At 53.7% G+C, this 101,359-nt stretch overlaps 7 protein-coding genes across 10 annotated transcripts; 3 read left to right on the top strand and 4 right to left on the bottom strand.

Annotated features, from left to right (window-relative positions):
- The first annotated feature begins 24,001 nt into the window (after positions 1-24,001).
- Positions 24,002-26,135, top strand: EGR4 (early growth response 4). The gene is made up of 2 exons (XM_049792793.1): positions 24,002-24,140; positions 24,477-26,135. The coding sequence occupies exons 1-2, from the start codon at positions 24,002-24,004 to the stop codon at positions 25,802-25,804; spliced, it is 1,467 nt and encodes a 488-aa protein (XP_049648750.1). The 3' UTR covers positions 25,805-26,135.
- A 3,411-nt stretch (positions 26,136-29,546) lies between these two features.
- Positions 29,547-48,923, top strand: FBXO41 (F-box protein 41). Of its 4 annotated transcripts, none has more exons than XM_049792741.1 (13): positions 29,547-30,127; positions 32,547-33,476; positions 36,087-36,369; positions 36,668-36,747; positions 36,867-37,177; positions 37,303-37,571; positions 37,957-38,072; positions 38,318-38,470; positions 40,537-40,632; positions 41,652-41,770; positions 41,998-42,156; positions 42,886-43,001; positions 44,059-48,923. In XM_049792741.1, exons 2-13 carry the CDS (start codon positions 32,755-32,757, stop codon positions 44,119-44,121), a joined length of 2,487 nt encoding a protein of 828 aa, XP_049648698.1. In that variant the 5' UTR covers positions 29,547-30,127; positions 32,547-32,754; the 3' UTR covers positions 44,122-48,923. The 4 variants fall into 4 exon arrangements, with proteins under 4 accessions (XP_049648698.1, XP_049648705.1, XP_049648714.1 ...); XM_049792748.1 differs by having other exon boundaries at positions 37,330-37,571; XM_049792757.1 differs by having other exon boundaries at positions 36,087-36,297.
- Positions 48,924-50,350: 1,427 nt separating this feature from the next.
- Positions 50,351-64,058, bottom strand: CCT7 (chaperonin containing TCP1 subunit 7). Its single transcript, XM_049792781.1, has 12 exons — positions 63,972-64,058; positions 62,426-62,579; positions 60,940-61,046; positions 60,360-60,485; positions 59,653-59,705; positions 57,866-58,037; positions 56,110-56,274; positions 54,813-55,001; positions 54,100-54,197; positions 53,274-53,406; positions 51,943-52,149; positions 50,351-51,002 (listed from the first exon to the last, which is right to left on the bottom strand). The coding sequence occupies exons 1-12, from the start codon at positions 63,975-63,977 to the stop codon at positions 50,778-50,780; spliced, it is 1,635 nt and encodes a 544-aa protein (XP_049648738.1). The 5' UTR covers positions 63,978-64,058; the 3' UTR covers positions 50,351-50,777.
- Positions 64,059-64,161: 103 nt separating this feature from the next.
- On the top strand, positions 64,162-68,063 carry PRADC1 (protease associated domain containing 1). The gene is made up of 5 exons (XM_049792835.1): positions 64,162-64,528; positions 65,640-65,740; positions 66,464-66,573; positions 67,017-67,184; positions 67,456-68,063. Exons 1-5 carry the CDS (start codon positions 64,474-64,476, stop codon positions 67,574-67,576), a joined length of 555 nt encoding a protein of 184 aa, XP_049648792.1. The 5' UTR covers positions 64,162-64,473; the 3' UTR covers positions 67,577-68,063.
- Positions 68,064-68,406: 343 nt separating this feature from the next.
- Positions 68,407-76,578, bottom strand: SMYD5 (SMYD family member 5). Its single transcript, XM_049792820.1, has 13 exons — positions 76,441-76,578; positions 76,125-76,233; positions 75,302-75,441; positions 74,971-75,092; positions 74,183-74,252; positions 73,650-73,754; positions 73,114-73,176; positions 72,855-72,925; positions 72,448-72,554; positions 71,802-71,858; positions 70,835-70,929; positions 70,503-70,573; positions 68,407-69,899 (listed from the first exon to the last, which is right to left on the bottom strand). The coding sequence occupies exons 1-13, from the start codon at positions 76,534-76,536 to the stop codon at positions 69,761-69,763; spliced, it is 1,245 nt and encodes a 414-aa protein (XP_049648777.1). The 5' UTR covers positions 76,537-76,578; the 3' UTR covers positions 68,407-69,760.
- Positions 76,579-79,990: 3,412 nt separating this feature from the next.
- Positions 79,991-84,622, bottom strand: LOC126037034 (homeobox protein not2-like). Its single transcript, XM_049797267.1, has 3 exons — positions 84,487-84,622; positions 80,980-81,188; positions 79,991-80,149 (listed from the first exon to the last, which is right to left on the bottom strand). Exons 1-3 carry the CDS (start codon positions 84,620-84,622, stop codon positions 79,991-79,993), a joined length of 504 nt encoding a protein of 167 aa, XP_049653224.1.
- A 10,690-nt stretch (positions 84,623-95,312) lies between these two features.
- Positions 95,313-97,322, bottom strand: LOC126037047 (homeobox protein notochord-like). The gene is made up of 3 exons (XM_049797278.1): positions 97,085-97,322; positions 96,005-96,189; positions 95,313-95,549 (listed from the first exon to the last, which is right to left on the bottom strand). The coding sequence occupies exons 1-3, from the start codon at positions 97,320-97,322 to the stop codon at positions 95,313-95,315; spliced, it is 660 nt and encodes a 219-aa protein (XP_049653235.1).
- Positions 97,323-101,359: the final 4,037 nt, after the last annotated feature.

A 101,359-nucleotide genomic window follows, 5' to 3' on the forward strand; every position in this document is an offset into this window, starting at 1 on the left:
CCTGGGATAACTAAACACCTAAGTTAGGTACTCTGGTAAGATGCCCGAAATTAGGTTAAATAGACCCAAGTTTTGGGGACCTGAACATGGAGAAAGATTGAAATTTCTTTCTGTCAAAGGTGCGCGAGTTGCTTAAAATTTTATTCCATAAACAGGGAGGGAAATCCTGCATCAAAAGGCTCCAGACCTGGGCGAAAAACAACCTCAGCGAGAGTCCTGGGAACAAATAGGGATACTAAGAGAGTGATCAAGAGGACTCATCACCAACGAAAGCTTTATTGTAGGGGTCAGAAAGCTTAGGATGCAGGTAGGAGTGTGAAAGGGTAAGCTGGGGTGAGAAAAAGAACCCCAAGCCTTCCTCCCAAAGAGTGAGGAAGCTGAGCCCCCGATTTCAAGCAAAAGGAGAACATTTTAGTCAGCCTTTCTCCAGTGACCCAAAGTAGGCTGATACCGCTGCTGCAAAGTGTGCTGTTTATTGCCATCCCAACCGACAAGCAGACAGTGCAGCTCCTGCAAGTATCACAGTCACAGATTCAGGACTGGTGTCTTGACTCACATCTTATGCAATCCTTCTCCTCACCAGGAAGCGAGAAAGAACCTATTAAATCTGCCCACACAGCGTCTCTAATGCCTGAGCTGAAAGTGGTAGGAAATTATGATAGATGTATGGAGCCCTTCCCCAGGTTTCAGGCAAATCAGGGGAAAGTTCCTTCGGAAAAATGCACAGCTAATGGATATTCCAGCTGCGATAATGTTTGGAGGTCTAAGTCTTTCTTTAATTAAATCAGAGGTTTACGACTGAACGCTTACATTTCTGGTAGGAGTCTGTAGGGAGTAGCCTTTGAATTGGTAAATCAGCTGCCTGAATAAACCACTTGTCAAGCTAAAACGTTACGTTCTTGGAGTTATGTGCTAGGTTTAAACAAGAAAATAAGTAAGTGAATTTAGTGGGGATGAAAAATGACAAACTGGCAGTGCTGAAAACTGGAGTCTTTCTTTTACCCACAGGTTCAGGACAGTTACTGCAGTACGCTTTCTGTCTGTGCCATCCCATCAGCGTGCTTCTGCTCTGACAGCAGAATTGTTTGCACTCCATCACCCATTCAGACCTTGCTTTCTCTGCTGCATGGGGCTGCCAGAAATACATTCATCTCTGCTAATTGTACTGGTGGCTTCGGACACAAGCTTCGGACCTGGTTGTGCCAGGGCTACCTAGTTCTTCAGACTGATCTCCCTGATAAAATCTCTAGTAGCATCAGGGCTCTGAGGCTGTGCCTGTGGAAGCCGAGACATCTGTTTTATGCTTGAAATGTGGAGGAGTCTATCAAAGTTTTCAATCTGTCTTCTGCAGTAGCAGACTCCTGAATCTGTCCACCAAACTAATGCCCTCACACCTTGGCATTCAGGTATCTGAATCACAGACCAAGGGTGAAGTTCAGCTGACAGATGACTTAAACCTGAGTTTAAGTCTCTACACAGAGGTTTCTACATGTGGCTTGTGTGTTTAAACACCTCTACAATTGGTGGCAATGCAGGATGGAATGCAGTTGCTTAAAAATAGCATCTAGTTCAGTCCAAGGTACTTCCACATCTGCCTGGAACCACTGGGGGAGGAAGTCCCTCACCCTTCTGCAATAGCAGCTTTCAGTGATTCCTGAGGCATTCGACTGCCAAAACATGGGTATCTCCTCTAGGGTCAGTTGAATCACTCCTACACTTCACTGTGCTGAACTCTTGTTACCTACCCACCGGCATCTAGTGCCACCTGAGATGTAGCAGAGTGCCTAAGGTGTACATGCAGAGCTGGTACATCCGATACCAGACCTATGGGAGACCTGTGCCCTTGTGGAAATGGAGATGTGATACCAGTGGGCATCTCAAGTAGCACTCAATGCCCGTGTTTGGGCAACAGAATTGATCCTCAGATTTTAATGGACCGTAAAGGGAGCTTAGACACCTCATTCAAATGCAGGTGTTTGCATGTTCCCATGCTCCTGTTTCAGGAGCCCCAGTCTTGTACTTGCAACTCTTAGTCAACTTTCACACTCTTGAGAGAAGCCACACACTCTCAAGACATATTTTCTCTGATGGCAATTTCTGAAGCAACCTGCTTTCTTTCAGCATTGACCATAAACCCACAGTCAGCTTTTCCATGACGTCCAGATGACCAGTGTTAATGAATTGTCTTCTGTGCTGAGCCATCTCACCTCTATCTTGTCTCCACTCTTCAGTCTGTCCTACCTTTGACTCTTCTGTCCTTCTTTCCCACTGCAAGGTTGTCCACTCTTAGCTCATCCCTGATACCAGTTCTCTGCTCCCATGTTCAGACTGCAGAGTGTTTGGGGTGGATAAGCAGCATGGCAGTTATCTAAAGTTATATTCCTACAGTACAGACTTCTGATCTGAACTTGGGTGTGTAAACTCCCTTCCTAATCTGTGGGGAAAAATCATACTCTTCTAGGGCATGAGTCAGCTGATCTGTTTTAGATCTCTATTTTAGGATGAGATGAAGCATGCCCTTAAAGTTTCTGTTCTTCTGTGTTGACTTTAAAGCGAACCCAGGGTGACTTGCTCAAATGGAGGTATCTGTGCTATGAAAGTCTATCTTTGGTCTGATGAATCGCAACAACAAAGAGCAAGGGTGACTTCATCCGTGATATAGTCATTCTTTTGAATGGATTCACTCAACCTCAAGTTCTGCTACCTGGCTAATACACTGTTAGACTCTTGCACTGTTCAGTCCTTGAGGTTCCCTTTCTTCTTTGCTTGCTTCTCTCCCAAGACAGCATCTTGCCTAATACTCCAAGAGTTTATGGAAAACTATGTTGTGACCCTTCCCTATCTCTGTGCTTTCCTGCCCTCCATCTGCCTTTCATTCTTCTCCTCTGTGGTCACCAATGTAGGAGTTTCTTGATCATCCCCACACTTGCCTCAAATATCTCACGCTGTCTCTTTTGCACTCACTTTTATCCCATCCCCTATTCTGTCTTTACACCCTCATTCTTGGCTGCTAATTTCTCCTCACAGTACGCTCATGCTTTAGGTTCTGTCATCTCCAAAAACCTCCACTCTGACACCTGTTTGCCACCTCCATTCCTTCCCCACCTTGCCTTCTCTCTCTACCTCTAAGCTCATTGAACACACTCAACAATTGCTGCCACAGGCTCAGAGAGTAGTTAAGGGCTGGAAGGGACTTAGCAGATCCAGCTAGACCAGGTTGCTCAGGACTTTGTCCAGTGAAGTTCTGAATTTCTCCAAGGATGGACATACCAAACTTATCTTGGATTCTTCCAGAGTCCATCCCTTTCAATACCTAAGAAACGCTCATTCCAGAGTCCCTCATGACTTCTTCAAAGTTAAATCGCAAAACCAATACTTCATCCTCACCTTCCCTGACCTGTCAATCAATTCCAGAAGTTACACTGACCTTCCTGAAGTCTTGTCTTTCTCTGGTATCTTTCTATTTCTCCAGTGGATCCTTCAGTATGGACTTTGGAGAATATTTGTCTTCTCGCTCACGGGCTCTCTGTGTAGGTCTCACGGAGCTCTATGTGCTATACAGTGTGTGCTATACTGTGTGCTATACAGTCTCCTTGTTACAGCTCCTCTGGGAGAATGTCATAGACACAGACCCTGGTACTGCCTCTGTGATGGCGACTCTCAGGTCCAGCCCTTTTACTCCGTCTGCCCTCCTCAGTCTGGAGCAGAAGCCCAGCCTGGGTTTCGTATCCTCATATTGTGGATATCAATTCAAGCTCTGAATGGCTTCTGCCAGCCCTCCTCTACTTTTCTTAGCAGGCTATCACTCAGACCTTGCATTTGGGCCCCACCTTTGACTTGGGTCTTCCTCTTGGTCCCTTCACTCAAGCTGTCTAAATGTCTCTGACTCTTTCCACCTGAAGGCTCTGAGATACAGCCACCCACATGCAGCCATCTCCCATCCCAAATGCCGTGATATCCCTTTCTCTGGACTTCACAGCCTAACTCCACCTGTACTTACCCAAGCAGTGGCTGCAAAACCTAAAATTTTGCTGCTGGTGCCCTGCATCCTCTGGCTCCCTCCTCTCCGTTGCCTCTAACTCAAAGGCTTTCTCTTCATTTTCAAGGCCTTTCTTGCTTATTCTCACCTTTCATCAGCATCAGGAAGCCAGCTCGCTCTGCCAGCGGTGCCAGCCTTCATCACCTCTGGGCTAGCGTGCAGGCAAGCACCTTCATGCTCTTTCCTGTGACACAACCTGCGTTTTGCTGCGATTCCTGCAAAAAGCTGCCTAAACAGACTACTGGGGTGCTGAGCTGACTTCCCGTCATGCTGGCTGACATTGTATCATTGTTTTCTTGCTTTCCTCCATCTGTCTGTTTCCATCTGTTATATCTTGCCTTATCCTTAGACCGTAGCCTTTGCGAGACAGGGACTGTCCTTTTTATTTCTGTGTCTGTGCAGCGTGATACAGCATGGCCCTTGCCTGTGAGTCGGGCTAAAAGACACTTTAATGATAAATGTTCCATAAAATAGTAGTTTATTTTATTGAACCCACAGCAATGGCTGCCTAGCCTTTGACTCTCACAAGAAAGAAGAGAGGCCTTGAATTTGTACAAGACTTGACCACCCCAAATCCTCTTCAGGGGTAACAGGAGACTACCTCAGTTTTAACCGTCTCATCGTCCTTAAATTACTTCTGTTGTAATCATAAACCTCCAAAGGAAGACTAATAACATGCAACTGTAGTTCTTTTTCAGACTTGGCTAAGAAAAGGCTGTAACCAGACTGAGCAATTTTAATTTAAGCAAATTAAGGATTTAAATTTAGCATGGTAACTAAAATCCTACGAACCATAAACCATCACCCCATGTTAACTGCATGATCATCTTGTTCTCATAGATTGATATTGTAGAGCATTCTTATTTTTTGGTTCCTGACTGGTCAAAAATCATTGTTACACTATTAGTCATGCAATAAATGTCTGGGAACTTACAACGCTTAACATTCTGTTTCTTTCCTACTTCATGGAAGGGTGGGGGTTTTTTATTACTTTACTATTAAAGTACAGTACAGTACTATTTTTGGATAGAAACCTTTAAAATTAACTGAGTTTTTATACTTTGTAAAAATAAGAGACCTACATAGAAACTGTCTATTTAAATGCTCATTCTTCAATTTAATATGGAGTACCAGAAGCAGTAAAAGATTTTGCTCTTAATCATATTAATGAACTTGATTATTTTAGGAATACATGCTGCCAAGCAAGTTATCTATTTTAGAATGTAACAGCATCAGAAATTAAATGTAGCAATTAAAAGAAAACGTGTGGCAAATAACAGATACAGAAAAGTTTTCACAGGTGGGATGGTAGGGCGCTGGGAGAATAGTATGAAAGCAACACAGTCCCAGGTATGTGTTTTGTAGGATCCAGTTGTCCCAGTTGGTCATTCCCAGTACAATCAAGAAGGAAACAGGATTTCCTTGAACAGAAATTAGGATTATGTTATCAGTAGATGTTTTCTACATGGGCCCCCTTTGGTTTTTTAGTTTTGATACATACCCCAGAAACTTTTCAGATTCTGGATACGGATTCACTCTGGGGAAATCTAATAATAAAAAGAAATATTTATGTCTTGTCATTGTAAAAGCCTCAGCCCAAAACAAAGTGCTAGGCACCGTCCAAGTGGAGGAAGAAGATCTTTGCTATACAGAGTTACCCACCAAAGACTGAGACAAGAAATAATTGCCAAAACTGCACCATGGTGGGGACAGTCATCTCTTTGGGGGCTTTGGCTGTTGAAAAATCCCGTCAACCTTTGCTTCACCACCAACAGACTGGAAGTACCTTCCTCCGCAGTTCCCATCGTGAGAGCAGTTGTGAACTTTTCCTAATCATCCTCACAAATTCCGCCCCCAGCTCCTCTTTGCCACAGGTCACCCGTGCGTTGGAGATAACAGGTTCTCGTGGAGGACGGAGCAGAGCACAAGGACTTGGAGCCTCATCTGTGCTGCTTCCCATTGTACATAAGCCTGCCTCGAAGGCACGCACCGATCAGTAGCCGTCTGGAAGGAGAGTTTTTGTGCTAGTGCCATTAACGTCCCAACATCTCGAGAAGATAAGAGCGAAGATTAACCTTCACCGTCACAGCAGTTTGCCGGTTCTAATGAAGAACAATTACTGCTGGGGAATAGTAAATGTTTCCCGTTGGCAGGTTTCCTTCTCGCAGCCCACAGCTCCCCGTGAGGGTGGCAGCCACTTGCTTTGCCTAAGCTGAGAGCCAGCCTTGGTGAGGGAAATGATATTCAGGTCTCAACTATCGTCAGTTCTAAATCATTTGTGCCCGTTTCAACCCACAGATGGATTCTGGTTGGTTTTACAACATGGTCTCTTTGCTGCCTGGGAAGAGCTCGCTTACTCATCCGTGCCATTGAGAGCCATCCGGTGATGCAACGTTCAATACGCTGTCCGTTTAGACGGTGTTAGGACTACTAGCCTAGAGCTGAAGGGTGATAAAAGAAAGATGAGATGAAACGAAATGAAAGATGATTGATAAAAACATAATTCCACTGATAATTCCATCTGTCAGTCTAATAACTTGCTCGTAATGTTTTTGTAATAATAATAACTTGTGCTTACATAACAGCTCCTATATGAGGCTTTTTAAGCAGTCTGTAAGTATTATTTAAAGCCCAAAACAGCCGTGTGAGGCAGGTGGGAATTCACATCGAATATCGCCATCATCACTCCCTCATTCCACAGGCAGAGAAGTTGGCAGAGCTGGCTACAGGCTTCGCAGCGCTGCAGGCAAAATTCAGTTTGCTCTGAACAAACTGGTTCCCCTCCGTGGTCTGCAGAGATGCAGGCGTGGAGCAAGGTCCGATGAGTGGGCCCGAGGGTTTGGGCCACCACTTGCCAGCCCTACTTCGTTCAGATTTCAGATCCAGCAGTCCCTGGGGGGACTCTCTGCTGTCTCCAGCCAGCATAAGCTGGGCAGAGCTGTGGTGACATTCAGAATTGTCCCTCGTCTTGCTTGAAGCTCAGCTTCTGCTGCTCTAGGTAACCACTATCTGTGTGTGAAGACAGTGCTGGCAACTGGGAAGAAGTGCTGGGTAATAAATCTGTAATCAACCCAGAAAAAGAATGGGGTCTTTTCATACACATCCCTGAGTTATAGATAACCTTCCTCCCCACTGCTGTCCTCTGGAGAGGGCAAGAAAAATTCAACTGGCCCTGAGGTGGGTGCTTAGACAATCAGTTCCCTGTACCTGCCATGCATTTGAAGCCAAATCCTGTAAATTCTCACTTTCAGTCCCTGGACTCCCTGTCATGAATTAAAAATCACAATATGTGGTGTTATCTGGATCAGTCCTCTATTATTCTTTTTTTTTAGTTATTATCGTTGATCTTGTTATTTGGGTCCTGGCTGTAGCCCAACAAAGAAATGGTTGCCTTGGGCTTCAAGCTACAGAAACACAACTCCAAGTCATTTGGTCTAAACTGAAAGAAAACAGGCACACAAGATGACGTCATTTTACTTGTCTACACATGGGTGCCCGCTTGTACGACAGGCACCCAAGCTCCCATGTAGTCAGTGGAGACCAGGCAATGGAGCCTAGGGAGTAATTCACATGCCCTAAGACGGGTGCTTATATTCCCTGTGCTCTTCTTTATACCATCTGAGCAGATCAGGTGTATGTGGGACCACAGACATAGAGCCTGTTTATGCCAGCATAGAACATTTGAAAAAAAACCCAACAAATTTGTAATTGCCCTCTGCAGATTCTGTTTGCTGAACCAAGTATCTACAGTGCATTCTTTCTGAGGTTTTAAGCTGTAACTTTTAGTTGCAAGGACAAAATGCAAACCCATAGTGCAGCCTTAGGAGGGGTCACACATCCACTTATGTTGCTGAGGGTCATCAGCTCCTCATTTATATCCCTGAAAGCCCAGCACAGAGATTAAAGGTATAGCCCATCCCCACCGATTGACCCTCACTTTCCTGGTGAATCACTTTGTCTATGCTACCTCAACCTTTTCATGTTCTCCCCCGCTCCTTTCAATACAGAAACAAATCTAAAATGCTGATTGATTTTAAAAGTGCATTTTATTCCCTTTTGTGCCTGTTCGGATGTTGCCAGGCTGGTATTTCACACACACGCGCATTGTCAGAGCCTGTTAGCAAGAAAGCATGATGTTGACTTTTGTCTGGCAGGTCAATCCTAGCGTGGGGGTTTATGAATCAACACTTGAGAGGTGTAAGATGTCCATCCTAATTCCTTGAGCTATCTCAGACATCTATGAGCCTGGCTTCCTTGGAAACAAGGCTTAGGTGACTATGTATGCATCCATCTGTCTGTTCATCTTCCTAATTTTAAAAGAATAAAGTAATAACTGGCTGATAGCCATTGGGCAGCTTCAACCAAATGTTGTGAATGTCCCAAGCATGCAAGGATTTTTATAAAGTCTGTTAATTAGAACCTTAGGACACACCAGGGGACCCAATTAAGAGCTACAGCTCTGTAGGACATCAGGCTTCACTGGTTCTACATATCACTGCCCACCTTGTTCACTTACATCGTTCATCACATTTTGTGGGCAAAGCTCACCATGTGTGGAGGCCTCTCTTTGCCGGTGTTATACTCAAGTTAAACCTGAGTTAACTCGAGTTACCTGTCAGGCGAAGAAGCCAAGCAATACTCTGTGCCCCACTGTAGCTCTCTCTCCCATCTGCAGCCAGCACGTGTTTGTCTATGCTTGGTGTTGGGAACTGGGCAAACCCCTCTCCAGAAAGAGAGCCTCTGCACCTTTGGGAAGGACCGTGCTCCAGTTCATGCTCTCCAAGCAGAGTATGAGGCCAAATAGCCAGCTGCCTCCTCGGCAGATACCCCAAGCAGGGCTCATCCCAAGCTGAAACAGGTATTCAGCCCAAGCTGCAGCAGTGGGAAAGAAGAGGTGGGCGATCTTGGCATGCATAAGGCTAGTTTTGCCTGCTTCAGCATCTGGCACAGAGGGTTTGGTGACCTAAAATTGCGTATCAGATCTAAGAGGGCAGTGCCTGCTCATGGATTTAGATTCAGAAACGCTGGGCTAAGGATGCAGGGTAACCCATCTGAGGGCACTGATGTGTTGAGCGTCTTGCATTCCTCTTTGCCAGCTTGCCTTTTTTAGAGATACTCTTCCTCTGAGCTCAAACACAGGCTACCACTGTGTCCCATCCGTGACCTGCCTGTACTGGCACTACTCTCATCTTCCAGAGTATTCTTTATTTGAGAAGTTACCCTTTCCACCTCCATCTCCTTCTCAGCTTCTCTTCCATTACATTACCCTTTTCCCTATTTGGTTTTCATTTCTCCTTGACATGCCCACGATATGCCAACACTAACTTCTTGATCTTTCACAGTGACTAACGCTTCCGTTTTGCCAACCGTTCTGAATCATTCTGGCTGGTTCAGCACATATCCACAGAACTGACACACATCATTATTCTTGGACGCAAAGTTGTATGAAGGAATTGTGTCCCCTCAGGTTGCTTTTCTAGTTGCCATTTTTGGCTACAGGATCACCCGGAATCTGCATGAAAAAAAAAAAAATTGGTAGCCTATGTGTTGTGGGTGTGTTACAGTTTTCAGTAATTTTATCAGCATGATTTCTCTATCTTTCCATCTGTGAAGCAAGATGCCCTTGGCTTATACATTTGCCATCCACTCTACTAAGATTTTAGAAGCTCTTTTGAAAATCCGTGCAACCCAAGTTCAAGATTTTCTATTGCAAAACAAAGCCTGCCGTGGCTAACCACAGATCTCTAGAAGACCCTGGAATCCCACCTCCTCAGAAAGAGAAGACACCTTCTTTGGGGGTTCATTCACTGCTGAAACAGAGTTCGATCATAAAGGCCACAATATCCATATTTTTGACCTTGGGGCAGGGCAAGAGGCAAGACTCCACACAGTGCAGACTAGTAGTAAGTACACTTGCGTTACAACATTTTGCCAAGGACAGTCTTGCCTGTATGGAAGCCAAATGTTTAAAATGAAGTTTGTTTTGTGGATGCAAAGCTAAAGAAACTGTTGCTGTAGATAGCATATACAGTCCGTTGCTGGTTCCTCTTTGCTCTAGCTGTTCTGTTCATTAAGACAGCCTGGGTTTTCCCATTTCCAACGCCCGCTTTCAGTTGCTCAGAACTTTTGCCAAACTGTAATTGTTTGGACAAGAATTTTCTGGGACAAATGTCTCTCTCCAGCCGAGATTTTGTGTAAAGTTTCAGATAAAACAGTTTTGTGGTTTTCAGGAATGAGGGGAGGAGAAAAAGATGTTGTTTTGCCAGATTAGAAAATGTTCTGGAGTGTTATAAAAATGTGTTGTTATAAAATGATCAAGGAGATACCTATCCCAGGAAAACCCACCTGAACATGCTTAGGTAAATACCTTTGAAAAATCTGGCTTTTTTCCTTGTGTTCAATGAGATTTATGGGCAAAGTTGCAGGCATGTTCTGTGAACATGGATGAGTCTGTCTCAGCTCCTAAATGTGAACAGCGTGTGCTCTGCTGCCTGCTCCTACAGCCTGTGGGACATATGTTAGGAATATAGGAGCTTGAGACAACTTTCTTGGTCAGTGCCAAGCATGATATGGGCAAGAGCTGACATGAGTAGCAGGAGTCTGCCTGCCTCTTCCCAAGGCACCACGGAGGGGTGAGGCACGTGTCTCTCATGTAGGAGGACCAAAGGGGTAGGGAGACTGGGAGAAAGGAAAGAGAGAGGGAAAATGAGCTGGGCAGGAATGGAGTAGGTAATAGAAGAGACTGGGGCAGGAATCAGGGGCTTAAACCTTGACGTTTGGTGTGATGAGAAGGTGTCCTGCTTGAGCTCCACCTGCCACTGCAGGAGGGCACAGGTCTTCTGCAGACCATCTGTCATTTCTGGAAATGTCAGGGGACACCTCCAATGACTCCAGATGCTGACATTTGGACAGCTCGGTCCTTCTCTAGGAGCAAACAGCTCAGGTGGATGAGGTAGAAAGGAGATGCACCTCGTGGTAACCTCACCCTTGACGTAGATCATGTTAGGACCAGGGCCTAAAGGCATGCTGTACCAGTTTTGACATAGTCTGGTGTCATCCTGCAAAGGACCACACAGGCAAACTTGCTTCTGGCGTTCCCAGTTTGGGACAATCTGTTCTCCCAGGTCGTGTGCTGTGCATGCTGTAGGCAGATAGTGTTTGTATTGCTGGAGGAAATATCTCTGCGAAGGGTGGAATAACAGGATTGGAAGCAGTTAATGTACGTATTGCCTAATTTTTGTTCCAATTTATCCTGATATAACAAGTGCTGGGGGTAATAATGAAAAGTGAATACAGACGTTTTGGCATGAGCACGACAGGATTTTGAACATCGGCTGGGGAGTTAAAGCCTCAACTTTCAGTCTTCTCTGGAAGAGTAATTCAACAGCAGCCAAGTTCATGAGTCAGCTCCTTGGTTAGTGTCAATTGGTTGGCTCCAGCGACTGGCTTGGCCCTGTGATTCAATGGAAATTGAAACATAATGCCTGTTTTTTATGAACTTAAACATGACAAAGGGGAAGTGAAACCTGACAGTCGGAAACAAACATTCCAGGCTCAGTTCAGGTAAGAGCCTGACATTTGCAAAACAGCGCGGTATTTTATTTAACTTATCAGAGAAGTATCAAATATTATTAATCACCTTATTCCATGACTGCAGAGGAAGCTGGAGCAATGAGGGGTTATAATCTCCAAAGAGAACAAGGAGAAAGTGCCGAACCACTGTCTCTGATGCAATACACCTTCAAAGTGTTTCACCGCGGGAAAGGCACAGCAGTGCCAACGAAACGTGGCCTCATTTCATCTCCTGGGAACAACAGACATGTGTCTTTCTCCGAAACCTTTGAGCTTCCAGTGCTTTGTGGTTTTTAGAACTTTTACTATCGCTATTTGAATCTGAAGTCTAAAAAGAGGGGGGGAGGGGGCTTGAGAAGAAAATGCCATGTGGAAGTTAAAATAGAAAATATAAGCATGTTCTTGCACCAAAACGGGTTGTGTTTCAGAGCTAAGAGTAAATACTTGTGATCATATTCAGACCCTGATTCAGACAGCTGGATTATGCCTAGGACAAATCAGGAAATGGATATTTCCAGAGAAATCAGCTTTATTTATTTCATCAGGAGAGGAGGAAAGGAGAACTCAGACCAAACGGTCATGAAACAAACAAAACCATATAGAGCACCAAACATCTCTGTGTGTGTAAAGTCCGAGGTAGGGCGGAAACCTACCAGAAATGTTGGTACCCTTGAAGTCAACAGCAAAATTCCCACCAGCAGGTTCCTACAGAAGCCAGGTCTTGCTCCTCGAGTCCTCTTAGTTACAGCTCTGCAGGTGACTGACGGCGTACGTGACCTTGGGCAGAGGATTTTCACCTCGTAGTCCCTTCTAAAACACTTCTCGAGCATTAAAGAATTAAATCTCGCAACATTCCTCTGCATGAGGTCATTATTGTTATGATGGCAAATCCACCCCCAGCCTCCGGGGCCACCTGGCAATCGCTTCATCTTCTCTACGTTACAGTAAGCAGTAACATTTCCCAGCCTGGTCTCAAAGGAATTGCAGGGCTGTAGCTCCGCTCTTCCCTTCTGCTCGGTTTTATTAACACAGGAAACAACAATCAAATAAATCGTCCCGGTTTTGGCTCCTCTCTGAGTTAGCACAGGTTGGGAGCTGGGCCAGGGACTGTTCCCAGGAAGCCCCCCCTGTTTTGAAGGCTAAGGAGTTCATTAACCAGCTGGCCTCGGTGCCCCAGTTCCCAGGCATGTTTAATTCACTAATGAGTGTCATGCGAGTCGTCTCTGGAGTCCCCGAGCCTCAGCCAGTCGGACTGGGTAACCTGGCTGTGGAGCACCTACGGGCTTTTCCTCTCTATAGGGGACCAGGGCATGGAGGGATGATGTATAACCAGGTCTTTTCCCATCAGGGAGCCGAGGCGTGATCGAGGCACAAAAGAAACCTAGTCTAATTAGCAGAGACTGAAAGGTTGCGGAGGGAGTGGGGTCCTGACCTGCTGGGGGAGGGATGCACCCCAGCTAAATTGGGGCAATTAAATGTTTGATTGGGAGCTCAAATCTCACTATTCAGCTGGTAGGAAAAGCTGCTAATTCCAGGTGCAATTAAAAGTGCCCAAATATTCAACTGAACTCACTGAATTTTGGGGTTTTTTTTATCATGGGATCCTGATCTCCCCCTTCCAAACACCTAAACTGAGTAGTCAGGGCTCACCGCAGCTCAGTATCCTTTCTGGAGTACCCAGGCTCGGGGGCTGAAGAGAAGAGGATTAGGTCAGTGCATGCCCAAGGTTCGCCTTGATACCGAGCTGGAATGGACGCAGAGGGTGGGAGAGACCAGACTCAGGACTTCCAGAGGATTTCCCAGTTAAAATATAACCTCGGTTAGGTGTGTAGGTGCTGTCTAACCTAGATTCTTGCAATCACAGCGGTCAGAGACAAGTGCGAGCACTGCCTCGAGACCTGAAGGTGGAAAGCATATTTTAAAAAAAGAAGAGATCTGAATTTTTTCTCTATATACCGATCTAGCAGTCTGGGGAGTCACCTTTGTGTTTCCTGAACACTTTGGGTCCACAGTTCTGACTGCATCCTCATCTCTGAGTATTTTTCCTGGCGGTATGGGAAGGGAATGTTTATTTTTCACAGGAACACATTGATTTGGTGATTTTTCCTGGGCAGAAGTTTAAAGGGCCAGCACTGAAGGAGGTGATCTAGCTTTAGAAATGTCTCCACTCAGGAACATTGCTTTTTGTTTTTATTTATCTATTGCCCCACAATTCCTTGAAGCAGACTCAGCTCCTTCTTCTACTTTTTTTTAGTTGTGAACTGGAGCAGTGAAGGAGAAATCAGTGCGAGCTGAGCATGCATCTGTCATCACTAGCTGTCACAACACCAGAGACTCCATGTCCGTCCCTTGCTTTACATCCGGCGTCGTCTCCAGCGATTACATCCCAATTTCCTTTAAAAAAAAAAAAAAAGAGAGAGCTCAAACGACGAAGTTTACAACAGCAACAGGCTACAGCATTATTCCTGCCATCGTTAAATTAGCATCAGGTTCTCTTGTCAGGGGTTTCTATGGAGACATTGCACTGTCCTGGCAGACAGTTTATGCTTCATGCCAGTTATATTTATTTGTATTTGTCAGTGAGCCAGAGTGGGCCAAGCCCTGCTCTGTCCTTTTGGAGTAATGCGGGATTCCCACAGTCTCCATCCGGCATTGCTCTGGGCACTGAGCAAGGAGGCACGCCGGTGTTTTCTACTAACACTTTCTTGTAGAGTTACTTAATTCTTTGCAGCTCTTGGCCAAGTTTTCTGCAAAGAGAGGAGAGTCCTGGAAGAACAGCTGGCTGCAAACCTGTCCCATAGCAGAGTTATGTTTGGTCCCGTGCTGGATGCGCTGGGGCTGCGGGAATAAGGGGTGCCACAGAGCCTGCAGCACTGCATGAGTTGTTTAGGATGGTTGGGTACATCCCATAGACTGCAAGTATTTACTTGCGGAACCTGAGAGTCTCCTTGCAAGAAGCTCTCCGTGATGTCCTCATCCCACAGGCTCCTGCGTCAAGGTGGGACATTCAGAGTATGTGGCTTCCTCACCACGTTATTTAATTATCTGTTCACAGCTCCAGCTGATCCTAGTAAAAAGGTGATGTATGGCCCAGAAAGCATGGACCAGCCACTGGTGTGGTGTTCTCATCTGTGCTCTGCACCCGTAAATGTCCAGGTTCCTCTGGAAGGAGCTGCTCTGGTTTGTACCCTGTGCCCGAGGCTCTGCTCTGAGCCTGATCAAGAGGGGATGCATCGACTCTTGCCCGTATTGGGCTCATGCAGAAAGTGTTGACCCAACTGTGTGTTTGAGTACAAATATAGCCAGATACGATGCAGCCAATTTATTCCCCTCAACACACTGTGGTACACCTTAGCCACAGCAGTCCACATTGTTCCCTGAAGGACAAACCTTGGACTGGAGAACTATCCTCTTCGCAGGAACAAACAGGACTCAAACACATTGCCAAACTGGATGCTGCACCATAGTCCAGATGCTGCCGAGTGTCCGACCTCAGCAGGAGGTGCTGGACTGTCATGGAACAACCCAGGGAGGTATCCTTCCTCCCACAGCATAGCGATGGGATGATGTCCTGGAGCAGGAATGTTGGGTCGGTCTCTCCGAGTCAAGCTGAAGACTAATCTAGCCACGTACTTCGTCCCTTGACAGTGGCCACTGATGGACGCCTAGAGAAAGGTAGAAGGAGGCATCCACCTGCACTCCTATTCCCACGGTATGTCCTTCCAGGTTCTGGTAATCTGTAGCAATTGGCTGCAAAATGCAGTTTAAGAGTAGGTAAAATCAGCATTCTCCCATGGTACTTTGGGGTAAAAAATGCACTCTACCATATACATTTTAGAGTGACACTTCTCGCATTTACACGTGGGTTGGGCACCCTGATTCCTGCAAGATGGCAAATGCTGCTCTCTTAGCTGAACTATATAATAGATATAACTTGTATTAATTTACATACCATACTATATTTAATCATTTTCCTAATTGTATGCTGAGAGACCAGAGCAGTTAATTTGAAGAATTCCATGAATTTCCACACGCTTCCAACCTTTGGCATGAATATCATTAAGTTTTATTAACATAATTATTACTAATGGCAAAAAAAAGGACTGCTATCATTTCACTCTTGTATTTTGGATATGAGTCGAGATCACGATACTGTAACCACAAGCAACAAATCAGAACTTGATAGATGGATTTGCCTTCTTTAGCAGCTGACAGTGACAGCCTTTAAATTTACTTGGGAGGAAGAATTGATGGCATAGAAAACTGACTTTGGAGGCTGATGGTTTTATTTCATGGAGAGGAGAGTTAATAAATCTTCATGCTGCTCTGATTAATGATTCCGGAGAGCGTCTCTCTGGATTCTTGGAAACTTTCCTGAAAAGGAGCAGTGAGCTGGTCAAGGAAGCATATAACACTCACAAATGAAAAGCTGCCAGATAAATTCCTCTCTGAGCAGGCACCGGGCCAGGTGTGTGTCCCCCCGTCTTTGCAATCAGAGGGGTAAGTAATTGAGCATGGTTCATGGGCAGGAATTGCAGTAGGTGGCTGGAAAAGTAACAAGGGCTGCAGGGAGCTTGGGTTTAGCTCCAGTCTCCGCAACAGATTCTCTGCAACATCCTTGGCCAATTCACTTTGCACCGGCGAGTACAAAAACAGCCCTTTTAACTCCGAGACACTCGAGGAAGCCCACTGCCCATTCCCAGGGTTGAATCCCAGTTCCCAGTAATCCCTGTGGGCACTGGGAAACTGGGTCTTGAAACCAGCCGGCTGCCTGGGGAGGGAGGGATGGTTGGAGGCAAAGCAACCTTTCTTCCTTTCCCTGGGAAAGAAACGCGCTCCTCCCTCTCCAGCCAGCTTAGCTTTTCTTACCTGTCCTTCTCGAAAGGGATTTTATTCTAATGGTTTGGTAACAAACGCCTTTATCTGATTGCAAGGCAGCTCTCTTTCAGGTTGATGACACCAGCAATAAAGGGGCCAACATTTTTTTGCGTCTTATTCGGGGCACACGTCCCCAGCACGCCTCCACCGTATCGCTTGCGAAGCCAGAGCCCCAAGGGTGCTGGGTGCTGCGCAAGCCTCTGCTTGCCCTAACGAAACCTGCCCGGGCTGCGGGACCATGGCGAGCGGAGCCGAAGGAGCCTAGAGAAGACAAACAACCCTCGTGGTTTTCATCTGCCATGGGGATTGAGATGTCTTGCAGCCTAATGACGACAGAGAGTAAAGATGCTCAGGGCTAATTTTGGAGCTCAAGCTCCTGTTCAAAGCCCCCTGGAAACTAAAAAATAAAAGTCCAAATGTTTTGCTTCAGGCTTTTTCTAAATAAAACAGCCCAGTAATTTGGTTTAAAGAATGCTTTATTTAAAACTACACGTAATTTCTTTAGAGGTGATTAAAACCAGTGTGAGAATGGGTGAAGAAAGGCTTATTTGGGGCTCAGTGAAACATTTCATTCAAACTGAAAGGCAAGCTTGCTTGGAAACACTTGCAGCTTCCCAGACAATACATCAAGGCAGACAGACTCTTAGAAAAAAATGCGAATTTGGAAAGAAGTTGAGAAAATTGTCCCCTCCTGGCTTTATTACTTTATTACAGCCAAATCATTGTGTTCCTAACAGCCCCAGCCTCAGCCCTGTGCTTATGCTGAGCCCAATTAGTCTTTCTGCCCCTGACCAACGCATGCAAAAGCACATGCTAAAAATATTGTGATTAGGATGCGTGATGAAGGAGAGAATAGAAATACCACTTCTGCTCGCCACCAGCATCTCCGAGAGCTCACGGCATTAGCACTTTGCCTTTAGTATTGGGTTTGATTTTATTATTCGGGGGGCAGGGGGGAGCAGGAGATGAAGATTATTTCTGACTAGAGCCTATTTTTAGGAGGCGATGCGATTGCAGGCGCTGCAGCGACCTCTCCGCTTTGGCAAGCTGCTCTGCCATCCCCGTATGCAGTCGTTCCCAGGCTGTAATTCCCCTCAGCTAAACTACAGGTAGCAGTGAAATCAGGGGAATTTTACCCCAAAGCTCAGCTGCTTGTGATAAAAAAGCAAGGATGTAGGAGAAGCAATCTGTAAATTTTAAGGGCAGGAAGAGCTGTTATCGCTAGCTGAGCACCCAGAGAATATGGTGATGTGCAGCAACATAAAACCTGGAGCGAGATAGCCATCCGCCCCGACCTCCCGCTGTGCCCAGGCTCTGAAATTCCAGCCAGCGATTCCTCTCCCTCGTGCCCTGGTAATTTAAAAAAAAAAAAAAAAAAAAGCCCCTTTTGGCAGGCATTTCATAGAGCCTCACGTGCTGCTTAAATCCACTCAGGCCGCCTGGGCATGCCTGAGGAAAGAAGCTTTTCGGCAAAGGTCCTCAGAGCATCCTTTTGCCACTGTCCCGGGGCTGGTGGCACGGCCGGGAGGTGGTGGTGATCTTCTTCTTGACCTCTCCGGGTTGTCTCCTGTGTCACACGAGCATCCTCTCTACGGCGCCAGGAATAGGTTCGGAGCGGAGACAGTGCCGCTGGTCGCGTGCCAGTTGCCATGGAAATGCAGAGCGAATGTATTCTAGAAGTTTTCCTGGAAGGGGAGATGGTTGGAATGATCGGAGAGGGAGATGGAGGGCAAAAGAGATGAGATCCAGTGGTTGGGCTGTGACCCATCCCCGTGCTATCTCTGGTGGCCATCCCAGGAGGAAACACTGCTGCGTCGCATCGTGCCATCCGCCTCCCACCCCGCGAAGTCCCTTGTCAGCGTCAAGATTTTGGGATGCCTCTCCCTTCTCCATCTCAGAGGCCTGGTGGAGGGAGGTTTGGGGTGGTTTATAACAGAATCTGGGCTTTGTGGTTGGCTTTTGGTGTGTTTTTTGGTGGGGGGTGGTTTAAAGGAGCTGCTCTGCCTCCAGAAGATGGGGGTCATGAAAGGTAATTCACAGAGGTTTGTGCAGAGCACAGGATGGTGCCGGCAGCTCCTGCTCACCCAAACAGCAGCTTCTGAGCCATGGGTGCTGGCAGGGCAGCTGCCCCTTTGGGTGCCCACCTCTGTCCCTGCCCCTAACACGCCATGGGGGGAAGCAGCAGCACTTCCCAGGGGGATTTCTTTAAAATACCCAATTCCATCTGCTGCTCAGCCCCATCTGCAGAGCAAACCTGAACCACAAACAGAAAACGCAAGGGTTGGCCATAAAAGATGGAAATGCTGGGGAGCAAGGGGAGGCAGGCAGTGCTGCAGGGCTGTTGTCTTTCCCCCAGCTTCCAGGAAAAAAGAAAAAAAAACCAACCACTTTTGAATCACAGAAGCATCTTCTTGTATATTGAGGACCAATGGCTCAGAGTCAATGGAGCCACTTTCTCATCCACGAGAGAAGCCCTTGGAAGAAGGTTAGCGTTACCGGCAGGGAATTTCCCAGCTATACCCATCACCACAGAGAGGTTTTGATCACCAGGAGGAGGGAATTCATCGCCCCGTGTGAGCAGCCGGCAGATTTATCGCACACACACCCAGTTGCTCGGAGGCTCTTCTGAAGCTGCAAGCGTGGAGGCGGTGGGCACACTCCAAACAAACAGAAAGAGAGATTTCTTCACCTAAAACTTAGTTCATCTCACAGCACAGGGAATGCTAAGGGTCCATAAAGGAATCAGACAGTGGAAAAATCCTCCAAGGACTATTAAATGTAGAGCATCAGGTCAAATGCAGAAGGTACATGAGCCATGAAAACTTGGAGCTTGGAGAAAACACATGGAAATTACACTTTTCTCTGAATATCTGTCGGCTTCGGGCACACGAGCCCAAGTTTGGCTGCCAAAGTAGTATTGCCATGAACCGATACTCATCCCATCCCTTTGGAAAAATGAATTCCAGCCACAGATCAGTGCTGTCCATCTCTGCCCTCACCAGCAGCTCTGGAGCTGCCTCCTCCTGCCCAGCCTGCGTGCTGCGGTGGGGAAGATGCTCCCTAGACCTTCCCCCAGCAAATTGCTGGCTCATGGCAAGGCAAAGCAGGAGGAAGAGGATGATTTGCCTCCTTTCCATGTCAGCTTCTCCCTTAAACAGGACTGGGAGTCCTGGATGCATCCAACCCCCTACCAAAATCTCCCCAGACTCTAGGAAAGACCCCAAACCAAGCCCCCAGAGATGAAAACCAGGGGACAAAGCCAAGAATTAAGGCTTGATTTCCATCCTATAACCCCAACTGAGAGCGCAGACTGGGAAACTGGAGGGGAAGGAAGGCTGATGTGCCATTTCAATGGATTGCGTGTGGCGTGGCAGGATGGTCAGCAGAAAAGTGACCAAGCCGGCCCCCGGCTCTGCGGGGAAAACATCTGGGTAGGTCAGCAGGAGCCAGCAAGGAGCTCGCCAAGCAAGTGCTCACCCTGGCTGGTGGAGATGGGCAGGCAACCGGGGACAGTGGCTTGTGCCAGCCGGTTGCAGATGGCAAGTGACTGGGGGAGTCCCGGGCTGGCAGCCTGCTCGCTGCGGCACACGTGGAGGGCTGCAGTCCTGGTCGAGTTCGGGGGTGAGCGTGGGGCTGAGCAACCTGTGCCCTGCTGGAAAGTTCAGAGATGACTTTTGGGCTCCCAGCATCACTGGAGGAAAACCGCTCCTTCCTTTGGGGTCATCATTTGCTGCCCCAAGGATGCTTCCACTGCACGGAGGGTCCACGGAGGGAGCAGGAGCCCGAAGTCCCTTCTGCTTGGGTGAACCTTTGCTGCAAGATACCCCGTGGACACACACAGGGCTGCCACAGCGGCTTTCCAAACCGCTTCAGCTCTTAAAGACCTTAAGCAAAGCTTCCTGCAGCATCTCAGGGACCAGAGAAAGAGAGAGAGGATCCAAAAACCGGGGCAGAGCCTGAGCTCCGGTACCTCCCCGGGGTGCCCGTGTGCTACGGAGGGGGGGACCTGGCCGCTGCACGGATTTCCTCCCTGTATTTTTATGACGACACATTTCACCCCAGGAAGGCTATCCCGCCTCCTCGCCAGCCAAGTGCCCCTTCTGGGAAGGGAAACGCTGTGCCAGCACCTGGTCCCGGAGCTTGGCTTTAGTCGTGGTCACGTTTTCCCATTACCTCATGCGTGGTGTCACCTCCACGGTCGGAGCTAACAGAGCCACACTCCTCCCATGGAAACTGCCATCCAAGAGGGTCGCTTCAGACTGTTTTTTTTTAATACAAGTAGGTCTCTCTTCTTCTCAGGCTCAAAAGAAAAAAGCATTCATCCAGAGGAAGAGGGCACATTAGAGTACCTATAGAGCCACCCCTGTATAGTCAGCAGCACTCTCCCAGGCAGACGAGGCGTATATAAACCACGCAATAATTGTTTATTTTCTTGTCTGGGGAACTGAAATGTCGCCACTATTTTAGGATCACGTCTGAGGATGAAGAGAGTTTTATGAGAGCTGCCTCTGCCCCACGGCAGTAGCAGGGGACCTTCCCGTGGCATGTTAGGCTGGTGTCGTATAAAAGGTGGGACAGGTTTTTTCCATCTTCAGGAGAAAAGGAGAGCTGCTTGTCCTGGCAGCAGTTGTCCCAGGGAAGTGCATGGCAGCAGGCGAGAGCGAGGAGCTGGACTCCAGCTCAGAGACCAGAGGTCTTACACATCCTGAAGCCTGACACCCCAGTTAAAATGTGGCACAGCCAAATAAAATAAGAGTGATCAAGATCTGATGGGTCCATCTAACGCAGCCAAGGAGAGGTGAAGAAGAGAGCAAGGACTCTGAGGTCCATCCCTTAGTCGTATCCCACCGGCATCCAGCAGTTCCCCTAAGCAGCAGGTTGGGGATGTGTTTAGTAGCCACAGATGGACTATTTTGAACCTGTTTGTCATCTTGGTCCCCATGATGTCCTGAAGGGCTGAGTTCCAGTTTCATCAAGCACTGCAGGGGTAAGTATTGCCTTTGGTTTGCCTGAAACCCATTTTCTGGCTACTGCACTGGGCACCCCCCAGCTCCTGTGAGATGAGAAATGGTGAATAATTGGATCCCACTCACCATTTCCACACTCTGATAATTTTCTGGATCTCTCCCCATCCCCTCTTTTATTTCCAACCTGAACCTCACAGCTCATTCCCTGACACTCCATGAATCACCAGCCAGGCTTAATGCTTCTTTGCACCTCTTCGCCAGCGATCTCAGTGCATTTTTGCAGAGGCAACTATGAACAGCCTGCCCCCAACGTGGGGAAGCGCTGCTAGACACATTTCAGAGTGATTTGCCCAAGGTAGCGCAGTGAGTCATTGCTGGAGCCAGGAATAGCACCGGAGCAGGGCCCCGCTTCAGCCGCTGTGCCCCGGCTCGAGCATCGCTTGGCCTCATGGATGTGGATGCGGGCCCTGCTGCACGTCCTCAGTGGAATCTGGCCTTCCAGCAAGGGCTGTAAGCACACGGAGGCAGGGAAAACACGAAGGTAGGGGGGCCGGGGAGAGGTCCCCTCCTCCTTTCTAGCTCCTTTGTACCCCACAGCTTTCTCCTGCAGACACCGTCACAGAGGTAACCTTCTCATCGGCCACCTTGCACAGACAAACGGCGGGTTTGTACACGTAAATATTTTTATAGATGTGTTTTATAGCGGGCTCTGAACCCAACAGCCAGATTGCCCAGAGAAAACCTTCCTACCCATCCAAACTGCGCGTGCTGGTTGCTGGTGACAATCCGCTCCCCAAAGCATCGCCGCTTGTCCAGGATCAGCTCCGAATTGATGTTGGAAATTTGGAAATCTCCAAATAACCAAGCAGGGAAAGCAACAGCCTCCAGCCTTGCTTCACTGGAGGCTTCACCCCACCGCAGCAGCCGGCGGGGGGGTCGGGAGGATGCTCGGAGCACTGCGGCAGGGCTGGAAGCACTGCCAGGATCCTTCCGAATCACTGCTTGTGTTGAGTCCGCTCTTAAAACATCCCCCTTCGACGAGCCAGTGGGATTTGCAGTATGGATCTGCCCTCTCCCAGCCCAAATCCGTGCCTATCGCACGCCGGCCTGGGTGGGAGCCATGAACTCGGATGACTGAAACGCGGCGAGGGAGCTGGCCGCGGCGTTTGCCTTCTCTTTTTGGCCGCTTGCTTGATCGCAGGAGGAGCCGGCATCCACTTCACGGCTCCGAATCAAAGCAAATACGAAATGCCAGCAGAAAGTATTGCAAAATCAGGCACGGAAAGGAGGGGAGGGAGGGAGGGGAAGAGCAAACCCAGCACCTTTCACGCTTCTAGAAGGAACAAGAGCAACAAAAGGCATTCACAGGGAAAAAATAGCATAAGGCGAATAAGAGCCTGGGGAGATGTAAATCTGGAAGAACAGCAGCCCACGTTGGGAGAGGAGCCAAAGCCCCGATGCATTCCTGCGGCGCAAGGGTCGGATCCGGAGGGGTGCCCAGCATTCCGCCCCCCCCCCCACCCCAAGCCGTGGGAACTGCAGGGGCAAATCTGAACCTGGAGGAAAGCAAAAGCTGCGTGCACACGCTTGTGCTCGCACACGCGTGTCCGTGCACACGCGTGTGCATGGGTGCGTTGATGCAGGGGGTGCGAGGGGGGGATGCGGGCAGGATTGCAGGGGAGATTGGGGGGGGCGGGGGGGGGGGGGATGCTGTGCACGTACACACACACAGCAGCAACAGCGGGCCCTGCAGCGATTTGTTAAAAATATCGCGATTATTAGTTTAAAAAGATGGAAGGAAAAGGGGGGGAGAAAAAAACACCACCAAAAAAAAACACGGGAGAGAAAAGGGGGAGGGGAAGGGAGGGGGAGGGGGAGGGAGGGGGGCAGCGCGTCACGGGAGAGATTTCCTTATTGGGACTCCCTAGCCTACATCCTGAGTCCATATATGGGCATTTACGTCACGGCAGCCTCACTGGGGACTCCAGAAATGGCTGCGGCGGAAGGTCGGAGCAGCCCCGCTGCAGCTATAAAGGGGGCGGCGGGGAGGGAGAGCCGGGCGTCCGCACGGGCTGCCGCTCCTGCCTGCCCCTGCCTGCCCCCGCCTGCCCCCGCCTGCCCCCCCAAACCCCCCGGGACCTGCCCCCCACCCCCCACTCTTCCCCGGGGCACAGCACCCCCCCGGATCGCTCCCAGCACCCAGCCCGAGCATCACCCGGATTGCACCAAACACCCCGGAGCAGCAACCAAACGGTCCCTGGCATCTACACCGAGCGCCCCCCGGCTCCCCCCCGAGCACCCCCCCGGGCACCCCGCAGCATCCCCCGGATCCCCCCCGGGCACCCCGCAGCATCCCTCCCATCACCCCGGCCACCCCGCAGCATCCCCCGGATCGGTCCGGGCACCCCGCAGCATCCCCTCGGCTCGCCCTGAGCATCCCTCCGCTCGCCCTAAGCATCCCCCCCACTCGCCCTAAGCATCCCCCAGGTAGCCCCGGCCCGCCCCCCCCGCCCCCCCCTCTTCTCCGGCCGTGCCTTCAAGGGAGATGCTCAACGTTATGGATTTCTCTTGCCCGGACCCGCTTTACTCCAAGTACGAGGAGAGCTGCGAGATGAAAACCGGAGAGCTGCAGGGCTTGGGGCAGCCTGAGCAGCAACTTCTGGCTGAGGGCGATTTCCTAGGAGGTAAGGGCAAGGGGGGGGGGGGGGGCCGGGCAGGGATGAGGGACCCCGTTGGGAGTGATAGCTGCAGCCGGGAATCGGGCATCTTTCCCTCCTCTGCCTCCCCCTGCCTGCTTCCAGCCCCTGGCTGTGGGTTCAACAGTCCCCCGGTAGCCCAGGGTGGGGGTCCTGGGGGGTCCTGCCGGGGAAGCCCAGGGCTCCCTGTGCACTCCCGGGGACCTCGAAGTGACGCAACATCAGCCTCCCGCTCTTCCACCGTATCCCGATCTTCCCCCCCCACCCCACCCCATCCCCGCATCCCTCCGTCCCTCTAACCACCGTCCCCCTCTGCGTCCCCAGGTGAGCTGCTGGGCACCCCGATGAGCGGCGGGGCGGTGGATTACTCCCTGCTGGGCAGCCAGCCCTCCCCTTCGCTCAGCTACACCGGCAGTTTCTTCATCAAGGCGGTACCGGAGCATCCTCAGGACCAGGAATCCCTCTTCAACCTGATGTCGGGGATCCTGGGCATCTCCCCCTTCGCCTCCTCCGAGGGCCACCAAAGGCACCTGGATGCTCTTTACCCCTGCCCCGAGGTGGCTCAGAGCCAGCTGGACCTTTACGCCGCCTGCCAGCCCGAAATGAACGGATCCACCCAAGCCCCTTTCCCGGAGCAGGGCTACGGCAGCTTCCCCGCGACGGAGGGGGCTCAACCCCTCCAGGCACAACCCACCTTAGGAAACACCTCGCAGTGCTTCTTCCAGCCCAAGCTCCTGGATAACAAGCAGGACATCAAGCTGCCCTCTGCTTCCCCACCCTTGGACAAGTTTAAAGCCTCCTGCGCCCAGTGGGAGCCCGTCACCCAGCATCAGGCCTACTTGCCCGCCGGCTACCATTCTCCCGAAGCCTTCCCGGCTGGGGAGAGCGGCCAGGGGCTGTTCCACCCGCTGGGCTCCAAGATGGAGAGCGTCTTGTCGGTCAGCTGCCAGTCGGAGCTCGGCAGCCTGGCGGAGGATGCTGCCTGCTTCGGCACCCATCTGGGCTTCGGCTGCGAGCCAGAAAACTTCCCGGCCCGCGGGGACTTTGCAGACGCCAAGATCCACAACCTCCCTCCTCCGTTAATGCCGGAGTTCGACGCCTCCTTGGCCCAGCCCGAAGTCCTGCCGGGTCTGATGAGCTCTGCCGAGCTCCTCCATCCTCACCCCTCGCCCTCCGTCCCCGCCCCGGACTTTTTGGGCCACCCCACTTCTTCCTCCATCCCTTCCCTGCTGCCCACCAACCCTCCTGCCTTGGCCGAGCCCAAGAAGAAGACCCGCCGGACCAAGTGCTCTTCCAAATGCTTCTGCCCCAAACCCCACGAGAAGGCTTTCGCCTGCCCGGTGGAGAACTGCATCCGGAGCTTCGCCCGCTCGGATGAGCTCAACAGGCACCTCCGCATCCATACGGGCCACAAACCCTTCCAGTGCCGCATCTGCTTGAGGAACTTCAGCCGCAGCGACCACCTCACCACCCACATCCGCACCCACACCGGCGAGAAGCCCTTCTCCTGCGACACCTGCGGCCGCCGCTTCGCCAGGAGCGACGAGAAGAAGCGTCACAGCAAGGTCCACCTGAAGCAGAAAGCCCGGACGGAGGAGAAGCTCAAAGGTTTGGGGTTCTTCTCGGTGGGTCTTTCCTTCGGGACACTGTGAAACCCCAACCTGAGCGCTGGGAGACGGCGTTTCCCGAGGTCCCCCGAGCATCTCACGGGAGAGCCGGGGTGGGAATAACCTCCTGGGGTGGCCCCGGAGAAGATGATGGCAGATCGGGTCGTGCCGGGGAGGAGAGGGGCACGCGGGAGGCAGAGGCGATGCCGCGGCGCTGGACCACTGGCTGCGGAAAAGGGATATGGCAGCTCCGGCCGCCCGGAGCCGTCTCCAAACTGCAGGGACTGAGTCATTTTTATAGCTCCTATTCCAAGGAGGGGAAAGAAAAAACCATGTACAGAAAGAAATCCCTACCGAGATGGGGGGTTTTTATATACCCAAACCCACGGACATCCTGCGTTTGTAGCGACCTGACTGTGATTTCCCCTGCCAGCACTTTACACGATGCTCCCGGCTGGTTATTTACCGGCCGGCACGGTCGGGGGCTGCGGCTGCACCGGTCCTTTCTCCCCAAAGAGAGAGATGCCGCCAGGCTCCGGCAACCGGTGCCTAACGGTCCCTTTGGAAAGGTGATGTCGTCATCGTTATTATTATTTTCCTGTTTGTAAAAAGAAAAAGAATCTATCAGGAATATTAGAAAATTGTGTCTATTTTTCTAATTAAAGATTTGAGCTAATCTAAGACCTTGCTGGCGTTGCTCTCTGCCTTTCAATCCCATATAGCAGCCGACGCCAGTGGTATTTCTGTTGCGGTTTTGACCTCTAGCTGCCACGTATGGGGAAAAAAAGGTGCTTAAATAATTAGCAGGGAGAGAAAAATCAATCAGTGCAGCGGGTGGGTTGGCGACCCTCCTCCTGAGCATCCCCAAATCCCCAGGGTGCGTGGCTCATGCCGGGAGCAGGGTCTTGTCCCAGGACAGAGCAGGGAAGGGATCCCCGCTACCTGTCAGTGGGTCCCCCTCCAAAAAGGGGGATGTGGCTCCGGGTTTATTCTGATGGAACTGAGCCCTGGAGGGATCTGCCCTACTTGGATCCAGAGCTGCAGGGTCCGCTGTGGGGACCCCAAAGCCCAGCCCAGACACCCCCCCCACCCTGGGTTCCTGGTCCCCCATGGGATGTGGATGCCCCACGCACCCTGGCAGGCTTCACCTATAAGAAATGGGGTGAAATACAGCTCTGCTCCCCGTCTTCAACCTGGCGCATCCCCAGGGCTGGAAAAGATCCAGGCACCATCAGGCAGAGGCAGGCAGGCAGGATGCGACCCCCTGCGAAGCCGGGGGGGCTGTTTGCTCCCTCCCTTTTGGCGTTTTAGACGGCTGAGAGATGCCGTTTCTCTTCTCCTGGGACCAGCCAGCAGCCGGATGGCTCAGGAGAAGATTTTGCAGCCTGGAAAGTGCTGCTGATAGGAGAGCTTCCCTCCTCCAGCAGTTAAAAAATCAGCTAAAACCATATATCCCCAAAATCTCGTCCTTCTAACAGGAGCTGCTCGCTCAGATGGGACACGCTGGTCTTTGGTTTTAATTAATCAGGGGGAGAAGGTGCCTGTGGGAAGGGAGGGAGCTGGGCAGTGGGGATGGAGAGGCATGTCCTTGGCTTGGGATTCGGTGATCATCATCGATGCTCAGGTGGTTTGGGGATTATTGGCCTCTTCTTGCAGAGGGGGAAACTGAGGCAGGGAAGGGATGCTGAGCATGGCTGCAAATCTGCTCTCTCTGGCAGATTTTGTTCCCTCCACCAGCTCTAGAGAAGGGGGATCTGCCCCCCAACCGTGTTGTGGAGGAGGGAAGTCTCCTTCCCCAGGTGCCCCCATGACTCCGAGCCCTTTGCCAACATGGGGACTGGAGCATCCTGGGGTTAAACCCCATTTATACCGCTATCCTGGCAAAATCCACTGCCCCACACTGAGCTTGCCATGGGGTGGGAGGACCCCATGGTTAAGGGGGAAATCCTAAATGTCCCCTCGGACCTGTCCCTAAGAGCTTACACCTCTGACGGCACCCAAGGGTGCTCGTGCCCCTCAGGTGGGCACCCACTAGCCCCAAGCACTACTGGCCCCAGCAGCTGAACCATCCCATGAGTGTGGGAACCTGATCCACGTTTTTCTGTGGGGACACCCCAGATATCATTAATAAAGACCTCAGCACCCAGGTTCCCTTTAGGAAAGAGGCATCTTTTGGGCACCTCTCCACAGTAGACAGCCTTGCTTTCCCCCGCGCCGCCGGCCATGCATGATGCATGAGGCCTTTATTAATACCCCTCCGAAAGCGCATCTATTATTGATGCTGAGTCTGAAAGCTCTGCGATGGCACCCGGGTTCAAGCGTTCGCCCTCTGCTCCCCCGGCCGGCGCTGCCGAGGGAGGCTGGGAGGGAGGGGGGCACCCACCGTGGCACCTGGGTGAAGCTGCTTCTGGGGTGGGATGGGACTGAGCACACGGGCTTGTGTTTTTAGGAGAGGAGAAGCGGTTACACCCTGAAACCTGGGACTACTCAGGGATGGGGACAACCATTCACCCCCGGGCTGGTGGCATCGCGGTCCCAACGCTGCCGTCTTCCCCTTTGTCCACATCAGGGACAAGAAAACACGTCAGTGCTGGATGCTTTTGGGGGCCAAGGTGAGGTGCTTGGGGACTGGGTCAGGACCAAGCCAGGGTGCTCAGGGAATCAACTGGGATGAAGCTGGGGCATTCAGGGACTGGATCAGGACCAAGCCAGGGACACAAGCCAGGGTGCTCAGGGAATCGATTGGGATGAAGCTGGGGCATTCACGGCCTGGATCAGGACCAAGCCACGGTGCTCAGGGAATCAACTGGGACGAAGCTGGCACATTCGGGGACTGGATCAGGACCAAGCCAGGGACTAAGCCAGGGTGCTCAGGGACAAGAACAGGACCAAGCCAGGGTTCTCAGGGACTGGATCAGGACCAAGCCAGGGTGCTCAGGGACAAGAACAGGACCAAGCCAGGGTGCTCAGGGACTGGATCAGGACCAAGCCAGGGACCAAGCCAGGGTGCTCAGGGAATCAATTGGGACGAAGCTGGCTCATTCAGGGACTGGATCAGGACCAAGCCAGGGTGCTCAGGGAATCAAGTGGGACGAAGCTGGGGCATTCGGGGACTGGATCAGGACCAAGCCAGGGACCAAGCCAGGGTGCTCAGGGACAAGAACAGGACCAAGCCAGGGTGCTCAGGGACTGGATCAGGACCAAGCCAGGGTGCTCAGGGAATCAACTGGGACGAAGCTGGGGCATTCGGGGACTGGATCAGGACCAAGCCAGGGACACAAGCCAGGGTGCTCAGGGAATCAATTGGGACGAAGCTGGCGCATTCAGGGACTGGATCAGGACCAAGCCAGGGTGCTCAGGGAATCAAGTGGGACGAAGCTGGCGCATTCGGGGACTGGATCAGGACCAAGCCAGGGTGCTCAGGGACTGGATCAGGACCAAGCCAGCATCCTTGCAAACCTGGGTCCAGCCCAGGATGGGGAAGGAGCAATGCAGGCACCCACACTCGACCCCACGCCGGCTGGCCGCCCCAGGAGGTGATGCTCCCCGGGGTGATTCCAGCCGGGAGCCTGCCAGGGATGGGGGCTTCACCGGTGGGGGCAAGGGTGGGCTTGGGGGGGAACAGAGGAGATGGAGGCTGAGGCCAGCAGGCTGCTGCATGGCAGCAAGGCCCGGCGGAGAGCCCGCCGTGTTCGTGGGGAGACAGGCAGAGGGAGCTGTGAAGGAGGAAAGAGGCAGAGAGAAACAGTCCGGGCTCAGGCTGCGAAAGGGAGGAGGAGGAGGAGGAGGAGGAGGAGGAGGAGGAGGAGGCTGCTAGCGCTCGCCCTCCCTCTTCCATCCCTCCATCCCTCCATCCCTCCCTCCCTCGCCCCTGCCTTCACCATGCACAGCCCCCCCTGAACCCAGCAGCACCCCGGGGACCCTCCGTCCCCAGGGTGCCCAGCACCCCTCGTCCTCCCGCTACCCCGCCGGGGGCCTTCGGCCTCTGTTCCCTTCTTCCTCCTCCTCCTCCTCCTCCTCCCGCAGCCACCACCCTCCCTCCATCCCCAGGGCCTGGCTGGCATGGAGGTACTGGCCGCAGGGAGCAGGATGCTTCCCGCAGCTCCTGCCTCCTCCCTGGGCTGCATCCCTCTTGCCGGGCATCCCTCATCCCTGACAAAGCCCTGAGCAGCTCAGCAGCCGCCTCCTTTGTGCACCAGAGCGGGTGTGCGTGCTTCATCGTCATCCCACCACCACCCCCCCCCCAAATCCCACAGCCCCCCAGTTCGCTCCGGTTTCGACGGGGACGGTGGCAGCCGGCGGGGAAGCGGGAAGAGATGCTGCCCTCGCCGAAAAAGCCAAGCGCGGGAGGTCGGTGGCGAGAAGCAGGTATGGGGCGAAGCGGGATGATGTGCTGGAAGGTGGTGGCTTGTCCACAGGCTGCTTCTTGCCCAGGGACCCCCCCCCCCGGGGGGGGGGAACATGGGGGGACACAGCGGGGACAAAGCCACCGCGCCAGGAGGTGAGGAGGGACCCTCTGCTCCTTGCTGCAGGTGTTTGGGGGGGGTTAGATGCACCCTGGCTTTTCACGCCCACCTCCCGCAAGCCCCCCACGCCTCATCCCCAGCCACCCTCGCCCACCGCGGTGCCCCCCACCCCGCTGCAACCTCAGCCGGGGAAGGATGGGGACCAGCGGGCACACGGTGCTGGCAGCATCCCCCCACCACCACCCCTCTTCTCCATCCCCCCCTTCCCTCTTCAACCAGGCAGCGGAGCTGCCTGCTGGTAAATTTTTTTTTTTAATTTGGGGTGGGGGGTGGGCAGGAAAAATGTTAAACAATGCGAAGAAAGGATCCATGATGAATCGCAGGTAGCGGCACCAAAGCAACCCAGGGATGGGTTTCGCCCGCTGCTGCAATCTCCCGGCGGCTGGGAGCGTTTCCTGGCTCCGGATGCCTGTGGGCTTTATTAGCGTGGCCGCCGTAGTAATGACTCCGCTAATAATTTCCTTATATCCTGGTTGTTGCTGGAGGGGGGGCGGGAGGGAGGAGAGGTTTTGTGGTCAGGGTAGGACATGCCCAGGACAGGGACCGGGCGATGTGTGCATTTGGACCCGCCTGGGCCGGATTCTGCCTTGGCTTACGGCTGGGAAATAGGGACCGAGGCTGATCGGATACCCCGGGAGATGAGGGCAGGGATCCAGGCCTGAAATATCAGTGGCACGATGCTGTGGCCCCATCCCTACGGCGGAAAAGCGCTTTCTCATCCCATCGGCAGCAACCGAAGTTGCCGGCGGTGCTTTGTGTTCACCGGGTTTTGGCCAGGCTGGTGCCGGTGGTCGCCCAGGCGGGGTTAACGTGCGAGGGTCCATTTTGTAATGACCCCCCCAAACCAAGCAGTTCCAGAAATCCTCCCAGCACATCTTTGGGTTTTTATTATTATTATTTGCATGGATTTCTTGCCTTTACTGATTTTTTTTTCCCCTAAAAAATGGTTTCCCAAACCTCGTGGCCCCGTTGTGCCTTCCGAAGGGGGTGCTGAGCCACGGGGGATGCCGCCCTGGGGACCAGCATGGATGGAGGGTTCGGTGGTTGTTTAGTGCTCGCCAAGGCTGGCGGTTGTGGGGTGCAGAGGGGCTCAGAGGGGTTTTAGGATGGTGGGAAGAGCCCTTTGTGGGATATTGCAGAGCAACGAGCAAGGGATGATCCCACCCATGGGTGCCCCGAGTGCTTTGGGGTGAAAACAGCACAAAAATGCACCTCGATAGGTGCTTGTGCCTCCCAAGCTGGAGGAGACCACGGTGACCTCCTAGGCTGGATTTTTGCTGGCTTATCCCATTTTCACAAGGGTGGGGTTTTCCCCCCAAAAAAAATGTCGTGGAGGGTTTTGTGAGTGGGGGATAAACCAGATCCCTATAGGGACCCTCACTTGCCCGGGTGTGGGAAGCCACCAGGTCCTCTGTATCACCGGGACAGCACAGCATGGGGGTCCCACCGCCCCAGAGGGGATCAGTGATGAGACCCATCGGCTGCGGTGAGGGGCTGGAGACATAACTAACCCTGCTGCAAGGCTGCACGGGCTGATCTAGCAGGACTGGGTCACCCTTTGCTTGGAAGAGGTGGCTCCCAGCACCCTGGCTCCAGCATCAGACACAGGGCCTGGAGACCCCTGGGACTGCAGGGGCTCATTGCATGGTGTGGTTGGGCAAGAAAGCACATGGGTCACCCCTCTGCGGCACGCTCAGGGCAGACAGAGAGAGATTTCCCACCTTCCTGACAGCTGTACTCATCCCAAATGGCTGTGAGCCTTCCCAATGGTTGTGCACCTTCCCGAGGAGCAGGGGACCTTCCCAACGGTTATGGATCTTCCCAAGGGTTGCATACCTTTCCAAGAGTTATGCACCTTTCCAAGGGTTGTGGATCTTCTGAAGGGTTGTAAATCTTCTCAAGGGTTGTGGGTCTTCCCAAGGATTGTGCACCTTCCCCAGGAGCAGGGGACCTTCCCAGTGTTTACGGATTTTCCCAGGGGTTGCATACCTTTTCAAGAGTTATGCACCTTTCCAAGGGCTGTGGATCTTCCAAAGGGTTGTAAATCTTCCCAAGGGTTGTGGGTCTTCCCAAGGGTTGTGCACATTCCCATGGGTTGTGCACCTTCTTGAGCACTGTGCACCCTCCCAAGGGTTGTGCATGAGTGGGAGGAACACGGGAGGGCAGGATGGGGGGTAGAGAAAGGACCAGGAAGAAGGGCCAAGGAGGGACTTCTGGGGATCCATCATCCCTGTATCACTAACCCCCGCCATCTCTTCCAGCGCCCGGCCCCAGCCGATGCTGACATACCCCCCTAGAAGTGCCGGACCCCCAGCTTCCATCCCAGGCCTCTCATCCCGCCATGCCCCAGCGAAGCCACGACCCCACCGCCCGGGGCTCCCCAACCCATCCCACGTGCCACCGGTCCATCCACCCCGCGCCATGAGCGGGGCCGTGCGGTTCCCCTGCGTCGGGGCACGTAGCTGAGGGATGGCCTCGCTGGACCTGCCCTACCGGTGTCCGCGGTGCGGGGAGCACAAGCGGTTCCGCAGCCTCTCCTCGCTGCGGGCGCACCTGGAGTACAACCACACTTATGAGACCCTCTACGTCCTCTCCAAGACCAACAGCATCTGCGATGCCGCCGTCTTCCCCCTGGCCGCAGACGGGGCTCTGCTGACGCCGGCCGCCCGGCGGGACTACTTTGAGAGCACCTCCTTCCAAGGCAAGGACCAGCGCTTCTCCTGCGACCTCGTCCCCGCCGAGGACCTGGAGCCGGCCCCGTCCTCCTCCCCCTCGCCCCGCTATGTCCACGAGATCGAGATCCCGCTGACGGAGATCTTCACCCGGGGAAAAGCCGTGGCGCCGGCCCCCGCGCCACCGGCCGCTATGGACGCTGCCTACGAGGAAGGCTTGGCCCGCCTGAAGATCCGCGCCTTTGAGAAGCTGGAAGTGGACAAGCGGCTGGAGAAGCTGACGGAGGAGGTGGAGCAGAAGATCGCCTCGCAGGTGGGCCGGCTCCAGGTGGAGCTGGACCGTAAGAGCTCGGAGCTGGAGAAGGCCAAGCAGGAGAGCCTGCGGCTCAGCCGGGAGAAGCAGGAGCTGGAGGACCGGGCATCCGAACTGTCCCGCCAGGTAGACGTCAGCGTGGAGATGCTGGCCTCCCTCAAGCAGGACCTGGTGCAGAAGGAGCAGGAACTCACCCGCAAGCAACAGTGAGTCCTTCGTCCCCTCTCCCAGCTGCTGGGTGGGGGGAAATCGGTCCCTGGTGGTGAGCCCTGAGGAGCCCAACACCATCACCAAACCCTTAGACCAAGTGCTAGGGCACAATCCCCTTGGCAATCCCCATTAGCATCATCTCTCATCGGGTTTTTGCATCTTCTCCCACGTGGGCAGTGTCCACGTAGACCTGAGCCTCTCCATGTCTGTGACCAAGCTGAGTCACATCATGTCGGACCTTGTCCCAGAGCCACCGGTGCCCCCAGGACATGGCCAGGCTGGGGATGCCCAAGGCCATCCTGCTGTCCTACCAAGGAGCATGGTGGTGGCCATGTTGCTGCAGCCCATCTCTAGTACCAAATGGTGTCCTCCCAAAACCAGAGCTGGCTCATCCCCTCTGGATCCACGGCTGGATCATCTGGCTTTATACAATTCCATCGACCTGTCCCACGGTCGTAAACATGAGAGGGGCCACCTTGGCCATGTCTAATTCGGGGGTTTTCTCCCAGAAGGAGGGTAGGATAGCCCAAGCAGTATGACCTCCATTTGCTGTTAGGACCGTGGCACTGTTATCCTCATTTTCCTCCCATGTTTCCCACTCAACATCCCCTTCCCAGCCCAGCGCTACTCCTGAGTTTCCCTCCAGTAAAGCGTTGGGTCATTTTGCCCATCGATGTCGCTCAAGCAAACTAGACCTTGTTCCTCAGGAGTTTCTTAGCAAAGCTGGAGACCACCACAGGGTCCAGAAAGACAGTGAGGAGAAGGTTAGTGGGGGACAGTCATGGTTGTGCTGGGCTGGGAGCACTGGTGGGATCCCTCAAGGACTTGTCTTGATCCCCACCATCGTCAGCATGTTCATTAATGACTTTGACTCCAAAATAATGCCTGCAGCTCAGAAACAAGGTTCACAGGATTTGCTGGTGATGGGGATGGTCCTGGGGTGAGGAATGGGGATGGTGCTGGGGCTGGATAAGGGCAACACCTCCAGGTTTGGATGCGCGTGCATGGGACAGGCCATGGGGAGGTTGGGGGGCTGCCATCAGCTGCCTCGTGGGTGTTGTCCAGGGGCATCTTGGGAGGGGGTGGCAGGATGAGGGCCACCAGAGTGGACAAGTCTGGAGCAGGGCCTGGAGACATGTAAGACAGGGTGGATGGAGGGTGACCAAGAGGTCAAATGCATCTTGTTTGATCTGTGGTGGAGCCTGGACACCATTACCACCTAAGAACCTGTTTTTATGCCCCAAAACTACCTCCCGGACCTCCCTTTCCTTAGAGAAACTCTCCTGCTCCTTGACTGTCCCCATTGGTCCAAAGTCCTCCAGCCAGAGTGACAAAATCACTTGCCAGGTTGCAGAGAGAGCATGGGAAGAGCTGATGAAAAGAGATGGGGTTTTTTCCTGGATGTAGGGAAACCATCGGAAATCATTTTCATCAGCAAAGCCAGTTTCACCCTTCTCCAAGAAAAAAACATTGCCAGGGACATTTCCCAGCCCTGCCAGCTCCAAAACACCACGAGGCCGTCATCCCCATGGGAGGCTTTTTGCTCCTGGGCTCCGTTTGCTTTGCCAAGGGTGTTTTTTCCACCCGGTCCATGGGAACGAGAGAGATGGAGGTGATAACCATCAGCATCACCTTACACCTGCCATGCCAGAGCCCCATTTGCCTTCCAAATCTCTGGAGGCCCCTCGCCAGGAACCTGCCCAAATCATTACTGGGAAGCATCCAGGCTCACCTTGTAAATAGCAGGTTGCGGGGCAATGAATTGGTAATTAAACAGCAATTAATAACCAGCAACGGAATTATGTCACTAAGGGGCTGTCCCCTCCTTTTCCTTCACTTTCCTGCGTGTGCCTGTGTGTATATGCCGATGTTTTTGGGGAAGCGGATGAGGTTGGCGGGTGTGTGCGTGCCGGGGCACACGCGTGTGCGGGGTGGGATGGGGCCACCTCTGGTCGCTGAGCTGCTGGCACGCTCCACCCTAGAGCTGGCCACATTTTGGGGATGTCAGCTCAGTGCCTCAGCAGGGTGAACCCTGCCCGTCCCCAGGCACCAAGCTCCTGAGTGCCTGCTAATTAAGGTGTTAACGAGGGGAACCAGGGCCCTGCAACCACAGGGCTTGACAGGGTACGGAGCTGAGTGGGGTTTAAGGACTCCAAGCTGCCCTTAAGGTCTTTCCTTTAAGTCTGCCCTGAATGAGGCAGGGTACCACTGCCATCTTCCTCCATCCTCCCTCCGCTCCATCGTCATCCTCCCTCCGCACCATCATCATCCTCCCTCCGCTCCATCTGGCTCAGGGTCCTGACTCCAATCCTGGGAGCGATGTGCATCCCAGCGAAGGTGCTGGGGATGACATCTTCCCCAAAAACAAGGTGGCCACATCCACCCTGCATGCCAGGAGCATCCCCTGGTCCCTGCTCTGCCCCGAACCGTGCCCAGGAGCCGTCTGGGCTGGCACAGACCCAAATCAAGCTGATGATGGAATGGTCCGGATGCACGCTGGCATCCTTGAACCCCCCCCTACCCCAGCTCACGGACAGGGATGGAGGTCCTTAACAGGGACGGGTGAGAAAGTATTGGGGTGTCACCCAACCGGTCCCTCCACGCAGGGAGGTGCTGCAGATCGACCAGTTCCTGAAGGAGACGGCTGCCCGCGAGGCCAACGCCAAGGTCCGCCTTCAGCATTTCATCGAGGAGCTGCTGGACCGGGCGGACCGGGCTGAGAAGCAGCTCCAGATCATCAGCAGCAGCTGTGGCACCACTCCAAATGGCAGCCTGGGACGCTGCGGCACGCCGGGGGCCAAGGCTGCCGGCCGACCGGTACCTCCGCGGGCACAGGCACGGGCACCCCAGAGGCTTCGGGCATGCACCCATGTGGCTTCTCTGATGGCTGTAAGGGGTTGAGCAGGGAGGTGTAGGGACCCCCATCTCCTTCCCGCGGGGAAATGGATAATCCCGGGTGGGGGGGATCCCAAAAAGAAGTTGCTTCTCAGTGGGTCTGTTTTCCCATCGCAAGCGTGGGCAAGGCGCCGGGGAGATGCTGGAGATGCTCTTCTGCATCCCACTTGGGTGTGGCCTCACCCCAAAAAGCGGTTGGTGCTGGGTGGGTTATCAGGGTCATCTCCCTCGGCTGCACCACGAACATTTTGGGTTTCGCCACGTTGGCTCCTCTTGTCCCATCTCCCTGCAGAGAGATCGGCACCCGGGGCCGGGGGTGGCCGTGCATGGTCCTTACGGCGTATCCAACCAGCGTTCCTCCTCCAGCACCGGGTGAGTCCCCCATTCCGTGCTGCCTGTTTGGGATTTTAATGGGACGGTCTTTTTTTTGGCTGGTGGGAAGGGGACACACACCCCAGTGAGCACTGAGGTTGGGCATCCCTGTCCCCCAGGGCCTCGAGCCGTGCGAAAGCCGTGTCGCAGAGCTCAGGCTGCTACGACAGTGACAGCGCAGAGCCATGTCCCACCGATGACACCGCCGACGGGCATCCCTACCCGGCGCGGGACGGCGCCCGGGGATCGGGGCTGCGCCGGCAAGCCATCCAAAACTGGCACCGCCGGCCCTACCGCAACAGCACCGAGGGCGAGGAGGGTGACGTCTCCGACGTGGGCTCCCGCACCACCGAGTCGGAGGCCGAAGGCTGGGAGCCAGAGGCACCCGGATCCTCCGCATCCCGACCCGCCGGCAGCTGCCGGCTGACGGGTGAGACCATGCCGGGTTCTTCTGGTGGGGTGGGAGCATTGGGAAGGCTGGAAGGTGGGGGGACGGGGATGGCTCCTCAGCTCCACGAGGAACATCCCTTCCCTGCCGCCCTCCCTGGCCACCAGTGGCAACCGGTGGCGGGTGTCCCACAGCCAGGACCGAAGGGGCCGGGGGCAAGGTGGGACGGCTGGAGAGGGGCAGCCCGGGCCACTCCAGCGAGGTGATCAGCCCCGAGATCCTCAAGATGCGGGCGGCTCTTTTCTGCATCTTCACCTACCTGGACACCAAGACCCTGCTGCGGGCGGCCGAGGTGTGCAAGGACTGGAAGTTCGTGGCCCGGCACCCGGCCGTGTGGACGCGGGTGCTGCTGGAGAACGCCAGGGTGTCCTCCAAGGTACCAGGGATGGGGACGGCACTGCCTGGGGCGAGACCTTTCTTCCAGAAAGGTGAAGCTGTGCAAGCGTGTTGCTTGTGTTGGTTGGCGTGCCATTGCGGTCATGGGAACGTGGGTGCACGCAGCTGTGTGCTTGCACCAGCGGCTGGATGCGTTGCACGTTCACGCTTGTGGGCGTGAGCTCACATGTGCACATGTTTTCACGTGCTTCTGCGGTCACACCCGTGATTCTGTTGCACGCGCTCTTGCGTGACCTCGTATGTGCATTTTCACATATTCACGGCATCTGTGTTTGCACGGATCTGCCCAAAGGCAGCCAAGGATGGGTGGCGTGGGGCATGCTCAGGGTGTACCCCTTGGTGACAGCCACCCCTGTCCCCCCCAGTTCCTGGCCATGCTGTCTCAGTGGTGCACCCAGATGCACTCCCTCACCCTCCAAAACCTCAAGCCACGCCAGCGAGGGAAGAAGGAGAGCAAGGAGGACTACATGAAGAGCACGCGGTGAGTCCCCGCATCCTGGGCACCCTCTTCCCACAGCCAGAGCCGCTGGTCCTCAGGGATGGTGATGCTCCATGAGCCCCAACATCCCGTTTCCACTGACATCAGTTCATCACACACCGGCTCCTGCTGTGGGTTTTGGGCATCCTGGAGCCACGGATGCCCACGGAACGTGTCACCCTCCTGGGGTGGCCACGGGGAGTGTGAGCATGGGCACCAGTGCCTGACCCTGCCTCCATCCCTGGCAGGGGCTGCCTGGAAGCCGGGCTGGAGTCCCTGTTGAAGGCGACGGGCAGCAACCTGCTCATCCTCCGCATCTCACACTGCCCCAACGTGCTGACAGACCGCTCGCTTTGGCTGGCCAGCTGCTACTGCCGGGCTCTGCAGGCTGTCACGTACCGGTAAGGATGGCCACTGGCATCCCCCCTTGCCCACGGGGACCGTGTGGTTCCCTGGCTGGGAGAAGGCTGGGAACATCCATGGAATATGCTGGGACTCCCCTGATGCCCATCTCCATTCCCTGTCAGAACGCAGCCCACCTGGCCAGGTGTGAAGGACCGACCTTTCCATTCCCCAGCCTAGCGGCAGCCCCAGTATCCAGTGTCCCCAGTGCAAGCTGTCCTTGCAACTCTCATCCTCTTCTGGCACGTTCCCATGCAGATGTTTCCATTCCAGCTCCATTCCCATTATCCTGTTACCAATCTCACTGCAGCTGGAGTTGTGACCGGGGTCTTGGTATGGGGACACTGCTTTATGTTAGAGAAGGGTGAAGAAGAGGTGCACCAACACCAGGGCCCAGTGAGGTCCCACCTGACCATCACCCCCTGACGAAGGCTTCTAACAGGGAGAAGAGACCTCAGGGTCCCTCTGTCCCAGGAGGGAGGAGCAGCTCTGCCACGGGATTGCTAAGACCCAACTTAGAGACCTTGCCCAAGATCAAGAACAGAAGGCCCATGAGGGTGTAGGTCCTGGAGGAGGTCACAGGTCCTGGAGGAGATCACTGACTGCTCCTTGCCCTTGGCCACCTTCCAAAGAGGCTCTGCCTCCTGTGGAGACAGGATTTACCTTTCCTAAACACTCAAAGAGGTTGATCCTTGCTCCACTGCATCCTGCAGGCAACCGCTTAAGCCTTGGTATCCAGTTCACCTGCAGCCGATGGGTGTCCTCATCCAGCCCAGGATGGAGAACCCTTCAGGTGGGAAAGCACACCCAGCTGGCTCACTTTGGCCCAAGTGAGCTCAGACATGGCTCTGATCTGGGGATCCCACACCATGAGGCAGCCCAGTGCTGCTGAGTTTAACCCAAAGACTCCTCCATCAGCCCTTCCAAGGGCATTAGAGCAAGCCCAAGTACTCCTGGCACGTTGCTAACCTGTGACTCTGACTCATGCTCTAATTAACCCGCCACACTCGCAAGGGCCTCTTGGCAGGCTTCTTCAGTGGAGATGTGTGACACGCTCAAGATAACACCCATCACTTATTTTTAGGCTTGCCTGAAGTTTCAAAGTAGGTCATTTAGAGTTAGGAGGTGCAGCCTTGGTCTTCAGGAGGCAGCCTGGTGTGGTGAAACGGCCAGGGGCCTGTGTTTGGGCTGGTGGTATCAGGATGACGCTCTCTGACATCTCTCCTCCGTTGACTTGGTGCTGGGAGCCGACAGCATCAGCAAAAGCTCGTCCGAGCCGGTGGCACAAATGCCGGGTGGGCAGGCAGCGTGGCTGCGCCTGGTCGGTGCCATGACTCGTGGTAGACCTACACCTCCACTGTGCCCCTGCACAACTCCAGCAGCACCCTGTGAAGTCTGTTTTGATACCTCCAGAAACACCAAGGAGGAGCCCACAGCAAACCTCTGCAGCGACATTTGGCCAACAGCCGCCTACAGATGTGGTGGCACAACCGCGGAGCTGGTGCAGAGGCTGTGGAGCAACCACTGCCCGTGGCTGGAAGTTAGCGCCCATCCGCTGAAACGTCCTTACCACCTCCTGGAACATCCAGGCTGGCCACGTGGCAAGTGAAACCAACCCAATGGGATCTGCAGGGATGTTATATTTTTTTCTGCAAGGGTACCCAGCCTGGCAGTCTCAATTCAATCACTTGCCACCTTTGCATCTGGAAGACTTTTACCGTCACCTTCAACCTCACCTTCAACCTCACCTTCAACCACCAACCACACCTTCAGCCTTTACCTTCAGCCTTACTTCATCTTCAATCTCACCTTCAGCTTCACCTTCTTCCATTTTTCTTGGTGTTGCACATCCATAGGCACAATTCCAGATAGAAATGCCTTTGGCCTTCCTGCATGGGTTGGTGTTGGGACTGTCTGGTTCATGGGCAGATCACGGGTTATAAATAATGACCAGATTTGTACCTCCAGGTGCAGAGAGATGTAGCAGCATGGAGGCTGCAGACACGGCCCCTGAGGCAGCATCACTGCCGGTGGGGGCCACCACGTGTCCTCTGTGCTGTTCCAGGAGCTCTACGGACCCCGTGGGTCATGAAGTCATCTGGGCCCTTGGAGCGGGTTGCAGGGACATCATCTCCCTCCAGGTTGCACCTTTGCACCCGTGGTAAGAGTCATGCTAGGAGGAGGCCAGGCTGAGTGTGAGGGGCATCGCTGGGCTGGAAAGAAATTGGGTGCCAGATCCATATTTTCTTGGGGGAAGGGGGGTCCTCCTGGCATGAGCAGCAATCCTGCAGGCCAGTTTGGGGGACCGGGAGCTCAGCCCCATCCCTCCCTGTGAAGGCTGGGAGCTGTTGGGTGTAGGCACCTCCCCGCTGAGCTGGGAGAGTTTCCAGGGAGGCTGCTAACACCAGAGATGAAAGGAGAGCTGTGATGGATCTGGTAGGCAACGGTGAACATCAAACGCTTGTCTGAGATCCTCACTGCTCATATAACAGCAGCCCTGAAAGGCCTGGATGTTTTTAAAAGGGTGTCAAGTCGCTGCTTAGGGAGAGGATTGTAGTTGCTCTCACTTTGGAAAAGCATTTTGGGGGCATGAAGATGCTGGCGGTTCCCCACCCTGCAGCATGAGTGCTCAGGAGGGCACAGAGCAGGTCACTTGCCCCCTCACCTCCGTGCCATGGGGCTGCCTCCTGGGCGGTTCTTCTTGTCCTGGAAGGTTTGTTCCAATGTCATGTCCCCTGTTAGCCTGGATTGAGGTGTACAGAGGGAGATGTCTCTTAGCAGGAGAAGCTGGATGTCAAGTCCCTGATGGTTTGTTTCTTCCCTGGGGGAAACACCACATGGCATGTAGACTTCTCCTACCTGAACTAGAGGTCCAGGCTCCTGCTACTGGTTCCATCATTGCAAGCAACGGAGTTCAGGGCCTGATTCAGATCTCCAGAGGGTTTGGGGCAGAGGGACTCCATTGAGTGCATGGACTTGCCCTGTCCCAGTTGCAACACAACCCAAGGTGGTTGCTCAGATGGAGACATCTGCTCTGGAGACACCTCCTTCCAGTGTGGCAACCCCTGCTTTGGTGGGGTGGGAGAGGTTCCATCCCCAACGCCACTCGAGGGAGCACTTGTGGTGGGGGTCGAGGTTTTCTGCCAGCCCTCCCCAGCTCTTTTTTCTTCATCTCCCCAGCCAGCAGCCGACGCGTTTCAGCAACCGCTGCCTTCAGATGATCGGACGGTGCTGGCCGCACCTGCGGGCACTGGGCATCGGAGGGGCAGGCTGCGGCGTCCAGGGACTGGCGTCCTTAGGTAGGCAGCTCTCCTCTGATGGGACAAGAAGAAGGAGACCTTGCTGGAGGCAGGGTATACCCCTAGGAGATGCCCCATGGGGATCTCAATGGAGAAGCCCACCTCAAAGACCATGGGTGCACTCTGCCCCTCCTTGTTGCCACCCATCCCTCCTACCACCCCGTTCCCTTCGGCTGTCCTCATCCCTTCCCTGTGGGGTGCTGACGGTGGGTGTTCTGCCCCTCCAGCCCGAAACTGCATGCGGCTTCAGGTCCTGGAGCTGGACCACGTGGCAGAGATCAACCAGGAGGTCGCGGCGGAGATGTGTCGAGAGGGGCTGAAGGGGCTGGAGATGCTAGTGCTGACCTCCACGCCAGTCACCCCCAAAGCCCTGCTGCACTTCAACAGTGAGTAGCAATGCTGGGGGAGTGCATAGCATCATCCATTGACCAAAAGACCACTAGATACCCAGATCCATGAACCAGACCCTGCCTTCCAGCCCCACTCGCAGGAACCCACTGCCAACACTGGAAGGTGCTGGGAGATCCATGGTGGAAGTTTTCTAAAAGGGGATCCAACAGGCCCCTGCCAAGGATGCGTTAAGAGCTGGTCTTGTCTTGGGCCACAGGAAGGATGGAGACATTCTCTCTGTGCTCCCCTCACTGTAGTTGAGGCCTCAATGTCTGTGGCACACCTGAGGTTCACCCTCAGGTGTATCTGAGTTTGGAGTCAAGCCATTTACTGAAGACATTTGCCGGGATGGGAGCTCTAGGGGGAAAGAGATCTGCAGCCGGCAGGAGGGTCTGTTTGACGTGCGGTTCCTGGTGGTCATGGTACACGTGACTGTGGTTGGACTTGATGGGAACCCACCCCTCTGGGTGGAAGAGTAAGGGTCTCCCAAGGAAGCGGTAGGACTGCTGATTTGGGATAGGACAATCAGAGACCATCTCGTAGACCACCGTCCTCCCTACAGAGGTCTTGGTCACCAAAAGCGGGTCTCATCCACCTTCAGGGTGAGGTTTCCTATATGCACAAGGCCTTGAAGAGCACTGGGTGGGTTTTAGGGTCCATCCTGGCTGCGGGGAGGCTGTCTCCCCACCAGGTATGGCGAGGTCAGGCAGTATCTCTTCCCCCAGGTGTGTGTCGGAACCTGAAGTCCATTGTCGTGCAGGTGGGCATTGTGGACTACTTCAAAGAGCCCCACAGCCCTGAAGCCAAGAAGATGTTTGAAGAAATGGTGAACAAACTCCAGGTAAAGGATGCCATTCCCAGGTCACCCATGCGTCACCAGTCTCATGTCCCCATGGGGTCTGAGGGCAAATTCTTGCCCACCACTGAAGTTCTGCAGTAGACAACATTATAGCTCAATGGGGACATCCTGAAGGCTCGCTGTCCTTTAGACACACATGTCCCAAAGGCTGAAACAAGATTTAACATGCTGTCATTCCTTCCCATTGCTTTAACCAGGACTGCTTCTCTGTAGGTCTCTTCCCCAGGGACAGAAAAGGGCTATTGCCTCCTTTGCAGGGCCACTTACTTGCTGAACACCGCAAAGTGATTTGAAACCCACCCATGAAAGCAGAAATACGGTTAATTTTATTTAGGCTGAGTTGCAGACCTCGCTCAGTTTGTGATGCTCAGCAGGGCTTGCGCTATCCTTGATCTGTTCAGGGTCTCCAAGGCAGACATCTCCATCCGTGTCCAAGGGGAAAATAGGTGCCTCCGTTTCACCTTGACTCATCCTGCAGCAGGTTGGGCTCCCATGGGGGTATAAGGCAAAAATCCCATGAGATGCAAAGCAGGACCTGGGGACGGAAGCCCACCACCGCAGTCAGATGGGGTCAGATGGCTCATGCGATTCCTACTCCGCTGCCAAGCCCTGGTATGGGAAAAACGGTGGGCAGCGAGACAGACCGACGTCCACCCCCAGGGTGGGGGGTCACTTTCAGAGAAGAGCCATTTCAGAAGGGCTTTCCTTGCGTGGCCGCCCACCGCCCTGCTTTGCAAATCCCAAGTGCCCCTGCACGTTGATGTCGTCCGCCCCGAACTACTACTGTCCTCTGGAAACAGCGTTTTTAGCCAAGCAGAAACCAAATCCAGAGCTAGCTTCAAGGGCATGAGATTAAGAGGCATTGAGCCAGTCCTGCAAGGAAGCCAAATCCCCGTGGGATGCGGTGGTGGGGATGGGACCCGGGTGGACCCCTTCCCATGGTGGGGATTCGAGATGTCCTCTCCTCTCTCTTGCTCACCCTGTGGGGCTGCAAGACTGGCAGGTTGTGCACCGACCGTGCTCTCTGCTCCTCTTCCAGGCCCTGAGGAAGAGACCTGGCTTTTCCAAGATTTTACACATCAAAGTGGAAGGAGGCTGTTAGACCTTCAGGGAACCACAAAGCACATTCCCTCCTCTGCCCAGCGGAGCCAGAGGCCCTGTGAAACCAAACCTACCGTCCGCCGCTCATCCGTTGCCGGACCCGGAGCACGGAGATGCCGGCCCATGCACAAAAAAACCAAACTTTTGCAGGCCTTAGTGACTGGCGGCCGGCGCTCATCCCCGGGGCCAGCTCACGGGCGAGAAGGTGCTACTTAAGGAAATTTTTTGGCTGCCCAAAGAGGCAGGGCTACACTCTTTCCCGGGAGGGAAGATGGCTTTGAAACACCCGCGGCTGCTCGTTGCCAAGGATCCTTGTTTGGGGAATGTCTTTTTCTTCAAACTCTCTTTCTGGGAGTTTTTTTGCCTGTTTGATGGTGTGGGAGATGAGGATGGCTCAGCCCATCCCTGTGGGCTCTTTGCAGAGCGCTGGGCTCGGCGCCACCGCGTCACGGCTGGACCATCCCCGTCCTCTCCATGGGCTGGTGAAGGTGGGGTGGGAAGGGGTCATTCCTCCAGAGAAAATGGTGCCCAGCATTCCTGCAGGGTTTCTGCTTGTTTTGATTTCATTTGTTTAACAGAGGGGCACCCAAACCTGGGCAAATACTGCCCAGAAACCAGCAGCCACGACAGCACAAGCCCAGACGGCAGAGCTGCATCTCGGGGGCTGCAGGAGCCAGAGGACACCAGGAGAGATGGTCGCTCTTCCAGAGGTTTCCAGCCTCACCTCCTCTCCACCCAAACCTTCCTGCCAAGGCAATAAACCATCTCCACAATCCTCGTCCACCAGGAAACACGGGTCATACTTCTGTCCCCACCAACATCCACCACCTGCTCAGGCTTCCTCCGGAACGAGTTGTCCCATGCGGAAAGAGGGACTGGCATGGGACACCCACGTTTGCCATCTCATCACCTTCCCGAGCAGCCTGAAGGAGAAACCCTGGCCAAATCGTCCTGAAATCCAAAGCTGCTGGTGAAAGCACCAACCCAACCGCCCTGGTAGATCCCTTATCTATGGCCAAGGCTGTTTTCTTAATTCTGCTTTTTTCTTCTGGCTGTCTTCTGCCTGCAAGGACATCCTCGCCCCCAAAATACCCTTCTTTTTTTCCAAAGGAAAAGGCTTTTGAAAGGCATCCGAGAGGGTCAGGCATCTCCATCTTCCACCCTGGGGAGAAGGTCCCGGGAGGTGCCCACGCCATGGGGGACACCCATCACAGCACTGCCAGCAGCAGGGACACACCGGCCTTAACCACAGCCCCCTGCCACCCCGAGCCCCGACCAGGCGTGCTTGGACCCAACATGCTGAGCCGAGAGGAGCCGACCGAGAAAAGCAGATTTTGGGGGGGTTTGTCCTCTTCTCTGGACCATCGTTGGAGGTTTCGGTGCCTGTTGGCCAGCATGGCTGCGAGGAGATGGTCCTTCCCAGGGTATCTTCCCTTCCTCCAGCCCTCCCGGGGTGATGGGCTGCCCTGGAGCATCCCCCCAGGAGGGAGAAGGCTGCAGACCCATCCCAGTACCACCTTCCTCATCTACGGCACGAGAGCTGCAGACCTCAGCCAGGCCCTCCTACCATGCCAACAACCCATGGGGACCCCGACAGAAAATCGAATCGATTCCAAACTGCTGAAGCTGCTCGTGGGCTGGAGGCAGCTGCTGGGTCTCCAAACCCAGAAAGCACCTCAGGAGACCATTTCATCCACCCTTCGTCCCATCTACGCTGTCACCTCTGAAACAGGGTAGGGTTTTTTTGGCCATAACCCCCCATCTGAAGCACCTCTGTTCCCCCACTGACTGCAGCTTTCCAGGAGAAGGCTGTTCCCTGTGTGCACAAAATGCGGGAGCCCAAAAAAATGCCTGCGAGAAACTATCGCGTCCCACCATGACCCCATGGGCAGCATTGGAAAAACTCCCCGGCACCGGGAAGGAGCTCCCCACCGTGCCTGCCGTGGGTTTACCTCCACCCCGGGGAGGCTGGGACACGCATAATCCAGGGGCAAGAGGAGCAAGGGATGCCCCGACCAGCAAAAAATACCACCCAGCAAAGCTACAACCCCCCGGGGACCACCCGGCGTCCATCCCACAAGCGTGGTCCCAGCGGAGATGTCACCATTCAAAACAACGCAGAGACTTGCAAAATTCCCTTTAAAAAAAAAACAAAGTAAGTATTTATTTCTATAAAGAAAAGAAGGAGAAAAAAAAAAGATTTTAAAGGAAAATTATATACTCAGCATGTTTATACACTCTATGCTTAAAGACTATCGTGTTGGAGAGTTGTGTCTGAAGACTGAAGGTGGCTGCTCTGGGTTTGCTGCTAGCCCGTCTCCAGCCCCTCGCCCGGCTCCTCCGGGCCATGGGGAAAGCGAGGACGGGGTGATGGAAAGCAAGGGGAGGTGTCGAGGACTTTTGGAGAAACCTTCTGTGCTCGCCAGCAAGGCCGGAGCGGCTGCCGGTGCCATCGGTGGCCGTGTCTGCTGGTGGCCGTGGGTGTGCGGCGTCCCTGTCCCCCTGCTGCCGCGAGGGTTTTGTAAGTCACAGCAGGACAACCTCACCCGAATTTGGTGCTTCGGTGCATCGCCCAGATCAGACCAAACCATCCACCTCCCCTTGGGGCATTCCCAAAAAGTCCAACTTCTGGCTTAGCAGAGCCACGTTTTTACAAAAAAAATCCTGCGATGAGACAAGACCTTGAGCGGGTTCAAAGATTAGAAGATGGAAAGTGGGTTTTTTCCCATTTTGCCTGGGCTTGGATGCGTCTCTTCCTCCTCCTCCTCCTCGGCTGGGGATGAAGGTGGCTGGCACAGTGAGACAGGCTTGGTGGTAATGAGAGCCCTGCGTCTCCCTGGCCCTCCCGGTGGCTCCTAATTGCCCAGGTTGTTAACAGCAACGAGCTCATTAAGGGCTGTGTATTTCTTCCACTGAAATGTCATATTGATGGTTTCCCTGCTGCTTTTCCTCCCCATCCCGCCGGCACATGGCCCCGTTGGCTCCCCCACAAACCCCCATCCCTACAGGATGCTGGAGGAATGCTGCCCATGGCCGTAGGATTCACCGCATCGGCCATGGGGTTTCAACCCCATTTCCTCTGGAAACAATGGAGATGTGCAGAAATACCAAATCCCCTGGGAATGCCTTGAAATCATGCAGGGTATTTGGGTGCTGGTAGGGAAGGGACTGCCGCAGTGTGAGCTCAACCCCATACTAGACCCTAGAGAAGCCCCAGAGGGGTTCCGCGATGACAATCCTCATCAAAAGCCAGGGCGAGCAGCTTTCCCTTGGGGTCACGGTGACGGCCAAATCTGGCAGGGGTTGGATGGATGGTGCTGCCAGTTCCTGCCAGACCCGGTTCCCGTGGGACCACTTTTGGGGAGATTTATTCCTTTGCTAGCGAGTTTGCCCAAAGTTTTCCCATGCTCGCAGCATTCCTCTTCACTTGAATTTGGGTGCCAGTCAGGGATCTCAAGGGGAACACCACCAGCAAAGCCAGCTTGGGGGGCCAAATTTATCCCAAATCCGTGTTTTTCTGTCTCCTTCGTGTGTTGGATTTTGCTCATCATCCATCGCTCCGAGCCCCCAGGAGCTGGGGATGCTCCAGGGACCGGCTGCCTCCTCCTGCCTTCATCCCTGCGCCCCCAGCTTGGGGGGGGGCCCAGGGGTGTAAGGTCTCGAGGAAAATGGGAACCCCCAGGTTGGCTCTGTCCAAGGAGGTTTTTAAACCTCTTTATCAAGCAAAGGCGGCAAGAAAAAAAATATCCCACCTCTCGCCGTGTGTCACGGCCCCCACTGCCACCCAAGGCACAGCCACGGCTGGGTCTCGGACGGTTTGTTTGGATCCTCCAAAAGACTCCAAATTTGGTTAAAACAGAACAAAAAAAACACATGAAAAGTGGTGATAAAGGCTCTTAAAGCAGTTGAACATCATTTGCTCTCAGCTCTTGGAGGAGCCCACCCCAGGAGCTGGCACATCACTTCAGCCTCTCATTTTGGGTTGAAAACTTGCAGGTTCGGGTGGAGCGAAAGCATTTGGGAATCAGTGCCAAATGACAAAATGCTTTAAAAAAAAAAAAACAAAAAAAAACAGGTAGCAGGGAGATTTTAGCAACCAGAGATAGTTTGTTGTGACCAAAGCATCGCAGGGTGTTGTTCCAAGGTGAGCGGTGGCGATGCACAACCTTCCTCCATCGGAGGGAGGCAAATTAATCCCCATGGCGGGCGAAAAGGTCCCTCCTGCCCCGAGAAAAAGCTGCTGCACATCCTTCCCTGGTGCGCAGCAGCAAGGAGAGGTAGGAAAACTGCCCAAAAACAGGAAAAATGGGATTTTCTGATCCAGCCTCAGGATTAAGTCCCATGGAGGGGAGGGGGGAGATGAGGCAAGCTGGGGCCGGGGACAAGCGAGTGCAATGGTGCGGGCGGGCAGGATGCCTTTTGGGAAGCGAGCGTGGTAACGCACATTTGCTTAGAGATAATCAGAGGACGCGCTCCCCGTGGGGAGAGAAATATAGAGATATATATATACAGGAATTGCAATCGTTTCCCTAAAGCACTTCATGGCGGCGTTTGCTCCGGCGCAAGCTCAGCCCCGGTGAGCAATTTCCAAGGGGCCCTGTACAGTGACCTCCCCCCTCCTGAAAGGTAGCGAGTTTGCCTCCTAAGTTATTTTTTTAAATCTATATAAATTTAGGTCTATTTTAGTCTTTCGCAGCGATGTGCGAGTGTCTGGAGAACCAAACATCCTTTTTCCCCCCTCCAGCCCTGCGGTCCCTTGATGCTAAACCAGGTCCTCGATGCTAAATCTGCCGGAGGATGCTGCCCTGGAGGAGGGGGGAGCAGCAGGGATGGGGCTACAGCAAAGATTGGGGTGCAGCCAGAGATGGGGAGGGATTGGGGTGGGGGGGTCCGGGTGGTTTTGTCGGCAGCAGGGTCCAACGGCAGCCAGGGAGAGCGGGCAAGGCAGCGGCTGCTGCCCGTCGGCCGTGGGAGACCGTGTTTTTAGCACTTTGGTTGGTACTATCACCTGTAGACGCACTTTGATGTTGTTGCTTTGAAACTTTGCCGAGTGTAAACAATGTGTATTTAAAGAATTACAAAAAAAAAAAAAAGTGTGTAAAGAGCTATTTTATGATTCAGTGTTGAATAAAGACTCTTGAGATTGAGGTGGGGTTTTCGGTCTCCCAGGGGCCACACTGAACAGAGGCTAGTGCTAGCCAGCTCCAGTACCAAACCAGTGGGACCAGTTGCTGTTTGGAGCTTTACTGGAAGCATCCCTCCTCCTACCTCCCACTCCCTGAGGACACAGGGATTGTGGGGGCCACAGTCTCCATTGATCCAGCCCCATGGGGCACAGGGACAAAGTGGGGCAGCATGGGGGGGAGCAGCTTCCCCCAGGTCTGGTGAGGCAGCCCTGGGCACAGGGAGATGGGAACACGCTGCCATCAGGAAAACACCTTCCTCCGGCTCCCGGTCGCTGGAGGGGAAACACCCTCAGCCCCAAGGATCTGTCCCACACGGAGGGACACAGGATCAGCCCCCACTATTCCCGCTTTTACCCCTCCCAGGCTGCAGAGCTGCTGTGTTTTCTCTTAGGAGCGTTCGTCTTTAAATGCCACCGCTAAGAAACACCGAGAGGGTTTTACGCGAAAGCTGTTAACAGCGCTCGCTTTTCAGTACCACCGCTCACATGCTGCCAACCGCGCTCCAGCTGGGATGAACGGCCACGACGGTCACATTCGGGGACCCGGCAGATGTCTCTAATAGGGCTTGTAGCGGCTGTCATGTGGCAGCACTTTACGAACAAGGCAGAAGTAACACATTTTGTGGCATAACAGACCATTGACTTGCCTAATTAAATGAGATCTCAAAGGATTGAGACCAGATAGATACCAAATTTCTTCCACTGTCCTCCATCAACACTTTCCACCAAGACTCCCCATATTGCCCAAGACAATTTTCCTGCCAGAGACGCCCCAAGCACCAGGATCCATCCCTGAAGCACCAAAAGCAAGAAGAAATGTCACCCAGCAGCATCAGAGAGCTCCGAGAGAGAGAACACACACCGAGGTGATCTGTCTTGGAAGCACAGGGAACTGGGGTGCACTGGGAGTCAGTCCTGCTTCCCAGCACAGCGCCTGCTTTTAAATGGGGCAAAAACCAGTCTGAAAGGTTAACCTTTTAACTCTAATCATGAGCTACCACCCTGCAGAATGAAGCAAGCACCAGAGAACAGAGAAAGACCCCAGTTTGCCACTGAAACGAAGTCATCGTTTTATTGTGTTCGAGCATGGGTTCAAAAACCCCAGCAGAAACAAAACAAAACAGGAGAAAAAAAAAAGTATAAATACGAACAAACCCCACACTCGCTGCACTACCTGCCAGCATTGAAGATGGCTCCGCTCAGCGCAGCTTCCAAGCGGAAGGACGAGGCGAGCCTAAGGGGATCAGTGCTGTGTAGGAGATGTTGGGGCAGGGCATCTCGCAGGAGGTTGCCACTGCCGAGGCCAAGATTGGACTCTAATTAAACAAGGTCAGTGGTTGCCTGTAAGCCCTCAAAACGACCATCTGGTAAACGGCCCGTTAATTAAGCTAGAAATCAATTCTTTTTTCACTTTTGCACATTGGAGGAGAGCCCCAGCCCCCATCATGACACCCGACAGGGAGAGCAGGGTCTCAGTGGTTGTGGGGTCTGCCTCGGCCTCGGCCCCGGCCGCTGGGCGCAGCATCCACGGTGGAACGGGGGTTCTTGATGGTTTCGTCCACAGAGACGATAAGGCAGGCGGCCTCGGAGGCCGCCGTCAGCGCATTGATTCGCACGATGGCCGGCTCCCACACGCAGGCCTCAAAGTTATCGGCGATGTCCTCGTTGTTCACGTCGACGCCGTACCACATACCTCCCTGGCGGGAAAGAAGAGGGAAGAGGGTCTCGTTATTGGGCTGGTCAGGACTTGCGGGGGCCAGGGCACTGGGAAGCAGACACATGCAAATGTTCAGGGAGAGGCAGAGACTGGACCTTGCTGTATGAAGGCAGAACATCTGAGGAAAACACAAAGAAAAAAAAAAGAAAAAAAAAACCCCACAAAACGGAACAAAACCAAAAAGCCTTTGTTGTCAGTAAACAGTGCCACCGAAGCCTCATAAAATTCAAGGTGTGCTCCACTTGACCAGGAAGCTGCAGATTTACAAGACTGGCTTCCACTCCACTGCTGTCTCACTCCCCTACCCACAGCCCCCGTTTTTGCAGCCCAAGATGCAACCGCTCATTTTGGGGCATTCCCCCTAACCCCACAATCATCGGCAGGATGAAACGTGGTGGGAGTGACCCCACAAAGCAGCAGCTGCTTCCAAGGGAAGCCAAGGGGCAACCTCTAACTGCCTGAACTGGGACTGCGTGTGCACGCACGCACATGTTCCCTGCAAGATCTGAAGTGATCACGAGCAATCAGGACCCTCAGTCTGCAGCTCCTCTGGCAATCACACGGCTCGGCCAACTTCTATACTCTAATTACTTTAATGTTTAATATAGAAGCCTCCCTCCTGACAAATGATGCATTTTTAAACAGCAAATCAAAACTCCCAGCTCTAGAAGTCACCCGACAGCTGCGATCAAAGGGAAAACAGATCATTTCCTTTTATAGAAACCTGCACCAAGCCCACACTTGATCTGAAAACAAAACACTGCATTTAATCAGAGGACACACGCCTAACATGGGCTTAGCTGAATTACACCGGAACCATCAGGCACAAGAAAAAGAAAAGAAAGAAAAGAATGAAAGAAAGAAATCACACGCACTACTGGCTCTCCCTAACAGCCCTCAGTTCAAAGGTGGGCACCTACCTGCGCATGCTTGGCTCGGAGCTTGTTCAGTATGTTGGTGGCATCAAAGCCAGCGTTGTCGCAGAGCTGGCGGGGAATGATCTCGAGGGCTTTAGCGTAAGCACCTATCAGGAGCTGCTGCTTGCCTGGAATGGTCCTGGAATAGTCCCGCAGGTATTTGGAAAGCTCCATCTCTATCGCACCACCGCCGGCAACAACCGAGTCATTCTGAAAAAGAAGAGGGGAGACTCTCACTCTCATTCCAGGAAGGGGAAGAGCAGGAAAGCCTCCTTTCCTGCTCATGTCACGTGTCAAGGTGATGCAGACACACCAGGCCCAGAGGAATCTATAGCCCAGGCTGCTGTTATTCCCAGGAGCTCCTGCCAGCTTTGCTGGGAGCTTCAGAAACAGGCCAAGAACCTCCAGTGGCAGCTACCAGCAGCACACAAGTTAAAAGGGGTGGCTTGGGGATGCTGTACCAGGGGAGGGATGGCAGACCACAGCCCCCTCCTGCTGGGCAAGTTTCCCTCACTTTTGTAAAGCATTCAAAATTAAAGATATTTGCAGCAGCACTTTGCAGCCAAGTTCTGCTATTTTTTCCCCTCCCTATTTGTTTCAGTAGGAAGATCAGGATGTTCTTTCTAAAAGCAAAACAGTTCCAAAAATCTTGACATGCTTCTTCCCATCCCCTCAGGGCTCTCAGCCTCAAAGCTGTTTTTAACCAGAAAACACCACATTAACACGTTATTATGCATAACCCAGAAACGCCTGCAGTTAGGCGGCATCTATCACACAGGACCAGCAACTCCACAAGCAGAGCTCACATTCACACATGCCGCAGACTTCTCTCTTGGTGCTCCCAGCCCACCTTCCCAGCCAGGGGACAGTCACCCCACAGACTGGTCACCAAGAGAGGGAACAAGTGGCTTTAACGGGCGCCACCATGCACATGAAACCAATCCCGCTGTTCAAATCTACGGAAGATCTACCCGACACACCCAGAAGACTGTGCTCCCTTTAGGATGGAGGTGTTAACAGAACACACCACAACCCAGCAAGCACAAGTTACAGCTGTACTGGAGAGAAAGCAAAAACGAGGCGTGCCTGAAAAGCAGTTGGCAACACTGCAGAGAGAACGCTGCTTTGGCCAAAGAACAGCACTTGACTTAATCAATCAGACGCTGCCCGTCTGCACACTCCACTCTGCTGGCTGAAAGCTCCCAGTCTCTCCACAGAGACCTCAGCCAAATGCTGGTGTGCAAAAAGGTTTCTAGAAAGAGTTACAGCTGTGCCAGGTCTGATCAACAACCCCAATGCCAATCTGGCAGGGAGGTATCTCTGCTGGTCCTTACCTTGATTGCTCTCCTGACTATCATGATGGCATCATGCAGGGACCGTTCCGTCTCTTCCATGAACTGCTCTGCACCCCCTCGCAGGATTACCGTGCAAGTCTTTGCCTTCGGGCAGCCTGTGAAGAAGTTATACCTGCCAATGGCACAATGCAAGAAGGGTTACGGCGATGGAGAAGCAGTGCTGCTGCTGAACAGGCTTTGCACCGATACAACAGTATGGGAAAAGAGAAGTTCTTCGCAAGCCAGATGCATGACTGAAGCTGTTTCATCCTACACAGTTTCCCTACCAAATCCTGAGCTAAGAAGGAGCAAAGCCAGACAAGGTACAAGTGAAATTCAAACTGACCCAGGAAAATCCACTCTTCCTGCTGCTAGGGTTTTGTGCTAAACCGTTGCTCTCGTTTTCCCTTGGCAGGAACACAGCAGATGTCGGCAGACAGCCCCAAAGAGGATTTCTCCTCTAGTGATGGGAAGAACCCCATTATATAGTAACCAGCTTCATTTGCAGTGATAGTAAAGTGTGAGATATCAGACGAGTGCCTCCATCAATCCCAAAATGCACTGCTTTTAAGTTATGAGTGAAAAAATACTATGCTTTCTACAAGGCATTGGGGAATAAATATATATTTTAAAAGCATATAAAAGAGGTAAGATTTAGAAGAAAGCTTACTCCTGCCCCCTCCCTCAGCCTCATAAAAAGCAGCAATAATGCAATCTTGTTTTCACACCATCACCTCAAGAGATGCTCAAACCTGCCAACACTTAAACCCTAACTTTTCAAACTAGTATTGGAGTGCTTGCACAGGTTCACAGCTGCTGTATTTACCTCTCTCCTCCAATCTGAGTCTCCTCAAAGAGTTCGCATCGGCCCAGAACATCATCCGACAGGGCATTGACACTAGTCTGAATGGAACCGCCGCAGGCCTGCACAGAAAGGAGATAAAACGCAGCATTAGCAATGCTGACAAACAAGACAAATTTGCCCAGTAGGCTTCCACGCTTCAGAGACAGTCTGGCCTTTTAGCTGATGCAAAACCACCCCGCAGGCCAGATTCAGGAAAAAACCCTTCTACTTCCCCTCCCATCTCATGTATCTAGGCAGGCTAACAACATCAGAAATAGTCCTCGACAGCAAAGTAAGATTATGCTTCTTGTAAGTGCTGACTCACAGGCTCTAGAGTCCAGCAGCTACACAGAGAAAGCTTAGGAAAAAACTACTTACGATGGAACAGGCAAGAACTAGGAAAAAGAAGCTTCTATCAATGCAATGTACGCACCCTAATATACAACATCAAAGAAACAAAAAAAGGAGTGCAGATGCAATCAGTGTGTGATTGTTTGCTCTGTCAAGGAACAGCTTTGTCAGTATATGGCAACTTTACATAATAACCACACTGGCAAAAATTACATTATTTTCATTTTAAATCTTTGTAAGGAACAGTGTGTTCAGTCACCGATTGCTGCCCTGTTTTGGGAATGACCAGCCTGGCACTGCTAAAACTAAATCAGAAGTCTTTATTCTGGAACAAGGCCGCTCACCATCATAGTTCGCTTGAGATCTTCTTCCGGGACACGGCCGGCACAAAACATGTCTCTATCTGCAAAGTACTGAGTAGCCACATCACCGATAGGAAGTTTGGACAGGACAACTTTGGCTCCCGACTTGTGGATTTTGTCTAGTTTGTCATATAAGATGTTCCACTCAGCATCCACGATGGCCTGATAATCCTAGCAGTGAGAAGAGAGAAAGGGACAAGCACCCATGTTACAAAGGATTGCCAATGCTGTCCCTCTGCGCCTGCAAAGGGAGAGCTCTTCTAAAACAAAGGCAGAAGTGACATTGCTCCATGTGGCCCTGGCAGACAACTGCTTTCTAAGACTCACAGGTGATTTTAGGTTGCTCTACTTCATGCCAAAGAGCCATGTCTGTTAAATCCAGCAGCAGAACTGAGTCAATAAAGGGGCTGGATAAACTGACAGAGAGGCAGCAACAGCTCAAGAGAGAGAGCACAAGGAGGAAGAAGGGATTACACTGATGTCCGAGAGGTGTTCGCAGAACTGTGCATGGATGTTGGGGTGGGGACACTTACAGTATCTATCACAGACGAAAAACACAGATCCTGAGAAACCTCATGCTTTACCAGTGTGCTCAGGCTTCAAAAGCCTGTTGTGCTCTAGCTGTCACTGAAATACAGCCAGAGAGCTGGGAAAGCTTACAAAACCACACAACAACATCACAGACGGCAGCCAACTACAACAGAAAAGACGATGGTATTCACCACGACAGAGGGGGGAACTTTAAGGAAACAATTACTAAGATCACAGCGGGGCCAAGTCCCCAAAGACAAAGCACCCAGAGATCTTTAGATACCACAGTTATGCAGGAATAAAGCACATGCAACATTGCGGTACTTTCCAAGAAGGTGTCAGAGAACGACCATGTTTCATAAAGGCATTTTAACAAGCTGGAAAGAGAACTACTGTGCAACTGGCTACCTTGTTTGCTTAAATATGCAGAGGCTCTTTCAGCATTTAAAGCACTGCTTAATAAGCTTTCCCTGGAAGGCCACTTGTTAGGCCTAAAGAAGTCACCACACAGCTGACGACTTACCACAGCATAGCTGAGGCACGATGACTGAGCAGAAACATGCCCTAAACCTGCTGTAATTCCAAGTCTGCCATACCCTTCTCCCAAACAAGGCCGCGTAACCCATCAGCTATTTTCAGAGGAGGAAGGATGTGCAGAAGGCAATCCCATTTATCCCACTGGCCCTCAAGCAGCCACCACATCTTGTGGGCATAAGGAAGCGGGACAGGCTCCCCTTTTGGCTCTTACCTCTACCGTGTTTACTCGGACTTCGGCATTGTCCTTCTCGGCTTTGAGCTCCAACTCCACATTCAGCAAGGCGATCTTGGGAGACTGATACTTCTTGGGCTGCATTTCAAACCCAGCATAAGAGAATGTCTTCTTAAAGGCAACTCCGGCCACCAGCTGAGAGTCCTTGAAGACAGGGATTTGTGTTAGGCTCAGCCTCCCAAGGTTTTCTCAACAGGGTTAATAACTCTCACAGGACACTCCCTGCTTTCAGAGTCCTCATTTACAAAGCACTCACCAACAGCTGTCTCCTTTGATTAACCCACTTTTGGAGAAAATAAGCAGCAAATATTTTCTTCCCTCTGTTCACAAAACCAGCTTCCATCACTTCCTTTCTACCCCTCAAGACACCGCAGTGAAAGATGCTATACACAATCTGAGGATCAAGGGATGGAGCAATCTGTTCTCTCTCTGATGTCCTTCCCATTTCTGCTCTTTGAAGACAGATACTGCTCATCCACAGACCCACACTCGGGGTTTGTTTTGGGTTTTTTTTGCCCTGGTTTGTTTTTCCCAGCTCCATCACCACCTCCGAGATTGTTTTGCAGGAGGACTGCCCTGCCCAACACTGCCCCCTGAAGTGAACTTCTTGCCTTCATCGCTGGGAGAGAAATCGGCATCTAAATCTCCTACTCCATGAGTATCTAACCACACGCTGCAGACTTGACTTTTCACAGCCACTGAAGCCCAGAGGATCCCTGTCCCTCCTAAGCTAGGACAAGCACAGACTTTCTCTGCTCTTGCTGACAGGGTGAGATGACCCAGGACCTCTCAAAAAGCCAGCCTGGACAAGTAGCATGCTAAATTATTTGCCCCATCATCGTACAGGTTTCCAAGGAGTCTGACAACAGAATACAAGGGCAAAACAATACAGTGTAGGGAGAGCCATTTTCATCCAGAGCAGGAGACACCACCCCCTCCACGGGACCAGTTTCTGCAAGCCTCAGAATACCAGCAGACCCAGACACCACAAAAACAGATGCTGAAACGTTCCTAATTCACTAAATTAGTTGTCTGGGCAAGATAATGGCGTAATTATGTCTCTTCTCACTGAAAATGCTCATGCAGAGTGTTTACAGACAGTAACAGCCACAGAATAATAATCCACAGACTGTGGTGGGCTTTACTTTTCAGCAGAAGGGTCCCAAGTGACAGGCCAAACCTACAGAGGATGCAGGCAGGAGAGAGCACAGACACACCAGCTCTCCCACAGCCTGAGAGCAACTCCCTACCACACACCCACGTGCAGTCTCATACACAACAGGTATTCCATCACTGTGGTACGAACCACACAGCCCATCTGCCCTGCCCACTGCTAGATCAGCTCCCTCACAACATTTGCTTTGCATTTTTCCCAACCCCGTACTCATGCATATAACCAGCATTGTATGGCTTTCGGTTCCAGAAGTAACAAAGACTCCCCCTCAAAAAAATATTTCATTATTTGCAGAGATATAAATGGCATTTGTATCATTAACAACATTCGCTGCAGAGGACAGCAAGATACATTTAACTCAAAAACCCAGATTCTCTACCTACAGAAAAGAAATCCAGCCCTACTCGCTAAATGTTTTACTCACATCAACAGCTTTGTTTCACTTTGGTAATTCCTTAACACACACTATCAGCCAGGCTGCATTTCTGGTAGAGTCAACCCATCAAAGGAACTGTGATCGCCGTCTCCTATCCTTTCAGGATAGGCTCTGAAAGAACTTACTTCCAAAGCACCTCCTTGGACCTTCTTTATTCCAATCATTTTGAGTTGTAACAACTCATCTAACATCATGACAGCATCTACGACCATCTTGGAAAAAAACTCCTTGCTCTGGGAGATCAGCTTAGAGCTCAGGGCTGTGGCTGCACACTTCTCCAGCAGACTTCTCTGCTCTCTGCAAGAAAGAAAGAAAAAACAAGGTCTCGTTCACTTGCCAATTCTTTTCACAAGCTCCCTAAATGTTGTATGTGGTATGATTAATCCACTCCGATAGAGGCAAAGATCAGCTCCCTTCTGTTGTTGGAGAAATCAGGCACACACGTCAAAGCCCAGACTGTCAAAGTATAATTCTCCCTTTTAAAGCCTGAGCATCAGAATAGCACTGACCAGGTCAGTTGGCTTTTAGACACCACAGGCCTGAGCAAAACAGCAGGACTAAGCACCCTCTCCTTCATCCAAAGGCAGTAAGAAGTTTCTGAAACCCTCTAAAGGCAGCACATTCTCTAAAATATTAACTCAGTGTCCTGGTTTCAGGTGGGATAGAGCTAACTGTCCTCCTAGTAGCTGGTACAGTGCTCTGTTTTGAGTTCAGTATGCGAAGAATATTGATAACACTGATGTTTTCAGTTGTTGCTAAGTAGTGTTTAGACTAAAGTCAAGGATTTTTCATCTTCTCATGCCCAGCCAGCAAGAAAGCTGGAGGGGCACAAGAAGTTGGCACAGGACACAGCCAGGGCACCTGACCCAAACTGGCCAACAGGGTATTCCATACCATGTGACATCCCATCTAGTACAGGAACTGGGAAGTGGGGGCAGGGAATCGCCGCTCGGGGACTAGCTGGGTGTCGGTAAGCAGGTGGTGAGCAATTGCCCTGAGCATCATTTGTACATTCCAATCCTTTTATTACTATTGTTGTCATTTTATTGGTGTCATCATTATCATTATTAGTTTCTTCTTTTCTGTTCTATTAAACCATTCTTACCTCAACCCATGAGTTTTACTTCTTTTCCTGATTTTCTCCCCCATCCCACTGCATGGGGGGGGGGGGGGGGTGGAGTGAGCAAGCAGCTGCATGGTGCTTAGTTGCTGGCTGGGATTAAATCACGACACTCAGGTAATGTATGCTCTAACAGATGATACAAGGGACACCAGGGAAATACAGATCTAACTCCCAGGCTCTATCACCCAAGTTACTGCTGACCACGAGAACTACTGTATTTTGCATCACAGGACAGTAGGAAGGATACAACTCATTTTGGTTTAAGATGGTTATGCAGTTCAACTTGAAGTTTTACTGCAGGTATTAGCAACATCAGATCAAGCAGACAAGAGCTTAGAATGCAGGGAGAAAGCAAACTCTAGTATTCTCACCTCAGTTGAAGGTATCATTTCCTCACTGCTTTTAGCTATCTAACTTGATGTATGCAAAGCTAAAAAGTGATCTGATTTTCAGAGAAGTGCTGAGCATTTAACACCGCCACTGATTACAGCAAAAGCCATAAGTCTCCATCACCACTGCAAAAAAGAAATCAGGCCGCTTATTTTGGTACCCAGCTTCCTCTATGTGCACTGGAAGACACTGGCCTACATACTTTGCTGCAGCCCAAGTGAGAGCACAGCATCACCCTGGGAGGAGGAAATCCCAAAAACCTCAAGAATAACCCCAGTGCAGGGCCGCAGCTATTTGGCCTGACCTCCAGACCTCAGCCAGAGCAGAAGTCAGAAATGCCCTCACACCAGCTAACTGAAGCCCAGCTACACAACCAGGTCATCTGTAAGGGAAACTTACTCTTTATCTTCCTTCTTCACTGCAACAGCAATGTCTTTGATCTTGTTTACAGCCTGTCAAAACACAAGCCAACAGCTGGATTAATGATTTATGCTTGTAAGCTGATCAGATCTCCAACTTCTCTCTTTGCATTTTATCTTTTATTCCCTACCTCAACATCCCTAAAGTTTCAAGCATTTAAGCTATTCCACCCCTTCCAGCACAGTAATTCTAAGAAACACACCAACATAAGTTTAAGAGGATCGGGAAGAGGCTCAGAGCTGCTCCACTGCTTTCAGCAGAGATCTGGAGAACCAAAGGGCTATTGAGGGAGTTAACCTCCAGAAAAGATTCAGCTTAATGGGACTGATGGGCTGCACAAGACATAAGGTTTACTAAGGAGTAACAGACATCAGGAGAATCAGAAACGAGTTTTCCCATTTATTCATTCTTCCTTGGAGAAAAAAGAAACAGAAGAAGCAACAGTGCTCCAGAGGTACTAACTGGTAATAGCAGCTCACTGACACCACAAAAGGTAGCTGATGTTTGTGGTGATCGCTACTGTCACTCCCCATGCCCATTCATTACCAAATTTTGCCTGGAAGTGTGTTATTTTTCCTCTTTGGCACACAACTCCTCTCCCTAGATGCTCTGGTGAAGCCCAATACACCCTTTAGCTCTGCAGCAGCTGCTGAGTCCTCCCTCAGCTATGAGTAGTGCTGCCTTACCAGCTGCGTTGCTGTGCGGAAGGCACGGATGATGATTTGTGGATGGAGGCCTTCCTCCACGTAGGGCTTCACTTGTTTCAGGAACTCAGCAGCAAGCAGAGTTACAGACGTGGTACCATCACCAACCTGCACGGAGAGGAAATGCTCTGTGTCATCCACATGCTACAGAGCCACTGTGAAGCCAGCAGCTTCAAAACCATGCAAGGGCTTCCAGAGAAAATCAGATTTCGTAATTTTCTCTGTTCAGAGATTTGCAGCTGGATTCTTTAGTGATTAAGAAGGGTTGGGTTCAGACTACATCCCGTTTGAAGGTGAAGTCTCATTTCCCAGTCACCTATGTTCATGAAATGTGAACTTCCTATCTTTGAAGTTTCCAAACCACCCATCAGATCTGGCTGAAACAGTGTAGAAGATTTTCAAAGTTATGACAAAATAGATGGCATCAATAAAGAAACCAGAATAAATGCCAGCACTCCACGAGCAGTTCCCACCAGTTAACACAAAGTCCACAGAACCACCAACGCGAGCAAGCTTGCTGCTGCATGTTACACTTCTGAGCACAGCCAGGTTACCCTCCTACCTCTGCATCCTGAGATTTGGCAATGTCCACCAATGTCTTCGCAGCCGGATGGACAACATCGAGGAGCTTCAGAATGGTGGCACCATCGTTAGAGATAGTGGCTTTGCCTAGGATTGACACAGAAAAGGAAGTCAAGCTTGACTGCCGCGACTAAAGGCCCTTGTTGCTGCAAAAGGGCACCCAACACGCAAGGGAGCTTTTCAGACCTCAGACAGACATTAATACAACAGTAATTTCAGACCAGGCAGTCTCACTATGCTTCACAGGTCAAATGTGTCCCCAACCCATTATTACACTACAGTGTTCCCCAATCAAGCCCCAGTACTGCATCACTGTGAATTTTGTCATGTCTGAACAACCACAGGCTCTCCTTCCAAATTCCCACTTAAAAGTAGTTTTTCCTTCAGCCAAACAACTGGTTTTTTTCTCCTATGTGATCTGAGGTGTGATCACCATGATATTGTAATACAATCCTACAGACAGACAAATATAAATTGGCTAAAAAGGAAAGTGAAGGGGTCACTCCACGGAGAGGGGTGTTTCACAGAGGGTGTCTCAGCAGGTACCTCCATTCTTAATAAAGAGCAACTTTTTAGTCCATTTTTAGAGCAGATTAAGTGAAGTTAGTCTGAGTGCAGAACAACTCTCCACACCAATTAATAGGGGCTTTGAATCATTTCCCTCTTACTTCTCAATAGCCTCCCCAGACAGATAAAACCAGGTATTCTAGTCTGACACTCACATGAAGAGACTAGAAACCAATCATATATTAGGTAAATTCAAATCCAATTATCCTTTTTAATAAAGGTTATACAGTTTATATTTGTAAAAACTATTTAAAGACAATTCTAAGACATTCCCCCACTCTTCAGTAACAGCAATAAAAAAAACCACAAACAATGTATTAGTTTGGTGACTTCATACAAGTCTTTTCAGAGGGAGATGAGTCTCATCCCTAAATCACATTAACAAAAAAATCATACCAGTAACGTCCACTGGCTTCATGCTCAGCCACAACAAGTGCTGAGTAACTCCACACGTTATGAACCTCATTTAAAAAATAAATAGAGATGGTCAGGGACACCTGAAGATCAGGTTCAAGACACCATTTCTCCCTTCTGGCATGGACTTTCCCGTATGTGGTCACACTAAACCTGGATCTACCTAATCTCACAACAAAAACCACAGCTGCCTTAACTCAGGCTAGTAGGCAGCAAACAGGTAGTTCCTCAGGTAGGTCTGACAATTTTCTTCTCCAACAGTGGAGGCCAGAGTCAAGGTATTAAACCAAACACTGGGACAGAAACTGAACCTCTATCATGAGAGTACGGGGTGAGGAAGTTGAAGTCTACATATGTGCAAATGCTGGTTTTAACTGATACGAAGATACGAGTAAATATGCACGCTGCCAGCATGCACTGCACTTGGAGGTCACTTCCGAGTCACTTTTCTACATGGCTGTGGAAGGCCACTGCCCAGTGCTTACCCCGGTCATCCACAATGAGCTTGTCCATGCCCCGAGGTCCCAGGGTAGTGCGCACAGCTTCTGCAATAACCTGGCAGGCATTGATGTTGCTGACAAGCTGGGGGATCCCCTGCGAGGTGTCCGTTCCCTCCTTCAGCAGGATAACCGGTGTTGGCTGAAGAGAGAACCCACAGCAGAGCCGTTACTCCAAACCCGACAGCCTGCGGACAGCCTGGAGCTAACTCCTCACACAGACCAGCAAAAAGACCAAGACCAAAACCTACAGTCTCCTTAAAATTCCTCTGCCGTCACACAATCTAACTGCTCTCCATCTCCCACAGCGTAAGTGGCATTCACCCAGCTGCCTCCAGTATACGCCCTGGGACCATACCGTAACTGCCCCCAAAAGTTGGCTTCCTCCATACAGCAGAGCTCAGCGAAGTTCTCATTTTGATGCTAGATTGGAGAAGACAGTACATGTAGTAATTACTGAGACAGCAGAGAACTGCACAAGTGCAGCAACCGAATCAGTGGTATTTTTTTATTACAGTGCCAGCAAGATGTTCAGCAGAATGGGCTCAACAGCCTTTTGCCTGTCACACCTCAAATCAGAGTCCAAGCTGTCCCAAGAATGGCAACTGCTGAAAAATGTTTTCACAGAGAGGATGTGGTAGACAAGCACAATTTAAGTGATTACACCTGCCTGGCAGAAAACTGCTGGAGACAGCTTAGAGGATACCAGAGGCCACAGTAGACAAGGCCTTCTCACTGCTCTGACAGTGCACCAGCCCTTTTCAGAAAGGAAACCAAACATGTCTTGCAGGCAGAGCTTAAAAAGTCCAAACACAGCCAAAGTTTGTCAGGCAGCCGGTTTTAAACAGCCACCTGCGGGCAGAGAGCAAAATCATACAACTGTTGCACTGAAAAGTGACATGGCTGGGGCTGAAGGCCTGACATGCAAGTAAAAGAGGGGTGTGAGGATCACAGTCAGACCTCCCTAAATCCTAGGAAGATTTTGGGGAAGAAAACGTACCAAGTTCTTCGGAGCAGAGATCTCAATGGAAAAAGAAACCCGTGCATCTGCGAGAAAATCACAGCAGAGGCAGACACGCCGTCTTTCTGCCGCAGCCTGCCTGCTTCTCAGCAAGAGCAACGGGGCTCAGAGCCGGGGAGCGCCGGACCCGAAGAGGATCCGCAGCCGGGAGCGGGGGAGAGCTGGGCCGTACGGCCGAGTGGGGGAAGCAGCCACGGGGCCGGGGGGCTCGGGGAGCGCCAGCCACCGGACTGCATGACTACAGCTCCCAGCACGCACCGCTCCCACCCAGCCCCACCCGACCGGGCCCGGGAGCCCGGCGGGAACCGGGCCCCGACTCACTCCCCTCACTCCCCGTCTAACGGCAGGCCTCTGCGGCAGGGCGGCCTCCGCCATCCCAGCCCACCCCAAACGCGCACCGGCCCCCGCCACAACCCCGCCAAACACGGCCCTTGGAAGGTGGCGGAGATCGAGGAGGTCGCCCCCGGGCACCGGAACGTGGCGGCGGCGAGGATGACGGCGGATGGCACTCACCATCATCCCGGCGACTCTCCTCGCTGCCGCCTTCCGACAAGCCCCACCCCACAATGCACCGCGCCCGCCGAGAAGCTTCCCCGGGGCGGGAGGGGAAGCGCGCGTTGCTAGGCGACCGCTTCCGGCCGCGCTCTATGGTACGGGCGGACAGAGCGGCCCCAACGAGCTGCCCCTCCTTCCCGAACAGCCATAGAGAGGGAGAGAGGTGAAGGCGGCCCGGGAGGGCGGCTCACTATTTGCCAAGGGGAGGAAGCGGGCACACGGCTTAGGACGAGCAGGGCTGGCGGATGGAGCTTTATTTGGCAGGACCGGCGAGGGAACACCGAGCTGACAGGGACCGAGGGCGCAGCCGCGGCCCGGAGCCGCGCAGGCCTCGGCGCCTGCCCTCCCCTTCCCCTCAGGAGATTGATGGCGGCGTCGACCAATAGAAAGAGGCGGGGAGGAGGCGCTGCCAATAGGCGCGGGGCGGGGGCGGGGCGGCTGGCAGCGCCGGGCGGCAGCCATGCTCCGCCGCTCGCTCTGGCTTTGCCTCTGCCTCTGCTCCTGCCCGGCCCGCGGTGAGTGCGAGCGGCCCGCCCGGCCCCGGCACCCCGCACCGAAGCGCCCGGCTGCCTTTCCCCTCCGTGCACCCCGCTCCGGTTGCGGTTTCCCTCGGTGCTAGCCCGAGCCGGGTGCGTTTCCCCTCCGTGCACCCCGGCCCCGTGGCGTTTCCCCCTCCTGCACCCCAGTCCGGGTGCGTTTTGCCTCCGTGCACCGCGATCCGGGTGCATGTCCCTTCGCTGCACCCTGGCCCCATTGCATTTCCCCTCCTGCCTCCCAATCCGGGTGCCTTTCCCATCACTGCACCCCGGCACCATTGCATTTCCCCGCCTGCCTCCCAATCGGGCTGCATTTCCCCTCCATGCAACCCCAATTCCATTGCATTTCCCCTCCTGCCTCCCAATCCGGGTGCCTTTCCCATCACTGCACCCCGGCACCATTGCATTTCCCCGCCTGCCTCCCAATCTGGCTACATTTCCCCTCCATGCAACCCCAATTCCATTGTGTTTCCCTGCCTGCCTCCCAATCCGGCTGCATTTCCCCTCCATGCACCCCAGTTCCATTGCATTTCCCCTCCTGCACCCCAATCCAGGTGCATTTCCCCTCCATGCACCCCCACCCCATTAAATTTACCCATCCAGCACCCCAATCTGGCTGCATTTCCCTTCAGACCACCCTGGCCCCATTGCATTTCCTTCCCTGCACCCCAATCCGGGTGCATTTCCCATCACTGCACCCCGGCACCATTGCATTTCCCCACCCAGCACCCCATCCCAGGTGCATTTCTTTTCAGGGTACCTCAGTCCAAGTCCATTTTCCCTCTGTGCACCTCAATCTGGGTGCATGTCACCTCTATCCCCTCCATGGTCCAGCTGCATTTTCCCCTTCCCCTGGTGCACCCCAGTCCCACCTTTCCCCCTCATCTCCTCTGGGCTCCTGGGGGCTGGTGCCTCTCCCCTCACAGCACCCCAGGCTGAACCCGACATTTTGGGTCCTCGGCCCCAGGGCTGAAGAGTGCATTCCCTTTGGCGTCGTACAGTTCAGGAGCAGTAGCTGGATATTTTCTCTTTTTTCAGGCATTTTCCCTTTTGTTTTCTCTGTCTCTCACCTCTTTCCCTGCACACCCAGGTTTACGCATCCATGAATACTTGTATTTCCAAGTGCTGAGCCCAGGAGATATCCGCTACATCTTCACCGCCACACCAGCCAAGGATTTTGGTGGCGTGTTTGTAAGTATTAAGAACTGACTTTGTCAGTTTGGGTCCCTCCATCCTAATATTTCTCCATTGTAGGGCCCAACGATTTGAAGCATTTTATAAAAATGGAGCTAATTGCTCTTCCGTGAGCCTGCCCTTTAGGAAGAAGCACATGCTGGTCCCTGCCTTCAGCCTCAGCAGGCTTTTGGAGGGAGAGTTTGGTCTCATGTGTGTCCAGGGAGCACATGCCCCACTCTTTCCTCCTCCAAGGGCTGAGAGAGGCGCAGCCATGTCCCAGGAGGGCTGGTCGTGCTGCCATGGGGAAAGGCAGAGATAAACCAACCGATCTGCGGACTTAAGACCTTTCCCTGAAAAAACCCAGAGTCAGGATGGGGGTGCAGGAGCAGATCTGCTAGGAAGCACATGGGACATCAAGGACCAGAGGAAAAGACACTTTCTGGCTCTGCACATGTTCCCCAGGAGCATTTTCATGTATGGATGGCGCCATGCCTCAGTTTCCCCTCCCCACAGTGACGGCAAGATCTAGGCAAGCTGTTGAGTGAAGTCGGGATGGCTCTGCAGGGGCTGGAACGGGGCAACCAGCATCCTTGCACCTGGGAGCCCTAAATCTCCCCAAACGCACACACCTCACGGGGATGAGCAGGGCATGGGACAGCGGGGAGAGCCACAGTGGGGCTGGGGATGGGAAGCTGCCCCGATCCCCCCCCTCACTCACCCTTGGCTGTCTCCTCGGAGAACACAAGGTACGACCAGATCCACCTGGTCCCGGCGGATCCCCCCGAAGCCTGCGGAGAGCTGAATAATGGCGTCTTCATCCAGGACCAGATTGCCTTGGTGGAGAGGGGGTACGTCTGGCGTCACGGGAGCTGTTTGGGGGGACCCTCGGGCAGAAGGGAAGCTGCCCATGGCACAGAGGGTGACAGTGCCACGGCCACATTTGACCATCCCCTCCAGCTTCTTCCCATGACTTACCCCGCATGACTATACGAGGAAAATGCAAGGGTGCTCCTGCCCCAGAGCGTTTCATGGTGTGTGTCTTAGAAAACTGCCTGCACTAAGGTGGACAAAGCCCTATGTTATTTTATTTTTTTCTTAGAAGAAAATGGCTGAGTGTGGGCAGCCTGTGCCTAAAATACAGACTCAAAGAGGAGCAGGGTTTGGGGGAGGCACGGGGCCAGGGAGACAGTCCCTGATTTGGGCGTCTCCAGGCAAGCTCTGGCACTTGCAGGTTTTGTACCTACCAAGGATCTGCCAGTGGCCACCAAAGGTTTGTCACTCTCTGGCCCAGGGGTTGCTCGTTCCTGTCGAAGACACGTGTGATCCAGGAGCATGGCGGACGGGCAGTGATCATCGCAGATAACGCCTACGATAACGACAGCTTCTATATCGAGATGATCCAGGACAGCACCAGGCGGACAGCCGACATCCCCGCACTCTTCCTGCTGGGCAGGGACGGGTAGGTGCCTTCGCCAAGAGACATCGCATCTTCCTGAGCATGGAACATCTCATGGGAAGGGCCAAGCAATGGCCTCGTCCCCAGAAATCAGGGAGGTGCCAGTGATCAGCATGTCCCACCTGGGCTTGCTGAGCCAGATATTTAATGGCTTCAGTCATGATTAATCCACAGAGTTTCTTTTTGAGCTGGTTTGTAGTTTATGCTCACATCTGGGCTCCATTTTCCCAACTCAGGCAGCTCACATGTGCCTGTCACCTCTTTATCTTTCCAGGTACATGATCAGACGCTCCCTGGAGCAGCACGGGCTCCCCTGGGCTGTCATCTCCATTCCCGTCAATGTCACCAGCATCCCCACGTACGAAATGATGCAGCCCCCCTGGACCTTCTGGTAGCAGTGGGAGGCTGCGGCGGATCGAGGACGTCTCGGTGGATCCCAGGAGCTTGCCTCAGGGACCAGGTTTTAGGAAAGAGTCCCAACGCGCTCCAGAGATTCTACCGCCCAGCCTCGCCGGATTCAGCAATGGTGAGAGCTTTCTGCTGCCGCCGGCGTGTGGCTGAAGGGCAAACACCAGCACCCATGGTGGGAACCTTGAGCCTGGTACCGAGCACCCTTTGTCGTGACTTTCTGGGAGGGAGGCGATGGCCCAGAGCAGGCCAGCACTTCCCTGAGAAACATTTTAACAATGTGTAAGATGCCACCGGTAATTTGTGCTGCTGATTTAGAGGGATGCAGGATCAAATGGATGCAGTCTGATAGGGATGGGAGGGAGAGCGAGATACAGGCTTGGTCTGTACTAGCGGGGCTCGCCCAACATCTGTATATTTTTGTCTCAGCTAATGAAGTCTGAACAAGTTTTAGAGAAAGGCAAGTTTCTCTTTTTTCAGCAGTCAGGGGATGAAGGGACAAATCTCATCCCCTAACAACATTTTTCCTAGTAAACTTCCCAAGGTGCCTCCTGCAGCCAGGGCAGAGCTCACGTCAGGCCCCCGTGCAGCGTGGGTCAGTCATGCACTGGGGCAGAAACAGCTTCACGGGACAGCACTGCCTCTGGCATCCGTCTCCAAGGGCGGGCTGTTCACAAACCCAGAGCCCAGACCTCAGTGGGCATCTATTCCCCCACCCCAGACCTCCACATCCCCACTGGGTCCAGCCCCTGGATCATAGCCCTCATCTCTGGACTCTCCACCCTCCAGTTTACCAGTACAAACGACACGGCCCCGCTTCTCACCGGTCTCGGGTTTATTATGAACACTGAAGGGGACGCAGCCCCGGGACAGCTGGGGACAAGCAGTGGGGTGCAGGGCTGGCGGTGATGGTAGTGTCAGAGGTGCCCATCTACAGCGTCGCCCTCGGTCCCGCAATCCAGCTGCCACGGGATTGAACGAAGCAGCGGCAGGAAAACAGCTCCTCAAAATCCAAGAGGGGTGGAAAATACCCCGGGCAAATCCCCAACCTGCTGCCTGTCCATCGCTTGGAGCCATCTTCTCCCTCTGGCCGCATGTTCCAGACAGGGACACCGCAGACAGCGGTGTGGCCTCATCGGTGGTTGGCAGCATGGGATGGACAACGATGCTTGGCTGCCGGTGACATCTCCACGCAGGGCCACTCAGAGCGAGGAAGCACATCCCCGGGCACAGCGGCTCCCGCTTGGGCGCGTCCTCCTCCCGAAGCAGCCCACAGCCAGACAGCGTGGCGGAACGGCTCATTTTCTGCAAAACCCAAAATGTCTTTTGGGTTTTGGATGGTGACTACGTTTACGCAACACCATAGCCCATGTCAGCTCTGGGCTAGCAGCAGCTTGGCTGTTGCCCCTCCCCAAAAAGCCCAGCAATCGCTGCACAGGGCTTTGCATCATGTAAAGGATGGGGCTGAGGTGGAAGGGAGGTGCGTGCCAGGGTCGGCCCCACTCTCCCTGCTGGACTCGGGCATCTGAGCCACCCTCTGAAGTGTCTCTGTCCCACCTGCAAAATCGTTTTGCCCCTTGCTGCTCGCCGAGCCAAGGCAGTGAATGGAGCATATATAAGGACCCTGGCTCCTTAGTGTGTAGATAGTGCTAATATAGACATTAAATAGTACCCCTCGTGCACAAACACACTTACACACACGCACACACGTACGTTCCCCTCGTCCCTGCAGGGTAAGAAAGGACATGCTCCTCCGCATCTATGGCCGGCACAGACACGGCGGAGCAGCCTTGCAGGTGGCCACAAGGTGACCATCGTGATGTCTGAGGGGCTGGCTGGACCCCGCTCTCCTCCAGCCTCCCCTGCAAGCACCAGCCAGCCCCTCCGGGGACCGGGACGCAGGAGGGGACCACCGGCTCACAGCCTGTCCTCACAGGGAGGACGGGGACGGCCTGACACACGCACACACACGCACAGTGCACAACAAGGACAGGCGGGAGCAGGGCCTGCCTCCGGCTCCCCTGCTGCCCCACTCCGCCAGACCTCCGCACCCACCACCGGCACGTGGCCTCCCACCCGACCCCACAACACAACCCTGTTTCTAGTATTAAAGCTGCTGCCCCTCGGAGGACCCCCCTGTCCCTTCCCTCTCCTCTCGCCCGGGGCCAGGATCAAACGTCAGTCATCTCATCCTCCAGCTCGGCATCATCCGTCTCCCCTTCACCCTCCTCCTCTTCATCTGACGTCACGTCGGCATCGTCGGCTTGCGCTAGGCACTTGGGACACGAGCAGGTAAACAAGTAGTTCTCCCTGGAAGAAGGGAAGGAGGAAGGAGAAAGAGTGATGGTCTTGAGACAGGCGCAACCCCAACATTGCTGCTGGGCAGGGGGTCGGGGACAGAGCAGCCAGGAAGGGGCTAAATATGTTAAACCCAGAGGTGTGTGCAGGTTCAATCATGCTGGGCTCAGGTGGGTAGGAGGTAGTCTGGGTGGAGAGGGGGATTTCTCAGCCCTGCAGGGGTGACGGGACATGGGGACGGTGACCATCAGCAGGAACCCCTACCTTTGAAGGGCAAAGAAGGAATAGGACGGTGGGTGGGGAGAGCAAGGGTTTGCAGGAATGAACTGCAGAGTGATGCAAGCCTGCAGAGAGAGGAGGAGCCCAAATCCTCGGTCCCTGAGGCTACAACACAGGCAAGGAGCTCAAAGCACCGAAAGCACTACACACTATGTGCGCACCCTGCCAGAAAGCTGAAAAGCAGCACACGCTGTGTGCGCACCCTGCCACGAGCATGCCGGCTTGCAAGCCAGCCCATGCACAGCCACACACCAGGGCACACACAGGGCCCAGACTGACTGGCCGGGGGTGCAAAGGGCTGCCGTGTCCCCCCAGGTCCCTCCAAGCAGCCCCTACCTGAGTATCTTGTTGCGGCTGTGTCTGCTCCGCTCCCTCTGACAGCAGTCTAAATAACTGATGCAGATTTCCTGTGAGCAAGAGAAAGAGGTTGGGCTGAGAATCGCTTCCCGTGAACCCAAAGCAGCATGATTTGTACCAGTTCCTCTCAGAGTCGGGCAGAAACATGGGGTCTGGCCGCCCCTACGTGGGATGAGGCGTGAATTCCTCTGCCAGGACAACGCAAGAGACGGGAGGTAAGGGGCTGGGGTCCATGGGGGACGTAGGGGACCCAGGGACTCTCTGCCAAAGTGCAATGCCACCCCAGGTTCATCAGGGTCCCACTGTCTCACCTCTCCTGCTTCAATGTCCTCCAGAGCCGTCAGATGCAGCAGGAAGTTGTTTTCCGGGAAGGACGTCTCAGCATTGGGGATGCAGCTGTGGTTACCTACAAGGAAGACGGGACACAGCTGAAGGCATCTCCAGAGGAAGGGGAAAGGAGAGGCAGGGTCGGAGACCCCATACAGCCCACAGGGCTTCTGCTCACCTTTCTGTGTGGCCCAGCCATGCAGGAGCCAGTGCCTCTAAATAGGAAGGCCATGGCCTGGCTAAGAATAAGGCAGCACGATGCTGCAGCCACCCCATCTACCTCAGGGATACCAGCATGACACTCTCCACTCACGCTGCGGACACTAGGGGGTCCAGCAGAGCAGGGTGCAGGGCCAGGGCTCTGGTAGACCCACAAAAACCACTCAAGAGAGAGCAAGCTGTCTTGGATCAACCCCAGGGATGCACCGCACCATCTCTGCCTCCAGGTGGTGAGAGAAGGATGCACAGGGCTGTAATTCTCCCCTACTTCCTGGCTCTCCCAGCAGCCACTCCCCAGGACCTGCTCGTCCCGCTCTGCCGTTAACGTTTAGAAGTGAAAGAAGACAGTTCCAGGTGCAAGGACATCCTCACCTACATCCCCCTGACCCAGACAAGAAAGGCTCCCTCCCTTAATGTTTTTTTCAGCTGTTTTGCTCAGACAGGGTTGGAGACGGTCTCTTTGCTAACTGCGCATGTGGCTCCCGAAGCCTCTATCGCATCTGAGTCCATTCAAGCCAGGACTCACCACTTCATAGCCAGGTGAGATGCCAGAAGACCCCAAGAGAGCAGCCAGGCTCGAGGGCAGCATCCATTCCTTTCCATCCCACCCCACCCCTAGATGGGAAGCGTAAACCCCTTTCTCCAGAGGCTTTTAGGAAGAGGTGAGTCAGTCTACCCCAGGACATCCCCCTCCTCATTACTAGTTTTCCTCCCAGTCCCTGTGTTACTTACAGCAGCTCTGGAGCACGTAGAGACCCGATCCCTCGCAGTTGAGGAACTCTCCTGACTCTGCAGTACAGACAGGGGGGTTAGAGCTTTGCGTGGGCTGTTCTGGCTCTTCCACAAGTGCAGGTCAGCATGAGCATGAAGGGATGTCCATCAATGCTGAATGCACCCAGCCAGCGCTGCTTTGGGGGCCAGGTGTTGGAGGGTGATTTCCAAAGCACCCTTCCCTCCCCACTGGGAAGGGACGGAGGACATGAAGATTTGCACCCCCAGGATCCCTGGCCTGACCCTGTACTCACACAGCTGCATCAGTCAAAAAAGTGATAAACAGGTCTTTAAACGTTTAGTGTCGATGGGACTTTGCTGCACAGGATCCCTCCAGATCAGCCCTCCAACCACCCCGACCTGCCGCAGGTTGTGCTGTCCACAAACTTGGATTTGCCCTATCCACACATCAAACCAAAGGCAGCAGGCACAGCTCACGTGGACCAGGGGAAGTGGGATCTCCCAGTCCCCAGCAGGAGCCCCTCCCAGTCCCCAGCAGGAACCCCTCCCAGTCCCTGAATCCCGGGAAGCCTCCAGCAGCAGAAACTCTGCCAGGTCCTGTAATCAGCACTGCTTGACGCTGCCCATGGTCACTTCAGAGCCTCACCCTTCTCGATGTCCTTGTAGAGCTGGTCGATGAAGGCATCCAGCTCCTCTCGCTGCAGCATGGGGAGATCCAGCGCATCACAAGCGTGCACCCACTGGCTCAGAGAGCTGTCGGGAAGAAGAGGGACACCATTACAGTCCCGCAGTGCTGTCAGCACATGGTGGGACCTTGCATGGGGGATCTAAGGGTTGAACTTGGTGGCTCTGAGCGGCCAAGGTCTGGCAGAGGGATGCAAAAGGGTTGGACACAGCCAAGATGAAGGACTGCTTTTAAGTTTGCCTCTCCATCCCCACCTCTTACATCTGAACCCAGCCATTACTCAGGCCAGCATGGATTTACAGACTGTACATCCCCCTCCACGCCACATCTCTGCTGCTCTGCAAGGAGCACCCAGAAAGCCCCATTACCTTGTTCCTATGCCTTGGCCATTGGTCCCAACGAGGGCAAAGAGGGATCGAAAGCCTTCTGGAGTGAACCACTGCAGAAGGGAGATGAGAAAGCAGCTAAGCCCAGGCCAGCCTGCGCCAGCACCCCACTCTACAAGTGCCTCAAATCCCACAGGGAGCTTTGGGGGAAGCAAGGAATGGGCAGAGTCCCAGGGGAAGCTGTGGCCAAACAGAGGGTCTCACCACACTCCTGGGCTATTTTGGAGGCAGCTCAACTCACCCTGCTGAGATGTTCGTCGTAAAGGGCTTCGGTGAAGAGCAACCGCAGCAGCTCCAGCTGGCCCTGGCAGGACACGGCAACACTGTCAGGATGGGGAGATGCCGCTGGGCGTCATACCCAGGCTGATGGCCGATCCCAGCACAGGCCAGAAGGCTCAGGAGTCAGGCTCCTCATCCCTCCCTGCAAGGCTGGAGGCTGCTGCCCTCAGAGCAGCGAAAGCCGCTCATTTTAGCAGCAAAAGCCACCTACTCAGCAGCTAAATATCACCCTGTCCCATCCCACAGCAGAAGCATCTCCACCACAGGAATCAGCAGGCATGTCCCACTGAAGCACTGCAAGCCCAAAGCCCTCTAAGCAACCCGTTTCCTCTCTGTCAGATCAACCAGCCCCTAACTGGGGGGCTTTGCACCCCCACTTTGAGCCTAGGATTTCCATCTCAGCTGTAACAGGGCCTCTGCACCCGTGGGCTCGCAGACACAGGCAGGGAGAGGGCAGGCTCAGGGATTGAACACATCCAAGCACTGGCAGACTCTTACCTTAAATTTGTCTCCCAGCAGCTTGTGCACAATCTCCTCTTCTTCGTTTGCTGTCTTACTGCAGAACTGGGAGAAGGCCTTGATCCACCACTGCTTGTCTTTAGCCTGACAAAGGAATCAAGCAAAGGCATTGCACCAACACAGCTTTCCTCCCCAGCAAGGAGAGAGGGATGCGAGGACAAGCCCTGCTGAGCTCAGAGGTATCCAGCCTGCTATCAAGAACCACCAGAAGCAGTTGCATGGTGGTAGTTTATTGTCAGAACAAACACTGAGAAAGCCAGACCAAAGAAACAGAGCCAAAGGAAAGGTTCAGTTCTGACTATTTTGGTACAGAAAAAAAGACCTGCTTGGCTCAGGACGTAGGAACCTCCTTTGCTGCCTGCTGTCTCCATGACCAGGGACCACTAGATGGTGAAATCTATTCAAGCAGGCCCCGCCAGTCACCAAAGAAGATATCAGTCCTTGGGAATAACAGCCACAACAGGAAGAGGAAACCACACAGTGGGAGCTGTGGCTCCAAATTGCAGATGTACCTGTTTGACGGTGGCGACCATCCGGGCCATCAACATGATGCTGGAAGTCTCCGGTGGATAATGCATGTTTCTGGGGGATAAGAATGAAGAAAAGAGATGAGCAGATCAGTGCTGGTATGGAAATAAAAAGCTGGAGGGAGGCAGAGGCAGCTGCCATCCATGTGGTCAGGCCTGCACTCGTCCGTCACACCGAAGTGGCCAGTGCAGCATCCCTGCACAGGGATACAGCACCGCTCGGGGCAAGGAGAAGCCTGCACCCATCTGCCTGCTCTAACCATACAAATAATCCCCAGCCATCCTGTTAAACTAGAACCTGGGTCCCATACAAAGCCCAGGATTGCAGCAAGACCTGGGGTTTGTGACAAGCTTTGGGTCAGAGATGCGCCCTCTCCCCTATGTGCCCACTTTGTCATCTACAAGCAGGACAGCAATTTATGTACCCACAGGGGTGCTATGAGGAGGATCTCCCAGAGGCTGGAGATCTGCAGGAGCTCTACAGAATTGCACGAGTGAGGGATGCGCAGCTCAGTGCTTTGTAGCTCTTTACTGGGATAAAAGCAAGAACCGCTCAGCCATGTGTCCAAACCCTTGCGCTGCCAACACAAATCCACTGCTGCCCAACCAGCAGGTACAGCTGGGCAGTGTCCCACGGCCACCACCACCCTCCAGCCACCCCATGCAGGGATGCAAAGCAAGGATGGTCCTCAGCCCTGGTCCCAGGCAGCGTCACCCAGCCCAGGAGAGCCACCTCCTCTGCCCATGGAGCAACAGGCAGGTCGGTCTCCTACCTCCATGCCTCCTGCAGCTTGTTGAGGGGGTGCGTGGGGTCGTCACGGGATGGGCCAAGGCAGAGGACCTGGTGGTACTGCTCCAAAGCGGCCTGCCTGCATTCAGCGCTGCAGTACGTTACCTAGAGCGAGGGGCATAGCGCCTGGCATTGGCTACGGCAGCAGGAAAAGGGGGTCCTAGGCCCATCTGAGCCCCAGATCTTTAGCCATCACGATGCAGAAGGGAAAGGCAGACACCCATCTCAGAGCAGCGCAAGCGCTTGGCTGGATAGATGCTGTAAAGGAGTCAGCGACCCCAACGAGACCACAGTCCCTCCCAGCAGCCCCATACCTGGCACCGGGGACACTGCTGGTGCAGGTCTTTCCGGATGCTGCACTGCTCCGGGTGAGGCAGCACCAGGGAGCTCTTCCCCAGCAGCCGCTGGGCATTTTCCTCTGCCGTTTCCAAAGCCCGCAGGCAGTGATCACAGGCTGCGGGGGGACAAGATGGACGGGTACCACAGTGAGAAAAGAGGCCAGGGCCCTGGGCAAGACAGCATGACTGGTACCAACACCATCTCTGAGCTGGAGGCACCAGTCTCTTACCAATCCCTCCATACGAAAGACCATTTCTGTTGCAATTTAACCCCCCCAGCCCTCATCTGCTGCCCTGTTAACACCAGGAAGCGTTTAAGGGCCGTACAATGGCAAGCATCCCCATGTCGCTGACCTGCAACGGAGCTCAGCAGACAGCAGGGTCTAGGCAGGACAAAAAAAGTTTAAAATCTTGCTCTTATGACCCTCATTTTTTGTTCTGGCACCTCCAGAGAACGCTAGCACCTTTGTGGGCTGTGCTCTGCGGTAGTGTGATTGCGATTAGCACCCACACCACTAAAAAAATAATCAGGGTTCCCACACAGATGGTGCCCGATGGCGGCATGTGGTGCTTTCCTCCAAGGCTGATGGAAGTCACCATCCCTCAAACGACCCCAACGTTTTCAACTTGTCAACTGTTTGTTTAGCGCAGAGGCAGAAAAGGCAGCAGGGCCACCTTCCTGGCGGTGCCAAGGCAAACCCAAACCCTTTCCTTGAAAAGCAGGCAGCTCCTTTGGGACCCCGTGGTCATCTCTCCGGGGCAGATTGACAGGGACGAGCCACCATCGCCAGCCGCTCACCTCGATAGTTGTACAGAGCGTTCCAGAGAAACTGGGAAGACACCACCGGCCTCTCCACAAAGACGGTTTCCCCTTTGCGGATGTTCTTGGTGGCGAACAAGCCTTTTCCCTGCCGAGGGAGAGGTGTGGGTCAGGGGATGAAGCCGAAACCTACCCGGGGGCTAAGGGTACCCTCCGCCCGCCCAGCCTGAGGGGAGACTGCCGGGTTTTTTACCCTCTTTCCCCACCCCCCCAAAATTGGCTCTGCCGCAGCGTGAGGGAAGGAACGGACCCCGCGGCGAGGAGGGGACGGACCGACCGGGACCGCCGGGCTCACCTTGGCACTGCTAATGAACCGCGCCTCCGCCGCAGCCCCGGCCCCGGCTCGGACCCCCGTCACGGTGCCGCACACGTCCCCCGCCGCGGCGGCCATCTTCGGGCGGCGACTTCCCCGCTCTGACCCGCCGGGGGCGGGCAGCGCCTCTTCCTCTTCCTCCCTCCTCCTCCTCCTCCTTCTTCTCCTCCTCCGCCCCACTCACGAAGATGGCTGCCGGTTCCCCTTCGGGGGTCCGCGCCCGCCATCACCCCACACACACACACCTTAGCCCCGGGGCGGGAGGGGGCCGGCGGCCATCTTAGCCCTGCCCTCAGCCCACCGCCACTTTCCAGAAACACCGCCAAAAAGCCCCGAAACGGGGCTACGGCGCTTCTACAGCCGCCCGAAAATCACATAGGAGTTTTGCTGCCTCTCCCCTATTAATTGTTATTATTTTTTTCAACCGTACAGCCGGGGGATGGGGGGGAATAGCCTTCATATCGCTGTCAGGCGGGAACGCAAGGTACCCCCTCACAGGGCGAGGAGGCATCGGCAGCTGCCCCTGCGCACCCAGAATCAGCCCAACTTTCCCCCAAAAAAAACTTCAAAACACGCTAAGGTGGCCCCTGTGCCCACGCTACCTCCTGCTAGGCTGCCTGCAAGAGCCCAAAATCCATGAAAACGCGTGTTTAGTTGTATTTAGTAATTCACACCGGCGCTGCCGGTGCCTGTTCGGACTTTTCATCAACCAGCTGGCTGCAGCGGGGTTGGGAATATGGGACGATTTCATATTCGGGGCGTTTTGGGGTGTTTTGGAGTCACTAGATGTCACTGTCGGCTCGTGGCGGGGACACAACACCCAGTGGTAATGCTGCACTGCGTGGCCGGCTGGATCCTGCCACCTCCATGCCCAGGCCAGAGGCCCATGCGGGAGCATGCCAAAAAGCGGGACACCTCCCCGGCCACTCGGCCGGCGACAAGGGACGGACAAACTGCCTGGGACACCTTCCCCAGTCTGTACTTTGGGGTCTGGCCCCAGCGAACCCAGCAGCGGGCTGTGCAGGGCACTGCTCTGCCACGTAACGCCCATACCAGGGGTCTACAAGGACCTAGACACAGGTGGAACAATGCTACCATCGGACTCTATTTCAATTACGTCTTCATACTAATAGTAGGAAGACTAGCCATTATTCTACTAACAGCATCACGTCTCCTGTTTTTCCGAGGTTTCGGTGCTAAGTGGCGGGGCGTTTCATCCATCAAGCATCAGTTTGTGTTGTGGCCCGGCCAGCAACACTTCAAAGTGTCCTTCGTGTCACTGAATGAGCCCTGGTGCCCACAAAATTAATGTGAAATGTTTGCAAAGCTGGGCTAGGATTGCTTCTGTGTTTGCTGAGCACAAGGGGAATCTTCTCCTGGACTTCAATTTGCTGAAGCCTCAGCCCGGGGGAGCAGGGACTGCACAGGTTTAGCTGCATCCACCTGCAGATGGAGGTTCTTGTTCTTTGGGAGCAGCATCCCGAACCTGAGCACCCCATGCTAGCCAGACGTTATGTTTCTTACTATAAATGTAGTTCTATCTCTGCAGGAACTGGCCCAGAGATAAACTCGTGTTATCTACTTTCACCCGTGATATGGGGCCATCTGTCAATTTCCAAACAATTTTTTAGTATTTTTTTTTTTGTCCAAAACAGTTTATTAAGAAAAAACCCTAAAACTCAAACTTTTGGGAAGGATGAAAATACTTTGGGGGAATTTTGTTAACAATTTCAATTGAAAATTAAAAAGAGAGTAGTTGGAAATGTGTTTTCCCTCTGTTCTTTTGACACTTACAGGTTTTCAGCTGATCTGTTTAAAAGCTGTTCTCGCTCCATTCCAAATGTTCAAGCTTGAGACGAGTGCAGAGGTTTACCAGCAAACACACAACTATAGGGAGAAAACAACCTGCTTTCATATTTGTATTGGTATGTCAGGAATGAAAACCGTGTGATAAATCACCCTTTCAAGAAGAAATCGCTCTTTTGTGACTTCTGTTGGCAAGCAGATGTTACTTTTTGACAACAGGGGTCTTATTAGGAGGAGGAAAAGGTGCATTTCTTGTGTTTTCTCTTTTTTTTCACTCCATTTCCTCAGAAACGCAGATAAAACTGTACACAGCAAAAAGGATGAATAACCCATCCCTAGCAGCTGTGGGGCAAGAAAGCATTGAGGCATCGCTGCCGGCTCAGAACCCAAGGAGCTGCCCAACCCTGCCTCCCCCCAGCCAGACCCATCTCTTTTTAAAATACACTAGATTTTTATTAAGAAGCAAAGCAAATAAATAAGTGACACTTATTAAGAAAAAAAAGTTATTTCTATAAATAACAATAGAAGAGTAAAGTGATAGAAAGAGATGCAATAAATTATCCTGAGCTGACGGGATGTGGTGCCTGGTACCCCGGGCAGACGTAGGAAGGCAAGGTGACAGACCGAGCGCTGACAGCCTGCGCTAAGAGCACTTAGCTGCTAACACACAGGCAGGGAGGGTCGAGCGCTTTGTCCTGACCCCTCAAAGCCCTCCCACCCACCAGAAACACAACTGCTAACTGCATCAGGTGGTTACAGATGTGCTCGCTGAACACTCTAGGTGCCGTTTCCCATGGCACCTGGATGTATAATGAGGAGAGAACAGAGCAACTGCCGTCTGGGCCAGAATCTGCACATCTGGACGAGGGGCAGGGGGTCGTCTGAAGTACCAGAGGTGTTGGAAAGCTGCCTTGTTATAACAGCTCCGATCCCCGCACCTCAGCCAGCCCGAGTGCCTCATTCCCTGCTGCAGCAGCATACGCACACCTTGGCGAAATAAGGCAATGCCAGAAGACAGAGACCCCCACCGGGTTCTGCCCTCCGGCTTTGGGAAGCCAAAACAAAGGCACAAATACACCAAGGCACAGGACAAGAGGAGGCACTTCTGTTCCAGGGGCAGCATCAGACCCTGTTCATCTTATTGCAAGAGTAATGATACAGTTTGCAGGTGGGAGCAAAGGGCTTTCCAATTTCCACTTTGTTGTTGTTGTTGTTGTTGTTGTGGTCTAAGCATCAAACCTGGGAGTCAAGTTAACCAGGAAGAACAATCAGGGTTGATTGTCCTCCCAGCACAGGTCTCCTAGGAGCACACAGCCACACGCAACGCAAGTGACCCCGTGTTCAAATGCCCTTATGCTCACAGCCGTCAGAGACACCGTCTGATTGTCACCCCAGCCTCTCTGCTGGAAACTGATTGTGTGTCCTGGTACTTCAAAAGCAAACAGGAGATCACATGCCTTGCCACAGCTATGGCACCATGAAGCACAACCAGCCTGGTGATGAAGCCCCAGGAATTATGGCACATGGCTACCAAACAGCAGCCAACCAATATTTGCCGGGGTTCCTCCCAGCCAGCTGCAGTTTAGTTCTGTAGCTCCAACTCTTAGATCAAGAGCGTAATGTCTCACTTGGACCAAAGAAGCACAGACATGCCTGTATCCCCCATATCTCCATCAGGCAGACACAGCTCAAAAAACAACAGTGGCAGCTGAATCTCATCAGCTGTTCAAAGCTCAACATCCACGGTGTCCTCCTCGTGGTCCTTGATATCCGTCGAGTCCGCGGTGGCAGGCTGTATCACCCCGAACTGCGACAGCTTTGCTGCCTTCTGCTCCATGCTCTGCTTCCTCCATTTGATCCTCCGGTTCTGGAACCAGACTTTCACCTAGCCAGAAAATGGCACAACAGCTTAATCCAAGGTCTCCAGGAGCCCCTTTCCAATGGTGGCCATTGCCACATGCTTCCAAGGCAGATGTTCCCAAAAAGCAGAGTTCCTTGAAGAGGGAGACAGGACCCTTCTCTGCTCAGAGCACAGTGTGTGTGAGCAGGAGGAGGTGATGCCGTGGAGGGAAGAGTGGTGCTGGGAGAAGGGACCAGGGGAGAGGGGGATGCAGCTGCACAGAGGAGGCTTTGGCCAGGGGAGTGAAGGAAACACCTCCCCTACCTCTCAGGAGCCACTGAACCCATCCCCGGGGCCCTGACTGCCAGAGGGCATGATGAGACACCCACCCACCCCCGCCCCTGCTCCCTGTATGGTTAACAACCTCCCTGTACCCCCCAGAACCGCCCTTGCTTTGCTCTCCCTTTTTCTCAGCTGAATTTGGATCCCACCACCTGGCTCCTCCTTTCCACAATAAATAAGGAGCTTGCAGTGGGATGGGCAGAAACTTAATGATCCAGCATCACAAAAGGACACTTAATGCAGAGGATCGTAGTTAGTCCAACCCAGCTTGAACTCTAAAGCAAGCAGGTTGGTGCTCCTAAATGCTTTTTGTTCCACTTTATGGATTAAGAAAAGGATGGTCTTATTCATAAACCATCTAAACCTATCTCGCATCCCTCCAGGCACGTGGCTTCAATGTCATCTTGCAGCAGGGAGTCCCATGGGTCACTTTGCGTCATGTCCTCCTCCCACTGCGCTTCATGGCAGGGGAATCACCACAAACCAAACCCAGACCCAGAATCTATGCCACCATCCCCAGCTCCATTTCTTACCTGAGTCTCTGTGAGATGCAGGGTTGCAGCCAGGTCTACTCGCTCTGTGCCCACCATGTACTGCTGCTTGAGGAACTCTTGCTCCAGCCGCTCCAGCTGCTCTGGTTTGAAGACCGTGCGGACCCTTTTCATCTTGCAGGGCCCCCCAGACCTCCAAGGCCCAGCGGGGCACAGCGAGTTGGCGCCTACACAGTGAGACAACGCCAGACCTGCAAGCAAGCAGCAGCGACTGAAGGGCTCTGCATGTTTGAGGCCATTCCTCCAGCCCTGTTAATGTGCCAAAACCGGCTTGCTTCAGCTGTAGCAAGCAGCAGTGCAGCTGCTCTATGCACTAAAAGGGGGCTGGGAGAAAGTAGCACCGAAAAGATAAGTAGGAATGTCCCTATCCTGTCCCTTCCTAGATCATCTCATCTAGGCTCCCTTTCCCACAAAAGGTTGCACCAGATGATCTTTCGAGGTCCCTTCCAACCTATTCTGTAATTTGACTCATAGGTACAACCTGGGACAGTCCTGAACGTGCAACCAGACCCAAAGAAGTCAGCACTTAATGAGAGGGTTTGACCTCTATCAATATAGGATCTTTGTAACAGAATAATAAAGTCCATCAAGAGCTGCTGAATGCAAAAATCCCACCTCCATCTCAAAAAGTCCCCAATCACAAATGTCTGAAGGTTGGGGAGTTTACCCCATGCTGGCCCCTGCTTTTACCCTTCCCTTGGCACCCGTAGTCAGCCAGCGTCCAGAAGATACTGAAGGTGGCAGACTGGCTTGAAGACAAGAGTCACCAGCCGCGTGCAGGTCCTCATCCTGGACCTTAGTCAGGTTCAACTCATCCATAAAGTTCCTCTGTGTGCAGAAGCATTAGCAGGACTAACAAGTGGATCTGGTCTCAGTCTCCTATCTAGTTCTGGCCTGATGATAACCATAATTACCTAGTTAGCATACAATACAACATCAGCACTGTCACAGGACCAGCCGGCACCAGCCTAAGAGCAGTGCTGTCTCTGGTTTCTAAATCTGTCTTCCTGCCAGCACAGACTTTGATTCACACACATCTTAATGTTCAAAAGGAGTCAGCGTGTGACTGCTACCCCTGACCATCTCCCAGGAGCCACAGATCTCATCAGAACCAGTTCTGTCCTCCTGAAGGACCTTCACAGGAGCCAGATCTCACTGCCGGGAGGACTGCAGGGTGGAGAGAGCTCAGTCAAGGGCTGAGGAAGGGGGGCTGCAGCCATCAAAACAAAAAAACTCTGCATCCATTGATGCTGGTTCTGGAGTTATGACATGCACCGAAACATTAGCGTAGACTTTGCACATCTGAGTGTGGAGCGCTGGAGGGAGAGTCGAGCCCATCTTGCTCAATGCCAAAAACTGCTGGACTGGGGACTCAGCTCCTGTTCTGAGCCCCAGAAAGACTCCAAGCAGTGGGACCTGCCTGCACAGGCCAGACCGCTGGGTGCCGTGAGAACACCTCCAAGTATCAAAGTACAGTCGTGAAGGTATTAGGAACCAGATAAGGTCAGCACTAAGATATGTCTCATAGTACCACAGTTTCTGTCCTGCCAGCACCCAAGCACCCACTTAACTTTAAGAAAGAGAACCCACTAGTACAGCCAACAAGACTTTTCTGGGTGGAAAGCAAAGTATGCAGTATGCATCTGCAGGATCAGGCCATCAAGGCTCCCCCACCATTGCCGTCCGGCTTTGAGATCAGCTCTGCTTTGAGCGGAGCTCCCCCTTAGCCAGAGTCATTGCACAGGCATGGGGTACAGCAACCGCAGCCATGAGGGACATTGGACTGGTGTGATATATCTATAGCTTGGCAAGTTTCTTTAACTTTTATGGAAATATGGTACATAATTATGCCAATTCACACCCGCTACTTATCTCTCCTTTAATGACTGATGTCATGTTCTCCAGGCACAAATGGGCACCCTGACCTACTTTGTTTCATTAACTGGGTGTAAATTCTACGGGTGTTTAAGGATTTGTGGGATGGAGACCTGACAGCTTAACAGCCATAATTGCACTTAAAACTATTTTCATCATTAAAATAATTTCACCCGTCACATTTTTTCTATTTTAATACTGCGATAATAGCAAGTGTAACTTCAAACATGAAATACTTTGTGGAAATAGCTTTGCAAATTGTTTAACTATATTTTCATACCTGTATATTTGATATAATACATAGATTAATGCAACTATGCAGATGCTGTCTCGTAAAAGAAAGAATAGATTCAATAATTATGCTAAGCAGTTAAAAAAAAGGATCAAGAGTACAAAGCAAATACTTTTGGTACCTGAATATAGTAGCTATCAGGATCAAATCAAGAGTACCTTATACAAATAAAATACATGCATGGCTGCTGATTTTGCCTGGGCAACGACGAGACCAGGCTCTGAATGCTAAAAAGATACTTAATTTCAAGAAAAATAGTCTGAATAGAGGTACTTCATTAAAACAAATGAGTCGTTTTGCTTATAAAAAGTTGCAGTGCCCCTCAGTGAAAATACAGAGAGCCTGATGGATTAGCCGATATCATCCGTCACCACTCTGTAAATTTTACCCACGGATCAACGACAAAATCCTTATTCCTTAGGTGCTTTTGCACTAAAAATACAAACAGTTTCTGGGGCCGGACGCTGCCAAACACTCCAGTTTCACTTCTGCGAGTGAAAAACTGCAAGGAGAGCAAAATTACAGCCGGACTGAGGGCAGCTTCGGGAGAAGAGGGGGCCCCACACAACAGCAGAGGGGTGCTGGCATGGTGCAGAAATTACTTGCAGGGCTGAGGCTTTGGGAAATTACAGCAGGTTTGGGGAGGCATGATGAAAACACAGCCATTGCGGTGCCTTTCTAGTACATGAAAAGAGAAATAAATGCCGGTGTTTGCAAAGCTACCCTTAAAATGCAGGTGGGGGCACGTGGGGGGGCTGTCCTTGACCTGAAACCTTCTCCTGAAGTCAAGTCTGAAGGATGTAAATTGCGTCATCTGGGTCTCACTTCACCCGGTCATTTAATGTTGGGGGTAGATGGCTAATATTAATTATCGATCACTACAGAGGGGGAAAAAAGAAATATTGGGAAACTCTTCCCTCTCCCTCCTTCATTTCCCACAGCCCCAACCCAGCTCATCGCCTTGGGGTTGGTCGAGAGGCTGCGGGAAATGAAACTGCAGCCGTCGAAGGAAAGAAAAAAAAAACAAACAACAAAACAACAAAAGGAGGGGGAGGGCAGGTTTTGGTGACCCAAACCCCCTTATTTTCCAGTGCGGGTGATGCCAGGGTCCCCGCACACCCCCCCCCCCCCCCCCCCGCGCTCCCGCTCCGTCCCCAAGACCCCCCGTTCCCCACTCGTGTCGGACTGGGACACCCCACACACACCCTCACCCCCCCACCCCCGCTCACCTGCACCGCCCCAGCCCCAGCCCCAGCCTCCCGGTAGCGGCCCCAGCCCCGGTCCCGGTCCCGGTCCCGGTCCCGGTCCCGCCGCGGGCCAACGCGGGGGCGGCGGGGCGGAGGCGGCGGCGGGGCCGCGGCGCGGCGGTTCCCGGGCGAGGAGAGCTTCGATGTGGAAGGGGGTCTTGGGGGGGGCCGGCGGCGGACCGGGACGGGACCGCGGCGGGCTGCGCAGCATGGCCGGGCCGGTGTGCCGGCCCGCCCGGCCCCGCCGGTTTATATGGAGAGCGCGGTGGGCTGGGATGAGCCGCGCTCCTATGCAAAGCGGCGGCGGGGGGGGGGGAACGGGACGGGACGGGGACGGGGACGGGGGGCTGCCCCCAGCCCCTGCTGGCCTGCAGCGGCACCCCCGCGGACACCCCTCCTTCCACGCCAACACCCCCGCGGACACCCCCCTTCCACGCCAACACCCCCGCGGACACCCCCCTTCCACACCAACACTCCCGCGGACACCCCTCCTTCCACGCCAACACCCCCGCGGACACCCCTCCTTCCACGCCAACACCCCCGCGGACACCCCCCTTCCACGCCAACACCCCCACGGACACCCCTCCTTCTCTGCTGGCACCTCCACTGACACCGACCTGGACACCCGTATGGACCCCCACACGGACACCCGCTCCTTCCTCACAGACACCCGAACCGACACCCAAACTCCTTCCCCACAGACACCCACACTGGCACCGGCTCCTTCCCCATGGACACCTTCTCGTACTCCATGGACACCCACACCGACACCCACTACTTTCCCGTGGACACCCACACCGACACCTGCTCCTTCCCCGTGGACACCTTCTCCTACTCTGTGGACACCCACACCGACACCTGCTCCTTTCCCATGGACAACCACACTGGCACCCACTCCGTCCCCATGGACACCTTCTCCTACTCTGTGGACACCCACACTGACACCCACTCCTTTCCTGTGGACACCCACACTGACACCCGCTCCTTCCTCACAGACACCCAAACTGACACCCAAACTCCTTCCTCGCGGACATCCACATCGACACCCGCTCCTTCCCCGTGGAGACCTTCTCCTACTCCGTGGACATGCACACCAACACCCACTCCAGACAGACGCCCACGTGGACAATTGCTCTTTCCACTAGACACCTCCTCCCTTCCTCACAGCCAACTACAACTTCCCCACCACAGCCTCACTGGCACCCTCACCTTCCCCCATGGACACCCACATGGACACCTACAGCTCCCCACCCTGACCCCCCCTGACACCCAAACCCCCCTGACACCCACAGTTTCCCCCCAGGCCTCACAGGCGCACCCACACCATCCCCCTGGCCACGCTCCTCAGGCCAGCCCACCCCTACCCACTGCCCACGGGCACCGACGTACCCCGGGACCGGCTGCGCGAGCCCGTCCTGCCAAGGGGAACGTGTCCGGGTGTACCTGCTCGGCTGCATCAGAGCCTGGATGTATATCTGGGGTATGGGAAAAAACACATCAGGAGCTCGCACAGGCAAAAAGGCAACTGTGCTTTGGCAATTCAGCCGGTTGTCTGGTTTGGGTGCCATCCCCGTGAGCCAAGCACAGCCCCATGGTCCGATGCGATGGAGAGCTGCGGATGGCGCAGACACCTTGCCCAGATGTGAGCGTACTCAGCAAACGCAACGCTGGGGATTCGCAGCCCTGTTCCTGCTCAAATCTCCACAAGCACCGAATTAACACTGAAAATTCAGTCTGGTGTACGCAACCACAGAGAAATCCCCAGACCAGAGTCTCCAGGTTAATAAACACGGAGCAAAAATCCCCCATGGCTTAACAAGCCAGCATTAAACATCTCTGCGTGCGCAAGCTAGCTCTCCGTATCCCGTAAATCCTGCCTTAACTCAGGGATTCGTGCCATTTAAAGTCTCTTTTCGCTGCCCAAGCCATAGAAATAGACCTGGTTATAAATGAGCATCTCTATGTTTTTGAGCATTTCAAAGCAAATGGAAATTATGGGAATGCATGGGCAGGATTATCCTGCTCGTGAGGAAGCACCCTGGTGATGGCTACGGGAACCTTGGGGAAGAGGATGCCCGCAGGAGACAAAAGAGTCCCTCAAGTTTGCCTTCAAAACACTTTTTTCGTGCCATTTAGCATCCTGTCTTCCACAGCAGCTTCAAAATAAGTGAATAAATACAGCTGCGGCTTTATTGCTCCTTATCCAAACAGCCAGCCCCAATCCTGCCGCCGTGTAACTATGTGCTTAATTGAAATCACACGTTCAAAGCTGGGCAAGTGCCGAAGCCTCTCCCCCAAAAAAAGCCGCTACTGAGAAAAAAAAACGCAGAGATTCACAGCTTCTGGCTTTGCTTGCACAGAGGTTGTGTGGATTAAAATATGGGTGTCGTTATACAAGGTTTTGATTTGTTTTATTAAAAGCCTGTTTAAATCTCTTGATTATTTTCCCTCTTCATCCTAAGTTGTGACTGCCACTGTAAATCCCGTGGAAAGAGATGTTGGAGATGCCCCAACAAGGAGTTATCAAGGGAGCAGTTTTATCAGGGAGCATGGCGGTTGTTGGGGCAGGCGAGCGGTCGGCAGAGCGGGAGGTGACGGTGAGATGCTGCTGGCAGGAAGGATGGACAGATGGACGGACAGCAAGCCGGAGGGACGGACAACCAGCAAAAGCATCGGCTGACTTTTCCCTTCACCTTCTCCCGCTTGGCCGAATTCGCTGCCTAATGACGCGTCCTGTTTCCCATTAGTACTGTGTGCTCAGCTAATGCATTTTGGTTCGAAAGCTGGAAATTTTCACTCGCTGGTAATGACTTGGGAAATATAGCACCCAGCAGCCAGGCAGAGCGGGGGCTCAGGGCCGGGGGAACCCCCCCGCCTCCCCCTGCCCACACGGGGTTGAACCACCCCATCTGCTCCCAGCAAAGGGAGCTTTTGCAGGAGCTGGACAGGGGAGATGAAAGGATGGACCCTGATCCTCTTTTTTTTTTTTTTTTTTGGTAGTGGGGTTTCGGTGTTTGGGTTTTGTTGTGTTTTGTTTTTTTTTTATTTTATTCCAGTTTTGTTTCTCAAGAGCGTAGAAAATAAAAGGGGAGGGCGATTTTCTTGGGGGGGGGGGGAATCCCAACAACAAAACAACCACAAAAAAAGCCCCCAGCCCTTTGTAAACATCCCCCCTGAGCAAAGGGAAGGAGGTGAAAAGCATTTCCTGATAACTCCATTAAAGAATGAGGCTGCATTAACATTCCAAGTACCTCGACAAGAGATGAAAGTGGGGAACTTGAGTTCAGCCTCTCCTTGCTCCAGATGTTATTATGGGCTCCCTGAAAGGTTTTTTTATTTCTTTTTTTGCAAAGAGACAAAGATGTTGCCTACTTCAAACGGGGCTAATTGATGCTAATGACTATCAGATAGAGTGGGGGCCCTTATTCCCCCCTGCAAAGGGGAAAGAGAGAGTGCATTTTACAATCCCCTCATAGAAAACGCCCCACTCTTCAAACCAGGTTGCTGCTTTGGGGATTTTTGTTTCTCTCTGGCTGCTGCTTTTTCTCCTCCTCCGCTCCCCCCCCCCCCCCTTCATCTTTTCTGTCCCCCTTCTTCTGGGCACCCCGCAGCTCTCACTTGTTTGCCCATGAGAAATTTCACACCTCGCCTCTGTCGGTGGGGAGAGCCTGGCTCCATTTCCATCCCTCTCCGAGCCGCAAAACCATCCCAGCGGGCGAAAGAAGTGGCGGAAATTTCCCCAAACCCACAGCAAGCACACGCGAAAACGTGATGGGGATTTTGTGCATCAGTAATCCGGGACGTGAGTCCTTCTGCAAGTGGGAAAACATCTTCTCGACCGACAGCATCCTTCCAGTCGCATCCTATTAGGGAGAAGATGGATCCCAGGGCTCCTGTTGCTGATTAGACAGGCGTGTGCTTGCGCTCATTAGGATAACTAGCGCAGCACCGCCAATGTAAGGAGTCTGAAATCATGAGCTCATGCCTTTTACTCTTAAAAAAATTAAAAATTAGCTTAAAAAATGGGGTGCTGAACACCAGCTTTAGCTTTTAGCCTTGTGTCAGATTTTTGCAGCCATTTGTCCTGTGGTAATCCATTATAATAATAAATAATAATCCATAATCCGATAATAAAAAGGTAACGGGGAATGTCTCCAAATCAAGCGGCTCCTGGAGCTGGTGATTTGTCCCTTCCCAAGCCAGATCCCAGTGAATCCTGTAGGAAGAGGGGAATGGGGATTCGTCTTCCCTGCAAAAAGAGGAGACACCTCAGAGGATAACTGATGCATGTTCATTCCTTCATCATAAAAGTCTAGAAAAGAGAAATTACTCAGGCTATTGATAGTTACTGTGCGTGCTCTCTGCTCAAGGAGCACCCAGCAGCGCCGGGTGCCATCCTGCCTTGGCTTCGCCACCTTCAGCGAGGTGCTGGGGAGCTGCAGAGAGCTCCAGACCAAGGTGCTGGTGTCGATCGCTCTTGGCAAACCCCGTCTCTCCTGCTGGCAGCAGGATCCGGCCACAGTTCGCTTTTGCCTTCTGGATCCTTGGCACCTCGCAAGGTCCCATTAACAGACCCAAACTGGGCTGAGGCCAGGAGCGATGGCACGACACCGTCTGCTCTTTGAGGGCGTTATACAGCAATGGGAGCCCTGGTTGCGGGTGACAAGAGCATGGCCAGCCCCATACATCCCCCTGCGAGACCCCAGCACAGGGATGGCCACCGGCTCCAGGGAAATGCTTTTCTGGAGATCACGGTTACTTTTCAGCTGAGCGCTCCCCAGCTTGATCCACTGCCCAAGCACTGGTGAAAGCAGCGTGGGATGGACACAAGGACTTGGGAACTAGGAGTTTCCTCCAAGAATGTTATCCCAAACGCTGGCCAGCGCAGGAGACCGCTCCCATCCTCTCCATCCCTATCGCCTCATTCCGCCTCTTGCTTGTCAAACCTCTCTCGGGGAGCCGGTTCAACATGTTCAGGCAATGGAAAACTAACCCTGCAAAACGCCAGGCTCTTGCTTTCAGCTAGGGGTGCGGGCAGGGGGGGAGGAAGGCAGAGGGCAGCACCCTTCTCTCCCCCCAGCCCCAGACGGCCAATACACACCCCAGCCGCCCTTCAGACGCTGGTCCCGGCTGCATTGTCAGGTTAATTTGGGATAATGGCTTGCAAAGCACCTCAGTCCCATCCAGGTCTCATTAGCACTTGATAATATCAAGCATCCTGAGGAATTGCGGCTCTTCCACCCTGGGGCACGGAGCCCTGCACCCAGCCCGGGCAGGGTGTCCCTGGGGACGGGGACAAGGACCTGCTCCTCTTATTACTCCACTGCCAAGCTTGTGGGGCAAAGCACCTCTCCCCCCACAGCCTCAGGGCTTTCCTGCGATTTATCGCCCAGGCTGGTATTTCCAGGCAAAATCTGAATTAATCCCCAAGCTGCAGTGAGGATCAGCAGGGCTGGATTCCACCCCAGCTTTTCGGTGAGATGTTGTCCCCGATCCAAGCGGGTCTGTTCCTCGGTGTCCCACCCTTCGGTGTCACATCTGGCCTCGTATCTCAGCCAGATGTGAAATGAGGGAGCGGGACCTGCTGCATCCCACCACCCTCACCCTGCCCGGGTGACAGGGGCTCGTCCTCCTTGCCTGGCGTCCCTCCAAATACAACGTGGGTCGAGTCCAGGGGTTGAGTCCACGATGGGGGTACACCCAGCCGACGGCAAAGTCTGGGTGACCCCAAAAAAATAAGCTAATACCCTCCTGCAAGGCCTCGGAGGATGCTCCGTGGTCCTCCCATCAAGCACAGACCTGAGCAACCCTGTTCACAGGGGCTGCAGTTGCAGGTATTGAGAGCGTCCTGAAACCACACATTTAAAATTAATTGGGAATTATAAACAAACTAAGCATTGAGGCAGCCCTGGTACAGGCCTTAGTGCACGATCAGCCCGCTGCTCCCTTCAATTATCTTTTTTCCCCCACATTGTTCTCTCCTAATGAGGAGACTAATGACCAAAGGATGGTTCATAAGTGGTTCCCAGACTCTCCTTGCCCAGGGCAAACACCGTCCACAATAGGATCACAAATTGTAGGGAGAAGCCCCGGCTGATCACATCAGAAACGGTGCAGGGATTTATCTCTCTGCCTTAACAATAACAGTATGTTCTTAATCGCCACTCCAAAGGGACAGCTAGCAGGGGATCTGCCTGGCCTCATCATTAAAAGCTGGCAGCATCTTTGCTAGTGCTGCCCCTTTGTTCATCTTTCATTATTCCAATGCTCCGGCCCCGTTAATTCCTCTCCATCTTATTAAATCAATAGAGATGGAGTGGGGGAAGGATGGGGCAGAGCAAGGGTTGGATCCTGCTCGGCTCTCGGCAGGGGTGCTGAGTGGGAGCAGGATCAGACCCGGCCCGGATAAGCACGAGTCGAGCCGATACCACGCGTGTCCAAGGCTTTATTTACCCAGCTCCTGCAGCTGGGGAAACTGAGGCACAAGAGCATCACAGCCTAAGTCCCGGGAGGAGGTTTTGGCAGAGTTGGGGAGCACTTTATCTGACTGTCAGTCCCACACCTCCTGACGAGATCCCCTTATTCATCCCATACCATCAGGATTTACCTGATTTAATGATTTAATCAACCTTTTAAAATAAAATCACACCGTTGCAGAGGGTGTCTGGTGCCAGGGCCCCTGGTACACCCAGCCATGCTGGGGTGGCAGTGCTGCAGAGATTTTGTGCCACAAACCATTTGCAAAGGGGGACATGGTGTGATTTTCATCATTTTTTTCTCTTTATCTTAACAGCTTGTTTCACCACTGGTGAAAACTGGTTTCTGGCAGGCCTTGCCATGTGCATGGCTGGGAGCAGAGCCGGGGAGGGATTTCTTCCCAGTCTTTCCATTTTTGAGACTGAGATGGGAGGTGAGGAAGAAGCAAGGAGCAGGATGCAGGGTGCTGTGGGGTGAGCGCCAGCAGCTGTATGAGTTGGTGTGCCCCATGGCAAACCCAGACCAGGGCTGATGGCATTCCCTTAGCAGACCTCGAACCACCCTGCACAGCCCAATGCAGGATTTAGACATGGCACTGCTTGCTCTCTCTCTGACAGCATGGTCCTGCTCCACAGCCCTGTGTTTCTTGCTGCAGGATAAACACCTTTTAAACCCAGGATTTTGAAACCCAGATATTTTGGCGGCTGCAATGCTCACCCCATACAAAGGGTCTCCTTAGTCACCCAGTTTTCCCGCTGCATTTCCAGGCAGGTCACCCTGTTTCACCCTCGTTTTTGTGCATCCAGGAGCTGCTTCCAGCTGAGAGTTTAATGCAAAGAATCGGTGCCTTTGCTCTTTGGCTGAGCAAGGCAACTTGGGGCAAATTCATCCCAGAAAAACTGCAAAAGATGGGATGTCGTGGCATTTCCTTCCATTGCTCATGATGTCTTTTTTTATTTCCACTGAAACCAGGCAGCATGGAACCGTCAGAGCTGCCCGGCAGCCTTGGGAAGCTTATTTGATGTTTCAATCAGGAATTAGAGGGCAGGGAGAAGCAAGGGGAAATGCTCCCTGACCATTTAACAAGATTACATGACGAGACGGAGCCTGGAAACACGCACGGCCGACCCCGGCGCCCTGCATCCCGGCTCGGGTCGGGCTTTGCCTTGAACCTCCGCCGCCGGCAGGTTGCCCACCCTGGCACCCCAGACCGTCCTCGGCACATGGTAATCCCATTTAGCAACCCCCCCCCCCCCCCAAAAAAAAAAAAGAGCACGAGGAGGCAATCAGCCGAGGAGAATGGGGCTCCCAATTCGGGGAAGGGATGCAAAAGGCGCCTGGGAAAGCGGCTGGGTCACGGGGATTGCTGGGGGGGTGGAGGGGTCCTGCTGCTCCAGCATCCAAACACCCCGTCCTGCAAACTTCTACCATCCTGAGTAAACGCGACTCGTGCAAACAAATCACGTCCGTCGCCATGTGCTCAGCAGGAATAATCCTGGCAGGAAGGAGAGCAGGGAGGGGGACACAGAGGACCTGTATGCTACAGCTCCACCCGGTCATCCCTTCTCCTATCTCTCCTTTCCTCTCCTATCCCATCCCATTTACCCAGCCATCCATTTGCACCTATTCGCCAGCACCCTGCATTCATCCCCAATCATCCACTCATCCATCTTATCCACATGCAGCCCAGGCTGTTTCTCTGGGCAAATAGTCCACCCTAATACATCCACCCACCCATCTCACAACCTACCTGTCCTCCTACAAGCCGCCTACTGATCTGCAGAGGGGAGATTTGCTGGGGAGGGCTCAGCACTGTATCTTTAGCAGATAACCATTATCCTCTTAATAAGGCTGCTTAATTCTCACTTCCTTATAATTATCCGTCACTGAAAGCCAACTTGTTTTTTGCAGATAGGTGAAAAAACCAGCATTTTTAAGACAGTGATGTGATACTACGCAGGATTGGGAAGGGACTAGCAGGGGTTTTGGGGTGCATGTGGGGTTCGGGTAAGGACACACAGCTCTTATTCTGCACAGGCTTTCCTGGGGGATGAGAGGAGCCAAGGCTCTGTCCCAGGTGGGTTGATCCAGCCCAAGACATTGCCAAGCTCTCACAGCATCTCTCTCCTTTATTTTCCACAGTGCCAAATTGCTGTGCCCAGGTTTGAGCCCAATCCATGTGCCCCAGTCGAGCTGCCAGGAGCTGGGCTGAGCTGCAAGACCTTCACCCTGGACTGGGAAGGGAGATGTCTCTGGTGGGAGAAGGAAACTGCATTTCTACCCCCTTTTCAGCATTGGCAGGGGTTTGGCAAGGCATACAATGACCCAGCTGTATCCAGCTTTTCTGCAAACCATCAACTCCATCCCATTATCAGGGTCAGACCAGCCGTGTTCGGCTCTTCTCATCCCCAGTAATCGGCTGCTTTGTCCTGTATATACGCTTCCTTCCCCAGCCTAAGGAACCTGCAAACAGGTTAATCACTGGGTGAGAGGAAGACAGGGGATGGCCTTCCTCGGCACCTGCTGTCCCTTGGCAGGTAGGAAAGGGAACACAAGCATCCTGAGCCCCCCGTGCGCCCCAACCAGGGACCGGCCACCCCCTCAAGGATTATCACCCACCATGAGAAAAGCCTCCTGGTCAAAGCCCAAGGTGCTAAAGGCATGGACGGGGTTTAATTAATCTCATATAAAAGTCACTTTTTGAAAAACTCAACCAAGCCCAGCAGTTTTAATTAAAAAGTCATTTCCCTGGACGGACACTGCCCGCAGAGGGGTTTGAGCTGGCCAGAGCCTGCAGGAGCATCCCCCAGAGCGCGACAGATCCCCCGCTGCCTGCCCTGGAGGAGCCCAGCACCGTGGAAAAGGTCCAATCCTACCCGCGGCTGAGCACTGCCAGCTCCCAGGGGATTAAAGGTGTCCTGAGAACAAGTTAACTCTCGCAATCAGCTTGGCCCCCGGCCGGGCGATATTAAAACATCCCCCGTAAGCCCTGTTGTCTCGGGGATGATTGCAATAAACCCACCGGCATGCGAGATTAGCGGGTTAAACCCACCGGCGCAGCCTGGGCTCTCAGCAGACATGTGAAGACATTAGCACAGTTTGGGCTCTTTGAGACGAGCCAGCTAATCCCGGCTCTGAAAACAGCTGGAACAAAGGGCAGCTTCCGTCACATCGTCCCCTTCTCCTGGCACCATCCTTTTCTTCTTGCACTGTCCCCTTCTCCTTGCATTGTCCCCTTCTTATATTGTCCCCTTCTTGCACTGTCCCCCTCTCCTGGCATCATTCCCCCTTTCCACACACCATCCCTTTCTCCTGGTGTTGTCCCCTCTCCTGGCATCATCTCCTTCTCCCTGCACTGACCCCCCTCCTTGCACTGTCCCCTCTCCTTGCATCATCCCCTTCTCTTTGCTTCATCCCCTCTCCTTGCATCGTCCCCCTTCTTTCTCCTTGCACTGTCCCCTTCTTTGCACCATCCCCATCTTAATTGTCACCCCTCTCCTTGCATTGTCCCCCTTGTCCTTGCATCAGGTTTCACACCTGCTCAAATAAACCCTCCACCTGGGTCCCTTCTTCCTCCAGCCCCAAGCCCAGAGCGGACATGGAGAAAATACGGTTAGCAGGAGCGGGTGCTAGCCCGGCAAGTACCCAGATGTCCCCATTTCTGCTCTTATCTAGGAGGTCCAGGGCCGGTGGCACTCACTTGCTTTGCATCCTTGCAAGAAGATCCCCAGCTCCCCACAGAGCCCATCCTTGACTCATCCCCAGGCCAGTGTCCGGCCAAAACCAGCTGGATTTGAAACCTCTGCATCTGCCTAAGCAGGGCCGAGCAGTTAAAATTAAAACCTGGCTAATCCTTGCCCAGCTGAGCCAGCACCCCAGGTGCCCAGCTCGCAAAGCCACCACCAGCTCTGCTCTCCAGGTGCATTTTCCCTACTTTCCTGGCTCCAAAAGCTCCGGAGAGCAGGATGCCATCACTGGGTCGGGCTGTGTGAGCTGCGGGCAGAGCGGGCTGTTACGGTGAAGATGCTGCTGGTGGGAAAATGGAGAAGGATGGACCATGAGATGGAGGTTCCTACAAGGACCTGGGCTCTGTGAAGGTCTCGAGCTATTTTAGAGCACAAGGAGGTATCTGAACACCCAGTGCCTTTGGGATGAGCCTGGCTATGGGGCTGATCGTGGGTGGGGTGTGCGGGTGACCCCCCCCATTCCCCCAGACCTCCAGGGCTTGCTCCCATGAACAAGCCCCCACTGACTGCGTGCTGCCACTGCAGGCATGTGGTGTTCCTCCTTCTCCTCATGAAAAGATGAGCCCAAGAGTAGCATAAATAATTTATTTTTGCACTGCAAAAAGAATTGGTGCCCTGTATATATTAGATATGATACATTCATATAATACACATGGAAAAGCGGCCCGAAGGGGCGATTCAGCAGCTTTTTGTCACAGTCTGTGCAGGTGCTGTCCCTGAGCTGGGGGAGGAGGCCGTATTCTCCTGGCTGTCCTCCGACTCTGCTGGGAAGTCCTTGTCCTCTTCGCCGTGGTGGCTCTGCGAGTCGGGGCTCCTCTGCGGGGTCGCCAAACCCATTTTGGCCAGTTTGGCTTGTTGCTGTTCCAGGCTTTGTTTCCTCCACTTGATCCGCCGGTTTTGGAACCAGACTTTCACCTGAGGAAGAGATAAAGCTTGGCTTTCAAACCTGGCTTCTCCATGGACTCACGGTTTCCTAAACCCCCATGGCTCAGGCAGTGCCCAGATACTCCACAACCCCTTAGGTGCCCACAGCCTCCAATATTCCCTGGCTGACCAGGACAGATGTCCCCTGCCACGATCTGTCCCCACTGAGATGAAAAACTGTCCCCTGCAAACCAGGAGCTGAGCTGGGACCTGCCAGCGGTGGAGAAGATCCAGCCTTAAGCTGGTCACAAGTTAAACCCCTCCACGTCGCCCTGGGACAGCCGCTTTGCGACTCAGTTTCCCTATCTGTGATCCTCCACCCTTTTAATGTAAATTATCTGCAATTATTACCCCGCAGGGCTCCTGCCCCAGGTCCCACCCATTGGCACACAGGTTTGGGAGCCTCCCTGGAGCTGCAGGTGGAGATGGAGCGTGGTGGATCCTACCTGCTCTTCAGTGAGGTGCAGGGAGGAGGCGAGCAGGCATCTCTCCGTGCCCACCATGTACTGCTGCCGCGCAAACTCCTTCTCCAGCCGGGCCAGCTGGTCGCTGGTGAAGATGGTCCGGACCCGCTTGGCTTTGCCAGTCTTGGCTTTGAAGATGGGCAAGCAGCACTTGGAGATCAGGAAGCCTGGAGGTGAGGTGGGGGGGGGGGGGGTCAGGGTGGAGAGGAGCCATCAGAGGGGTCCCCTTTTAGAATGGGGTCCCCCCTTGGAAGGTCCTTTCCTGGAGAGGCAGAAGGGATCTTCCCGTTTGGAGGTGTCCCCTTTGAAGAGGTAAAAGGGGTCTCTTTGGAGGGGGTGCCCTATTTGAAGAGGTGGGAGAGGGTCCCCCATTTGTGGAGGATCTCCTCGGAGAGGTGGATACAGGTCCCTTTTGGAGAGAATCCCTTTGGAGGAAGTCCCCACGAAGAGGTAGATGGAGCTCCCCCTATTTGGAGATGTCCCCCTGAGAGTGGCCAGAGGGTCCCATTTGGGGGGGCAGAAGAGGTCCCCCCTATGGACACATCCGAAAGAGAGGTGGACAGGGGTGTCCCCCCTCTGGAAGACGCATCCCCCAGGAGAGGCGGGTAGGGGTCCCCTCCTCGGGGAGGTAAAAGGAGATCCCTGTTTGGAGACATCCCCATGGGAGAGGTGGACAGAAGTCCACCCTCCCTGGAAGAAGTCCCCTTCTCGAGGGGTCCACCAGGAGAGTTAGCCAAGGGTTCCACCCCCCCTCAAAGAGATGGAAAGAGATCCCCATTTGGAGTTGTCCCCATGGGAGAGGTGCACAAGGGTCCCCCTGGAAGAACTCCCCTTGAGAGGGGTCCCCCATTTGAAGAGGTGGCCAAAGGTGTCATTCCCCCCCCCCCCCCCCCACCTTGGGGAGCTGGAAGGAGGTCCCCATTTGGGGGGTGTCCCCATTTAGGGGGTGTCCCCATTCGAGGGGGGTCCCCATTCGAGGGGGGTGTCCCCACAGCAGAAGCGGGCACAGGGGGGTCCCGGTGTGGGATGTCTGGGTGGGGTGGGGTTGGGGGGGACCCATACCTGTTGCCCCCAACCGAGCAGCCCAGGGGGGCGAGACCCCGCAGCAGGCGATGCAGAGCGGCCGGGGGTCGGCGAGCGGCGGCGGCGGCGGCACCGGGGGGGTTCCCCAGAGCGACGGGGGGGCTGGAGGCGGCGGCCGAGGAAGAGGAGGAGGAGGAGGAGGAGGAGGGCTGAGTCCCAGCAGTGCCGCGATGGTGAAGGCCTGGCCGGCCCGGGCGGGGGGCTGCGGGGCCGGCATGGTGGGTTCTGCTCGGGACCGTGCCGCCCACCTTTATACGGCCGCCCCGACCGGCCCCCGCGGGGGGGGCTTTGTCCCGAACAGACCGCGGGGGGGTGGAGGGGACGGGGCGGGGACCGAGGGCATCGCCCCCTGCCCTGCCTCCCCCCGGGGAGGTGGGTGTCCCGTGTCCCCTCTGTGTCCGTGTCCCCGTCCCCCCCCCCAGCCTTCGATGTGCCCCTGCGCTCGACTGGGGTGTCGTGTGTGTGCCCCCCCCCCATGTCCCCGGGGCAGAGACCCCCGTGTGTCCTCCCCCAAGGCGAAGACCACCCTGTCCCCCTCCCAGGGTGGCTTTGGCCCTGAAATATTCAGGCAGGAGGATCTGGGGGACACCACAGGACAGATGGTGTCACCCCAAAGCCACCAAAGCCCCCCGGGGGGGGGGGGGGATCGGAGTCCCCCTTGGGACTCTGAGCTCATCGCACCAGCATGCACCCCACTGCACGGCTGATTTTTTTGGGGGGGGCATAATACACCCCGGGACAGCGAGGCGAAGGGACAGGACCAGGGATGCTCTGAGAAGCAGTGGCAGAGGTGGGGGGGGGGGCTATCCCTGCACCCCCTCCCAGCTCACCCCTCTAGGCTGATGGGATTCAGATGGTCATTAGGGGCTGAGATTCTTAAAATCGTGCAGCTTTTCCTAATGAGCTGGGAAAAGTCACACCTCGGGCCCGGCGCGGCGGGGGAGCGAGCCCCGGTCAAAGGACTCCACCGGGGCCCGGGGGTTTATTGGGGAGGAAATGGGGCGCGGGGGACTTGGGGGGCCAGGGCCCACATCTGCACCGCAGCAGCCCCAAGCTCAACTTTCACGAGGTCCCCGGGACCCAGGACATGCTTGTGCAGCCCCCCCAAGTTGGGAAACCCCCCCGAGTTGGGAACACCCCGCCACCAAGGATCGCTCTGGCACTGAGAAAATCATTACAGGGCTCTGCCCTGGCAAGGAGCATCCTCCGCTCTGCAGCTGCATGGCCACCTTGGGGATGGGGACAGGGGACCCCCCCCCCCCAGACACCCCAGCTCCACGGTACTGGGGTACATCCCAGTCTGGTTCCAGCAGGCGAAGGCTCCTCGGGGGGTATTTTTACAGCAAAAAGTCATAAAAAGCCAACGGTGGGCACCATGCTGACAGCGATGCCATGCTCCCCGGCTCATCACGGGGGCATCACCCCACAGCCACTGTGCTGGGGGCAAATAAAGGCCCTTGGGGGGGGGGGGCAGAGATAAAAGGGCAGCAGATTTGGCATTATTAGTTCTTAATTATAGTCTTGAAAAGGCCGAGATAAAAAGGCAGGAGGCCCCCGCCGGGGCTCCGTGGGCTTGGGCATGTTTGGTTAGGAGGTGCTTTCCCTTTTTTTATTCCCTTTTTCCTCTCTGTCTGTTTGATGGAGCTCAGCAAACAATCCCCCCCCCACCCCCCCCTCGCACTCCCACGCAGCGGGGTGGTCCCAGGATGGGGGGGTGCCCGCCACCCCTGTGCTGGGTGGGATGCTAATGGCATCTGCGGAGTTGGGATCCAGGTGATATGGGGCTACTGGTACCCGGTTGCGCTTTGGGAGAGCCAGGTGGGAAAATCTTGTCCTGGAGAGATGGGGGGGGGACAGATTTTAGCAATTTAGGGGGGTGCTGCCGTGCAAACAAGGAGCACGGGAGGGCTGGAATTGGGAGTTTGCTCCGACAAACCGAGAATCTCCTGTCACCAGGTCCGGATCCAGAACAGGGACCTGAACCCAGGGATGGCTCCTGCCTAATTTTGAGGCAAAATTGCTCCAAGGTTCCGGCTCCTGAGCTAATTAATAACAATGCTGCTCATTAGCCCCAGGCCGGGCTGTCTGGGCAGGGTGTGGATTGTCGGTCTGCAGAGGAGTGGGGCCTCCAGGGTCATCCCCCCCCCCAGCCCCGGCCACCCTCAGGGGTGACCCCGGAGCCCCAGGGCCCCCCCCTTGGTCTTGTGTCCATCCCCTGTCCAGGAGCATCCCTCTCTCTGGCTGTTGTCCGTCTGTCCATCCCGGTTCTCGGAGCCCTTCACCCACAAAATCCCTTTTCATCCATTTGCCCGTACACTGTGCTAGTCCTGGGCTGGGGCGGGGGGGTTATGGACACCCACATTTTGCAGGGAAAAGGAGTATTTTCTACCAATTCAGCTGAAATTGTTAGAAAAAAGCAAAATGTTTGGACACCGGCTGCCATCAAGTGGCTGAGGAAGATCCAGGCCTGACCCTCAGTCCCGCGGATCATTTTATCTGAATCCCAGATCTTCCCCCTCCCGCCTCAATTAAATTCACTCTTCCTTTCTTATTATTAAAGGTCTCACCACCCGGATTTGGGATGCAGAGCAAAGCCCTCCCTTAAGCATCATAAGATATGCGGCTCCGCTTCTTCTCTGGATAGACTTGACCCAGCTCTAGGGAGGTTTTTGCAAGGAGGATTCATACGTGCGCGGGGTCACCGCCACTGCTGGGGGCTGTTTGCAGGTGCAAAGGCAGAAAAAAAATAAAAATATCTTTTTTTTTAAACCCTGCAAGTGGTTGACCTGGGGAACTCCTTGCCCAGGAGCTCTGGGGGTTGAGAGCTTTAATAGAGGAGTTTCTGCAAATAATAACATCCGTAGCTGTAGGAGAAGAGCTAAAATATGCCGTGCCCCAAGGCGGGGCAGTCCTGCAGCAGAGCGGGGTGGCTCGGGGCTGGGCTGGGTTGTCCCCCACCAGCAGACAAGCAGGCTATAGAATTGGAGCAGGAGGGATATGTCTTCTTTAAAAGTTTCGCGCCTTTCCATGCACCTGAAGGAAAACTGGTGGGTTTTTTTCCCATAATCTTCTTTATTTCTATTCCGTGGCTCATGGGGTTCGTGGCTAAGGACAAATCCTGCTCTGCCCTGTTCACACAGCTTTGATCCTGCTCCATACCAGAGCTCTTTTGGATGCCAGCGGTGGCAATGAAGCCACTTCCAGCAAAACATGTGCTGCTTGGAGCATCTGGGACCGATTCCCAAAGGCACCCGAAGTGCTGAAAATCTCTGATCCACGCAGACCCCAGAGCATCCCAGTTAGTGGGCAGCAGGGATCCCAGTTAGCATGCACCACTGTTAGTGAGTATACCAGTTAACAGGCATCCCAGTTGGTGGACATCCCAGTTGGTGGACATCCCAGTTAGTGGGCATCCCAGTTAGCGGCCATTCCCAGTAGCAGGCATCCCAAGTAGTGAATATCCCATTTAGCAGGGATCCCAGTTAACAGGCATCCCAGTTAGCACAATTCCAGCCAGCAAGCTGCCAGTTAAAGAGAATCCCTACTACCAAGCATCCCAATTAGCAGGCAGCTAATTAGCGGGGCTGCCAGTTTGTGTAGATCCTACTGAGTGTATCGCTACTCATCGGAGATCCCAGTTAGCGGGGAACCCAGTTAGCAAGCATCCCAGTTAGTGGGCTCCCAGTTAATAAGGATCCCAGTTGGGAGGTACCCTAGGGGGGTCCCAGCGGGCAGGGTCCCGGGGGGGTCCCAGCAGGGTCCCGGGTGGGTCCGGCGGGCGTTCCGGGGGGGGGTCCCGGGGGGTGGCAGGGGGGGGTCCCAGGAGGAGTCCCGGGGGGGCAGTGGGGGTCCCAGGAGGGGTCCCGGGGGGGTTCCCAGCGGAGTCGCGGGGGGGGTCCCGGGAGGGTCCCGGGGGGGCAGTGGGGGTCCCAGGAGGGGTCCCGGGGGGGTTCCCAGCGGGGTCGCGGGGGGGGTCCCGGGAGGGTCCCGGGGGGGCCGTGGGGGTCCCAGGAGGGGTCCCCGGGGGTTTCCCAGCGGGGTCGCGGGGGGGGTCCCGGGAGGGTCCCGGGGGGGCAGTGGGGGTCCCAGGAGGGGTCCCGGGGGGGTTCCCAGCGGGGTCGCGGGGGGGGTCCCGGGAGGGTCCCGGGGGGGCAGTGGGGGTCCCAGGAGGGGTCCCGGGGGGGTTCCCAGCGGAGTCGCGGGGGGGGTCCCGGGTGGGTCCCGGGGGGGCAGTGGGGGTCCCAGGAGGGGTCC

This window comes from Accipiter gentilis, chromosome 3, assembly GCF_929443795.1.
Source record: "Accipiter gentilis chromosome 3, bAccGen1.1, whole genome shotgun sequence".
Taxonomy (NCBI): domain Eukaryota; kingdom Metazoa; phylum Chordata; class Aves; order Accipitriformes; family Accipitridae; genus Astur; species Astur gentilis.

Coding starts and splice junctions, on each gene's coding strand:
- EGR4 (XM_049792793.1), top strand. CDS start 24,002: ATGCTCAACGTTATGGATTTCTCTTGCCCGGACCCGCTTTACTCCAAG. Junction 24,141..24,476: donor TGAGGGCGATTTCCTAGGAG/GTAAGGGCAAGG, acceptor CTGCGTCCCCAG/GTGAGCTGCTGGGCACCCCG.
- FBXO41 (XM_049792741.1), top strand. CDS start 32,755: ATGGCCTCGCTGGACCTGCCCTACCGGTGTCCGCGGTGCGGGGAGCAC. Junction 37,572..37,956: donor ACGCCAGGGTGTCCTCCAAG/GTACCAGGGATG, acceptor TGTCCCCCCCAG/TTCCTGGCCATGCTGTCTCA. Junction 38,471..40,536: donor CTGCAGGCTGTCACGTACCG/GTAAGGATGGCC, acceptor GTGCTGTTCCAG/GAGCTCTACGGACCCCGTGG.
- CCT7 (XM_049792781.1), bottom strand. Junction 59,706..60,359: donor TCCGCACAGCAACGCAGCTG/GTAAGGCAGCAC, acceptor GTGTTTTGACAG/GCTGTAAACAAGATCAAAGA. Junction 54,198..54,812: donor ATCTCAAGCGAACTATGATG/GTGAGCGGCCTT, acceptor CTTTCTGTGCAG/GCCTGCGGCGGTTCCATTCA.
- PRADC1 (XM_049792835.1), top strand. CDS start 64,474: ATGCTCCGCCGCTCGCTCTGGCTTTGCCTCTGCCTCTGCTCCTGCCCG. Junction 66,574..67,016: donor ATTGCCTTGGTGGAGAGGGG/GTACGTCTGGCG, acceptor TCTCTGGCCCAG/GGGTTGCTCGTTCCTGTCGA. Junction 67,185..67,455: donor TTCCTGCTGGGCAGGGACGG/GTAGGTGCCTTC, acceptor TTATCTTTCCAG/GTACATGATCAGACGCTCCC.
- SMYD5 (XM_049792820.1), bottom strand. CDS start 76,536: ATGGCCGCCGCGGCGGGGGACGTGTGCGGCACCGTGACGGGGGTCCGA. Junction 75,442..76,124: donor CGCTCTGTACAACTATCGAG/GTGAGCGGCTGG, acceptor GTCCCCCCGCAG/CCTGTGATCACTGCCTGCGG. Junction 73,755..74,182: donor TGGTCGCCACCGTCAAACAG/GTACATCTGCAA, acceptor TTCCTTTGTCAG/GCTAAAGACAAGCAGTGGTG.
- LOC126037034 (XM_049797267.1), bottom strand. CDS start 84,622: ATGCTGCGCAGCCCGCCGCGGTCCCGTCCCGGTCCGCCGCCGGCCCCC. Junction 81,189..84,486: donor CTCCGCCCCGCCGCCCCCGC/GTTGGCCCGCGG, acceptor GCTTGCTTGCAG/GTCTGGCGTTGTCTCACTGT. Junction 80,150..80,979: donor TGCATCTCACAGAGACTCAG/GTAAGAAATGGA, acceptor TTTTCTGGCTAG/GTGAAAGTCTGGTTCCAGAA.
- LOC126037047 (XM_049797278.1), bottom strand. CDS start 97,322: ATGCCGGCCCCGCAGCCCCCCGCCCGGGCCGGCCAGGCCTTCACCATC. Junction 96,190..97,084: donor TGCTCGGTTGGGGGCAACAG/GTATGGGTCCCC, acceptor CCTCACCTCCAG/GCTTCCTGATCTCCAAGTGC. Junction 95,550..96,004: donor TGCACCTCACTGAAGAGCAG/GTAGGATCCACC, acceptor TCTCTTCCTCAG/GTGAAAGTCTGGTTCCAAAA.